At 40.7% G+C, this 144,179-nt stretch overlaps 8 protein-coding genes and 2 long non-coding RNA genes across 19 annotated transcripts; 8 read left to right on the top strand and 2 right to left on the bottom strand.

Moving 5' to 3' along the window:
* Positions 1-13,606: 13,606 nt before the first annotated feature.
* On the top strand, positions 13,607-21,942 carry LOC308080124 (uncharacterized protein). Its single transcript, XM_080421878.1, has 3 exons — positions 13,607-13,745; positions 18,539-18,640; positions 19,372-21,942. The coding sequence occupies exons 2-3, from the start codon at positions 18,571-18,573 to the stop codon at positions 20,682-20,684; spliced, it is 1,383 nt and encodes a 460-aa protein (XP_080278004.1). The 5' UTR covers positions 13,607-13,745; positions 18,539-18,570; the 3' UTR covers positions 20,685-21,942.
* Positions 21,943-27,876: 5,934 nt separating this feature from the next.
* On the top strand, positions 27,877-30,083 carry LOC308080666. Its single transcript, XR_013932720.1, has 3 exons — positions 27,877-27,990; positions 28,659-28,758; positions 29,308-30,083. It is a non-coding gene; the product is annotated as an uncharacterized lncRNA (long non-coding RNA).
* Positions 30,084-36,992: 6,909 nt separating this feature from the next.
* LOC308080580 (nuclear factor 7, ovary-like) lies at positions 36,993-38,387 on the top strand (the record flags this gene model as incomplete). The annotated part of the gene is made up of 1 exon (XM_080422473.1): positions 36,993-38,387. One exon carries the CDS (start codon positions 36,993-36,995, stop codon positions 38,385-38,387), a length of 1,395 nt encoding a protein of 464 aa, XP_080278599.1.
* Positions 38,388-42,755: 4,368 nt separating this feature from the next.
* On the bottom strand, positions 42,756-43,946 carry LOC308080579 (kelch domain-containing protein 3-like; the record flags this gene model as incomplete). Its single annotated transcript, XM_080422472.1, has 1 exon — positions 42,756-43,946. One exon carries the CDS (start codon positions 43,944-43,946, stop codon positions 42,756-42,758), a length of 1,191 nt encoding a protein of 396 aa, XP_080278598.1.
* Positions 43,947-49,943: 5,997 nt separating this feature from the next.
* On the top strand, positions 49,944-52,769 carry LOC308080578 (major histocompatibility complex class I-related gene protein-like; the record flags this gene model as incomplete). Its single annotated transcript, XM_080422471.1, has 6 exons — positions 49,944-50,051; positions 50,134-50,194; positions 50,867-51,187; positions 52,066-52,179; positions 52,377-52,394; positions 52,516-52,769. 6 exons carry the CDS (start codon positions 49,944-49,946, stop codon positions 52,560-52,562), a joined length of 669 nt encoding a protein of 222 aa, XP_080278597.1. The 3' UTR covers positions 52,563-52,769.
* A 14,495-nt stretch (positions 52,770-67,264) lies between these two features.
* LOC308080679 lies at positions 67,265-68,926 on the top strand. Of its 2 annotated transcripts, none has more exons than XR_013932722.1 (3): positions 67,265-67,567; positions 67,688-67,764; positions 67,974-68,926. It is a non-coding gene; the product is annotated as an uncharacterized lncRNA (long non-coding RNA). The 2 variants fall into 2 exon arrangements; XR_013932723.1 differs by having other exon boundaries at positions 67,275-67,567; positions 68,202-68,926.
* A 313-nt stretch (positions 68,927-69,239) lies between these two features.
* Positions 69,240-85,388, top strand: arl13b (ADP-ribosylation factor-like 13b). Of its 3 annotated transcripts, none has more exons than XM_080423118.1 (10): positions 69,240-70,212; positions 74,605-74,675; positions 75,426-75,675; positions 76,517-76,622; positions 76,925-77,127; positions 77,507-77,621; positions 77,805-77,928; positions 78,563-78,682; positions 79,474-79,542; positions 81,415-85,388. In XM_080423118.1, the coding sequence occupies exons 1-10, from the start codon at positions 70,154-70,156 to the stop codon at positions 81,426-81,428; spliced, it is 1,131 nt and encodes a 376-aa protein (XP_080279244.1). In that variant the 5' UTR covers positions 69,240-70,153; the 3' UTR covers positions 81,429-85,388. The 3 variants fall into 3 exon arrangements, with proteins under 3 accessions (XP_080279244.1, XP_080279243.1, XP_080279245.1); XM_080423117.1 differs by having other exon boundaries at positions 81,235-85,388; XM_080423119.1 differs by lacking the exon at positions 81,415-85,388 and adding an exon at positions 80,386-81,224.
* A 427-nt stretch (positions 85,389-85,815) lies between these two features.
* Positions 85,816-90,785, bottom strand: LOC308080462 (interleukin-10 receptor subunit beta-like). 3 transcript variants are annotated; one of them, XM_080422357.1, is made up of 7 exons: positions 90,638-90,785; positions 90,382-90,502; positions 89,304-89,464; positions 88,736-88,893; positions 88,298-88,442; positions 87,919-88,082; positions 85,816-87,580 (listed from the first exon to the last, which is right to left on the bottom strand). In XM_080422357.1, exons 1-7 carry the CDS (start codon positions 90,669-90,671, stop codon positions 87,302-87,304), a joined length of 1,062 nt encoding a protein of 353 aa, XP_080278483.1. In that variant the 5' UTR covers positions 90,672-90,785; the 3' UTR covers positions 85,816-87,301. The 3 variants fall into 3 exon arrangements, with proteins under 3 accessions (XP_080278483.1, XP_080278484.1, XP_080278485.1); XM_080422358.1 differs by having other exon boundaries at positions 87,919-88,067; XM_080422359.1 differs by having other exon boundaries at positions 88,736-88,872.
* A 2,589-nt stretch (positions 90,786-93,374) lies between these two features.
* LOC308080808 (sorting nexin-14-like) lies at positions 93,375-111,990 on the top strand. Of its 5 annotated transcripts, XM_080422817.1 has the most exons (30): positions 93,375-93,444; positions 93,673-93,817; positions 95,123-95,183; positions 96,197-96,360; positions 96,524-96,644; positions 97,171-97,244; positions 99,203-99,281; positions 99,379-99,422; positions 99,506-99,593; positions 99,687-99,771; positions 99,865-100,021; positions 100,523-100,598; positions 100,877-100,927; positions 101,054-101,134; positions 101,262-101,376; positions 101,797-101,952; positions 102,238-102,362; positions 103,067-103,128; positions 103,871-103,997; positions 104,965-105,160; positions 106,267-106,350; positions 106,548-106,678; positions 106,993-107,101; positions 107,485-107,525; positions 107,870-107,989; positions 108,182-108,305; positions 108,869-109,033; positions 110,256-110,351; positions 110,729-110,820; positions 110,937-111,990. In XM_080422817.1, the coding sequence occupies exons 4-30, from the start codon at positions 96,224-96,226 to the stop codon at positions 111,000-111,002; spliced, it is 2,802 nt and encodes a 933-aa protein (XP_080278943.1). In that variant the 5' UTR covers positions 93,375-93,444; positions 93,673-93,817; positions 95,123-95,183; positions 96,197-96,223; the 3' UTR covers positions 111,003-111,990. The 5 variants fall into 5 exon arrangements, with proteins under 5 accessions (XP_080278943.1, XP_080278946.1, XP_080278942.1 ...); XM_080422820.1 differs by lacking the exon at positions 95,123-95,183 and having other exon boundaries at positions 106,578-106,678; XM_080422816.1 differs by lacking the exon at positions 95,123-95,183.
* A 3,031-nt stretch (positions 111,991-115,021) lies between these two features.
* LOC308080355 (uncharacterized protein) lies at positions 115,022-129,421 on the top strand (the record flags this gene model as incomplete). Its single annotated transcript, XM_080422179.1, has 3 exons — positions 115,022-115,294; positions 118,950-119,051; positions 128,346-129,421. Exons 2-3 carry the CDS (start codon positions 118,982-118,984, stop codon positions 129,419-129,421), a joined length of 1,146 nt encoding a protein of 381 aa, XP_080278305.1. The 5' UTR covers positions 115,022-115,294; positions 118,950-118,981.
* Between the last annotated feature and the right edge of the window lie 14,758 nt (positions 129,422-144,179).

Raw genomic sequence — 144,179 nt, 5'->3', positions numbered from 1 at the left:
AAATACAGACTTGACGAATGTATACAGCACATACGCTCACTATACAAGCAGTCAGCCATAGATTTCATTGACAAAGTAGGCTACAGGATACCACAGGCATCACAGCGTCCACACCCACCACCTGTAGAAACGTGGAACAAAAAAAAAACTATGCCGCCAGCCCGCCACAGCTGAGACGCTCTTATCAACATCGGCCACCAGCAAATTCAAAGATTTTCTCACAAAATGAAAGCTCAGCAAGTGTGCCAGACAAAACAAAGGCACAAAACAGAGGCACAAATGAGGAAATATGCAATATTATATGCAATAGTATATGCAGGTTTGCAAATAACTAGAGTAATTGTTGGCTAAATGCAACCCTACAATCGATACTGCATCTGCAATCATTTGTCATGCAGGCTCTATGGCCAAAGCCGGACACTTCTGGGCACATTTGCTTTATGACAATGTTGTAATTAAAGCAGATGATACAATTATAAACATCCTCCAACCAGCAAATGCATTGCAAGTGGCAAAACCACATGGGTACATTTATTTCTATGTGAAATGTAATGATGCACCACTTAATGCTGGCATCACAATAGAGGACAATTTGGAAGATATTGGCCATGATGTGGATGTGTTTTTTTGCAATGAAAGACCAAATCACAATATGTGTGAAGCCATACCATTACCAATACTAACATTTCTAAAACAGACATCTGCTTTCCAAAAATGTCACACACGGCTAGCAGCAGCGCAGTCCCCAGCATTGTTTAAAAAAGCGCTTGAGAAACTCAATGTTGCCAACACTCAGGTGGTGTCATTAGTGTCTCTGCAATTTTCGTGTGCCACATATTAAACAGCTTTGTGGATGACACACTTGGGACTCCTTTCCTTGGAAATGACCTGCTTTGCCTTAAAAGTCTTGGTCGCTATATTTGTACACAATGTGGTGACCAGGCCGTACCATCTAGAAAGAACATGTCACAACTCATAGTGCAGCCACTTGAAGTGTCACAAAAAGGCATCTTGGACACAGTTGCAAAAATATGTTCTGCTCAACTTGACCAATGTGAAACATGTAAGCAGGACTTAAGCTTATCAACCTATAAAGTAATTCACAGCCCACAGACTTTACTTCTCCTGCTAAGATCTGGTGCAGAAATTCCCAAAACGTTCACTCTCTCCTGTCTGTACCACCAAAATTATTATGCTGTGTCCAGCATTTGTGCATTTTTTGACAAGTCACCATATGTGTCATTGTACACCTGGCTGTAAAGACCAGCAATGGCATATCATGACAAATGCATCCAATGACACAGCAGGCTATACCTTTGAGCTGATGCTAAAAATACTGACCACAGCTAGTTTCTTTGTCGTGTCATACGAGAAAACTAATAGTGTGAAACTAATCAACCTTCAGCAGGTCGAACAAAAACATAAATGCACAGACAGATGCAAACAACACAAGCAGACAAGGGATACAAGATCCATTCCAAAGCCAGCTGTGGAGAATAACGGGTGGCTGAGTGATAAGATGAACGATGAGTACCATGAGCTCTTGCTTTCGAGTGTTGAAAAAAATGCACATATTGTCCCAGCACTTTTGTAAGCCAACAGTTACAGAGTTTTTGATGTGATGACATCAGTGTCCTCCCAGATGATCACGCAATTGGTGGAATTGGCACTTTTCTGACCTTATCTGGCTTATCCGAGAGTGTGGCGTTGTAGGGGAGGTGTCCCCGCACGCGTGCTTATGTCAGAAGTGTCGGCAGTGTCCGCCGGCGCCTGTCCAGTGTCCACTGTTGTCTGAAAACGGCACTTTTCTGACCTCTGACCTCACTGGACGGTCCGCCACACTTTTTTTTACACCTCTCGGGCTTATCCGAGAGTGTGGCGTTGTAGGGGAGGTGTCCCCGCACTTGTTCGTATGTCAGAAGTGTCGGCAGTGTCCGCCGGCGCCGGTCCAGTGTCCACTGTTGTCTGAAAACGGCACTTTTCTGACCTCTGACCTCACTGGACGGTCCGCCACACTTTTTTTTACACCTCTCGGGCTTATCCGAGAGTGTGGCGTTGTAGGGGAGGTGTCCCCGCACTTGTGCGTATGTCAGAAGTGTCGGCAGTGTCCGCCGGCGCCGGTCCAGTGTCCACTGTTGTCTGAAAACGGCACTTTTCTGACCTCTGACCTCACTGGACGGTCCGCCACACTTTTTTTTACACCTCTCGGGCTTATCCGAGAGTGTGGCGTTGTAGGGGAGGTGTCCCCGCACGCGTGCGTATGTCAGAAGTGTCGGCAGTGTCCGCCGGCGCCTGTCCAGTGTCCACTGTTGTCTGAAAACGGCACTTTTCTGACCTCTGACCTCACTGGACGGTCCGCCACACTTTTTTTTACACCTCTCGGGCTTATCCGAGAGTGTGGCGTTGTAGGGGAGTATATATTATATTCAATGGTATTTGGGCTTTGTGCTCTAAAGAAATTGAGGGAAAAAAACACCATGAGAAACACCATGAGGCCAAGTGGCCTTGACCCTATAAAATGACGAAATTCCCCCCCCCCTCCCCACACACACACACACACACACACACACACACACACACACACACACACACACACACACACACACACACACACACTGTATTGTATTGTTAAATATGTTATAAACCCCTCACATGTTACACCTGTACAAGCTACTATTATTATTTATAGAAAGGGGATTACCATCTTTGGCATTTCAATTTAAATCTGAAACCTGTTTCTAATCACAGTGGTTAAACATGGGTGTATGGAAAATTTGCTAAGTGCCCATTGAATGTGGATCAAAGGCCAATTTCAATAACGACCTGTTAGGGCGTAGGCAAATTCTTATAAATACATCCATCAATGCAGTGGTGGAAAAAGTACTACATTTTTTTACTTATGTAAAAGTATCAATACTGCAATGTAGAAATACTCTGCAAAAGTAAAAGACCTGAATTCTAAATGTAATTGAGTAAAAGTACTGGTATCAAAATGTAATTAAATATACAAATATTTTGCTTGTAGATCGGCTATTTTCAAATGGCCAAAGTTTAAATAGGGCTGAAGTGGTCTTGTATAAATATAAAAATCTTTTGCTTGTAGATCGGCTATTTTCAAATTTCCAAAGTTTAAATAGGGCTGAAGTGGTCTTGTAATTATAATCAAAAATATACAAAGTAACAAGTAACTAGTATAATATCTGCCTCTGAAATGTAGTGGAGTAGTACTTAGTTACTTTCCACCACTGTATAAGTGTATTTTTCAAAATGCATAGTACAGTAATTGATTACATGTACTTAGTTACTTTCCACCACTGTATAAATGTCTTTTTCGAAATGCATGTATGTCTTTCATAAAACATTAAATGCGATGCTCTTACTTTGAAGGCAACCGGAAACCTTATAGTTGCTAGCTCAAAAACCGGATGTCTTATCGTTGCTACCGGAACGGAGCTAACAACAACACAGCCCTCCCCCCGTTTCCTCTCTTCTTAAAGGAGCAGTGCATAATGTCTTTTCACCATCGAAATACCCACTATCTGGCAGTTTCAAAATTATTAATTATTATTTGACATAACATGTTCAAAATAAGAAAAAGTAAATGACTTAGAATAATTAATAATATAAACAATGAACATCATTATTATTATTCCTCAGGGGTACTACATATATATATATATATATATATATATATATATATATATATATATATATATATATATATATATATATATATATATATATATATATATGAATTAAAATACATTTTCATTTGCACAAATCATTAAATAATTGAGTATTTTTCCAAAGAAATAGAAAAAATTACCATTAAGAGATAATTACATTTTCTATCAGAGAGAGGATTGCATTAACATATTAATTATATTTTCCATATAATATTCAAGACTGAATTAACTGACCCAGTTGACAAGTTATTAGCACAAGAAGTTACTCCTTCCTTGTTGTATGTTATTGTTGAAGTTGAGTAGAAGAGGAGTTTGTCTTCTTAATTAATCCAAAACTCCTCTGGGATTTTAATTGTTTCATTCCAGACTCTGTGGAGTCCAGACAGCAGGTGCAGATGAACTGTCCAGACCCAGCCAGACCCGTTTCAATGAAACAGGAGGAACCTGAAGACCAGCCAGACCTCAGTAGGCTACGTTTCATTCACTGTCTCTCTTTCTTCCCCTTTTCTAGCTTCAAGGTGTTTATTGTCACATACACAATACAGTTGCTAGTTGCACTATACTTTGGCAGCGGAAATATTTTTGCTTCAGTGTGGAATTAGATACAATAAAAATAGAATATGATATAACGGTAATGGTAGTTATAAAAAATAAAATGCTGAAACACATTCAAAGAAAAATGCAGTATAATGTTGTATTTATAAATTGGTCAGTTATGCATATCCATAGTCTGGATGATTGTTTCTGGTCATATGGTCTTTTCCACTGCACACAGTGCCATCTATGACTGAATGCAGCTTCTTCCAACAGTTACAGTAAATAGTCCTTTAATGCACCCAGCAAGGATGAATCTTTGGTGCCCACCTTTAGGCCCACTTTGGTGCCCACCTTTAGGCCCACTTTGGTGCTCCACCTTTACGCCACTCACACACAAGATGTCTCAAAGTCTAATGGACAGATTGCTATGAAACTTTTTCTGCATATGCAGGCTCCCTGGAAGAAGAACCCTAACCAAGTGTCACCATAACCTCTCTCATAATCATCTTAGTTCCCTGGAAGATGAACCCTAACATAGTGTCACCATAACCTCTCTCATAACCATCTCCTAGTTCCCTGGAAGATGAACCCTAATCGATTGTCACCATAACCTTAGTCATAACCATCTCCTAGTTCCCTGGAAGATGAACCCTAACTAGCTCCGCTGTTATGACAAAATTGTTACTTTTCACACACGGTTGGGGCTGCTAATCGGTGGTGGTGTAGAAGGATGGGATGCATGGCAGCAGAAACATTAAAAAGAGATACTTTCACCTTATTTACTTTAGACCATTGTTTGCATTGCAGGAGTCCATCTTTTAATACATTTATTTCCTTGTCTAATCTTAAATTAAGCGTGATTTCTTCCCTAATGTATAAATCCCACAATCTTTGAACCCAATATTCAAATTTTGGAAAGTTGACTTAGACTATTTTGCCTTTACATTCTGCAAATCTTTACTTTTTTAAACCACTGCTGGGTCTCCGGTAATTAAAGTAATTATTCAAGGTGTTCATTTCAGACCAGTGTGTGGAGTCCAGACTGCAGGTGAAGATGAACTCTCCAGACTCAGCCAGGGACATTTCTATTAAACAGGAGGATCCTGAAGACCACCCACACCTCAGTACGTATTTTAACTATATGATAATATGATAACTAGATGATAAAAATATCATGACAATATAATATCCGGCCTAAATTTTGGCCTAAATGTTTTACTGTACTGCATCATTAAATATGCAATACAAAAGAGAAACTGCACCACATTGTACATTTTTCTACAGAGTGGCCGTAGACCAAAGCATCTAGAACAGTGTGTGTGTCACACAGCTCACAGCTCAAGACGCCAAGTGAATGACATCATGAAACAGAAGCACCTCCAGCCATGAAAGCCACAAATGCCTGGTTAAAGTTTGGTAGCAGTTGAAAACTATGAAAACTGATTGTTGATGGTTTGCCTCTGTAGGAGGTGAGCGGTCTATAAATGGGTCTGTGAGTATGATCTGTGTGAGATAACACAGATATTAAACAGGCTTTTTATTAGCTTCTTGATTTGAAGTTTAACCACTTGAACCCTAGCATCCCTATGCTATGTTTCTGCTAATAGATGATCTACAAGCTCACAATGCATCACAAAAGACTTGGTTTAGAGGGGAAAAAAGAGAGGACCAAGTATAGAGTATAGAGTCGACTCTGCCACCCATTTCGGATGCTGTCAATGCATTGAATGGGACATTATCACGTTTAATCAGACTATTGATTGGTCTAAGTAGGTGAGATACTGACCTACTGACGTGGCTCAGTAGGTGTTTTGTATAAAGTATAGTTTTGGACCACGACAGAGGTGCACCGTCTCAAGCGAACTGGAGCCACGAGAGACACCACCGACAGGGCCCTGTGATTGACAGACGCAGGGAGACAATGGGTCCCATTTTTATAGTCTTTGGTATGACCCGGCCGGGGGATTGAACTTGGACCTCCCAAACTCAGCGCCGACACTCCAACCAATTATTATGTTATATTAAGCACTTGTCAAGTCTATGATTCATTAGCCTGTGCTAGATTCTAGAGGGCAGTGATTCGCCTTGTTGCAGTGTACAACGCAACAAGTTTAGATCACATACTTTCAATCACATATGTATGTGTGACTGTTGTAATACTGAGCTGGAAAACTCAGCTGTGATTGGCTCAGAGCCACCCAGCCCATCCAGTTTTACTGGGAATTAGGTTAAAATATGGTTGCAAAAAGCCATTGCATCTGGTCTTTAAGTGGTTAATAAAAAAAAGTATATCTTCTTCAACTATTTCCAGATTTCAGTGCATGGCACGTCACTAGAAAGCTTACAGGCTACACTTCAATAATCTCTAAGAAACTGAAACATGACCATGACTTGCAGCACATTATATTAGATTTAAAAAAATACTTGCTTGGCCTACTGGCAGCATGCACAAATTGAAATTTGGCGCTAATCGGTACAGTGGTTTGTGAAATTAGCCCCAAAAACAGACCCTGATGAAGACCTTTATAGGTCGATACGTGTTGATCATATTGTTGCCTTGCTCAAAATAAATCCTCAATAAGAGTGCCTTGGATTATTTTTCTTTGCAAGCCTATTTGGGCTGTATTCTTTCACGAATGCCTGACAGGTGAAAGCATGGCAATAAAGGTGATCAAAAGAGTAAATCAAAGATTTTTGGCCATAGTTTCCTCTTTTGTCTACAAAAGTGCTCTCGGAACTCTTTCCGGAGCCCTCATTCAGCCCCTCTTTGACTATGCTTTCACCTCCTGGTACTCCAACATCTCAATGTTATGTCATCTTTAGTAACTGTTTAGTCAAGTTTTGTATAAGCTTTGTACATGGAACATGGAAGATAGCAAAATAGATTTACATTTTATGAATCCAGTGTTGACTATGATGTTATTTTTCTACTCCTAGCCATCCTGCACATGGTTGTGTGTAAAGAGGAGGTTACTCCTGAACAGGAGCCAGAGCCTCCACATATTAAAAAGGAACAGGAGGAGCTACTTCAAAGACCAGAGGAGCCTGTTGGGTCAATGTTGACATTACTAGCAGTGAAAAGTGAAGTTGATGAAAACACCTCTTCACACTGCTCTGAAGTTGAAGTTGAGCTTGAATCTGACGGTGAAGTCACTGAAGACAGCGATGATTGGGGGGAGACAAGTCGGGGTGTCCACTCTGGGGAAAAACCTTTCCAGTGTAAACTGTGTAACAAGAGTTTCATTAGTTCATCTAAACTGAAGACACACCAGCGTGTCCACACCGGAGAAAAACCTTTCCAGTGTAAACACTGTAACATGAGTTTTAATCAGTCGGGTAGCCTGAAGAGACACCAGAGTATCCACACCGGAGAAAAACCTTTCCACTGTAAACATTGTAACAAGAGTTTTAATCAGTCATCTCACCTGAAGACACACCAGCGTGTCCACACTGGAGAAAAACCTTTCCATTGTAAACATTGTAACAAGAGTTTCAGTCAGTCAGGTGACCTGAAGACACACCAGCGTTTCCACACTGGAGAAAAACCTTTCCATTGTGAACACTGTGACAAGAGTTTCAATGACTCATGGAACCTGAAGACACACCAGCGTGTCCACACTGGAGAAAAACCTTTCCATTGTAAACATTGTAACAAGAGTTTCAATGACTCACGGAACCTGAAGACACACCAGCGTGTCCACACTGGAGAAAAACCTTTCCACTGTAAACATTGTAACAAGAGTTTTAATCAGTCATCTCACCTGAAGACACACCAGCGTGTCCACACTGGAGAAAAACCTTTCCATTGTAAACATTGTAACAAGAGTTTCAGTCAGTCAGGTGACCTGAAGACACACCAGCGTATCCATACTGGAGAAAAACCTTTCCATTGTAAAGATTGTAACAAGAGTTTCAGTCATTCAGGTGACCTAAAGAAACACCTGTGTGTTCACAATGGAGAAAAACCTTTCCACTGTAAGCATTGTGACAAGAGTTTCAGTCAGTCAGGTGACCTGAATACACACCAGCGTGTTCACACTGGAGAAAAACCTTTCCACTGTAAGCATTGTGACAAGAGTTTCAGTCATTCAGGTGACCGGAATGCACACCAGCATGTTCACACTGGAGAAAAACCTTTCCACTGTAAGCATTGTGACAAGAGTTTCAGTCAGTCAGGTGACCTGAATGCACACCAGCGTGTTCACACTGGAGAAAAACCTTTCCACTGTAAGCATTGTGACAAGAGTTTCAGTCAGTCAGGTGACCGGAATGCACACCAGCATGTTCACACTGGAGAAAAACCTTTCCACTGTAAGCATTGTGACAAGAGTTTCAGCCATTCAGGTCACCTGAATAGACACCTGCGTATCCACACTGGAGAAAAACCTTTCCACTGTAAGCATTGTAACAAGAGTTTCAGTTGTTCAGGTGACCTAAAGAAACACCAGCGTATCCACACTGGAGAGAAACTTTTCCATTGTGAACACTGTGACAAGAGTTTCAATGACTCAGGGAAACCAGCGTGTTCACACTGGGGAAAAAACCTTTCCACTGTAAACAGTCTGACAAGAGTTTTGTTGGGTCGCGTTAGTGTTTCTCCACACTGGAGAAACACCTTTCCACTGTAAACATTGTAACGAAGAGTTTCAGTCAAACTCTTGTCACATTAACAGTTTGAGAAGAGTTTCAGTCTGTTAAGTGCTTGAGGTTAAAGTGTGTGCAGAGGTGTCTTTTATACAGGTAACGAGTTCAAACAGGTGCAGTTAATACAGGTATTGAGTGGAGAATAGGAGGGCTTCTGAAAGAACAAGAAACAGGTCTGTGAGAGCCGGAATTCTTACTGGTTGGTAGGTGATCAAATACTTATTTCATGCAATAAAATGAAAATTAATTACTTAAAAATCATTCAATGTGATTTTCTGGATTTTTTCCCCTGGATTCTGTCTCTCACAGTTGAAGTGTACCTATGATACAAATTACAGACCACTACATACTTTGTAACCTGCAAAATCGGCAGTGTATCAAATACTTGTTCTCCCCACTTGGGTATAGCATCTGGACAACCGGATCCTATATGCCTATGGGCGTATCGGGTTTATTTATGGTTCTCTGAGTTATAGTGACATGGTCGTGGTCCTGCCTATACTGTATACGTGTATCAGGTTTGTTTATGGTTGAGTCAGAGTGACATGGCCGGAGTCTGCCCGCCCACCCTCCTTTAGCCACTTTTAACATAGGATTTAAAAAAACATTTTAAAATACTGAAATTAGCCGATCTACATTGATGCATTGTGAGCTTGTAGATTGTTATTGTCTCCGCCAGGCCGAAAGGCATGGCGGTTTTGCCCCCCGTCCGTCCGTGTGTCCGTGTCCGTCCGCGTGTCCTGTCCGTGTGTTAGCAGCTAATCTCCGCTACCGTTGGCCCGGTCGCTGCGAAACTGTGCACACACACTCCCTGGATGCCAATTCAGAATCTCTTTCCCGCATTTTTCACATGGGCCTGTCATAGTGCCACCAGCAGGCCGATTTGTGCAAAACCCATTTTTTTCCCATTACTCCTACAGCTTTTAATCAAACGTCATGCAAATCGGTACACAGTATCTCTATTGTCATGTGATCAACCCGGATCTGTCCGATTTCCCATATTCCATCGTCATTGGCTAAGGTTGGCTTCCAAATTTTGCAGGATTGGTCCGTTTTGAACAAACTGCCTCAAATCATGAACACAGCTTGTCATTTCCATAAAATTGCACACGCACATTCCCACTAGGCCGAGGAAGAAATGCCACTTGAAAATTTTCAAATCAGCCTCATGGTGGCACTATAACCGGCTGTTTTGCATTTTTAACTATTGCCTTCCAACATTTTTAACATTGCCTTCCAAAGTTTGCAGGATAGGTCAGTTTTTAACAAAATGCCTCAAATCATGAACTCAGTGTGCGATTTCCGTGAAATTTCGCGCGCACATTCCCACTAGGCCAAGGAACAAATGCCACCCTTTACACATTGGTCTATTATAGCGCCACCAGCAGGTCTAATTTCACAAAACAATTTTTTGGAACAAAATGCCTCAGATCATGAATGCAGTGTCCGATTGCCGTGAAAGGCCTAAAAACAAATGGCACCCGTTTCACATTGGCCTATTATAGCGCCACCAGAAGGCCACAATAACCTACCTGACCTGGCGGAGACCTGTGCTCCGAGGAGCACCTTTTCTAGTTTTCACAATTTTTTTATGTTTTTGAAATACATTAAAAAAATGCCAAATGATATTGTCATAAGGGACATGGTGTTGCGCAAGTTAGGACCCTCAGTTTTAAAGGGACAGTAATGCACCAGTGCTACCAGTGGAAAGGTTAGTATGGAGTCCTGTCTGATGTGAAATTAGTACTGATTGATTTTATTGGTTCAGTTTCTGCCATCTTGCATCTTGCATCTTGCTGTCCATGCTTCAAATGACTGTTTAAAATTGTTGAAACCTGGAACCCAATTTTAATCTACAATTAAATATAACGAATGAATTATTGATGTAATATACGTAGATAATAAATATGTTCTGTAGTGTTTTACATATGATCAACAGGCAATGGATTTGAAAAGTATATTGGGAGAGAAATGTATGCGCTGCACCACTGGCAACGGTACCCCCTAGTTTAGTTTAGTTCATTAGCACATTGTTATAACAAATATAGAAACGATACATATTAAATGACAAGTTGCTGTGCAAGGAAAGGAAGAAGCCGGCTGGCTTATTTGGAATCCTTTCCTTCATGGGAGAAATCATTAAACAACAGGATTAAAAGTTCAATAAGAACAATACAAAATAATACAATTTTCCAAGGGGAACAGTGGTGCAAATACTTTTTTTTAAAAGATTACTAAATCAATGGACTACAGTAAGGAAGACATGAGATATTGTTTTTAATGTTTCTTAAATATTGGGAATAAAAGTGAAGACTTGAGTGATGCATCAAGAGAGCTCCACAACTGAGGGCCTCTAAATGTGATGAAATATTGATGTTTCGAAGTGCGACAAAAAGGTAAAATAAAATCATCTCTTTGCCTTGTGGGGTAGGAGTGAAAATCAGAAGTAACATGAAAAAAAATATGAAAAGAATAAGGAAGGTCTTGTTTACATATATATTTTTTGAAACATAAATAAGCCGGTTTGAAAAACATGAACCTAATCTATAGGCAATAAAGAATATTTAATAAAGAGAGGTGCAGATGGCTTGTGTCTATTTGAGTTTGAAATCATTCTCAAAAACCTCTTTTGAATGATAAGTAGTTTAGTTAGATATGTAGGATATGTAGCAGCCCAAACAATATTACAGTAATTAAGATGGGGGAAAATTAAACTAAAATAAAGAGTTAAATGAGACGAAGGATGAACCAGTGGACAGATCTTTCTCAATATGCCAAGCATCTTCATAGACCTCATAGCTACAGTATCAATCTGTTGTTTCAATTTAAATGATCATCTATAATGACGCCCAAAGATTTTGTATGTGAAACCTGACAGATTTCCGTACCATTAATTAAAATTCTAGATTTATCTATTGGGATTTTTTTGTTTATATTACTAAAAATCGAGGCAGGGCAAGGAGGAATTTGGATGGGGCAAGTAGATTAGAGAAGTACTTGTAGGGGGGGGAAAAAACCCTCATGTCAGACTCGCGTTGATAATAATTCGACTTGTATTGCAAATTACAGTATTGTTGTGTTATTCACTTACACTGTAAATAACTATAAACTATATACAGTATGTGGTACAACAGTTTTTTCTAGAATTCTACAGTTTTTATATGATTGAATGTAATATGGCTGTGTTTCATTACACCCAATGGGAGACACGATTTCATTATTATTTTTTACATTTAATGGAATGGCTATGATCACTATTAAGTTGTATTACATTATTAGAGTGTTATGTGATAGCAAATTAAGACCTTTGCAAAGCACTATAAAACACACACACACACACACACACACACACACACACACACACACACACACACACACACACACACACACACACACACACACACACACACACACATACACACAAGATGTTTCATTATTATGATATAATGTATAATATGGTTATCAGGAAGGTGAAACATTAGCTATGATGTCTTAACATTACTATATGTAGGATGTTTGGAAGAATTTATTCTCTAGGCACAATTCAGAATCAACTTTAGTGTCACATTTTCACATCACATGATTACAGATGTTAAGGACGATTACAATTATACAACATCTGGAGTTACAGGAAGAGTTCAAATAGAGAAATAATATAGAAGAAAGGAACACAGAGCAAGTACAAACCAAACCAAACTAAACAGGAAGGCGCAAGTATATGCATCTTCAGAAGTATATACATGTATTAATATACCAATGGAGCCATGGGTCTGCAGACATGGCTGATACAATAGGATTGTGGGTCTGCTTTTATAACTTGTTGTGGCCCTACATCTTAGCACTAAATAATATGAAATCTCATGATTAGTTCAGACCATTTTAGGTCAGCCTGACCCATTCAGTAATCTTAAGAACCTTTTTCCTGTTTCCCAGAACATGCTGGTACAATAACCAACCTCTGAACTGTCTGGAACATGCATTCTGTCATTCTCTTCTCCATGCAATGATTCATATAAACAATATTTCTGTGGAAAAAAATTACTTGTGATGTTCTTACTGTGTCAGTCTGAATATTTGCATATTTTTTTTTTAAAACAAATATTTATCATGTAACATGGTATGTTGGTATATATATATGTTGTATCCTGCATTTCTATGAGATGTGATCAGACCTGTGCAGCATCAATGTGCACTGATGAAAGCTGATGGATGTAGGGCTGCAACTATCCATAATTTTCCTCACGATTATTCTATACATTATTTTCCCGATTAATCAAAAAATCAAGAATGTATTTTATATATTTTTTTTTTAATATATATATAATATAGATCAACGAATCAATCAATTACTTTAGCCTTATTTTATACTATGCTGCACAACAGTGTCCCACGAGACTAGTGAAAGTAGCTGATCTACAAGCAAGTTTTTTTTTCAAGTTTTTTCTTCAAATAATGACATCCCCAAAATAGGGCTTGATTATTAATTGATAAATGTATTAATTTATTGATTATCTGTATCTATTTAATAATAAATGAAATGTATTAGTTGGATTAACTGTTTTACTCCTAGATGGATGTTCTCTTGTCTACAGGTCTGGAAGGTCACATAGTACTGTAATGGACAGTACCCGAGACCAACAGTAGGAAGCAGCAATACACCAACTGGCGTCTAGACAAAGTGGTCGTCACTCAGAAGAAGAACATACCCACAATGCACTAGTGAAAACAACATGGTGGTGTGTTGACTGACTGTTGTTGAAATACCATAGATTTATATAAAGGTAAAACACAAAGAAAACTTAAACGTGTCGATTTTAAACAGTGTCGTCGTTAAGCAGCAGGAGGACGTTTAGCAGCTCAACCACTGAAACACAGCAGGTAAAGATCAACTCATTTATGTTGGGTTTCATTAGCCCCATTTAGAACCTCTCCCTCCGTAGCTCCGAGATGAGTGCCGTTTGGCCGGTCCCCGGACCACCAGTGATTGCTTTGCGGGGGTCCCCAGCCCCCCTTGTATATCGGCTATAGCTTGAAGTGCTAATATGGCCTATAGTTGCTTCTTTGCATCGGTTGGTGCAACTCTAGTGTGTGTGTGTGTGTGTGTGTGTGTGTGTGTGTGTGTGTGTGTGTGTGTGTGTGTGTGTGTGTGTGTGTGTGTGTGTGTGTGTGTGTGTGTGTGTGTGTGTGTGTGTGTGTGTGTGTGTGTGTGTGTGTCACGCACTTCCTCTCTCTGCGTGGCTCTATTCTCTCTCTCTCTGCGTGGCCTGCGTGTGTGTGTGTGGGGGGGGGCTCTCTTCTCTCTCTCTCTGTGTGTGTGTGTGTGTGTGTGTGACACGCACTTCCTCTCTCTGTGTGGCTCTATTCTCTCTCTCTGCGTGGCCTGTGTGTGTGTGGGGGGGGGCTCTCTTCTCTCTCTCTCTGCGTGGCCTACGTGTGTGGTGCGTGTGTATGTGTGTGTGTGTGGGGGGGGGGGGGGGGTTAGCATCTCGGTAGCCTGAGGCTTAAAGGCAACTCCGCACCAAACAGACTCGTCCAGACTATTGCAGACTACTCCAGACTGCAACAGACTGGTATTCGGTTGGCAAAAGTTACCATTTAAGTCTGTCAGCCGACTGGCCATTCATGTGCTAATTTGACTTTTAGCGTGCCAGCGTTGCCAGGTCTGCTTATTATAAGCGACTTTGGGCTTGTTTCCCTGCAAAGCCACTTAGGGATGTTCCCAGCGTTTTTTCTTCACTGACGTGCAGTGGTGTAAAGTAACTAGTACATTTACTCAAGTACTGTACTTAAGTATAATTTTGAGGTACTTTTACTTTACTGGAGTATTTCCAATTGTCTATACTTGTACTCCACAACAATTATTTGAAATGTTTAGTTACTAGTTACTTTGCAGATATAAATCATTATGAAACATACATTAACCTCTTTTGCCCTATTTTATACCTATAAGCTATTTGAAAATAGCAGATCTACAAGCTCACAACGTGTTGCGATGCACGCGTTCTGAGCTTGTAGATCTGCTATTTTCAAACATTTTTGTACTTTTACTTTTGGTACTTTAAGTACATTTTTATACCAATACTTTAGTACTTTTACTCAAGTAAATGTTGAATTCTGGACTTTTACTTGTAACAGACTCAGAGTACATCTATTGCATTCAAGCCTGGAATTTCGTCATTTTAGGGGCAAGGCCACTTGGCCTTTGGTGTTGTAATTTTTTGGAAAGGCCCTGCCCGGTCTTCCTGCCAGGGCAGGAAGGCCATCCAAAAAAATAATAATGATTTTTAAGTCCAAAAATGATTTTTAAGTCCACGGAAATAATGCATTTAACTTGAAGGTTAAGGATCATTGTATTTTAATATATTATAAGAATAGTATAACTATCTGTGAAATATAACCCGTTTATTTCACAAAATAATGTGTTGGCAAATGACCAATATTTAGTTATATAGGTCTCAATATGTCACATTCAGCCCTGGACTTCACTGACTGAAGTAGGGGTCACATTAATCACATTAGATTCACATAATGTATTTTACCCACAATTAATTTTCATTCAAATGAAATGTTAATGAACTTGCACTAATAATGACTTTAGTTGATTTTTCACTCTTTAAAATATAGTATTTCTTAATTATTAATAATTACAGCTTTTTTTTTTTTTACGATTTTTTATTGTTTTTAAATAATAATAAAAAAGGAACATACAAGATTTCCACCCGACAGCCATAATATATAGCCAATATATGGTTCTGTATCAGTATATGAGTCCGTTTTTGCAGATTTCATTCTAATTGGCTACTATGCCTGCATATGAATTTCATGAGCCTGGGTAGGTCACCCTGGCTTGGCGGAGATATGCCCTGTAGCGCACACTCCGCCAGTGATATAAAGTAACTAAGTACATTTACTCAAGTACTGTACTTAAGTACACTTTTGAGGATTTTTTACTTTACTGGAGTATTTCTAATTTTCAGTACTTTTACTTCTACTCCATACATCTCTGAGGAAAATATTCTACTTTTACACCACTACAATTATTTGAAAACTTTAGTTATTAGTTACTTTGCAGATATAAATTATTACATTATAAAACATACAGTAACCACTTTAGCTCTATTTTATACCTAGGCTATTTGAAAATAGCCGATCTACAAGCTCACAACACGTCGCGAAGCGACGCGTTGTGAGCTTGTAGATCTGCTCTTTTCAAACATTTGAGTACTTTTACTTTTGGTACTTTAAGTACATTTTGATACCAATACTTTTGTACTTTTACTCAAGTACTTCTACATTGCAGTATTGATACTTTTACTTAAGTAAAACATTTGAGTACTTTTTCCACCACTGCGCTCCACACAGCAGCAGCAGGTGAAAGCAATTCACTTAAACGAGGGTTGTGTTGCACACCAAAACTGCGCGAAAGTAGGTCAAATCAATCAATCTCTCTCTCTCTCTGGGAGCAACAACGAGAAACAGTGAATGTAGGTTTTCATAGACATGGTCGCTTGTTTCTCTCACATAATCTGGCAACACCGACAGCCCTTTGTTGTCACTGCCACTGCTCTGCCAGTCGGCTAAAAAGCTGAACATGTTCGGTCGGCTCTGGGTCGGCCGAAAAGGTCCCGACGGACCCCCCGACGGACCCCTAACCGACTGGCCGACGCTTCCCGAAGCCAAATCGGCCCAAAGTCGGGCCGATTTGGATTGGTCTGGAGCCAGCTTAAGATGCAGTAGTGTAAGGCGCGTTGATTTAGCTGCGAGGGGACAGGCCGTCTCCCCATTGGCTTAAACGGGGAAGTGTCCCCATTGGCTTAAAGGAGTGAAGGACCAATCTGGGAACCCATCGCCAACTGAAAATGAAAAACAGCGCCCTCTGCTGTTTGTTCTATGTCTGTTGGCTCTGGGCGGACGATAACGTAACACCAGAGCACAAGGAAACCGGTGTTTGTGATGCGCCTTCAGCGCATCACTTCCGGTTGGTGCGACTATGTTTTCATTCCCACTAACAATATTTCTACACGGAACACTAACACCACTTTTCCCAGAGAACATGGATCGTTTTGGTTATAAGCCCACTTGTTTCTATGATGAAAGAGTAAGTTAAAATGTGAATATATTTCCGTGGTTTTGTCTGCTCCGCGGACGCTATTGTTAAATTAGTTTCGGTTTGTTTCGAGGGGGAAAGATCGACGGACATGTGAATCCCGCCCACTACATGTGATTGGGTAAAGCGCGGCCTACTTCCTGATCTGAATGCGCACTCGTTATGACGAACCTCCCCGACAGATTCCAACGCAGTGCAGAAGCTGTTCTTGAGAGATTAGTGAAGGACAGGCAGGACAGCCAATGATGAATAGTTGTCGAATAGGTGTCGTGGATGACGATGTCTCTGTCTCTCTGTACACCCGGCGCTCTTCGAGCACCCAGTAATAAAAAGAGACAAAAAAAGGATTAAGGTGCAAAAAGTCAGTGCGTGTCAACTGCATAATCCACCTAAGGTAGACTGACCCTGGTATAATCCGCAAGTAGCTCCATGAGGGAGGGAGAGCAAAAAAAAATAGTCACTTGTACCTGGTGTAGTCCACAGGTATGTCCAAGGAGGAGCTAAGTCCAAGTCATTTGTCCCTGGTATAATCCACAGGTGTGTTCTGGAAGAGCCAAAAAAAAAAAGGCTGCGACCAGCTGGACAGTACCGCCTATTGTCAGGCTGCTGAACAAGGCTCATGTCTCATTCAGCAGTCTGACAGCAGCCGGATTAAAACTGCACCAAGGGGCACGGTGGCACAGTCGGTAGTGCTGTCGCCTCACAGCTAGAAGGTCCTGGGTTCGATTCCCGCAGGGGACGATGTGGGCGCTGGGGGCGTGTTCTCTCCTCCGCGTCATCAGTGCCCATACCCTAGGTGGGGTTGGCGAAAGGGCCTTTCTGTGTGGTTTGCATGTTCTCCCTGTGTCTCCTAGGGTAGGTACCCTCACAAAAACATGCAGTAATCCTGGTCACTATACTGCCTCCCCCTGGTCAGCCGGGGCGCCTGATGGAGGGGAAAATAACTGGTTGGAATAACGTGTTCCTTAACTTCCTTCCACGCGCTACGTCCAACCAGGGAAACTCTCCCCTGTCAGATGACAAGAAGGTCAGTTGGCTCTCATGCATTGAAGGAGGCATGAGCTCGGCCCTGGCCTCCCTAGGTTGGCAGAGGGAAGGTAGTGCCCAGGATTACATAGACAATTGGCACTGGGTGTAATAAATAGGGTTACAAAATCGTGGGATAAAATTTTTTAGAAAAAAAAAAAAAATGCACCAGAACCTGGTGGTGGAACTCTTGATACTGCGGTAGGGCCCCTTGCCCGGTCACGGTCGTTGTAGGGTTTTGAACAGTTTGTGTGTGACTTGGGTGGTGCTTGTCCTTGAAAACAAGGCTTGTCTATGAAAACAAGCCAAAGAAGCGAATATAGGCCACATTAAACCTATGCATCAGATATTTGAAAATAGACTATCTACAAGCTCACAACACGACACGTTGTGAGCTTGTAGATCTGAAACAACACAAATCTGGTAAGGGGGCCCCTGCCACAAAATGTTTTTTTTAGATGGGGGAGTAGTCTCCAGTTTAATAACTGGAGACTACTGTGTCCAGTCAGTAATGTCCTTTTCAATTCCTTCATTTCAGACCAGTGTGTGGAGTCCAGACTGCAGGTGAAGATGAACTCTCCAGACTCAGCCAGGGCTATCTCTATTAGACAGGAGGGACCTGAAGACCACCAACACCTCAGTAAGTTTCATGTGTCTTTCTTTCATATTTTCTGTTATGTTGTAGAGCTGTTACAACAGACTTGACACTTTGCGCCACCAGGAGGCCGACTTATGTAAAATACATTTTTTGATATTACTCCTTCAGATTTTTTCCAAACATCACGCAAATTACATACATTGCATATTACATACATTTTAAACTACGACCCATTAACTTTCACCAGACATGTCAAGCGTTTGTGTTTGGAGGTGCTTCTGGTTCATAACGTCATGCACTTAGTGGCATGAGCTATGATTGGTCTACTTTGGAGGTGACATACATACATACTGTACATACCGACAAATCCAGTTGTATATAGCTTGGCCTACATCTTGATTGATTGATTGATTTAATACTTTATCAGTCAAAAATTTAAGCTGCATGGAGGTGAAGTAAACATTTAGGCTAAAAGGAACACAAAAAACACGTTTTAATGATAGATATTTTTTCTATCATCGTAATTCATTTGTTGGGTAATATAACTAAATATATTGATTCAGGTTACTTTTTAAAATATGTATTTAGCTATAATCTTGCTAACACTTTCGAGCCTACTTTAGAGTTTCCAGAACCACCTGTAACAACCTGTACTTATTTAGTAACTGTTTTGTCAATCTTAGTAGGTAATAGCTATGTACATGGAAGATAGAACAATAGATATACATTTTAGGAATCCCGTGTTCACTATCATGTTATTTTTCTACTCCTAGACATCCAGCACATGGTGTGTAAAGAGGAGGATTCTCCTGAGCAGAAGAGGAGCCCCAGTCTGCTCCAGGAGGAACCAGAGCCTCCACACATTAAAGAGGAACAGGAGGAGATACTTCAAAGACCAGAGGAGCTTGATGGATCAATGTTGACATTACTAGCAGTGAAAAGTGAAGTTGATGATGAACACATCTCTTCACACTGCTCTGAAGTTGAAGTTGAACTTGAATGTGACACTGAAGACAGTGATGATTGGGGGGAGACCAGTGGAGGTGTCCACACTGGAGAAAACCCTTTCCTCTGTAAACTGTGTAACAAGAGTTTCAGCTTTTCATCTAGCCTGAAGCGACACCAGCGTGTCCACACTGGAGAAAAACCTTTCCACTGTAAGCATTGTGACAAGAGTTTCAATGACTCAAGGAACCTGAAGACACACCAGCGTGTCCACACTGGAGAAAAACCTTTCCACTGTAAGCATTGTGACAAGAGTTTCAATGACTCAAGGAACCTGAAGCGACACCAGCGTGTCTGCACTGGAGAAAAACCTTTCCACTCTAAGCATTGTGACAAGAGTTTCAATGACTCAAGGAACCTGAAGACACACCAGCGTGTCCACACTGGAGAAAAACCTTTCCACTGTAAGCATTGTAACAAGAGTTTCCGTTGTTCAGGTGACCTGAATAGACACCTGCGTATCCACACTGGAGAAAAACCTTTCCTTTGTGACCACTGTGGCAAGAGTTTCAATGACTCAGGGAACCTGAACCGACACCAGTGTGTCCACACTGGAGAAAAACCTTTCCACTGTAAGCATTGTGACAAGAGTTTCACTAACTCAAGGAACCTGAAGACACACCAGCGTGTCCACACTGGAGAAAAACCTTTCCACTGTAAGCATTGTAACAAGAGTTTCAGTCGTTCAGGTGACCTGAATAGACACCTGCGTATCCACACTGGAGAAAAACCTTTCCATTGTGACCACTGTGACAAGAGTTTCAATGACTCAGGGAACCTGAACCGACACCAGCGTGTCCACACTGGAGAAAAACCTTTCCACTGTAAGCATTGTGACAAGACTTTCACTAATTCAAGGAACCTGAAGACACACCAGCGTGTCCACACTGGAGAAAAACCTTTCCACTGTAAGCATTGTAACAAGAGTTTCAGTTGTTCAGGTGACCTGAAGCGACACCAGCGCGTTCACACTGGAGAAAAACCTTTCCATTGTGAACACTGTGACAAGAGTTTCAATGACTCAGGTCACCTGAAGAGGCACCAGCGTGCTCACACTGGGGAAAAAACCTTTCCACTGTAAACAGTCTGACAAGAGTTTTGTTGGGTCGCGTCAACTTAAGATACACCAGCGTATCCACACTGGAGAAACACCTTTCCACTGTAATCATTGTAACAAAGAGTTTCAGTCGGTCAGATTACCTGAAGAGACACCAGCAGCGTGTCCACACAGGAGAAAGCTGTTGTCACATTAACGGTTTAAGAAGAGTTTCAGTCAGTTAAGTGCTCTGAAAAGACAAAAGTGCATTCACACCAAAGGGGGGGGGGAGAAAAAAAAAACGTTCCAATATATTTACCTCACTGGGAGGATCAAATGAAATAGCTGTATGTTGTCAGGGATTTGGATAGAGAGGCACAAATATCATGTATATTTATACTGCTACTGTCAACAGAAGTTTCCATTAGGACTCGTCTTTTGGAGTTATTCCCCAGCTCTTTTGCTTTCTTCTTTTAAAACCTTACTACAATCAGTTTATGATAACAGTATTTTTTACAAAAAGTTTTTTTACCTCGAGGTACAGTATGTAAATTATTTTGGCATTATTTTTATTTATACAAAAAATTACCATGTAAACCATATCAATTGTATGAGGTAGAACTGTATGTGTTACGAACATTCGGGGCATACTCGCCTATCTCCATAAATGGAGACAAAGGCTGATGTTATAGAATAGCTAGGAAAGGAGATTCCTAAAACACACCTAGCTCTGACATCAGAACACTCCTTCTAGAAACCCCATATACGGGTATAACCGGAACCATCCAGGACTGACATCATAGTCCCCGGTTTGGGCATGATAGACATAGCCAGCTCCATATGTGGGAAGGCCTGACACCACCTGACATCACTACCGTGATGTCAGGAGCCACCCTCAGGGTTATAAAACAAGCCGTCTGTCAGGGTTAATCTCATATCATCATCGACATTAGACCCAGTCCTAACCCTTCCAGAGTGAACAGCATAGACCCAACCAGGAATAACGGATCAGGCAATGCAGGGTAATCAGCGACGCTTGAGGAACATATTGACCCTACACAGAGTACCAGGACAACTGGCTGGCCGTACAAACCAGCTAGGCCTCTCAGTGGCTCTTGAGCCCGGTTCTAAGCAATCAGCCGATTATAAGTGTTTCAGTATGACTATAATGTTTTTTTTTTCTATTACATGCCCAATGAATGGACCACTATTTCAATTATTTTACTTATTAAATATCAGTTAACTGAGGTAAAAAATACTTTGCATGTAGTTGTTTATGAATTATGACAGTAAGTGTTACAATTAATGGGATGGCTATGGTCATTATTATTACAATATTACATTATTATTGTTATAACAATAAAGCACTACGTGTGCACACATTCAATATGTTTCATGATTATGCTTTAGTATATATAAGTTTATATGTATTGTATTATTATCAGGAAGGTGAAACATAAGCTATGATCTCTTAACATTACTATATTTTGGATTTTTGGAAGAATTTAGTCTGGAGGCAGGAATCGGAATACACAACTTTAGTGTCACATCACATGATTACAGACAGTTATCAGCAGTTACAGGAAGACTAGAGAAATAAATTGAGAAAGAATATAGACAAAAAGTGATTCAGGTACAATCAATCCATCTTACAGAACTGTTTCCCAGAACATTCTGGTACAAAAAAACAAAACTCAGAAAGGTATGTAAACAGTTAGGTTGAAAACAATGTTTCATGTTTTTGATGTAAACCAGCATTTGTGGGGTTAACAATCTGCGGGAACTCAAGAGTGGACTCAGACATGCAAAAGTGTAACTTTTCAGCTACAGTCACCTTTTTGAACCCAAATAGGGCAATTGTGTGACACCTGACCCGAAATAAATAGGTTTTGGTCATTATCTCTGGAACAGAAGGTCCAATCTGCTCAGTTCAAAGCTTGTTGGATGCGTGACTTTGAGGACATTAAGCACGCAATGACACATTTTTTTTTTTGGGGAGGCGAGGTCTTAGTTCTGCCTCTACAGTGGGTACGCCACTGGTCGGCGCTCGGTGCTCGTAAAGACAGTGATGTCACTGAAATGCCCGTCTGCTGTCTACCCTCTGCTGTGTTAGCATTATGGGTAACTCGTTAAAGTGGCAAATTAAATGTGAAACACATCAACTATTAAGAAAACAAGAAGATATGTTGACAAAGACACTCCATACATTTGGAAACATATTTTTGTTTAAATCAATATCGTCTTCAGTTAATGCAGGATAATTTTAAAAGTAGGCTAACTTTCATATCCTCTCATAGGGAATGCATTGGCAGCTGCAGTTCATCGTTCTAACGGACCTCGAGTAGCGGCGCTGTCTCAAAAGTGGGCGTGAAATTTGTAGTCCCCGTGTGTCTCTATACTGTTGGGAAGACTCGCCCCGAAGGGGCGAGGCTTCCCCTATTGGGCGGGCGCGCGGGCGGGGACTTCTTTCCTCTACATTAGAAGAGTTAGGATGTCACCTTCTAATACAGCCCAAATACCCAATCTCAGCACTGGCCTCAGTGGCGCACCTTGATAATCACTGGACTACTGATCCACTCTCTTTGGGAGTCTGGGTTAGAATCCCGCTTGGGACAGTACTTTTTCAAACAACCGCGGACTACTTTTTTTCGCCGATAAAGTATAGTTTTGGACCATGACGGAGGCGCGCCGACTCAGCAGACCTTGAGGCCGAGGAGTCGCGCCCGAGCGCCTCCAGGCGCGAGTGCCCGCGACGACAGTATGGGAAAAGGCAGTTGTTAATTGATTGTTAGTTGATTAATGTTAATCACCCTGTAACTCAACCACTTCGGAGCTGCTTTTAGCCTTGGATGCATTTTATTTTTATTTTTTATATATTACCATAGAAGTGCAGGGATTGTTATAAATAAATGCTGGTTAGGCTTATCAGATAATAGCAGTGTTAAAAGCGAGCCTTCCTGTATCTATTACAGAATAGTATTAACTTGGCATTGAAGACACAAACTGTATTGAAGATTCAAGATTGTGCTATGACGCGACGAAAAAAATCTACAGGCCATACTGCGTATACAGCGTACCACGGTAGAAGACATCACTGCTTCTGAACCATTCTTTAGCTCCATGGTCACTGAACTAAATATGTGTCCCAAGACACAAAATATGCACGATTTTCATACTAAAATGCCTTTTTTTTTTGTGACACAAATTAGGAGTTAATCAACTTTGTTATCGACTTTTCTCTCTATCCCAGCAACACACTCTCGCGAGATTTGGGAAGATATCTGAAGGGTCCATCTCGGTCCATCTGCAGTCTGACGGACGAGATAATTTTATTATTAGGTCTATATTAGATTTTAACTCTATGCTCTGTCCCCATAAGATGTTCTAAAAACTGATAAACTGAGATTCTATATGTGAATGTAGAAGGCCTACGTGAAATCATTATGGACATTTCAAAATTTAAATATTTTTTTTGTTCCAATGCTTAATAATATAATCTTCCATTATTAACTGTCTTGATTGATGGGGAATGATTTGGGAATCATGACATTTTGATAAACATAACATTCATGCTAAACACATTATAGTCTATAGTGGTAAAATATATACCTTATAAATAAAAGGACCAGCTGTTACAATGTTGAGCAGAAACAGGAGCACATCTAGCATAATAAGACACGTGTGTGTTTGTTGGGGGAATTTCATAGGTTTCTTAAAGCATCTTTTCCAATAACAGTTTACTTTCAAACATGTAAAGCATTTATTTTCTTTAATGAAGAAAATACACAAATACACATCCATATGACGTTGTCAGCCAGGGAGAGGGGAGGGGGAGGGGGAGGGTGGTGGGATGGTAGGGGGAGAAGCAAACCACGCCTACTTAGGAGACCATTTGTAGGATTTGTGTACTACTTCGCCTCTAGTGGCTCCAATGGAGAATGTGTATCTTCCTATATTAACAATCTTTGGTGTAATTCCGTCTTTCACTGGATGCGCGTCGTCACTACCGCCCATTGGGAACTTCCGACAGAATCGGCCACAGACGGGGTTAAAACACTTCTTTATTGAAAAATATGGACTAATACATTTCACAAATACTCCGCACACCTAGTTAACATTTGGGGAAAGTGGCCTTGTTATATTTTGCATTTGTACATACAGGCTTTACTGGTTACATTCCATATACACATCGTGTATACTTTAAGTTCATTTTCAAATCACAAGACAAGTTTACGCCAGATGTAAAGGAATGGGTGAAATGAATTTCTTGCAAAAACAAAAAAAACACACAGACATTATCATTACCATAGGTTACCGTATTATAATTGTCTGTTTTCTTAAACCTATAACCTGAATAATAATAATGCAAGTTCATCCCATTTACCATTATAACCCAGTTAAAATAATCTGCAATGAAACAAAAATAAAAGGCCATTGAAATTTAAATGTAAATGCAATGACCCTTTACTCTATATGGAGTCTCACTAATGTTGCCATAACTAGACAGGAACTATTTTGTGTCATGCATGCACGCCCCAGTGCAGTATGCACAAACATAATAGGGCGGAGAGACATTAAAGGAATAGTTCACCCAAAAAAGTACTTATTTTCTATCAATTACACACCCCATGAAGCCTTGAATTCATGGAGATTTTTTAGTTTTTGTCGCATTCCTATTAAAGCCAAGAATTTGCTTATCGATGGATGCTAATGTCACCGGTAGGAGACTCAAAGTTGACACTTTGAGTCTCCTACCGGACTCTCCGCCGGTCATCAAATTATTGGCTTAGGAATGTGACAAAAAACAAAAAATCTCCATGAATTCAAGTCTCCAAGGGGTGACTGATAGAAAAAAGTATTTTTTGGGTTGAACTATCCCTTTAACAACTCAAAACATTAAGATCACTGAGTCTCAGACCTAACTTACAACGTCCGCTAACTCTGCTGCAGCTCTGTTTGAATTGCATTGTATGTTTTGTATGACCACATTACGCGTCGTTCCAGCTCCACAAACTGATCAGTACTGTGCTGATGTGTTTTTTTTTGTTCATGTTCTGCACATGAACTATTCCAAATTGAGCTTCATGAGTCATGTTGATGCTTATAGAGAAGGTAAATCGTGTTATGGCATACATGATTTTTAGGGGTATTAAGGGGTGCTGAATTCAAATCTGCTGTATGCTCAGCTCATAAATGGCTGCTAATGCCTCATAATGGACCATTTAAAGATGGCGGCTACCACTATGCTGAAATATATTTAAAAAACATATCCCTTTGACTAAACAAGATCAGTGTCAGGTCCACATGTGTGTAGCTCCTTGACAGGGCACACTGGAAATGAGCCTGTAGATTCTAAACTGAATTTTGTTGTCTCCAGTACTTGTACTTGACAATAGTTAAGTTAAGAAGTTGAAACTAATGTAAATGTGAATTCATGCCAGTGTAGTGAAGTGCAGTGAGCTGGAATTGAACCCGAAGCTCCCACTCGCCAGTCCGACGTGTTACCAGCATAGAGTTAAAAATAATAGAGAGGGCACCCGAATTCTCCTCCCATCCACTTGCATTGAGTTGCTCACCCAGCGCATGGGCCTGTTTGAACCCTTCTTCCGGGTTGGAAATTTGGTGGGCGAGGCCTATTTGGGGCTCCAAACGCGTCACTTCTGTGACGCGTTTTGCGTCACAGTGACGCGTTTTGCGTCACAGAAGTGCGCAGCCCCGTGCGCAAGCTCGTGCGCATGCTCGTGAGTCGAGCCCATTGGTCGAAACCGTTTCCTCGTTCATGTGTTGAAGCCCCAGGCCTGCACGCGCCTGCACTACCATGAATGGCCAGCATGTTCAATTGGCTTCAGTGAAACCACTGGGTTCTGGGGGCTTGGTTACCAGTCATGCCAATAGGGCTGAGCCCGATTGGCAGGTCTTTTGCACGCCCCTTCTTGCTACTATGACTGTGGGGGCTACACCAGCAACCGTTCCAAACATGATGCATGTAGTAAATAGTTCAGATTCAGAATATACAAGGCAACCAACCACTAGCATTCAATCAAACAGTTTATTCACATTTAGGTAGGCATGTAACAATTTATCGTAAATCGATTAAAATCGATTCAAACTGGTGACAATTTAAGTCTATTTTAAAAAAAATATCGCGATGCAAACAGCAGAGGGCGCAATCGAGACAAGACAAAAAATAATAATACAGGATTTTTGAGAGAATTGATTAAGAAAAAGAGTTTTCTGTCATTTGCTACTGTATTGAAAAGAGGATACGAGGAAACACAGTATTGTAAAAAAAAAAAAGAAGAAAATACTGGATTTGTGTAAGAGAAATAATAATTTAAAAAAAAGAAATTTCGGTCATTTGTTTGAAAAATAACTTTGTTTAAAAAATCGTATCGTGATTTGAATTGTATCATGAGTTGAGCGAATCGTTACATGCCTACATTTAGGTGTCCATAAAACTGCCAAAATGCTCTCTCTCTCTCTCTCTCTCTCTCTCTCTCTCAATGCCATGTAATCATTTCAGACACTGAGGCAGAAAGTGAGGGAAGGCAGAGAATGGAATGTGAGAGAGGAGAGGACAAGGAAGGTGAAGCCTGTGAGGAGAGTGACAGGAGCATGTCAGGAACCAATTTTTTTTTTAAATTCATGGTGTAGATCCTTTAAGATGGAGAGATATGAATAACTCAAACGTTCAGATCACTGAGTCTCAGAATTACAGTAGCTTAACCACTTAAACCCCATATGGTTGAGCGGAGTCCCTCAGAGCTCTATGCTAGTGTGTTTTCTGTTATTGTGGGGAAAGCTTTCGCTGAAAATGAATTGACAAGCTTATCGATCGGCTATTTTCTGCAAAAGCCTTCCCCACAATAAGGATGCAGGGGTTTAAGTGGTCAAACACAACATGTTATTCCAGCTCCACAAACTTGTTAGTATTTTTCCATTCATTCTTGTGCTGCACATGAAAAAGAAGGCTGTTTATTTACTTTTTTTCCTCCTTTCTTTTTTCTTTATTCCCCCCAATACACTTTTTTTGTATACATAATATTCATGACTGGAAAACCTTTTGATGCTGGGCAACTTGAAGTTAAACAGTTTATTATAATAAATTATTCTACAAGTGCTCTGTGAAACAGTAACATGCCCAGTTCACAAGTGATTAACCAAATGAACCTTCCTTGTTGTCTTTAAAGTTGAGTGTAAGAGGTGTTTCTCTTCTTAATTAATCCTAAACTCTGGGATTTTAATTGTTTCATTCCAGACACTGTGGAGTCTAGACTACAGGTGCAGATGAACTCTCCAGACCCAGCCAGAACCGTTTCAGTGAAACAGGAGGAACCTGAAGAAGACCTCTGTAAGTTTCACTGTCTCTCTCTTCCTTCCCTTTTTCTAGCTTCAATGTGTTTATTTTCACAGGCACATACAATACAGTTGATATCTGCACTATTAACAGTTTAAAGGTTCTGTAAGTGATATTTTTTTGTTTTAAGCTAAAATCATGGTAAAAAAATATAAAGCTTATATAGAGTGTCTGTTCAGTAACGGGGGTCTCTCCCTTTCTCCAGCTCTTTAATGAACAGAAAATACATTCTGAGGTGGGTTGCCAATTTCATCCAATCAGGAATGAGTAAACTGGGGAGATTGAAATATCCCTGTTACTGAACAAACACTCTTTAGCAATGTGTTAACGGACAAATATCACACATTTGCAGAAACATTAAAAACAAAAAAACAGATGGGTTGGGGGTGCTGATGGCCTAGTGGTTAAGGCGCGTAACATGTATAGGCGGTCTAAAGTTTAGACCATTATTTTCAGTTATTTTCATTTTGCCTTTTGTAATCTTAAATGAAGCTTGATTTCTTCCATAACAAATACATCTCATAATCGTTGCACACAAGGTTAATTTGTTGTAGAGTTGGGCTTAGGTCATTTCACCTTTTACCTTATGAAAATATTATTGTTATTTTTGACACCACTAGGTTTCCAGTTATTAAAGTCCTTATTCGATTTCTTCATTTCAGACCAGTCTGTGGAGTCCAGGCTGCAGGTGAAGATGAACTCTCCAGACTCCCAGGGACATTTCTATTAAACAGGAGGAACCTGAAGACCACTCACACCTCAGTAAATTTCATGTTCTCTCTGTTTCTTTTTCTTTCTTTTTCTGTTCTGTTGTAGAACTGCCACAATATCTTATTTTCACTATATGATAACCATGGCAAAAATGACAATAACATCCTGATATGTAGTCATTATTAAAATATCTCTCACAGTTCATTTTTGAAAATTTTCATTGTATCAGACTCATTACCATATCCAAAAGCACACCCTCCTCATTGAAATACAGTACTGAATAAAAACTGCACCATATACAGTAACTTTGCATTGTAATTTTTTTGTCAGTGTGGCTGTAGGCATAACCATCTACTGTATGTATGTCCCCTCAAAAGTAGACCAATCACAGCTCAAGCTGCTAAGTGCCTAACGTCATCAAACAGAAGCACTTCTGCTTTGACCATGAAACCCTGAAATTTGTTCGCCTGTAGTAACCTGTATAGTTAGTAAATGTTTGGTCAATCAAAGTAATAGCTCATTTTGTACATGGAACATGGAAACATGTATTTACGTTTTAGGAATCCAGTGTTGACTATCATGTTTTTTGTCTGCTCCTAGACATCCTGCACATGGTTGTGTGTAAAGAGGAGGATTTTCCGGAACGGGGGAGGGGCCCCAGTGTGCTCCAGGAGGAACCAGATCTTCCACGCATTAAAGTGGAACAGGAGGAGCTACTTCAAAGACCAGAGGGGCCTGGTGGATCAATGTTGACATTAATAGCAGTGAAAAGTTGATGATGACGACATTTCTTCATATTGTTCTGAAGTCGAAGTCGAGCACGATTCAGACACTGAAGTCACTGACGACAGTGATGATTGGGAGGAGACGAAATCTCAGGTCAGGAGGAGAGACAATGATCTCCACTGCCAAATGCAGAGGAATAGACAGATCACCTCAGCAGTCTGTCAGGAAATCGCCAGCTCTATAACCAGGCAGAAACAAGGAGACACAGATGAACCTTTCCAGTGCAAACAATGTAACAAGAGTTTCATTAAGTCACATAACCTTAAGAGACACCAGCGTGCCCACACTAGAGTAAAGCCTTACGAGTGTAAACAGTGTGACAAGAGTTTTAGTCAGTCGTGTCACTTGAAGTCACACCAGAGTATCCACTCTGAAGAAAGGCCTTTCCACTGCAAAAATTGTGACGCGAGTTTCAAGTGGTCAACCTCTCTGAAGATACACCAGCGTGTCCACACTAGAGAAAAACCTTTCCAATGTAACAATTGTGACAAGAGTTTCAGTGAGTCAGGTTCTCTGAAGATACACCAGCGTGTCCATACGGGAGAAAAACCTTTCCACTGTAAAGTGTGTAACAAGAGTTTCAGACAGTCAGTTAACCTGAAAAAGCACAAGCTTATCCATACTGGAGAAAAACCTTTCCAATGTAAACGTTGTGACAAGAGTTTCAGACAGTCAGTTAACCTGAAGAAACATGAGCGTGTCCATACTGGAGAAAAGCCTTTCCACTGTAAACTGTGTAACAAGTGTTTCAGTGAGGCAGGTTCTCTGAAGAGACACCAGCTTATCCACACTGGCGAAAAACCTTTCCACTGTAAACATTGTGACATGAGTTGCAGACAGTCAACTGACCTGAAGAGACACCAGCGTATCCACACTGGAGAGAAGGGAAAAAAACTGTGATTTTGACAAGAGGTTCAGTTAGTTAAGTGCTCTGAAAAGACACCAGCCTATTCACACCAAGGGGAAAAAACGTCCCACTATAAATTAGCTCACTGATGGGATCAAATCAAACACATGTATGTCCATAAATATGGATATATATACAGCTCCTGTCAACAGCGACCTCCATTAGGACTCGTTTGGAGACTTGCTCCAGTGCTTTTGTGTTCTTCTTTTAAAGTCTTAATGTCCTCAATTTGTTTTAAGTGTTAACAGTAATCATTTATGTTAATTCTTTTCTTTTTTTGCAAAAAAATGCTATTACAGTCTAGGGTCTGACAATAAGCACTGCCCACTTGTCCAGGGGGATGTTTATGTTTATTACTTGAATATTTGCACACACAATGACAAACAATAATAAATTACAAAAGTATTTGAAATGTGCAATCTTGAATCCCATAGCCAGCGCAGGGCTCTAGACTGACACCAAAATGAGTGCGAGTTAACATTTCACCTGATTGCATTTGTGAGAGTGCACGGTTATTAGGCTTGTCTTTCACTGCCTCATGTATAGTGCGAGTATATAGGAGTTTCATACGTTGAGGTTCACGTGCACATACACAAACAAACTCTGTAGTATGGAGTCGTGTGCACACAAAAATAAATCTACAAACCGACATGCAAGTCGATGTGTTGCGCTATTTGCTTGTAGAGATCTGCAAGGTCTCAGACTATGTCATGTGCAGGCACTGCGGACTCTGTCTTAGAGGGACAGTAGGCTACTACATCAGTGCTACCAGTGGATAAGTTACTGTGGATCTGAAATGTCTACTGATTGATTTGATGGGTTCCATTTCTTCCATATTGCATTTACCTGTCCATGCTTCAAATTACTTAGACTAATAGTTTTTTGTTTTTTTTTACTGTTCTGTAGTGTTTTACACACGATCAGCAAGCAATGGATTTGACAAGTATATTGTGTGAGAAATTTACGCAATGCATACCCGGAAACAGTACCCCCTAGGTAGGGCAAGTAAATGGGTCAAGTAAATTGGAGATCTACTTGACCCACTCTACCCTCTACCCCACAATGTGGGGTAGAGGGTAGAGTGGGTCAAGTAGATTTCCAATCTACTTGTTCTGGTTTGTCCAAGGGCTTGGCGCTGTCCTTATCTTTAGAGGACTTGATGTGCTTCTCAATTTGTTTATTGAGAATTATGACACTTAATGGAATGGCTATGATCACTATTGAGTTGTATTACATTAATAGAGTTTGATGTGATAGTAAAGGCCGTCATGAGTGTCGGCCTTGATTCTGGTAGCTGGATAGCTGGATTCATGCATTTCTGCTATGACATAACTTGTGATATTCTTAGTGTGTCAGTCTGAATATATACAGTCTGAATTTGTCATAGAAATGTTACATATAGTAATGACATGCCTAAAATAGGGATCGATTATTACATTATTATTTGGAAGTCAACCTTAGCCAATGAGGACGGAATCTTGGAAAATTAGACAGATCCAGGTTGATCACATGACTATAGAGATATTGTGTACCGATGTGCATGACGTTTGGATACAAAACTCCTGTAGGAGTAATATTAAAAAATGGGTTTTGCACAAATCGGCCTCCTGGTGGCGCTATAACAGGCCCATGTGAAAGATTTGGGGCAGAGGTTCTGAGTTGGCATCCAGGGAGTGTGTGTGCACAGTTTTGCAGCGACCGGGCCAACGGTGCCGGAGATTAGCTGCTCACAGACACACGGACAAACGGACAGGGGGTAAAACATACTCTCTCGCCATGCCTTTCGGCCTGGCGGAGACAAAAATCCACATGACAAACTGCCACACAAGATTCAAGAAGGGTTAATTTGTCAATCATACTGGTACAAAAGTGAAATGTTGTTCCAGACTGTGTAAACATAACAAAAATAAATAAATAAAAGGAATAAGATAGAAATAAAGGTAGAGACAAAATAAGAGACAGATAAACCTCTTAAAGACGGGCACAGTATCATGTTAGCAGAAGTGTCAAAAATGTGCTAGAGCAGAGGCATAATATATCTTATATGTATCTCATATAGCAACTAATGAGCAAAAGAAGCATAAGTGAAACATAAAAAACCCTTTACCATAATTCAGATTAGATTTTTATTATTATTACTGATTAAGAAAAACCTAAAACAAAATGCATGTTGCAGCTTGCACTCAGACATTTCATTTCTTTAGTAGTAATGGCAATTTTATTCATCTACAATGTTGTAGGCGGTGACTCTACATTTGGGAAAGACTATGACATCAGTCATCTATGTCATAAATGAGTAAATAAGACATGGATGGTATGGTCTCTATTAAATTCAATGACATTTGTCTAATTCTTTAAATATCAATACATTTGTTTTGTTTTTAATCAGCTGGACTGGGGTGAACATGAACATTCTATGAATTGAATACACGATGGAAATAAGCCCTCAGGGCTTTTTGAGTAATCGTACCCTGTACTATTTGCAAACTGTTAAAGTATTCAACCAATCAATCAACAACAGACTGAAAATGAGGATCAGAATAGTGCAAAGGGCCTTTAATTAGGGCCCCACCACATTATGCATGATGCTTGCAGTTTCAGTATGCTAAACTTGACCACACCTGAACCACTCTGTGCTTTGTAATGTTTCTGAATGGCTCAGCTGTGAATAATCAGGTAATGTAGCCTACTTTACTGTATCATTGGATCTCAAATTGTATTTTCAGTGTATTTTCTGTTTATTAAGGAGCTGGAGAGACTAGGGAGACCCCTGTACCTGCTATATACAAACACTAGCATTGATTACTATCGGAATAACGCTTCAACTTGTTAACAAAATAACGTAAAAAAATAAAAGATATCGCCCCACCTGTCATAGCAAAAAATAAAACTTTTAATTAACTTAGCCACATACCTTATTTTCTGCATAAACTACAAACCCAACCCTACTGTATATTGTGAGAGAGCATTGGAAATCTGGGAATCGAACTCACTGCTCACTCATTGCTTGCCAACTGACAGCGTCCTCCTTGTTGAAGTTGTTGAACTCCTTCTGGCCTCCAACACTGCTGTAGTTTCTCTCTTTCAGCGGTGACTGTGGTGCTCTGATGTTTTATTTAGTTTAAGTAGCGATAATATAAAAGAATACTCTGTTATAAGTAAAAAGCTTGTATTAAATATTTTACTTGAGTAAAAGTACAAACCTATTGGCATCAAATACTTAAAGTAGCCTATAAGTTAAAGTACTACTAAGTAATGTTTCTCAAGAGTTTGAGATTTGAGAGCTTGTAGATCGGCTAATTTTTTATATCCTAAGTATAAAATAGGGCTTATTTTGTAAATCTAAATCTGCAAAGTAACTAAGTTTTTGAATAATTGTAGAGCAATAAAAGTACAATATTTGCCTCTGAGGTGTAGAAGTAGGACATACAAGTATATAAAAACATGGAAATAGTCAAGTGAAGTGAAGTACTTAAACCTTTTACTCTAGTACAATTTGAATATATCATAATATTTTTCAAACAAATGTAACACCACTGGTGAAAGAGTTGTAATGGGTCACATACTCAAGTACAATTTTGTACTCAAGTTTAGTACTTGAATAATGTCTAGCATTGCATCACGTTGTGAGCTTGAAGATCAGCTATTCTAAGTTTATCATAAATAAATAAAAAAAAACTAGAAAAAGTGCTCACTGGAGCACAGGTCTCCGCCAGATCAGGTAGGTTATTGTGGCCTCCTGGTGGCGCTATAATAGGCCAACGTGAAAAGGGTTTCTTTTTAGGCCTTTCACGGCAATCGGACACTGCATTCATGATTTCAAGCATTTTGTTCCAAAAATGTGTTGCTAAATTAGACCAGCTGGTGGCGCTATAACGGGCCATGTGAAAAGGGTGGCATTTCTTCCTGGCCTAGTAGGAATGCGCGTGCAAAATTGCACGGAAATCGCATGCTGCGTTCATGATTTGAGGCATTTTGTTCAAAATAGACCTATCCTGCAAACTTTGGAAGCCAATGTTAGCCAATTAGGATGGAATATGAAATATTGGACACATCCGTCTTGATCACATGACTATAGAGATACTGTGTACCGGTTTGCATGATTTCTGGACAGAATCTGATGGAGTAATTATTTAAAAAAAAGTTTTACAAAAGTCAGCCTCCTGGTGGCGCTATAACAGGCCAATCTAAAAAAATCAGGGCTTTTTCGGCTTTGGCATCCAGGGAGTGTTTGTGCACAGTTTCGCAGCGACCGAGCCAACGGTGCTGGAGATTAGCTGCTCACAGACAGCCGGACACACGGACAGACGGACAGAGTGCAAACACAGTCCGATAGTCTCGGATAATAAACCATTGAAACTTGAAACCCATTTTAATGTGAGATCAACATGCAAATGCTTGGTTTCACCTCACTCACTCAGAGTGTGCTCCACCCTGTGTGTGTGTGTGTGTGTGTGTGTGTGTGTGTGTGTGTGTGTGTGTGTGTGTGTGTGTGTGTGTGTGTGTGTGTGTGTGTGTGTGTGTGTGTGTGTGTGTGTGTGTGTGTGTGTGTGTGTGTGTGTGTGTGTGTGTGTGTGTGTGGGGGGGGGGAGGGGGGGGGTTCCATTGTGTTAAAGTCATCGAGATGTTTCACACCAAAACCACCAGGTTGTAAAACAATGGGAGATCCCTGCTGGGATACTTACTGCTGGGGTTAATTCATAGTACTGGAACATAGCAGAAACGAGAGGAACGTGCAAGAGTGGCCTGTGACATTTGTTACCCCCCACCCCACTTTCAGTGAGATCTAATCAACATGTCTATCAGTGGGTTCTTAAAGTGGAGGTGGGGGTTGGGGATCTCCAGCATTTGGGGGGAAGTGGTCCAACCCACTTATATTACTCTGAGAGAGTTACATTGTGTGGCTGGGATGGAAATCCTTCCTACAAATGATGTGGTATTTTCAGAGTGATTTGAATCATCCTCTGATTTTAAAAATTATTTTGAGTTTCACATTTCTCAGCCAAAGCAGTGAATATATCCAGTTATAATGTTTGTTAAACGAACACGACTGGCGGTAAAATGAAATGTTTTAATGGGTCACATGCACATAAACGTAGCCAAGGAATGTTTATGTACAACTGTATATGTGTGACTTCTGCGGTTAAAGATATAAGATATGCTTCAGCTCTTGCACATTTTTTACACTGCTGCTAAAATGATACTGTGCCTGTCTTTAATAGCTTTATCATACAGCTGTTCTACCTGTCTCTGCTTTTGTTTCTAGCTTATTACTATTATTTATTTTTTATTGTTGTTGTCTTGTTGTATTGTTATGTTAACACACTCTCTGTGAGACGCATCCCCCCAACATTTTACTGTTGCACTTGTATGATTAATAATCCCTTCTTGATACTTGCTTAATTCTTGATTCACATGTCTGTTGTGACATCAAAAATACCTTTATTGCTGTACTACTTGAGTTCATATGTGGCAGTTTTACCATGTGGATTTTGTCACTGATCATCTCTGGGGAATATTGAAATATATTTACTGTAGATGCAGAAGATGTGAGATCCTTTACTAAATGTCTTCCCTGTAGGTTTGGTTGAGACACTCAGTTTGAATTAAATTCAAACTACACACCCACTGATGAAAGTCTTAGAAGATAAAACTTGAAATTTGTTCAACTGATAAAGTGTTGTTCTTCTGTATATTATTGACGGCAAAGTATAAATCAATGTGCTGATGTGTGTCAGTATACTTACTTTGTATGTTATAGAGTCATTATGGTGTGGACTAAAACAGGGCCAAGTGTGATTTTGACACCTGGCCCGACATGGGTTGTACCAGTGGTTAATGTTTAATTTCAAGGACTCCCAGTTTGGTGTGCATTAGGCCACAGACCCCCATAACTCTGAGAGTGAACAAATCAAACCAAATGGACCCTTACAGGTCCAATGATTTGTAGACTCTCTGAGTTACAGACCTGTAACAGTTCATTTGGTTCCTTACAATCTTTAACTTGTGACCCCCCCTGGAACTCCAGGATCCCCACGCTGAGAACCAATGATGTTCATTGTAGACAAAATAATGTTTCTGTTTGTTTGGAACATGTTGCAGCCATAACTCTCTATTGTTCCCAAATACTAAGTATAACAAGTAAAAGACTGTCCTGACTTTGATTCAATCAACCAATTCAATGTGAGTGGAGCATATGCTATGTGTGTTAGATTCAGGGTGAAGTGTGTGTGTGTGTGTGGGGGGGGGGGGGGGGGGGATTTGCATACGCATATGCAAGCTCCGCCCCCTTCCAGTCTCATTATTATAAAAGATTCACCTTCAGACGAAACTCAATAAACTCACACACACAACTTCCAGTGAGAGAGGGGACAGGCTGTCTTTCCACAGCCACTACAGGAATACTACTGACTGACCCAGACCACTTGAATCTGCTGCTCACTCTGTCTGATCGACTGGACTCTAACAAGAACAAGGAATTACAGTGAAAGTAAAACTCCAGGGAACATTAGAGGAGTTACTGTTACCAGGACTGGCTGGCTGATTTTCTGTCTTGAGCAGAGTCAGTGTTTGTTGAAACTCAGAGGACTAAATGGCTTCCAGGTCGTCTTTTTCAGAAGAGGATTTCTCCTGCGCTGTGTGTCGTGACATCTTTAAAGAACCTGTTCTCCTGTCGTGTAGTCACAGCTTCTGTAAAGGCTGTCTGCAGGTATGGTGGACACATAAGAAATTAACAGAATGTCCAGTTTGTAAGAAAATAAGTAAAAGGAAACGTCCACCCTGTAACCGGGCTTTGAAGAACTTGTGTGAGGCCTTCGTACAGGAGAGACAGCAGAGAGATTCAAAACGTCAGAGGAGTGAGGATCTCTGCAGTCTGCATACTGAGAAACTCAAGCTCTTCTGTCTGGAATGTCAACAGCCAGCATGTGTTGTATGTCGAGATTCTAAAAAACACAACAACCACAGTTTCAGACCCATCGATGAAGTTGCACTGGACCGCAAGGAAGAAGTCCAGAAATCACTGAAGCCTTTACAGGAGAAACTGAAGGTATTTAATCAAGATAGAACCTTATGTGACAAAGCAGCAGAACACATTAAGTTCCAGACCCAGAACACAGAGACACATATTAAAGAACAGTTTAAGAAGCTCCATCAGTTTCTACAAGAGGAGGAGGAGGACAGGCTCACTGCACTGAGAGAGGAAGAGCAGCAGAAGAGTGGGAGGATGAAGGAGAAGATTGAGCGTCTGAGCAGAGAGATATCCACCATTTCAAACACAATCAGAGCTATAGAGGAGTTGTTGAGTGCTGAACACATCTCATTCCTGGAGAACTACAAGACCACAACGGAAAGAGTCCAGTTCACACTGGAGGGCCCACAGCTGGTCTCCGGAGCACTGATAGACGTGGCCAAACACCTGGGCAACCTGGCCTTCAAAGTCTGGGACAAGATGAAGGACGTTGTCTCCTACACTCCTGTCATTCTGGACCCCAACACTGCCTTCCACACGCGCATCCTGTCTGATGACCTGACCAGTGTGACACGTGAACAACAGCAGCTTCCTGACAACCCAGAGAGGTTTGACTTCTATGACTATGTCCTGGGTTGTGAGGGCTTCAACTCAGGGATTCACAGCTGGGATGTTGAGGTTGCAGACAGTGAATACTGGGAAATGGGTGTGTTATCCGAGTCCTTTCAGAGGAAGGGAGGTAGAGGGGGTCAGTACTGGAGCTTATGTTCATTTGCAGGTGCATACACGGCACGCACCGCAGAGTCCATGACTGATCTCTCATGGATGCAGATCCCCAAGAGAATCAGAATCCAGCTGGACTGGAACAAAGGGCAGCTGCTATTCTCTGATCTTGATAATAACACACACATACACACCTTCACATACACTTTCACTGGCACACTCTTTCCATTCATTGAGACTATTCATACTATGAAGATATTACCAGGGAAGGTCAGTGTAACTCTGGGACAATGATGATGATGAGGATAGTGACTGTAGACTATAGAAAAATAATCTGAAGCCATTGTTGTTCTTGTTATAGTGAGGCATTGGATTTTCATGATTCATGATTACATGTAGCCTGGTGAAATCTCATTTCCATTTGATCTCAGGAAATGAGATCAAATGGAAATGGAATTTCCGGAGGGAGGGGTTTACCAGGCTAGATGACATGTATAATTCTGTTGAATTATAGTCTTATTGCTTGAAATATTTGTATTTAAATGAAATGATTTCATAAATTGTGAATTGCAATCATTTTCTACAATGTTTTTGTAATATCACAATGAAGTTGTTGCTTGTATTTAATTTATTCTTTACCATAGGGTCAAATTGGTCATGTGATGTTATTATGTGTAATTCAAATAAATGTCTGCCACGCATCTCTTGTTTGGTTTGAGTTCAGTTGCATCAAATAACAAATATCTGTTCCATATTTTATGACATTAGCAGACGTTAGCAGAGGTCAATATTTGAAATATTACAGAATTTTAAAGAAAAACATAAGCTGGGAGGTCAACTATACAGTAAAAAAGATGTCAGTCATGAGCTGCGTTCGCGCGTCTTGTCTATAATGTATGTGTGACATGACCCCATGTTTGGGCAAGGTTCAGCCGGGTTCCACTACCGTTGAATTCCATATTAATAGTATAATAAATGTTTTAATATACACACAATATGTGATGGTACTTCCTTGGCTGCACAAGAAATCTGGTGCTGATCAGTCCAGCGGTTTGTGAGATTATAGGCCCGGACAGACCAATAAACAGACAGGGGGCAAATACATAATCCCCCCCATGCCTTCAGCCTGGTGGAGATATATACACCAACTGATGAATTATGTCCAGAGTACTACATTTAAACTACTTCTACACTTGCACAAAATCTCTAGTGCGTGCGTGCATGCGTGCGTGCGTGTGTGCATGTCTCTCTCTCTCTCTCTCTTTCTCAATTTAACATTTTCTTTATCTCACTGTGGTGGCACACTGCAGCTAAAGGAGGACTCACTGACCTCCCTGTCAGCATGTGTGTGTGTGTGTGTGTGTGTGTGTGTGTGTGTGTGTGTGTGTGTGTGTGTGTGTGTGTGTGTGTGTGTGTGTGTGTGTGTGTGTGTGTTGCAACGTGTGTGTGTGTGTGTGTGTGTGTGTGTGTGTGTGTGTGTGTGTGTGTGTGTGTGTGTGTGTGTGTGTGTGTGTGTGTGTGTGTGTGTGTGTGTGTGTGTGTGTGTGTGTGTGTGTGTGCGTGCGTGTTATAAAATAATAATACATTTTATTTGCAATGCACTTTTTCATTCACAAGGAATCTCAGAGTGCCACATGGCAAAACACATCATCAATCATATAAGGTTAAAAAAAGCAGGGTTTAAAAACAGATTTCAATAATCAACAATTCAACACGAAAATGTCCTCCGAAAGTCTTCAGGTCTATTCTAAAAGAGTCCAGGGTCTGTGGTGCTCTCAGATCAATAGGAAGGCTATGCGCTGCCAAGCAGAAGGTCCGGTCCCCTATAGTACGTAGATTTGTACCAGGGACATCGAGGAGGAATCTGCTCGTAGATCTGAGGGTGCGGGTGGAACTTTGAAAGTGAGAGGCTTAATTCATTTCTGTAGGTAGGGAGTGGCATGTCCATTTATGCAGTTGTGGGTGATTACCTTAGTCGATCCTGGCTGAGACGGGGAGCCAGTGCAGTGAAAATAGAATAGGTGTTATATGATCGTGCTTACGCACTCTCATTAGGATCCTGGCAGCGCTGTTTTGGATGTAGGCCTATGCAGCTTCTGAATACTTTTGCCAGGAATCCCAATGAAGAGTGTGTTGCAGTAGTCCAGTCTAGAGGAGACAAAGGCATGGACAAGTTTCTCTGCAGCTGAAAGGGTTTGAAGGGGGCGGAGTTTGGAGATGTTTTACTCCCAAAAAATCAGCTTACCCGATGTTGCTGGGTTGATCAGCATGTTCTATGACGTATCTATGACATCGTAAGAATGGTGATTTTCACTGATGCTAATCGTTGACTAACAACGCAGATTTGCGCTGGCGTTGGTGATGTCCAGTCCATATGGACATTATGGACATATTATTTGGAGACAGTAACAATTCCTCTCAGCCAATCACAATGCAAGGTCAGAACTAACTGACACCACCAACACAAAAAGAGATATTGTTGGATGTCATTTAACCGAATCCTAAGAGAAATGAAATTCTCTGCAGAATAATATTGAGATACTTACAACTGTAGCGACTCAAATTGCACAAAAATGCAGATCTTTGTCAAGAACGTCAGACCACCCTGGAGTTTGAGTCAAATGACACGATTGAGAAGGTCATGGCCATAATACAGGACAAGGAAGACATTCCCCCTGACCAGCAGAGGCTGATCTTTGCTGGAACATGGCCACACCCTCTCTGAGTACATCCAAAAAGCTGCAAATATTGTATTTTTAACTGTAACTCTGCGTATGCTGTGTACAGCCTCACCTGCCCATGTGAATGTTTATGAATCTGGCATAGTAAGAGTTACTGGCTCCAGCCCCTGAATTGCTAGTCATGCCCATTTAGAAATGTCTATGTTAATAATGAAGTGACACAAAGGGGGGTGGCTGTGTGCTATTCTCGAGGCTTTTGAAATAAATAAACGAAAAATAGATTAAATAAATACGAATTACAAATAAATGAAACGACTTGCATCGTTGCCGACATGCATGACCCCAAGTAGGCTGGTCCAAGTTATTACAATATTCAATCATGATAGCAGGTTTAATTTGGCCTCCTGTGCACTAGCCAGTGTAATTGCATGGGTGAAAAAGTCCTTGGAGGCCAGTCTATGACGTCAGTAGCCTACTGTGACATTAGGCAATCTCCAGATTTGGGTAAAGGTTCAGTCCAAGCCACCTGTCCATTGAAGCTGAAAGATGTCCTAAAGTCGCAGTCATAGTGCGTTAGTTATGGGAGTAAAGGCGTGGAGCCCTGTTGCAGTGCGTTGGCGGCTTTGAAGCGTGTGACGTCCAATGCTTGTGAAGCTTGGAGTTTTCAGTGGTGAACTTTCAGCGGGCACCAATTTTGTACAAATTGGGCCACTCCCACAAACTTTGGAAGCCAATTGGAATGGAATAATTATGAAAAATCTAACAGCTACGTTTTGATCACACAACTACACAGATAATATGTATGGATCTGCCTGAGGTTTGGACAAAATCTGTAGTAGCCCCTAGGAGCAAACATTTATTTTTGCAAAAATATGCCTCATAGTGCCGCTATAACTTGCTGATTAAAAGAAATTGGGGTAGAGGTTCTTCCTTGGCCTACTGGGATTGTGCATGCAAAGTTTCACACCGATTGGCTTAGCGGATTATAGCTGTTCACAGGACTCACAAAAGAGAAAACATTAATTAACAATTTAGGCATTTAGCAGATACTCTTAACCAGGGTGACTTAGGCTACAATAAGCAACGTAAACACATACATCAAATATAGAGAGACAGTGCAGTGCCACAGTAAACTAGGATCATGACTGAGTAAACCAAGAACCTAGCATCAGTCAAAACAATATACAGGTACTGTCAAAGACAAATATCAGTACATTGAAACTATAGGACCATAGAACAAACCTAACATCTGTCTAAATAACCTTCTATAAAAAATTTAACATTGTGGTCAAGAAAAACAAGCCTAAGTAACAAAAACATTAGAACAAATGACCAAGGTAAGTGCATGGTCGTCATAACTAGGTCAAGTGCTACAGGCTAAGAAAACATATGCCTCGCCTTTGGCCGTTCCGGCCTGGCAGGGATAATAATAATTAATATGTCAATGGCATAAATAAACAAATATAGAAATCACAGTTACTGTAGATGCAGATTTGTAGTGTAGTATTTCTGTTTCTGTGTATGCTAAATATAATGTGTGCAAACTGCATAATACACACGTGACATTGTGATATACACCTGTAGTGTTTGAGAAATGTAGCCCCTTCAAAATTGATTTACAATTCTAACATCATTGTAATCCCTGTATACAGTGATTGAAACTAGGCTCCAATCTTTGATAAATGGAATAAATAAATGAATAATAATAAAATATATACAGTATATGATAAAAAAAACACAAAGGTCTCCACCTTTGCACTAATTTTCTACTCCCATTCCCAGTACTCCTTTACAAACATCTAAGCATCTGTTTCTACATTCATGGAGATCAACTGGGCATAGCAGTTTGTATTGTTAAACATCTCCATTATTGCCATGTCTGCTCTGGCACAGTTCAGTTGGTAGTAGAGTTCTCAGTTCCCCCATATGATGCTGCCTAGTTCCTGCTGGCTATCACTGAGCACATTCCTGTTCCTGTTTTTCATCTGACTGAAGGAAGACGTTTTAGGGGCGGCGTTCTCCTCGTCTCCTCGTCCCTTTCTTCTGCTCCACTGACTGGAACTTGCTCTCTGCTGTTGTCATAATTTTTATCTTTTTTCCTTTTTAGCGGGCTGTTTTCTTTCTGCTGCTGTCGGTTAGTCATTGCTGCCAGTTCCCACCTGATGTCATGTGGGAGTCCCGACTGCTCCAGGCCGTGCTGAATAACTGCTATCTTGCATAACGTCTTCAGACTAGGACTTAAGTCTAAGATATACAGGTCATTGGGTGTCCAGTATCCTCCAAAGAGGATGATACGATCTCCCACAAAGCAAATGCCCATCCTATGCATCCAATACGGGCCATTGCCCTTGGGCTCAACCTTCCTCCAGGAGAAGGTCTGTGGATTGAATTTCCACAGATCATTGAAGGTCCGGTCCAGACGTAGGTTGTCACCACCAAATATGTACAGCTCTCCATTGTAGGCAAGGGCTGAATGATACCTGCGTCCTTTTGGAAGACGTGGCCGTGCAGAAGGCGTGCTCATCCAGCAGTTTGTCTCCGTGTCAAACACTCTCATGTTGTTGTGGTGGGACCTGTACCCTTTGCCCCCAAATACAAACATCTTTGTCCCTATTATGGTAGCAGAGTGACCCAATGAAACCGGTGCTGGAATGCCTCTGGTGTTAATTAAAGACCAGACCATTGTGGTGGTGTCCAGCTTGTAGATGTCATTAGTGTATCCAGTCAGCAGGTTGACTCCTCCAAAGATATACATGACCTTCCCCAAGTCACAGGCTGAGTGGTTGTACCTTGCCTCTGGAACAGTCCCTGAAATCTTGGGCCTGTACCACCTGTGGGTGTCGACATCAAACGCATAAAGCACGTTGCAGAGTTCCTCTACCTCAATACTCACTATCCCCCCCCAGATATAGATGATATCGTCTATCAGCACAGCTGAGTGGCCCTTGCGGTTGGAGGGAATCTCAAGGGGAAACAACGCTCCTCTTCCATTTCTCACTGGGGCCAACTTCATCCAGCGCAAAGACAATGTGTTGAAAACATGCACGTCAATCTGATCCCTTTTGTTCACGTTGCCGCACCCTCCAAAGGAGTACACCTTGTGGCCCACAGCCAGCGCAGCATGGAATAATCTCTTTGGTCCTCCTTTCAGATGTACTGTCCAGCACAACATTTCACACAGTAGGAGAACTGTGAATTTAAATGGATCATTTGAGTCTTACTAAGTAAAAGAATGGAGTTATTTTGTGTGTGCCCCTACTTATATTGGGACAGTAGTACAAACGGCACACAAAGCTTGGCCAATCCGTAAAGCCGATGGGTTGGCCTTTCAGGGAAGCAGATGCCTGTCGATCTCCCTAATATGGCAAATTGATCTGCCCACAACCCCAGCCTGGGCAGGCTTTGTTCAGATTGGGTAGCTGTACAGTAGCTAGTTAGAGAGACAGTGCCTGGTGAAATAGAAGATCTCAGGTTCAATTCCCGGCCCTGGCTATGTGGCGAGGTGTCCATGAGCAAGACACTTAACTCCTAACTGCTGCCACCTGAGCAGCCATCAGCTGGGTGAAGCTGAAACTGAATCCCCCCATGGGATTAATGAGGTCTACATGAGATTATACAGTAGATGGTGACTTTGTAAAGACATTGTTATTCAGACTGAATTGTACCAACATTATTACAGCATGACCCTATAGGAGGCAGAGTCGTCTAAGAGTGGGTCTGCCTGTGTCTTTGTCTGTTTGTCTGTCTGGGTTACAATCTCATAAACTGCTGGACCGATCATCAAAATGTGTTGTGCATGCTGCCAGTTCAGCACCAAAACATAATACAACAATAACTTATCACATTCACACCTGGATGTTGCACTGTACACATGTAGGTAGGCCATATCTTACATGACATTCAAAAAATATATATTCTAAAAATGTTCACCTATTATTCCAAAATAGGGACACCAAGTTGAAAATGGTTAAGAGGCAAGAATATCATATTCCACAGAGCCTGAATCTGTGGGTGAGTGAATAAGCTCCAATTTGGATATGGACAGAAAGGGCTTATAATAACTCCTAGAAAATCATAACAAACTAGAAAATGTGCTCCTCTGAGCACAGGTCTCTGCCAGGCGAGTACTGTTCCTGATTAATCCTGTCTTACCTATTTATATTACATATTGTGATGTCACGTGAAGCTTGACCAATGTTAGCTTGGCTGAGACGGACACACACACACACACACACACACACACACACACACACACACACACACACACACACACACACACACACACACACACACACACACACACACACAGTGATGTCACGTGAAGCTTGACCAATGTTGGGTGTTCTCAGACGGACACACACACGGAGGGTAAAACATACTCTCCGCCATACCTTCGGCCTGGCGGAGACAAAAATTTAATATTAGGAGTAACACTTTATTGGAAGAAAAGAGGTACAGTGCACTGAGGGACGTTGTAATGCGTTTATGCTCTGGCGAAAAAGGGACAAGTGACGTGTCACGACTCATGTCGACACTTTATTCAGTTGAAAACACATCACCACGGCATGTCACGACACCTTTTGTTTTTGCCAAAGCATAAAGATTTGCCTATGATATCACAGTGAAAAGATGTTGTGAGCTTTATACCATTTTTAGTCAGTTGAAGAAATTGCACCATTAAAATAAACATTAAATCTTATTACAAAGGCCTCTGTGAACGTCATATTTCATATTAAGAGTAAATTATTTTAAACTAGGCCAATGACTGTTGTGAACGAGTGCCGTTGGGAGCACATGCCCCTCTGGTTAATGCATACTTGTTGTACCCATTGTCAGAGTACCCGTTGTACCTGTTGTCAGAGTATCATAGTACTTGGAGGAGGGTTTATGATGTCACATTGCTGACATAATGGATCTCCATATATGGACATAACATGGACTCAGGGAGGCAGACAGATACTTATACAGAGATTTTTGCATGGTTCTGGACAACTAAGTGCGACCAACATCCCACTCGGCACAGCACACCCTGTCGATTTATGTGGGGACAGACAGACAGACAGACAGACAGACAGACAGACAGACAGACAGACAGACAGAGATGCCGTGCGTTTATAGATAGACAGATAGAGGTATCATCTCTATCTTCACAGCAGACATTTCAAGAATCAAGAGGGAAAGAATCAAACCACTATTTGTCACTCACTCAGGTGCCCCACTGTTTGCTTATCTGAGTTTTAATAAAGTTGTTCTCTTTTCCTCTCCCCCTGGCCCCCACAACCACATGTAAAGAGACTTTGAGTATATAAATTCCAGGTATTATTGTGGGATCGCTTCAGCGATCACACTAATGTTATCTTCACTAGTTGTGGGATCGCTTCAGCGATCACACTAATGTTATCTTCACTAGTTATTATTATTATTCTGCCCGTTTTTGGATTGATCAAGCTTCACGTGACATCACAATATGTAATATAAATAGGTAAGACAGAATTAATCAGGAACAGTACTTTCTAGTGTGATACTATCAACATTCATCCTCAGCGATCCCACACTGTTTCTTCAGGAACAGTACTTTCAAGTTATTATTATTATTGTTAATCAGGAGGGGCGTGTAAGACCCCTGCCTCTATGCTTACAGGATCTAGCCTGGTAAACCCTCCCTCCGGAAATCTCATTTCCATTTGATTCCAGAATCAACTGGAAATTAGATTTCCGGAGGGAGGGTTTACCAGGCTATACAGGATCACCTCCTTGGTCTTTTTTTTCCCTTCTTTCTTTTTAAAGATAATTGTTTTGGCTTTATCTGCCTTTATTGATAGAATATAGTAGATAGACAGGACATGGGGAGAGAGAGACTGGGAATGACACGCAGCAAAGGTCGTGGATTGGGATTCGAACCCGCAACACGCTGTCAGGCCGCATTGCAGCCTGAGTGCCCAGACCGCAAGGCCAGCGGTCCGGCCCCTTCTTGGTCTTTCTGACATTCAAAAATAGGCTGTTTGCCTGGCACCACTGCGCTAGACCTGCCACCTCCTCCAGATGGGTGGGTGTGTAGTTATGTAGTTGTTTGTTTTCTGGGGTCCTTGAAATAAAAAAAATCACACCCAGTGTGAAGTGGGAGGTGTGGTCATATATTCCCATCCCCTCCACCCTCGAGGGGATGGGTGTCTCAGGCTCTGCACTCTCCCTGTTTGCATCCTACCTGACGGGTCGCTCCTACCAGGTGATGCTGAGAGGGTCTGTGTCAGAACCACACAGGCTCACAACTGGGGTTCCCCAAGGCTCGGTTCTGGGTCCTCTTCTTTTCTCTCTCTACACTACATCTCTGGGTGCTGTCATCCACTCCCATGGCTTTTCCTACCACTGCTATGCCGATGACACCCAGCTAATCCTCTCATTCCCCCCCTCTGATACCCAGGTGGAGACACGCATTGCTGCTTGTCTGGCTGACATCTCGGAGTGGATGTCGACAAACCACCTGAAGCTCAACCTGGACAAGACCGAGCTGATGTTCCTCCCGGGGAAGGGCTGTCCGCACCGAGACATGGCCATCACCATTGATAATGCTGTGGTGACCTCAACTCGGACTGCGAAGAATCTGGGTGTGACCCTGGACGATCAACTGACGTTCTCGGCAAACATCGCATCAGTGACGAGGTCCTGCAGATTCCTGCTCTACAACATCAGGAGGATTCGCCCCTTCCTCACGGAGAAGGCAGCCCAGGTGCTCATCCAGGCTCTCGTCATCTCCCGCCTGGACTACTGCAACTCCCTCCTTGCTGGTGCTCCGGCATCTGCCATCAAACCTCTGGAGCTTGTTCAGAAAGCTGCGGCTCGCCTGGTGTTCAACCGCCCCAAGTTCTCCCACACAACCATCCTTCTCCGCTCTCTACACTGGCTCCCCGTAGCGGCTCGCATCCAGTTCAAAACCCTGGTGCTAGCTACCTAGGAACAGCTCCTTCCTACCTCCGGGCTATGGTCGATGCCTACACCCCTGCCCGACCACTTCGGTCTGCCACCTCGGGGCGACTGATTGCCTCGTCACTCAAGGGTCCTTCTGGCCGATCCACACGGTCACGACTCTTTTCTGTTCTGGCCCCACAGTGGTGGAATGAACTTCCCACTGATGTTAGGACAGCAGAGTCACTGCCCATATTTCGCCGCAGGCTGAAAACTCACCTCTTCAGGAAACACTACCCTTCCTCTCTGCCTGACCTACTTGTTGTTAACTAGTTGTACGAACGCTTGTTTTCTATTGCTGTATTGTTTATTGGATTGTTTATTGGATCTTGTTTAGTCGATACACTTATTTGTTTTAGCTCATGCTCATTTGATTTAGCTATTTTGTCTCATCTGTTTAAGGAAATAGGTAGCTGATATATTGCACTTTTACCTTAGCGCTAGGTATACTCTTGGTTGCTTGTTTTTGCAGAAAATGCACTAAAGACTTCTGGTGATTAGTAGTTTTCGTTCCCTACCTATGTTGAATACACTTATTGTAAGTCGCTTTGGATAAAAGCGTCTGCTAAATGACTGTAATGTAATGTAATGTCATCACAGTCTAAATAAATAAATCTATACCACATTAAGTATTTAATGTGGTATAGATGCATATTATCAACCAGGCGGTGTTAACAAGACAGGGTATCATACTCCTAAACCCAACAACCAATCCTGGTATGGGTGAAATTCACAAATGTGCAAATAAATATATCAAGGGATCATCTGTTCTGTTGTCACATCCATTTAGTTTAGATTTAGGTATTTGGCACTTGATCACCTCCTGGATGGAAGCATAACATTTGTACTTTAAACATATCTTGTTCTATGTCTGTCCATCCCTGATAGACATAGAACAAGTTAATCTCTTAACCACTTGAATCTTGAGCCTATCTATAAGCTCACAACGCGTCGCAACGAGCTTGTAGATCTGCTATTTTTGGCAAATGTTTCCCCCAGAATAGGGATGCTGGATTTCAAGTGGTTAATCAGTGGTTTTGTCCCTCCTTGTCAATTGTGTTGATAATATGATGACAGATTGTTTTTATGTATTGTGATTATTTATGTAGAATATATTTTACTATACATTCTTCTTGTAATGCAAGCAATTTACAAACTTCATAATGAGGCACAAATAGAATGAATGACAGGGATGTAGATCTGACATGGTCAAGTGACATTTGGACGTTAGTCCAATATCAGCTCAATTATGGTGCAAAATTAATCCATTTCCAAACGTATACCTGTGTGCTTGTCCTTTGGAGGTTTGTATAGTTCTATCAGTACACACTACTCAGTGACCCTTTTATGAAACCCATCGCCGCTGTGCATTTCCATTTCAGTTAATTCTCTTATATCCACTAAAATGTATAAGTAGGCCTACTGCTAGTTTATTTAGAGTTTCTGTGAGGTTTATGATCACTGTTTTATGTGGTTCAGAGAAAGGCTTGATTGCAATAGTGGAAAGTCCCTTGCATCCAACAATAGCTTATTGATGTCTTTTGAACACAGCCTGGTTGATAACATGCATTGACAAGATGCTGAGAGTCAGCACCTTATTGTGAAATCACCAGCACCTCCTCTTGACAACTTTAATGGTTGGATGAGGCAGCATGGTTATTTGTAGCAATATTTCATGCTCTACTTCCAAATACACACACACACACACACACACACACACACACACACACACACACACACACACACACACACACACACACACACACACACACACACACACACACACACACACACACACAGTTTTGCTGCTGCTGGCACTACAACTATAATGTGAAAAGGTTGAGAACCACTGGACTAGACTAGTGTATGTTAATAATATGCTATACTCCCTGTAGACTAGTTTAAGTTAGTATACTGTTAGTATAATATAGAGTAGACTTAGTAGTGTGTGTGTGTGTGTGTGTGTGTGTGTGTGTGTGTGTGTGTGTGTGTGTGTGTGTGTGTGTGTGTGTGTGTGTGTGTGTGTGTGTGTGTGTGTGTGTGTGCGTGCGTGCGTGCGTGCGTGCGTGCGTGCGTGCGTGCGTGCGTGCGTGCGTGCGTGTGTGTGTGTGTTTGTAAACTAGCTGTCTGTCTGTCTGTCTGTCTGTCTGTCTGTCTGTCTGTCTGTCTGTCTGTCTGTCTGTCAGGTGTCCACATCGAACAGAAGATGTATGGTTGTGAGTGGGATGATGAGACTGGAGACACTGATGGTTTTATACAGTATGGTCATGATGGAGAAGACTTCCTCTCATATGACCTGAAGGCAGAGTCATGGGTCGCTCCAAAACCACAGGCCTTCATCACTAAACTGAAATGGGAACAGCTACGATGGCATACTTTAAGCACTACCTGACCAGTACTGCATTGAAGAGCTGAAGCAGGACGTGACCTATGGGAACAAGACTGTACAGAGAACAGGTACAACATGATGTGATGGAGTTGTACTTAGATAAATATGTTATGATGTAGTAACATCACTGAAATAAATATAAAAAAGAGGCTTTACAAAAAGAGACAATAACTAACTGAAATTGTATTGTGTGTTTACAAAATTAACTAAAACAAACTAAAATCACAGAGAACATTTCCTTAGTTTTAGTCTTTAACATTATGTCACACATAAGACTAATATTTTAGGTCAGGATACTTGAATCTGTGAATATGACTTATTTTCAGAATTTTTAGCTGTGCCAGTTTTAAGCCTTTTTTTTAAGCCCTGTAATAAAAACGAATACAAAATGCTAAACTAAACTAAAACTATAGGAAGTTGTACAAATATGTAACTATGTAGTATCATTACTATGAGAAGAAAAAAGGACAGGTACAACATGATGGTGATGGACTTGTACTTAGATCAAATTTATCTAAGTACAAGTACTATTTAATTTTATAAAACTAATAGTAACATTACTATGATAAGGTTCAAATGTGTTTTATTGTCATGAAATACAACAGTTCTTAAATCAAATCAAAGCCGACTACTCCAGAACACTAACAAAAGATTTCTCTCTCTCTCTCTCTCTCTCTCTCTCTCTCTCTCTCTCTCTCTCTCTCTCTCTCTCTCTCTCTCTCTCTCTCTCTCTCTCTCAGAGCTCCCCTCTGTATCTTTCCTCCAGAAGACTCCCTCTTCTCCAGTGAGGTGTCACGCTACAGGTTTCTACCCAGACAGAGTCATCATATTCTGGGCTAAAGATGGAGAGGAGCTCAGTGACAACGTGGACCATGGAGAGCTCCTCCCCAACCATGATGGAACCTTCCAGATCAGTTCTGACCTGAACGTGTCTTCAGTCAAACATGAAGACTGGAAGCATTACAACTGTGTGGTTCAGCTCTATGGGGTCAAAGAGGACATCCAGACCAGACTGGACCCAAACCTGATCAGGACCAACCAGAAGAAACCAGCTGATGAAGGTAGACATGAAACACGTACATGTTCTTCATGCATTTTGTTGTCTCCGCCAGGCCGAAGGCGTGGCCGAGACTATGTTTTGCACCCTGTCTGTCCGTCCGTGTGTTCGTGTGTCCGACACCGTTGACCCAATCGTAGCGAAACTGTGCACACACACTCCCTGGATGCCAGAGCTGAACCTCTGCTTTTTTCAGATCGGCTTGTTATTGCGCCACCAGAAGGCTAATGTGTGTCAAACAAATTTTTTTATATGACTCCTACAGATTTTGTCCAAAGTCACAAAAATTGGTACACAGTATCTCTATAGTCATGTGATCAAGACGGATCTGTCCGATTTTTCATATTCCATCCTGATTGGCAAACATGGCTTCCAAAGTTTGCAGGATTGGTCCGTTTTGAACAAAATGCATCAAATCATGAATGCAGCGTAGAGATTCTGTTATCCAGTTCAGTTGTGATTTCATGTCTTCGTGTGACTCTTTATACTTAAAGGGATATTTCACTTTCAAAAAAACTTTTGGTCATTTTTTCGTCTACTCAGGCCTTTGTGAGCCCCCAAGACAGTTTTTAAGTTGCTTGATTCAGTATTTAGATATTTGATATTCATTTTAACAGACACGCCCCCTTCCCATACAAACCCATTGTATCTTCAAACTTCATTTTAACCATGTTAGATTCATCAAAAACACCCGTCCTTGGTTCTGGTGACTCGCCCTGCCCTCCTAATGCGTGAGGGGGCCGTGTTTTTCCGATCTTTTTTTCATTTATTTTATTTTATTTTTTTATTGTATTTTATTTTTTCCATTTTCCCCCAAAAATATTAAAAATAACAGAAAAAAGTAATTGAAAAAACACATGTTGTTTTTATGTCCTGATGCAGGAGGATCTTCTAGTGGAACCTTCATTGCTGTTGTAGTTGTGGGTCTGATTGTTGTCAGTGTTGTTGTTGTTGGTGGTCTGCTGCTGAGGAAAAGATTCACCAAACCTCAGCCTGGTAAATTCATATCACACATCACCACATACTGCTGTTTGAACAACACAGCTTCTATAGGACATGTAAAGACCACATAATTAATCATTAATAATAATTTAATACACTGATGTTTTGCTTGTTCTATTTCCCGGTGTTGCTCTAGCTCACTAACTCACTCTAATGTCTAAATATGCTCTTTTATTTTCTTCCAATGACAGAATTTACTCCGACTAACAGTAAGTGAACACAGAATAACATCTTGTTCATATTAATGAACATGAGTCTCTTCTATTGTTCATGCATGTATGTATTTTATTTGCTGTTGTCTCAGTTTAATGTAAAAATGTGTCTTTGCAGCTGAGGAAGACTGTGGTGATGCTAGTGACACTGCTATGAAGACATGAAGATCTGTTCAGCCTCACACAACATGTAAGTATCAATGTGTTTTAAAATACTTCAATCACAACGAGTTATTTTATAATGCAGTGTGTTACTTACAGAGTAACTATTGATGTGTCAGAGTGCAGTGTTGTGGTATCTCTTTGTGAACCTCAGAATAACTTAGTATGAGCCAATAAATACAACTTTATATATCGTCTCTGTTGGGTGGAAACCTTGTATGTCCAAAACCTTTCTTTTAATTATTAATATTTGATATAAATAGTGAAAATAGACACATCTACAAGCTCACAACGCGACACATTGTGAACTTGTAGATCTACTATTTTCACTACTTTTGTATGACTCTTGTCTGATGAAGTAGGGCATTAATTTACTAAAAACCATACAAAGTTTAAATATTAAGATACAAGGTTTCTGTCTGACAGCAACGATATAATACACAAATTAAGATGCATAAATAGTTTGTGTCATTGATTTGACCTTTAGTGTAGTAGTTCTATGTAAAAGCATCTTTGTAGTACAGTATCTCACAACAACCCATGTGTAAGAACAGCATGGCTCCCATGAGGATCTCAGACTTCATGTCTATGATGTCAGACTTGTCAGTCAGCTATGATATGACTCCATGTATGGGTCAACGTTTCAGTCCAACCCCATCACCATTGACTACTTCCTGTTTGATGTGTCTCTCTTGTTGTGTGTGTGTGTGTGTGTGTGTGTGTGTGCGTGCGTGCGTGCGTGCGTGCGTGCGTGCGTGTGTGTGTGCGCGCGCGTGTGTGTGTGTGTGTGTGTGTTTGTTGAACTTGTATAGTTGTAAATGTTGTTTTGGGGTACTTTGTAAATATTTCTCTATAAGATTATTATTGACTGTTGTTCTGAAGCCAAGTCCATCATTTTTCATGATATACTGTGTTGATTTCTCTCAAATTATTTCTATAAGACTTCATGAGTTCCTTTTCAGCGAAGGTTTATAAAATGACTTTTAACAGACTGGTGTATAATGTAGAATAGATACCTGCCCAGTGAGCTTTACACTATAGTAACAATTTACTGATGACACTTGTAAATATCCAGGTGATTGACATAAATATTTTTATTTTTCAACCCGTATGCGTTTATTGTTATATTTTCACTTCAATGTCAAATTCCTTATTGTTCTACTGTTGTAACATCAGATACAGGTAGGCTATATACATCCTAAGCCAGGGGAGAGAATAATGGAGGGGAGATGAGATCCAACAATATGCTGTGTTTAACAAGCATTAACAAGTACATTAAACACACTCGTGCTAATAGTGGGACCTGTTTTTTAGAGGTTTGGGGGTCTGTCCTCCATCAAGAAGACCCTCCTAAACAGTGTTTGTTAAAGAGCAAGAGGAGAGGTGAGAGGAGGGGAGGACAGTACAGGATAAAGACTAGTGATAATACATGGTTGCATAAAACTAGATACACACATTGTAAGTGAATACGGTCAATAAAGTGCACAAAAAGGCCTCTTATGCTACTGTACCTTAAACCTTAAGGTTTGTAATCTGATCTGACCTCAAATTGAAAAGGTCTCTACCCTTCCACCTGTTGGGCGTGGGTGACCCTGCCAGGAGTACAATACTCCTGCCCACATAGCTCAAGGGGTCATGGAGACGCGCAAACCACCCCAGTGAGTAGCATACTCAGTGGTTCTCAATAATAATTTGAACTGAGGACCCCCACCCTTGCAAGCACTTGGAATTGTAGGAGTTGAGGCATTACATTTTGTTTGACTTGGTTCCACAGATACTGTATGTATGTAGATTATTATTAAATATTGTATTATTTGACAATTTGTCCAATGTTTGACCGGAGTTTAGAATAGTTAGTAGATTAATTTTGATGCAGTAATGGTCTATTTTATTTTCTTTCTGGTTTTGTGTTGGGTTTTTTCCTGTATTAAAAAGGTTCTTAAATTGACATTTCACTGTCATCTGGGGACCCCCCCAAAATCACGTGGGGTTCCCCCTGGGGGTCCCGACCTACAGGTTGAGAACCACTGCTATAGAACACTGATTCTCAATTTGGGGTCTGAGGACCCACAGGGGTCCTTGAAGTGGTTCCAGTGGGTCCCCAGCCAAATCTTTGATAGTTAGGAACCAAATGGACCCTTTAGTTGTAATTCAGAGAGTACAAATGGAACCACGTGGACCCTTACAGACCTACAGTATAACTCTTTTAGAGTGGATAAATGGAACCAAATGGGCCAGGTCAGTAACTCTCAGAGCATCCAAATGGTTCCAAATGGTTAATAATCACATTTCACTTCACTTGCACAGTGTGCTTGATGTTGCTCTCGTGAGTCGTGGTTGACTGTATTTATCACCTTTACTTTCTTCAAGCATTGTGAGTGAAAAACGATATGGACTCACACGATAAATGAGTCAGCACAGTTATCAAAGCTGTTGTTCTACTCTGTGTGTGTATCAGTATCTGAGAATAAGAATGCTTTGAGTACATATTTACAGTATGATGATGATGTATGATTTTTGCAAAACACATTTTTTGATATTACTCCTTCAGATTTTGTCATCACGCAAATCGGTACACATGATCTCTATAGTTATGTGATCAAGACGAAACTGTTCGATTTTTCATATTCCATCCTGATTGGCTAAGATTGACATCTAAAGTTTGCAGGAGTGGTTCGTTTTGAACAAAATGCCGCAAATCATGAATGCATCGTGCAGCGGTGAAACTTTGCAAGCACATATACACATTATCTCTATAGTCAAGTGATCAAGACGGATCCTTCATATTTTTTATATTCCATCCTGATTGGCGAATTCAGAACATTGCTGGCCCACAATAACCTACCTGACCTGGCCAATGCTCCAAGGAGCACTTTTTGTAGTTAATAAATTAAGTTCTATATAAAGTAGTCTACTTGGTACATAAATATTTAACTTTTGGGATGCCTATAGTTATCACAGAGATTACACTGAAGTTGAAAGCAGTGGAAATAGCAGACTATTACTGTTGCTATGATATTGGTATTGTACTGGCTATTGTCATCCAACTTAATATGCTTAATATTTTGGTGGATCTCTGATGATGATTTGTGCTATGTTTTTGCCAGACCCAAGGGGTCGGGCTTACATGAGGCTTTGTACCTGTTTCGTCCATACATGGGCATGGTCACTTTGTCCTCCGGCCCCAGCCAAAAAAGAATCTGTCCCCCAAAAAAGTCTGTCCATACATGGGCATAGAAGGGACACACGTCGTGCGAAGCCCGGCCATTCAGATTTCAACCACTAGGGGTCTGGCAGTACCAGGTCACCTGGTTCCCTTTTTTGCCAGACCCAAGGGGCCGTGCTTACATGAGGCTTTGTATCTGTTTTCTCCATACATGGGCATGGTCACTTTGTCCCCCGGCCCCAGCCAAAAAAGTCTTTCCCCCTTTCGTCCCCTTTCGTCACAAACTATTCATGACATCATGAACTATTCATGACATCATGAACTTCAGTTATAAAGTGGTTTGTAGGTGTGTTACATACTAGGACTTCATTCTGGGTCTGACAGAACCAGGTCTCCTGGTCTTGTTTCCCCTGTGTCAGGCTTTGTTCATTGTACTGCTCCTGCTGGGTTGGTTGTTTGTACCTGTCTACCTCACAGCTGGGGTAAGTAGTTATCTCCATATGTCTCTGGTTATCTCTGCCATCAGGCTGGGAGGCAGGGCTAAAATGTTCACCCATTTCACTCACATCCACATTTTTTACTGAAAGGATGTTTTTTTTTTTAGAAATGCAGGTGAGAATGAAACACGGTTCTCATTCTCTCTCTCTCTCTCTCTCTCTCTCTCTCTCTCTCTCTCTCTCTCTCTCTCTCTCTCTCTCTCTCTCTCTCTCTCTCTCTCAGTTAGGACATTACTGCACAATGATATCAAGGTCAAGGTCAAGGTCAAGGTTTTTATTAGTGTCCCAAAAGGGCAAATAGGTTTACAGCCGGAGTAGTGGTTTAAAACATACAGACAAACAGGACAACAACAGACATGAAACATCATCACAACACTTACATAGGCTACTACAAAGGTGCACTCAGTAGTGTGCTAATCTCCACCAGGTGGCATGCTTACCTCTTTCCTACTTTCTGTCTGTACACTGTCTATATACCTCTCTATATTTCTATCTCATCGTAGAGGGGTTCATCAGGATAGCTTCCAGCTTCTGCCTTATCCTCCCTTCTGCGACAACCTCCAGATGGTCCAATTAATCAGTAGTCATGTTCAATAACATTTAGAATACTAGAAAATGTGCTCCTCGGAGCAAGTCTCCGCCAGCAGACCTATTTTAATAGCATGGGTCGTCTTGGTAGAACGGGTCGTCTTGGTAGAATGCGCGTGGTTTTTGGTGTTCTGCAGGGGCGACTGAATATGTAGTGTCTGCGTCTAAAAAATGTTCTTCTTGAAGCAATGTGTCATATGGGAGTCCTCGTAATTGACTGGTTTGTTCAAATGCTTGTCTGTCTTCTTCATCTTCATTGTCTTGAACAGTTTCAGCAGTTGATTGGTGTGTTTGATCTATGTCAGTTTTCTCTAGTGCTACATAATGTATTTGATCAAGGTGGCCAATTGTTACAGTATTAAGACTTCGGCCTTGTTGTGGGATCAATTCAACTCTATAGTCCTCTTCTGTGTTACTGTTGTAGATGAGTATGCTTTCTTAGCTTTGGCCTTCTGCGCCTTTGCTTGACCAATGTTAGGTGTTCTCAGAGGGGCACGGACGGGTGATTTGTACTGGAAGGTACTGTTCCAATCAAGACTGATTGATCCTGTCTTACCTCACTTCAAAAACATAAATGGCTTTTTGAAGTGACACACCTATTTATAGGATTTTATTTCGTCATGCGTCCCTCTAGCCAATCAAAGGCATTGGTGTCAACATATTGACATGTGTCACGTGGAGCTTGACCAATGTTAGCTTGGCTAGGAGGGAGGTGAACACACGGCGGGACGAAGCGAAAACATACTCTCCGCCTCCGGCGGAGACAATAACCAAGGCATTGTGATGCATTGTTAGAGTGGTGGTGCCCATGGGATCTATCTTACAGTTGTGATAACATATGTTTTGGGCGGTGTAGCCGCCCCTATAAGTGGGGTTGGGACACCTCATTAGCTGTATTGTGATTGGCTCATTAGTACACCCCTAGCTGTACTGTGATTGGCTGACTCTATTGGCTGACTCTATTCAGCACTGTGATTGGCTAGCGAGACACATGATGACATTAATAACCTATAAATAGGATTATGCACTTCAAAAAAATCAAATTTTTTTAAAGTGAGCTCCCATCACTATGATGACCACTGTGATGACCACACCGCCCTCTTCACACTGGGTGTGATTTTTTATTATTATATATTATAACTCATTATTATAACCTCAGGTTTACCACCACCCCATGCATCCCACCCATGTATTCTTACAAACTTTCAAAACAATACTCCTTTGTTTGTATAAGCTGATTTTTAAAGCAAGACTGGCCTTTATTGGACAAAAGGAGAAATAACATGAGAAAATAAAGAATTTTGTATGTATCAAGTTCTTCTGGAAAAATAAATCTGAAAATTGTAGTAAAAAATAAAAGTCTGCGACCCAAACATTGGACCCCACAGAGAGTTTGTGAACACTGATGTCACTGAGGAGGACCCTGATGTCATATTGATGACATCAGGGATCTCCATATATGGGCATAAAAGGGACATAGACAGACAGACACAGAGATTTGAGGATTTATAGAAAATTCTGGACAACTGCAACAACATGATTCTAAACAGAATTTGTCAAATGTAAAGCACACATCTCAAAATGTACAAGCCATTCAGCCTGCCCTCTCCCAACTATCCCCAGCCATGACTGGGGATAGTTGGGATTAAAACATAAAGCTTCAGTAAGGTAGTAGTGGAATTGTGTGGCTCAATCACATGGCTTTATATACTGTATACGTTATATAATACACAGAAACACTTCAACCACATATCACATAATCTTAAAGTATAGTTTATGGTTAGAGTCAGTTGGGGCTGAACAATGAAACTATCTATAACATGGTCCGTTTAGTCTGGCTAACCCCCCCTCCAGTTTCGCTTTCTCATCTGCTTTCATATTCATTTCATTTCATATTTCTTCAATAGTGACAGAGGAACGGGTAGAGCAGGATGTGGGCGCACACATGTAACCAGACACTGAAGGGCAACTGTTTGCATAGGGAAACCATCGGTTTTTGATGGGAAGAATTTGAATGTACAAGCCTCAAGCCTGTTTAACAACCTATCAAATGAAAAGCACACATCTCAAAATGTACAAGCCATTCAGCCTGCCCTATACCCTCTCCCAACTATCCCCAGATAGTTGGGATTAAAACATAAGCTTGAGGTAGTAGTGCAATTGTGTGGCTCAATCACATGGCTTTATATACTGTATACGCTATATTAACAGAAACACTTCAACCACATATCACATAATCTTAATATATAATTATATTTAGAGTCAGTTGGGGCTGAACAATGAAACCATGCAGATGACACTTAAGTATAATCTAGGACTGGGTCTAGGTACTTTACAGAATAGGCTTTGGCTTCTTAAAACTCAAAAGAAGCACCCTTCGGCCTCCCATCTCTTCCCATCACTTTGGGTGTAGTCTATACCTGCTCTGAATCATTGGTGTGTGCCCTCTGTAAACATTGCCGATGGTTGGACAGAAATAGTATGCATGCATGTAGGTGTGTTTATCTATTTTTTTACAAGCTGATTAATAAAAACAAATTATGAAAAGGGCTGTAGGCAGCCCTTTTCATAATAATAGACTGTGAGGTCAAATACAGAACTGTTTTTTATATCTAAATGATCTTCCTTGTAGCATGAAACTATCCGGATATATCAGGAAACTAGTTGTGAACTTGTGACACTGCATTCCTTTAAATCCTGCAATGTCATCCATTACCTAATCACTCGTCATGGTCCGTATCTGTTTTGGCTTATTTTTCCATTGTTACAGTACATAAGCATACATATTATCAACTATCGAAGCTACCTTGCCAAACAAAAAACGATTTCAGTTGGTAGAAGTCACCCACCTTTGTAACTTGTGGATTTACCATTTACATAATTGTGTAGGCTATGTCATGAGGTTCATTTCTAAGACAGAATATGCAGCTCAATCCCTTACTTCATATCATTTAGTTTTTGCTTTTCATTTTGTGGTTACGGACAGTCAGCAGGGAATATATAAGGAAATATAGGTGGACAGAATAGGTTATCACGTGAACCAAACCGAGTGCTGCATGAGTGCAGCCATGGGGTCTGGTTTTGGCATTTTTGGCCCAGTGCCAGTGCAAGTTTGTTGTTGTGGTGATGTCATGATGACATGTCGTATATACTGTAACCATGCAGGGGTCATCACCATGGCACCTTGTGACAGACATTTTCATAACATTTTTGCCACAGACATGCAAAATAATCTTTTACCAAAAACACATTGGCCTAGCCCTAAATGTATACTAATGGACTCCTAATGTGTCGAGGGTCTATTCCAATGTGCTGCACATTTTAAAATGCGGCAGTGGCTCAGGGTAGAGTGGCCGGGTAGAGTGAACTGGAAACCGCAAGGTTCCCAGTTTGATCCCGGGATGGGGGGCTCCCCCAGAGTTAGTGTCGAAGTGTCCTTGAGCAAGACACTGAACCCCTAATTGCTCCCGATGAGCAGGTTGGTGGTGCCTTGCATGGTTTCCTCCACCATCGGTGTATGAATGTGTGTGTGAATGGGTGAATGTAATGCACAATCTATGTAAAGCGCTATATAAATGCACCATTTACCATTTACCTTGTGATGGACATTTTCATTTCATTTTTGCCACAGACATGCAAAATAATCTTTTACCAAAAACACATTGGCCTAGCCCTAAATGTATACTAATGGACTCCTAATGTGTCATAGGGTCTATTCCAATGTGCTGCACATTTTAAAACAATAGTATGTCTTAAGTACTGAGCCACTTAACCACCAAAATCCTAATTATTTTGGATAATAATTATTGAGTCTCATCAGTACAGACGTGCTTCCATCGCAAAAGGGCCACTTAGCTGCAAAGGTGAGTGGGTGCGTATTATATACATCATGGCTATTATAGAAATTGCTGGATTTTCAAAGGACAGTGTTACTGTGTTACTACAGGAGGAGATCAAGTTCTACCAGCTAAACCATTGGTTTGGTTTGGCAAGGTACGGTAGCTAGTTGTGGTTTCCATTAAGGTGATCAGGTATTCTCTGTTGATGAGAAAGTCCAAGGCACGCAAATGTAACCATGGAAACAAAGACACACACTACAAGCTACACTTGATTTGATTTGATTTATTAGACATAATAATTACATGTTAAATGCTTCTCACGGAAACGTCAAGGATGAAATGCCAATGAAACACTGGAACAAGGAAACTTGAGAGACAAAAAAGATATGTAGGCCTACATGATGAGTGATTAATGAAGTGCATGCCAAGGTTTTGATTGAATGCAGTATCACAATAGTTAAATGCGAATGCCTATTAGGTGTCATTGATCAGACAAACAATGATGTAATTAAGTCTAAAACATATGGTTCCCAAACTGGGAGTCGGGACCCCCAGACGGGTCCCCAAACTATTTGTGGGGTCCCCAGATGATTAGCTTAATGTGCAACGTTGTTTTCTCACTCAACAGTAAACAAGCCAACATAAAGTATAAATGTAGGCTATACAGGGTATCTGCACATTTCAAAAGTGCGAGACCTTTTCAATCCCTCTAAAATGAAAAAGAAAATCAAATAAACTGATAATAAAAACATTACTACGCCAAAAGTAATCAACAAACTACTATACTATAAAAAATTGTCAAACATTGGCCAGCTTTGACAAATATTACCTAAGAAAGAAGCAATAATTGTGAGTGTTGCGAGGCGTTTGCGAAGCTATTTTCACCATATTTATCTGTGTAACCGGGTCAAAGCAAATGTAATGCCTCAACTCCTACAATTCCAAGTGCTTGTCAGGGTGGGGTGGTCCCCAGTTCAAATATGATTATTTTGGGGGGGGTCGCAGCCTGAAAAGTTTGGGAACCCTTGGTCTAAAAGAGCAATTTTCCTCACTAATCATTAATATGTGTGACAGTTTCCCCTTTGATTGGTGTGTAAAATGAAAACGAATGGGAGAGCAATGTCAACACGTGCTCGGACCCGTGAGGTGCGTGCAACACCTGTCTGACGTCAGATGTTTGTGAGTTAGTTTGAGGAAGTGACAACACCCTCAGATGGATTCAGACACCCTGATGAGATTGCACGTGTCTTTTCTTTCAACTTCTCTATGAAGGTAAAATATCTTGACTTAATAATAATGGTAATGACAATAATTTAACTTTATTTGTATAGCACCTTTCATACAGAGTTGCAGTTCAAAGTGCTTTACAGGCAGGACAGAAATCAAATGCTTTACAATTAAGTCAGAAATTAACATAGCAGACACAAGGCAAAACACAGAATATGCATAAAATCATGGACATATAATAGAAATAAAGATAAAAGGTCAGGCATAGAGTTAGAATAATAAGAAGTCCTGGGAATAACATTCACTAACTTAAAAACATAGCCAGGAAACATAATTATTAATAACGTGCTGAGGAACCTTAATCATAATCTGGATGCGATTTCACCCAAGATCCTAGCAGTAAAGTTTGACAAAAGATTTCATGAGTTGTTTGTGGTCGGCCTGATTAAATTGCATAATATGTAATATCATGCAAAAGAGTGCCATTCTTCCACTGCAGTCTAGCATTGCGTTTAATTGAAACAGAAACTCTGTAGCTCTGTAGATTGTTGTTATGTATTTGTTATAATAATACTGCAAATTACCACGGGACATAGAGTTTGTGTTTTATTTTTATAATAATGATTGCAGTGGGTGATGTTTAAAACAGACATTCACATTATGACATATCGACATGGGTTTGTTCTCCTTTGTGATGTTTGATGACATGTCTGGACTACATCTGTCAAAGTATTGTCTACTACAGTGGTTATCTCAACCTGTGGGTGGGGACCCCCAGGGGGTCCCCAGATGACAGTGAAGTTACAATTTAAGGACTTTTAAGTCCTTTTTAATAAAAGAAAGAAATAAGAAGAACAAAAGAAAGAAAGAAAGAAAGAATTGTGAAAATAGCCGATTTACAACGTGTTGTGAGCCTGTAGATCTGCTATTTTCACAATATTTATCTGTGGAACCGAGTCAAACTAAATTGAATGCCTCAACTCCTACATTCCAAGTGCTTGTCAGGGTGGGGGGGGGGGGGGGGGGCAGTTCAAATATGATTATTTTGGGGGGTTACAGCCTTAAAACGTTGAGAACCACTGGTCTGCTATATCTAGCTGTGGCTATTTCTGTTTCTACAAACACTTATTTAAAAAAAAAACAGATATCATTGCTAGCTTATGCTGTACAATTTATAGGGATAGTGATTGTGTTTTTAAATATACATTTGATAATTTTAGATATGTACATTAATTCAATTTATTGTGAGATAATGTCAGTTGTCTTCTTGGCTATGGGTTAAAATGTAGCTATATAACACAGATTTCTTGTGATGTCCATGTAACCCACATGTAGCCTACAGGTGTACAATATGTATGAATGAATAAATATGAACAATAAAAAAAACAATATAAAACAGTTCATTAAAATGCACAAATAATTCATTGAAATGCACAAGTAGGCTAATTCATAATTACACAATTGATGATTAAGAATGAAGTTGAAGATATTTTGGAAAAGTTTTAGTGTCAACAGTAAAAACTATACCTGTAGAAAAGACGTTTTCCCTTTAAGGATCAGTGGGTGGGTAAGGCAAATAAAAGCCTGGAGATCGATGTTAGTGGGTGGGTGATGTTGCTTTCCCTTTCCCTTCTAGCGGCCAATCGGGTGTTACCATGTATAAATTATATAAAGGCCGCCTTTCTTATATATACCTATGGCTTACAGCGAGACGTTGCACCCCCCAGTCGCCGAGGAAATATTGACGTTGCTGTTCAAGTTCAAGTTCAAGTTGCTGTTCGAGACAGAGGAGAGCCGCCAAGGAGCTAATTTCGTCAGCTGGACAACGTGGGTACAACAAGTGAGATACTGTGAAAAAAGGACATTCTGTATCAAGCAGGACGCATGAAGATCAGTACCTTTTCCACCACTGGTCTAAAGGTCTAATCATTTTATATTGTCCCCAGAACCTAGATCTAGTCCAGTTACGTCGGTGATACGGGTGCTATATCCAGATAGATAGAGACAGCTGGAAAGTGGAAACAACGAATTGTTAAGCCTTCCATTGGTGAGTCGATCGTGCATGAAGTCTCAGAGGAGCTGTCTGACAGCTTGGATGAGTTTGACAGAACAGAATAGATGTACTTCATTAAAGGGATATTTCACTTTCAGACATGTTTGGGGTAATCTACTCTAACATTTAAAAAAAAGCACCCCAGAGACCGTTTTTAAGTTGCTTGTATCATTCTTTAGATATTTGAGATTCATTTTAACAGACACAGTCCCAAACCCATTGTAACTTCAAACTCCTTTAGATTAATTGAAAACACCCGTCCTTGGGTTCTGGTGACTTTTCATCTATTTTATTTAAGTTTTTCATTGTTATTTATTTTTCATTTTCTCCAAAAATTCTAAAAAGTAAATGAAAGTGAAAAAACAAAACAAAACTGAACTCTCCAGGACTTAAAACACTCCCTGTTACACAATCTACTTCAACCACAATCCATATTTCAACTCCATAGTGTTAGGAATAGGAACAGAGCTCATTTCAACTGTTCTGACAATACATTTTAAACTATTTTATCTTTCTCCATCTTTATTTAACATGGTTAATGTGCACCATCTGGTGGACTGGTTGTGAAACTACACCACCTGATCTGTGACAAGCCTTCCCAATGAGTGAGTGAATCTTTATATATATATATATTTTATAATCAGATGATCCTACTATCTTGTAAGATTGCACTTTTTGTTTCACCTTTTGACTAATATAACGCTTGAAGTTCCCCTCAGGGTTCAATAAAATGTGGAAGAAGAACTGAAGCTGTGTTGTCTCAATGGAGGTCCTGAAGGAAATGGAGCAGGGTAAATTGTCTGAAAAGTCATATGAGGGCTGTCCAGGTAAGTTTGTGTGTGTGTATGTGTGTGTGTGTGTGTGTGTGTGTGTGTGTGTGTGTGTGTGTGTGTGTGTGTGTGTGTGTGTGTGTGTGTGTGTGTGTGTGTGTGTGTGTGTGTGTGTGTGTGTGTGTGTGTGTGTGTGCGCGTGCATGCGTGCGTGCATGCGCGGGGGGGAGGGGTAAAGTCATACTATGTAAGTGTAACATGACATTCCTTTTAGTAGGCTACTCTGTTTGGTAACACCTCTGGTAGCTCCATTGTCGTTCCAATTTTTTTTTACTTAAGTAAAAGTATCAATGCTGCAATGTAGAAATACTCTGCTCTTTTGAAAATAGCAGATCTACAAGCTCACAATGCTTCGCATCGCGGCGCATTATGAGCTTGTCGATTGGCTATTTCAAGTGGCCGAAATGTATATAGGGCTGAAGTGGTTAATGTATGTTTTGTAATAATAATCAAAATCTACAATGTAACTAGTAACTAAAGTTTTCAAATAATTGTAGTGGAGTAAAAGTACAATATTCACTCTACTAACATGATCCCTCGGCCAGCGATGTACAGGTGTGCCACAATTTATTATTAGACTTTTGGTATTTTCCAGACTTCTCATGATTGAAAAGCCTAGGAAACACCTTGGAGCTTCACATAGCCTGATATATTCTATCAAGTTTACTGTTCACTAAGCCAAAACTGAAGTAGAACCTGAAAGAGAAGCCAAAGCTGAAGGAAAACCCGATATGGATAGCCTATCCTTGCCCTCAGTATTCTCTGTGCACCATGACGGATAACAGTTTTATTGGATCAAAAGAAACCAATGTGCATCCATCGCAGCTTAATAGAATGATTTAGAAAACGCACAATTACTTGCCTTAACAAATGTCTTTACATAATGAATTGTAAATAAAAAATACAACTATATTTCATTAGACCGACCACAGCAACTCATTCCTTGCGGAAGACACCAGCTCACAGCTATAAGTTCAAGCTGCATGCATAATTTATATTATGTTAATTTTAATGTTGATTAATATAAATGAAACTCTTTTGACCGTCTGAGTTGGCAATCCGTTGTGGCCAGAATCATTCACGTGAAAATGAGCGCTCCCTTCTCCCCATCTCAGCCAATCGCAAGCCAAATCCTCTTGGATGGCATATTTTCTGAAACATCCAGCCCACAAAAAATTTATGCGTTGTCAATTCTCACTTTCTTATAGGTAGAAGGCACATGAGAGACTCCAAATCTTTAGTAAAAACATTGTAATAGCGGGATTTGACGTTATTGGAACTTTGGAAGCCTATTATGAGTGTACATAGATATTTCTATTACTCTAATTATGGCATTTAATTTCTCTGAGAGTTTTTCTCCCGTTTCCCTTTTTCTCCTAATTTTAGTCGGCATGCCAACCTCGACCCTCCGCGCCAGGCTTCACAGCCTCAAACAAGGTCAATTGTGTTTGTTAGATGATTTGATACGAATTGATTGAATCAGTCTATTCTACACTCCGGGTTAAATTAACAGTGATTAATTTATTTTGCAGGTCCTTCTGTGATACCTGCTGTTCCCCAAGCCCATGTCAAAGCCCAGAGTGGAAGCATAGTGATGGCTCCTACTATCTCTGGTTGTCACATTGGTGGCGCAGTCAACATCAGCATCAGTCTCAGCTCCACAGTCCAGGGAACCGGTACCCCTGCCTGTGGAGCTGAGCCTGACGCTGATGTTGACTGGACCACCAATGTGACAACCAGAGATAGTAGGAGCCATCGCTATCCTGGAAGTGGAAGCATATTGATGGCTCCTACTATCTCTGGGTGTCAAATTGTTGGTCCAGTCTGCATCAGTGTCAATCATGCTGCAATCCCACCGGCTGATCTGCATTGTGAAGCTGATGGTGAGTTTAGTTATGAAAGAATATGGACATTTAGCTAATTATGTATTTATTTTAAACAAAATTTGTATTTTACATTGATTGATTCATTTAACTGCCGATATGTTATGAGTAGAAAGTCCGTATTCACAGCTGTATCATCTTGGAGAACACTAGAGATCATTCATGTTATTGGAACTTGGAAAGCCTTCAATTCTTTTAAAATGTGCATTAATTTGTATAAGTCATGTAAAACTGTAATTATGGTATTTCTTTTCTCTCTCTGAGAGTTTTTATTTTCCGCCCTTTTCTCCCAATTTAAGTCATTATGCGAATAACGACCGTCCTTGTATGGCTTCCCACCCCCAAACATGACCAACTGTGTTTATTGGGGCGTCCAGCCAAACTGGATGTACCTCTGAGGATTTGAATCCCAACTGAGAGTTTTAAACATCGAATGAGTCCATTTCTACACTCAGGGTTAAATTAACACTGATGTTTTTATTTTGCAGGTCCTTCTGTGCTACCTGCTGTTCCTCCAGCCCATGTCAAAGCCCAGAGTGGAAGCATAGTGGTGGCTCCTACTATCGCTGGTTGTCACATTGGTGGGGCAGTCAACATCAGCATCAGTGTCAGCTCCACAGTCCAGGTGACCGGTACCTCTGACTGTGGAGCTGACACTGATGCTGATGTTGACTGGACCACCAATGTGACACCCAGAGATAGTAGGAGCCATCTCTATCCTGGAAGTGGAAGCATAGTGATGGCTCCTACTATCTCTGGGTGTCACATTGTTGGTCCAGTCAGCATCAGCGTCAGTGTCAGCTCCACAGGTAGAGGTACAGAGGTTACCAGGTTACCAGGCTGATGTGATCGTTCTCCTGGCAAGGAATGAATGTCATTATCCTGAGATGATGTTGGTCCATCAGTATCAGTTCTACAGGCAGAGGTACATTGGTTAGCTCTACTGGCAATATATCAATGTTATTCTCCTGAGATAATGACAAGTGTCCCATTTGCATGAATGTCATGTCCACTGTCACATCATTATCCTCGTCTCCTTATGCAGGATCTGAACTTCCAGCAGAAGCCTCAGCCAACAATCCTGCTGTGGCCCTACCTGCCATCTGCATTGTGAGGCTGATGGTGAGTTATGAAAACAATCTGGACTTTATGTCATTTTACCAATGACATAAATAATAATGCTGTTGTACATTGAATCATTTAACTGCCAACATGCTAGAGATCAGTAGAAAGTCTTTATTCACAGCTTCAGCGTGATGGAGAGCTGTAAGAATGTAATTACACAGCTTATATGATGGAGAACAGTAATATAAAATATTCTTAATTCACAGCTTTAATATGATGAAGAGGACAAATCATGGCAACATGACACATGATTTCTACCATTCCCTTAGCCTGGAATCCAGACTGATTGGCTCCGTTCAGCCGACTCTTGTTTATTATTGTATGTCTTTATGTCTTTGTTGCGTGATGTCATGACTCATTCACTCACTCACTCACTCACTCACTCACATTCAAGTGTGGCTGTGCCTAACCCCCACTGTCTCCTCTCTCACCAGGCTGGCACACCTGCAGCAGATCTGCACCCCAAATTACCAGCCCAATATAAATGCTAGCCAGCTCAGTTCCATACAGCCTAAACCTTCATAGATGGCCTCTTCATTCAGTTGTTTTGTTTGTTATTTTAGTTTAGCGTGGAGATGGCCGGTAGTCACTCTTTTCGATTACAGTTTTAGATAGTTGAGTTTTTTCAGTTAGGGAGGGGGGAGCAGCTTCGACGTCCCTACAGGGGGTGGCCTGTCCCCCCACCATTATGTTGATTTTGGCCGGCATCTCCAGGCCCTTTTGGTTCTTGATTGAATACTTTATTTAGGAAAGACATGGAAACAGTACACAACAGTAATAAAAGCACAATGCCTTATTTAAAATGAGATCCCCACGCACTCAAATCATGATGACATTTAAGAAAACAGACAAATATACACTACTATGCAGAACGTCATATAATCAGCTTACAGGTTAGGGTTTTACACTCCTTTACTCCCTTAGGTAGGGCATTCCACATTTTTGTTGTATAGCATGAGAAAGAGTTCAATCCCTTGTTTGTGCCAAATCTGGGTTGAACATGATCAGTGGAGCTGCCTCTGGTGTTATAATTATGGACTTCATAATTATATATCTTTGAGTTCTCCTTCATTATGTATTCATATTGAGTTCATTTGTTTTTCCTCTGATTAAGTTTACTCTGTGGGGAAAATATTGTTTAATAAAAACCTTAGAACTTTCCATTTTGTGGTGTCCTATAATATGTTGGTCTCCATTCTTGAGCCACTTGTTATTCTGTTGTATCCTTTGGAGACCGTAACAGTCTTCTTAATGAATAGATTGTTTTGATTGAAAACTTTTATTAACAGTTTGCAGATTGTACAGAGGTATGGTTTACAATGATTGTTAAAAGGATAACACAAAAAGCCCTGGGGGCTGGCTGGGGTTTGTTTCCATTGTGGTCCTGTGTATTCAATTTCAATTCATTAAGAAATACAAAGGACCACAATGGAAACAAGTCCCTAGGGATTACCTCTGTACAAATTGCAAACTGTCAAAGTATTCAATCAATCAAAACCTTATTTTTTAAAACTATGATCAAAATGCATGGGACGTAATGACGTCACATTGAACGTCGTGACGCCTGGCTGCAGCCTAGCAGCAGCAGACGACGGCGTAAACAAAGTGAATCTGGCCGCTAACAGGCTACTTTATCCTCCAGCGTCAAACGTAGAGATAAACATGAATTTCTCCGTTATTTATCAACGGGAATATTCCATTTGTCTGGGAAGCAGGACGCGCTGTACACGTTTGCCTAACGTCTGAAGCCCAGTGCGTTGGCTGTCTGTGAGGAGAACGCCGACGTTTAACCGAGCAGGTTAATGCTAGCTGGGGGCTAACTAAGTAGCTAGCAGTGGGCACATTTAAAGGGACTGGCTAATGCTAAGGCTAGCTGGGGGCTAACTAAGTAGCAGTGGTAACGGTGCTATAAAAAAGTCGTGTAGACTCAACAAGTTACTGCCAGTGTTCATGATATCTGGAGAGTTTGTATCATTCGACATCAAAGCGTCTGTATTGATTATTAGACCCGCGTTCGTGTTGACCACCTGTTGTTGACCACCAGTTTGTAGTTTATGGTTCTTCTGAAGGCCTTTATCCCCCCAGCTAGATAAACCACTTCGTCTGAGATGTTCCTTCACTGTTAGATGAACAGAACCAGCTCATGTTCCTTCACTATTGGATGAACAGAACCAGCTCATCTGAGATGTTCCTTCACAGCCAGATGGACAGAACCAGCTCATCTGAGATGTTTCACTTCCTTCACTGTTAGATGAACAGAACCAGCCCATTCCCGGCTAGATGTATCAGTTCATCTGACATGTTCCTTTCCAGCTAGGATCAGAACCAGCTCATGAGAGATAGATGAACCAACTCATTCCCGGCTAGATGACCCAGTTCATCTGATATGTTCAGTCTGATGGCTAACTGCTGCAGTTGGTTGAAACGTTGGCGTGAGCCTGCAAGGTAACCTGTCCCTCTTATACACACTATAGGGTTTTAAAATCTTAATGTTTTGAACAATGTCTTCATCAGTATTAATTTACAAATTGATCTTTTACTAATTGATACATTAACACTGAGCATTTACTGTGATAAACATACTATATTTGTTTTATGTCTCTGATTTGTAAACAAAGGTTCCATTTGTACACTCTCGGAGTTACAGACCCATTTGGACCCCCGGTGGGCCTCAGACCAGACTTTGAGAAACAGTTGTATTTGCTTATAATGTATATCTGGGTTGTGGCACAAGAGGGTCAGGCGTCAAACTGTCTTGTAGTGTTGGCATAGCGACAGCAGGAGCCACAAGCTTTCATCAGCATCTGTTCTGCTCAGAGTGGTGCATGTCGAAAATAGGTAATTGTCTGATGAATAAAGGACCCTGACTCTAGATTCACTGGAGCAGTAGTAGGCTAAAGTAAGGTTTTGGCATTGTTACTTCATTTTACAAAATAAGTTGGCAGACTTTTCCAAAGTCAGTCAAATATAACGGCACTGCACAGTTTCAGATTAAAGGATTTCCTTCTGTTACACCAGTGGTTCTCAACCTTTTCAGGCCGTGACCCCCTCAAAATAATCATATTTGAACCCCCCACCCTGATAAGCACTTGGACTTGTAGGAGTTGAGGCATTACATTTTGTTTGACTCGGTTCCACAGATAAATATTGTGAAAATAGCAGATCTACAAGCTCGGCTATTTTCACAATTTTTCTCTTTCTTAAATTATTTGACAATTTGGCCAATGTTTGACCAGTTTTTATAGTAGTTTGTTGAATACCTGTGATGCAATAAGGGTATTTTTATTATTATTTTTTTTTTTTAGGGACTAAAAAGCTCTTAAAAGCCTTAAATAGTCATTTCACTGTCACCTGGGGACCCCCCAAAATCACGTGTGGACCCCCCTGGGGGTCCAGACCATACAGGTTGAGAACCACTGTTATTCAATAGTATGTATTGAACCCTGTTCAGTTGGTTTCAAACCAACTGAAATATATTTGTCTTTATATCGATGATGGAAGTGGAACATGGTGAAAGTATTGATAGCGGTATTCGGTTGCATCCGCCACTGTGCAAGCAGCCAGAGTGACCCGCAAGAGACAGGCACATACATGCACAACACAGCTGGGCTGACAGCAGAGCAGCACTCTTCACCCTTTTATTTTTATTAGGTAAAATAAGTTCAATACATGTTATACAGTTGTTATACCCACTTTTGGTCCCGTCCCACAGATTAAGAACAGAGAACATTAGAGCTTTGATGTCAGTTGTAAACAAACAATTGATATTAACCTCTGAAGTTTAAGTTGGTTCCTTCCTTTTCTTTATGTAAAGCGACTTTGGGTACTTAGAAAAGGCTAAGCGCTAAATACATCTGAGCTATTATTATTAAGACTGAACCAGAGGTGAGGCACATTCATAAATGGCAATCAGTCCTCTTGTCAGCTTTCATTGGCTGTTCATGGAATGCAATAACGTACATCACTTCACTTTAAGAGTTTCAAATTAAAACTCTGTGGTCAATTTCCCATTCTCAAATTTAATTAGAATTCACCTTGAAAGTGTGTTTTTCTAAAGCTGTTATAGACAGTGCACTGTTTATATGGCTTCCTCCCCTTTTGTATTTCCCAGTTCTCTGCATGCGACTCCTGCTTTCCTTTGAATTTGTGTGCTACCAGTTTATTGCAATAACTATATCAATCACAACATTACAGTATTTGAATAGCTTTTGAACGGGTAGTGGTACCACATTTTTCTACAAGTTCAGAATCCAGGAGGGTGAGGTCATGTAATCCCATTTGGCTTACAGCCCTCCCAGATACACCCTAACTACACCACGGCAACAGAGGTGCTTTACACAAAACATTAAGTCAAGCATTAAGCCACACACAGCATTAAGACAAAAGAAACACATTATAATAGGAGATTTATTTTGAATAAAAATAATAATAATAATAATAATAATAATAATAATAATAATTATAATAATAATAATAATAATAATAGAACAGAAAAACAAGAGAATTAAAGTGCAGTGCCGAAGGAATGAAACAAAGCAACGAACCGAAAAGTCTAGTCTAGTCTCTGATTTAAAATAACAGTTGTAGCTGACCTACAGTTTTTGGGGAGTTGTGTGGTGCATAAAAACAAAACGCTGCTTCTCCATGTTTAGTTCTGACTGTTCCAGATGACCGAGAGGTCTGGATGGTTCATGATGTACTGTACCACAGATCAGAAATGTTTTTTGGCCCTAAACAAATTCATTGCTTTATAGACATACATTATTATTTTGAAATCAATTCTCTGACAGACAGGAAGCCACTCAAGCCAGTGTAATGATCTGAGAACTGGAGTGATTCTTGTTATTGAGGACTCAAGCAACAGTGTTGTAAATCAACAGTCTGATTCTTTTTTTGGGACACCTGTAGAGGTATCATTAGTGAAGATTAATGCATAGACAAGTCTTTTAATCCTTAATATATGCTGAGGGTGAATGTTGGCTAACTTTGTAATTGTCTCATTGCTTTCAAAATTCAGGTCTGAGTATGTGACTCCAAACCCTTCTTAAACGGAGCTATGTCTAACCTATTGTTTTTGCACAACCATTTAACCTAAACTTTAACCTAAACTACTGATACTACAGGTTCAGGATCCACGGCCAATCGTATTTATTTTATTGTACTTGTCTTCTCTGCATTAGTTTGCTCTGCACCTTTTTCCGCTATGCTGTTGAACGGTGGAACTGTAGTCTAACTGCCGTGATTGTCCTCTTGTCTTGGTCTTGAACCGCCACGATGTGTTTGATCCAATACTGTGCTTGATCCAATACTGTGCCAGTTTGTTCTAAGTTAAATTAAACACATTCAAACAAAACAGGAACTCATTGTGAAAGCTAATGTTGAGCTGTACAATAACATACAATATTCTGCAACCCTAGTTGTTACTAGAGCGGAAACATGCGTGACTCTTTGTTAAGAAGTCAGTTTGCTGTTGGAGGTGGCAGGGTGGTTGGATTCAGTGTTCTTGACCCTCCCTGCTTCTACTCCATGTGGAAACCGAAGGACCTGATCCCCAGGCTTTAATTTGAAATCCCCACCTAATCCCACGACCTGATCTGTTAAGAGTGTTTATGTAGCCATTGTGTGTGCATGTGTGTATCTGCGGGCTGCCTGTCCTTTTGTAGCAGTAATGGTAGATTCTGGGTTAGGGGACAGGCAAGGGGAGGCCAGCCTTGTCTCAGTATCTCTCGATTCATGAAGGCCTCGTGGCTCCAGGAGACGGTTCGTCGGATCGGGCGATTCATGTCCCTGCGACGCAGGCGTTGTAGTTAAGTATTACAACCAGGAGACGATGAGGAATTGTGCTAGTTTGTTGTGTTTTGTCTTGCTTTAGCAGAACTTAGTCTTAGTTTCTTTATGCCTTTTTATTGTGTGCATATGCTGTAACAGTACATTTCTAACAATAATTGTGTACCTTTAGCAGTTGTTGAGTATTAACCATGCATGTATGTTTGCAACGCATGTGTTTGCGTCCTATAATGTATTCTTCACATTTTATGTGTAAACAGAAAAATTGTCTGCATGCATACTGGATCATGCTCCCAGTATTATATTATTGCCACCAAACACTTGGACACTAGACACTAGTCATTTAAGTGTGTAGAGATCTGCCTCAAGTCTTTTCATACTTTCATAGTTTTACTATGAACTTGCAGACATCAGTATTGTAGCAGAGCAGACAACTATAGCCGTGACACATGTAGAATACAGGTGACTTTTACACTGACATATAAAGTTAAATGAACTAAAATGAGTATTTCGACAGGAGACTAGGCAGAATTTGTAAACAAAAGCCCTGTGCATAGTATCAGATTTTATTTAGCTACATGCATGGCAACTGGCTTGTGTCCAGGCATACACACACACACACACACACATACATACATACATACATACATACATACATACTACAGTACCATACCATACCATACATCAGCTGCCTGTTGCTTACTCACCCAGGCTCCAGTTGTGCACAAATATCTTTGCTGTGATCATTTGCTCTTGGTCATTCAGATTGGTGTATCTTAGTTTCCCATATTGGTGAGTCACTGGACGTCAGGTAGCTTCTTCAATTTTTCTTTCCCAGTTTTTATTGTACTTTATATGTGAAGGTGACAGTGCTTTAGTGAGATACATACTGTGTAGAGGACAGTGGAGAAAGCAGAAATTAGGACCTGGTTCATCGCTCTGGTGGATTTTGATACTGGGACCAGGAGAGATCATGTATCCGATGACAGAGGTCTTAAGCATCAGACCTGTAGTCAGTGTGTGACTGTGTGCTGTCTCTTAACCTTACAGGAAAGTGACGCTGGTAATGGTGGGGCTGGACCACGCAGGGAAGACCGCAACTGTCAGAGGAATTCAAGGAGGTGAGGCCCAGGTTGACATCCTGTGTGTATGAATGTGGTATGAAGTGGTTGTAATCTCCACATACACAACATACAGTACATAAAAACACGTGCACACAGAAGATAAATGTGTGGCATGCCTTTTAATGGGTCAAATTGGAATAACGGAATCATAAAGTTTGGAATCTCCTTGTTTGTCTCACAGGTTAAAGCAACATTTTGTAATTTCTTTATTTGAAAAGGGACAATGTACTGTACATTAATCAGCATTCAAATAAATGTAAATGCACCCGAGTTAGCCAAAGAAGGACTAGTTTTCATTGGTAGTCCCTTTGCCTGATGCAGCCTTTTTTTGTTTGCTAGGCAACCTAGCAAACAAAAGCAACAAAATTAGATGAATCGTATTACAAATGCAGAGTTTTCGATGATAAAGCCAGAAAGATAGACATTGATGAAAATGTAATTGGGAAAATCTGATTCACAGCCCCCAGTAAGAGTTAGTGAAGCAAATGAACCAACGCTAGTGCTTAGTGTTATACCTCTATATTCTCACATGAACTGGAAAATGTGGAATTTTCTTTTACCACAGTTACTTATGCAGATCATCCTAAGACCATATGCATTTTAACATACTTTTGTTACACAAGTATACGTGCCAGACAAACAAAACAAGATTTTATTTAATACTATTGTGTACTGTATTTTCTTAATGCATGCTCTCTTGCTCTCTCTCTTGCTCTCTCTCTCTCCGTCTCTCTTGCTCTCTCCCAGAGAGCCCACAGGACGTAGCCCCCACAGTGGGATTCTCAAAGGTGGACCTGAAGCAGGGCAAGTTCGAGGTGACCATCTTTGACCTGGGCGGCGGCAAGAGGATCCGGGGCATCTGGAAGAACTACTACTCTGAGTCGTACGGCGTGGTGTTCGTCGTGGACTCCAGCGATGTGCAGCGCATCCAGGAGACCCGAGAGACCATGGCCGAGGTCCTCCAGCACCCACGCATCGCTGGCAAACCTGTCCTTGTGTGAGTGCCAGTGCTTATCTGTGATCTAGTGCTCTAATTCAGGGCAGGGTTCCCAAACTTTCCCCCTGACAAGGACCCACAAATCTGTATCAGCATCTGGCTGTGGCCCCCTAAACAAATGTGAAACTCACAATACGTGGCAAGCTTGTAGATCTGCGACAATACTAGGCCAATTGCTCAATATGGGAGACACCAGGTTGAAAGTTCTTAAAATGCCACAAAAATATCATGAATTGAATTTGAATTTAAATAAAGTTTGAATTGAAATTACATTTCAAACTGTGGGCCCGCTTTGAAGCACCACTTTGAAAACTATTGCTCTTATTCCTTACACTGTTGTTGTTTCACAAATGGTTGTCTCTACATTCCGACCTTGCACTTGACATCTGGTAAATGCCAGAACTGTAAATTGCCAATTATGCTCCCTTTATGTGCAGAAATAAATTTGTCAATTTTAGATAACGTAACATCACTGCTCACGTCCTCCGACCTCCGTGCATCCTCTATGTTGGCATGGATGTTAAGCAATATGTCCACTAGAGGGCAGTTCAGAGACAAAAGATTTCTGCCAACAAACATGGTGAATGTCACTCCCAGCTGTTAGTCCCTGTGCCCTGGTGGAGTGACACCATAAAAGGTTCTCACCAAATTGTTTAATCAAAACGTTCTGCCATGTAGAAATGTCTTTGTGCACAAAGACGCATGAAATGAATGCAGAGACTGGATGGAATTCTGTCCATATCCATATTTAATGTTGGGCATAAATGAGCATTTCCCAAAACATTTTCTCTAATCTGTCATTTCTCTCTCTCTCTCTCTCTCTCTCTCTCTCTGCTTTCAGATTGGCCAATAAACAGGACCGTGATGGGGCCCTGGCTGAGGCAGACATCATTGAGAATCTGTCGTTGGAGAAGCTTGTCAATGAGAACAAGTGTTTGTGTCAGATTGTGAGTCTTTCTGAACCTGCCACTGAATACATTTAATTGGCTTAATGCTCCCACACACTAGCAGCTAGATATAATTCTACAACATAATACAACATATATTTAGTGTATACTATTTACCATTGATGGATGCTTTGACTTCAGTTTCATGGGGGTATATACTGTATGACCATTCATTTTCACACTTGCTTCCTAATTCATTCAAGGCCTCCCCACAGTCATGGTATACTGTATACTAGCATATGGATGGCAAAAGACAAAAAACCCTGGACATCAGGTTTCTATTTCTCATTCCTCATTTCCAGGAGCCATGCTCTGCAGTCCTGGGCTACGGCAAGAAGGTGGACAAGTCCATCAAGAACGGCCTCAACTGGCTCCTCAACAACATCGCCAAAGACTACGATGCCATCACAGAGCGCGTGAAGAAAGACACGGCCGAGCAGCGGGCCCTGGAAGAGCAGGACAAGAAAGAGAGAGCAGAGCGTGTGAGGCAGATACGAGAGGAAAGGTGAGGACGGAAGTATGGAGGACAATCACTGAAGCAGATGGGTGGACATGTTAGGGAGTTGGGGGGTTGGAAACATGACGCAAGGGGATTTTCATGATTTTCTGATTTATTTTTATACGACTAATCAATCAACAGAAAATTAATCAAAATAGATTTCAGCAGTTGAATTTTTGTCTGAGAATTGTTAAGTGCGAAATTGAACAGTTTTTTTCCATCTCAGTTCAGAATCTGGTTACCCCTAAACTAGACTGATTAAAGGAACATTAAACTGGGAAGGAGCTATATCCTGCTCATATAGTGCTCATATGAGCGCCACAGTGAACTAGTATTTCAGTGCTCCTCAGTGTGACTTTTGTTGTCCATCTCGTTGTGTTCACAGAGACCGGTTGGAGCGAGAAGAGGCAGAACGCGAGGGAAGACAGATCCAGGTAGAAGAGGCTGATGACGAGAACATTTCCAGCCCCTTCCAGCCAATAGGAGATGTGGTCACAGAGGTACGGGACGTATCAACAAGGGAAACTTGAGTCTTTTAACCCACCGCCCGTAGCGGATGGATTTTTTTTTAAAGTTCACTATACAGTAGCTTCATTAAAATTGTGTCTGCTACCCTGAGCAATTTTAACAAGGGATTAGGGAGTGAGCTGATGGGCATTCATTGTTTTAATGTCCCCGTTCAGAAGGAGGACAAAGAGAGGCAAAGAGAGGAGTGCGGGGCGGAGAGCCTGAAGGCCGACGAGGAGGAAGATGAGGAGGAAGATGACGTGCCAGACAGCGCCAGACAAACGCCAGATAACAGCTCAGGTCAGTGTCTGCACAACAAGTACAGAAAGACCCCCCCCCTGCATGTTTTTTTACAGGATCCTGCTTCAGAACTCCAGACAACTTCTCTAGGTTATATTTCAACACAGTGTTCAATTACGCGGGGGATCTGCTTCCACAACTCTACGACTCCCTAGATGCTGTAATTAGGTCATCATAAAAGTTCTATACTATGATACTATGACTACTTATTCCAAGTGAAATTAAAACAAATCAAACTTAGTAAGCAGTAGTTTCGCCTCTGTGTCACAATGTTACTGCATGCGTAAGTGACACAGGTGTGTTGATTCTTTCCACATGGTTAATTCTTTCCACATGGTTAATTCTTTCATTAAATAGTGGCTATATTTTGTGTTAGGAAGCAATTTGGATACTTTGGAGTCCATTCATTTCTGTAACAAAATGTTTCTACGCTGACGCTAGGGGGGGGTGTAACTGCCCCTCCTCCTTGCAACACCCAGATGAACTATGCATATTACTTTTGCTCACGGTGCTTTATTGAGATTATAAATATAAAAAAACCTGAAAAGCAAAACAACAATGACGAAGAAATATATAAACTTTGACAGAAATGCACTTGTGTTTCACGTTCCTTCAACTTTCTGTTGCATAACAGCGTCTGGTAATCAGACCAAGAAGAAGACGAGGAAGCTTCACCTCAAGAGGAAGCACCGCGTCGACCCGCTGAGGACGGACGACGTCCCCACAGAGACCCCCACCCCTCCACCCCCACCAGGTCAGAGGCCAGACTGCATAGTCTTCGTCACAAAAGAAGAGCAAGAGAGACGGAGCGAGGCAGAGAGTCACAGTTAAACACTTGAACCCTTTATACTTGAGTTACACTGTACTTTGTGTACAGTGCAATCTACCCCAACTCTCTTCACCAAAAATAGCAGATCTAAAAGCTCACAACGTGTCGTGTTGTGAGCTTGTAGATCAGCTATTTTTGGTGAAGGTTCCCCCTAGGAATGCTGGGGTTCAAGTGGTTAAAACAGTGAGCAATGTGAATTCAAAATGATATTATGTTTTTGAACTGAAAGGTAACATTCCATATTCTCTTTAAATGTTAATTATACAAAGACACCATAGGTTTAACGAGATCCAACAGAGAGGGAGAGTGAGTGAAGAGTTATTGGTGACTGAACACATAATTAAAAGTCAAAAATATTCTTTACTGTCAGAGGCATTATAACTGTAAATCTGAATGACCACTCACTTTTCCTCATGGCTTCAATGTGGACTTCATGTGGCCATCCTGTGAAGTCTGTTGTCAATGACCTATCTATGACGTATGAAAGTGAGCCAAGGTTTCAGCCTGATCCAAGCCCCACTTACTGCCATTATAAAATTTAGATTACATTTTTCAAAAAGTATAAACTTTGGTGCTGACCGGTCCAGCGGTTAGCTCCGGACACACAGACCGACCCTCTCTTAGATGGCTAGCCTCCTGCATTTTTTTTTTTTGTAATAAGCCACTTTTATCAATAATAACGCCATTCGTATTTTGATCTTTATCTTTCATTTTAGTCGGATGGGCCACACCTAAGGTTTCTAGGCTTCCTAAACTGGAACCTCTCGGGGACTTGAGACATTCTGGTAAATCTGTTCCCAGTCTTTCAGCTGTGTCGGATCCCCCCCGCCCGCCTCCCCCTGCATGATCACTCATTCTAACAAGAACAATGTGTGTTTAACTAACCTGGTCGGGGCATTGACGCATTGTTATGGATCCCACCACAGTTACAGGGAGAAATGGAAGTCACAATGTGGTTTGAGATGTTAAGTTTAGTTATGCTTAAATTTAGGTTAATGATGAATTTTATCTAAACTTACCAATTTATATATTCATACTGAAACGCAATCGTGTTTTGGAGGGCCAATCACTTTGCTTCCTCCCATAGCAGTGGTGGGATCTATGATTATGCAGCAATGACCATATTATTTATGACACGTGGGGATTACATAATGGAAAAATGGCTGCCGTGTTTATATGGTGAATGGATCAACTAACTATCAACTTTACTAACACTCTGTATGAAGTGTGTCATTGTTTACTCTAGCTGCACATAATCTGTGATTTTCTGCAGTATTTTCAATTCTGGTTCCTCATCTGTCCTCATTTTGGTTCCATTTATGGCTCTGTTGTTTCAGATGTTATCTTTGAATGGAATCATAAAAGCATTGTAACCACATGTTGCACTTTCAAAAGGAAAGAAAGTAACCTGAATTGTGCTACTTATCATTCTCAATTTAACATTCTCTTTATCTCATTGTGGCGGCACACTGCAGCTAAAGGAGGACACACTGACCTCCCTGTCAGCATGTGTGTGTGTGCGCGTGCATGCTTACATGTTCTGACTGTCCGTTAACTTCACAGACTAACACCACTGTCTTCTCCATAATGTGTTTGAACTTGTGTGTGTGTATCTGTTACTGTGACAGGCATCTAACTCAGCCCTCAGCAGCATGTCTACATCATCATCTTCATCATTCAGCCTACATGTCTTTAGTCCAGGGTCCTGCATGGCAGATGTCGTTCTGTTGTCCCCTGCATGGTTCGATCAGAATATACGCTCTTGGTTAACATTATATTATGTAAAATATAATGTTAAATGTGTGAGCTTCGTATTAACCTGGACACTATCGTAAAAGCACAATAATATTCCGCAAGCACTTAAAGGGAAACAATCACATTGTTGATGTCCATTGCAGTTAATTGATGGTCATAGTCTATTGTCTGTTTCGGTCGTTTCCTGTAATGGCAATCGTAGCATGCCCATAAGGTCTAATTGAAAAAAAGTCACTTCTCAATTAGTCGGTTCATGGAAAAAGTAAGGATAATCGCTAAGAAAATAATCGATTGTTGCAGCCCTACTTTCAGACACACAGAGAAGGCTGCTCAGTGTTATGACTGCTAATGGAACATAAGTCTTACAACACTTAAGTCGGTAATACTGAAAACAATTATTGTTTCCCTGTAATACAGTGGAAATCTCCCACAATAATTAACACTAATCACAAATGGGTATATAAAATGTACTGTACCCCCATTATGTTGTAAGTGCTGGTTAAGTGTTATTACTATACAGTATACATGGAACACCTTTCCATAAATTAATTGATCAAACTGGATTATCCATTAAGTCCATTGGAAAGTGTTACTAAATCTTGTAATTTGGTTCGAAGTAAAACAATATTAATACCTTTCTTAAATGCAATGTTACAAATGCCATGCTTATGCGTGACGATGCCTGTGTTTATCTCATTCTTTTCCCCTCCTGCCTTCCACAGAATTTTTTGGCAAGCCCCTCCCACCTGTCTCAATTAGGCAACAGCCTAACGGTGACAGTGATGATGTCATATCCTAACCTGCGCCTTTCCCCTTATTTGGTTGCCTTTGACCGCCACCCATTCCAGCCACATGCCCTGCTCCTCCAATCACGGCTCTCCTCTTTTGCTTTCTGTTTTAAGCACGAGGTGTATAGACACGGCCAATCAAATCCCACACAGACTGCCAGCTGGGAGAGCGGATGGAAACGACGCTGCAGCCATTGAGCTCTAAGACCCAGTGGACTTGTTCAGAGACAGAGGGCATCGTGGGAAATGGAGTCTTAACTCTGAAGCCATACTTTTGTTTCACAGACTAGCAGATTTGGTGTGAAACACAGACTTTGCCTGAGATGGATGTTATTTTTTTTGTGGCGGGACAGCCATGATCTGTGTTTGAGAAATGCATCCTTGATGCTGTCTGACATTAATTTGTAACCTTTTTTTTTAAGCCTTTATTTTTAAAGAGACAAGAAACATGGAGAGAGCTTAGGAGAGTTAGCCTGGTATCCAGCCTGCTTCGCTACGTTCGGCTGACTTTTCTTTCTCTCTTCGCTTCTCAGTCTGGAAAGCCTCCCATTGGAAGGTTTTGCAGAACTACACTGGAACTACATATGTTACGTTGGGCAACGTCGTATGTTACGTTGGGCAACGTCGTTGCTGATTGGATGTTGTTCAAACGAATGACGAATCACAACGATCACACTGTTTTTTTGGTCCCGCCCCGCACCACAGACCAATCAGAAGCCACGTTAGGTTTCGAAGCTTTTGGCATGTCCCGCCTCCCTTGGAGATAGGAGGCTTTCCAGACTGAGAAGCGAAGAGAGAAAAAAAAGTCAGCCGAACGTAGCGAAGCAGGCTGGATACCAGGCTATAGGAGAGTGACATGCAGCCAGGAATCAAACTGTGGACTTGCTGTCAGGCATTTAAGCCCATTTGAACTCACACGGCTGTCTGTCGCCCCATGTTAAATTGTGCTCTTGATATCAGTATTATATGGTTTGGACTCTTGTATGGGTTCACTGAGCTGCTTTTCATAGAGACAAAGTAAATATGTTTATCATTGTAGACACTTTTATCTGACTGACTAAACTGTTTCGTCTTGAACTCTGAAGTTGGACACTCACTGTCACTGCTGACATTAGAAACTTGAGGACAAGATAACAAAATAGTGACGGTTGAATTGTATTTTTCAGAATTGCATTTGTTCTTTTATAATAATGTCGTCTAAACACTTCAAACCGATGCTTATGGCTGAATTCAAAGTGAACTAACATTGAATAAGAGCTCTGAACCACGTGAAGCCTAGTGTCCCTATTCTGGGCATGTCATAATAGGCAAACATTCAGTGAAAATACCAGATCTACAAAATCACAGCGTGTCACAACGCGGCAGAATAGGGACACTGGGGTTCATGTGGTTAAGTGATTAACAGGCATTTAACAGGAAGGAACATTGCCTTTGTTACCACCCTTCACCAGCTACATTTGTTTTCCTTTTAGTAGCCAAAATGTTTTTCAAAATCCAAAACCAGTGGGTGCTTCGATCACAGCCGAGCATATTTTCCTAAGTGCTGATAATATAGCAGAACACGTGCAGCTCACTTTTGCAAATTGGACATCACTGTTCACGAACTTGAGATGCTCATCTCTTCGTGTCTACTAAAGTGAGTTTAATGGTTAAAATAATGTTTTTCAAGATGTCATGAAATCGCCTGATTGTGGTCGGCTTTCCTGCTCGAGTTAAACACTCAACCACAGAGACTCTGGATCAGTGGTCCTGTTTAGCAGGGAGAGAGAGCATGAACCACCATGTGCATTGCACACTCGCGGTCAGGTGAATAGAAGTGGTTGGTGATTCCACCTGTATCAGATGAGGCACATGGTGGTCTGTACTGTACCGTCCACAGTGTGGGGGGGTTTGGCAGTGACTGGGATGGATCACAGTAGACATTTGGAATTGACGATGATGAGCATAGATAGCTGGTGTTCATTTCACACACTGTGACTGCTTTGTTATTGTTAAGAGCTGACCACCAATACCTCTGGATAAAAGGAAGAGAAATGTGTCTGAATTGGTTCAATGACGCTAATATGTAAATTATAGATCAGATGTCCCTCTTGGTAACAGAATTGGGAAGCTATCTTCGACACATGTACACACTGTCATGAGGAAAGTGTCAGTGCAATACTACACGTTTACTACATGAAAGTTTACCCTTTTAAATTATATTTATTGACAGGATTCTTGCATAGATCTTGAAATTACGTCAAATGAATTCGGTAATTTAAAGTTCACTAAAGTTAGAAGGAAATTGTGTGTTTGGTGACACACTTCCCACCACCGTAGAGATGAGGGTTCAATTCCGGGTTTGCCCGGCTGCGCCAACAAACTCTAATGATGACAGTGTGCACAGATGGGAAGCAGTCGGGGTATATTGTGTCCATGTCGCCGCACTATCAACTCTTATTGTTTTGTCCGGGTACCTGTTCTGAAGGTATCTGAGGACATAAGTGTTGTGCAAACCGAATGTGGCAACCCGTGGGCCAAGCCATTGCCATCAGATTTGACTTTTAGTTTTTTCCTATTAACCCGGCAGCAGGTAAAACACTTATGAAAGAAGATTGGCAGCTGTGGCAGCAGTTGCTTTTGGGGTGCACATCACTTTGGGGTGGAACTGTGTGTGAGACCCTGTGCCAGAAAATCTAGTTTATTTGTATAGCCCTTAATCACAGTTGCAGTCAAAGGGTTTTAGAGGTCCAAAAAAAAAAAACGTTTGTGTGTTTGACAGCAAATACTGAACTACAGAGTGCCATGGCCTGGGTTACAGTACTAATGGCCAGCAACTATCTGTATATTTCTTACTACTAAACACTAATCTACAAACCCAGTCAATAAAGTGAGGTATGGACAAAGTAAATGAATTTAAAAGGGAGAATGAAATTTATTATTTTATGTTTGTTTTGTTTTTCTTAAATGCCTGGCGCTATGTGGCAGCATACATAGTGCCATAAAGGTCAGGGCTCAGATTCATAATATAATAGATATGAATTGTTTTGAATGATGTGGGTTTTATATGCGTCAGTCTGTTTAAATACAAATATAAACATAAACATATGTTTGTGTTCAATAATTTACGGGTTTATAGAATTGGGACCCAAATAGATTTTTAAAGGGATATTTCACTTCAACAGCATAGTTATACTCTAGGATTTCTGTTGAGTATAGTTTGGCCTCACCATGTGGTGGCTGGTGGTTGCATCAAGTGCATTTTAATGATAATCCAAACTCCACAGTTCCATTCCATTTAGCTAATGAACTAGTAGCTGTTGCATACCTTTGAGCTGATATTCTCTACATCGCTGGGTTATTTTTGGAATAAAACTCAATGTGTTTTAGTTAGCTCCTCAAGATAAAATTCAAGCCATATTGGTTTGTTTATGTGTGCTGTTGCTGTTAGCCACTTTCTCTTCCACATTTGACGTGCCTTAATTGCTTTGTGTGCATGGATTATGATCCTGTTAAAGCACAACATTTGCATATCAGGTGGGAATGTATAGGGGACAGTCATGTTTAAAAATAGTATTTAGATGATCACAACATATTTCTGTGGAATGGTTATAGTGGAAGAATATGCTGGTGAAAAGGTGTTTTAATTGAAAATCCTAGAGTATGACTTTTATACAATTATCCTACGAGTAAAGTTTCCTCCAAAGTGTTATCACCATGGTCATTCTGGCCTTTTGTTCCTTAATTGATAATTCCAAAATTGTTACTTATTGAACATTTCGATTATCCTGTGACAAATGACTGCCCATTTAAAAATATATATTTTCAGTCAAATAGGCATTATAATGTTTAAATGTTTATTTATTAAGTGCAAAGTTGAAATATCCCTTTAAATTCAGTTCAATCTATTTTATGTATGTAGAAAATATTTCCTCTCTTGGTATTTAGCTACTCTAGTTGTTTAAAAAAACTTTTTTGTACCCTTGCTTGAAAGAAATTCATATAACAGCACAATAAAGATGTTTTAAAATATGCTTACATAATCCAGTTCAAGCTGCGTTTTTCTCAGAGACCGGATCATGGCTGCATGCTTATGTCCGAAAAATAAAAACTAAGTAAAAAAAGAAGAAAATAGAAATAAGTGTCTGGATTCAATTCAGCAGCTTGGCATGTGGCACAAATAACACCAAACAAAACATGCACAAGCACATACATTTATTTCAGCAAGGAGATTCTTCAAGATATATACTGTACAATAGGCTACCTGTTATTGCAATGTTACATTATGTGCATGTGCTGGTGTGAGTGACTCTGCTCCAGAACAAATCTGTGCAAACACAACACAGACTGGACTCACCTCACAACCCCTCATAGTAAAGAGACTAAAAATACACAGTTATTCAATCAACATTATAATAGGACAGAGCCTAAAAATACAATTATTATACAGTTATTAAGTTATAATTATAATAGTCATAGGAGCCCCCCCCCCATAGAACAGAGCCTAAAAATATACAATTATTAAACAGTCATTAAGTTAGAATTGTAATAGTCATAGGAACACCCCCCCCCACCCCCCCCCCCCCATAGGACATAGCCTAAAGATACAATTATTATACAGTTATTAAATGAGCATGACAATGTATTTACATCAATGAACATGACAACCACATTAAGGAAGTCTTAAATACAGAGCAGGCTGGGGAGGATGTGCCAGTGGTGATTGCAGCACAAATGTAGATCATCTAAGGATCTGTTTGATCATATTAGATTGTATAGCTGTATGTGATTGGACAGTACCTGAATGTACATGTCACATGTGACCAAAACAACTTCTATGCTACCTGCAGTCTGAACTAATGCGATGCTTCATAACAATGGAGGTCGTGATCAGCGGTCTACAACTGGGGACGGGGACGGGGGGACGTTGTTGTTGCCTTGCTGCTGTGGACACTTATGATCTGGGTGTTTTATGTTTTTTTTATGTTCTATGTCTATGTTCTTTTGTTTTATGTATGTTTAAAGTGTATTTTAGAGTTCTTAGATCTGCTGTAGCACAAATTGCCCAGCTTGGGACATTATAAACTTGACCTTGACCCTGACCTTGATAACTTAACAATTTTTGGGGGTCTGTGTGAGTGTACTGAGAGAGCACTGAACAGTAAATAGAACCTTTTGCAACAGATTACCCACAACAGCCGACAGGCAGTGGAATGGCGTAACAGTGTTTATATTCTAATACAGTGGTTCTCAACCTTTTCAGGCCACGACCCCCCAAAATAATCATATTTAAACTGGGGACCCCCCACCCTGACAAGCACTTGGAATTGTAGGAGTTGAGGCATTACATTTAGTTTTGTCTCACGTTACCAGACTGTTGCCTCCCACAATTTTAAAATGTTTCCGGCATACAGTCTGGGACTCGGAAGCTCTGATCATGATTAGAATATAAACCGGATGTGAAGCCTCCTCTCCATTTCCGTTTCGTCTTTACAGTCGCGCAAATTTATCCTAATATAAATACAAATCATCTAAGTATATATAGCTTGCTGCTTAGCAGAAATGGAAATTAAAAAGTAAAGTGTAAAGATATTTTAAAATATATTTTCGTGAAAGGAAGTGCCAGCTTCCTCAATCGGATTTTGGGAGTTGTAGTTCCAGACTCTATATAGCATTCAGAGATTGTGGAATAGTTGTCTGGCTACGCAAGACTACATTTAGTTTGAATCGGTTCCACAGATAAACATTGAGAAATAGCCGATCTACAAGCTCAAAACGCCTTTGTATAATTTTTTTTTCCAATTTGGTCAATGTTTGACCAGTTTTTATAGTATAGTTTGTTGATTACTTTTGATGCAGTAATGGTTTTATTTATTTTCATTCCTTTTTTTGGTATTAAGGTCTTAAAAGTCCTTAGATTGACACTATCATCTGGGACCCCCCAAAATCATATGGGGACCCCCCCCTGGGGTCCCGACCCACAGGTTGAGAACCATTGTTCTAATCTAATACTTAGTTCAGCCTAAATATTTCTATAGGGCTTGAGACATGCGTCCACAACATTGCCATACTGTGGTTCCTCATCACAGTTCTCCCCGGTGGCATTGGCAATAGGCTGCCACACTGAACTTAGGCTGTTGAGGTCCTGATAAGAACTTTGGCGAGTGATGTTATCATAAGGACTTTGGCAAGTGATGGCATGATAGGGTAGCTCTTCGTAGAGGCTGCTGATCGTATCATACTGCTCCGGCAGCGTTGAGGCATCTTCAAGGGTTGGGAAGACAGAGGACACACCAGGAACCTCAAACACGGGATTTGAAAAACAAAATTGAATAGAATTAGTTTGAATTTGCAGTGATTGAAATCTCATGCTATCACTGGTAATGGTATTTACATGGTTGCAAGGTTTCAGGGTGTCGCAAAACAAATGAATTGTGCTCCATTTGGGAAGAAATGTGACACCTCGTCATAAATAATTGAAGTTCATCATATCACAGTAAAAAACTAATATATAGTTTTCAAGGACAAGAAAATAACACTGATTTTAAACCTCAGTATTTTAGGGATAGAGTTACTTTAACTGTACATCAACACATCTAAATAGAATATAATGTGTAGAATTTTGTCTCACTGTAATACCTGTTTGAAATGTGGTGGCAGGCTGACCTTGGGGTTCAGAAAACGCCGTCCTCTGTGGATCAACCAGGCAGTCAGTAGCATCACAGGAAGAAGCACAGCCACCGCCACCAAGCTGGAGACCAGGGTCCCCGGCCACTGCTTCTCTCCACCTGCAGCAAGAACCACTGAGAATAGTTCCCACAGAATCCTAATTAAGATACCAAACATTTCTCAGTGGTGTTAAAGTTATGCGTCATCTAGCTTCAGGCTCGAGGTGTTGTCTGTAGCACAGGAGTCAGGGGGGCATATTTCACACTCACACACACACACACACACACACACACACACACACACCCCTAGACCCCACCAGACTGTCACCAGACTCACCACCACAACTCACCTGGGGTCATTTCACACGTGAGGTCTGTGTATTCTGCTTTGGTTTGATATGCTGGTATTTGGACCCGCACCTGGAAGCAGTAGTTGGCCGCAGACTCCAGGGGCCAGAACCTGTGTCGCTGTTCGCTGATTGACTTCTCAGACACCTGGTGAAACGTATAGTGAACTATGCATCAGTACATAGACAGACTGAGGTGGTATGACACCAGAATCTCTTCTCTGATTGGTGCTTTGCTTGTGACATCGAGTGCACCGCCATTTTTCTTGCATTAATAGTTGACATATTTCATTGCCAGCCTGATTAACTAACACCAATATTCAAGCCATTTCATCCAAAGTACATCTTGTCACTATATGGATGTTGTCTCATTATACTGTAGGCTGGCGTAGTCTAGGCTAGTGTTGTGTTATAGAGCTTAATCAGTATAATAGATCATACATCCTTCTCATGGCCTGCTTTCCAGTAAATCACAAGGTAGGTGACTTTACTGTAGCACACTCTCAGTGATGTTGAGACCCTCAGCAGGGGGTCTTTGATGGTCATTTCTATGGCTCCACCCTTTGCATGCAAACCCACTGTGGGAGGACCAATGACAGCTGGACAGACATGACACAGAAAGGGAAGGAAATTTGCAGTATACATCGTCTGGGAATTACATCAATAAAGCTAATGATGCTATTGTTGTATGATTATATAAAAGTAAGAAACCATATTGATGTATCACTTTTCAAAACGGTTTCATAACTATGTAAATAGATGACTGAGTTAACAATTACAGAAAAGGTTATTAAGTGTAGTCAGAGCACTGCGAAACTATAGTATGTAGTCTACTATTCAGCATCCTTTCTATTCAATCTAATGAAGTAACAGTAGAACATTATATTTGTCATAGTCGCTTGACCAAAATGAGCTCCAATATCCTTAAAATTGAAACAAAATAACAAAAGTCAGTCAAGTGAAATAAAAGTTATCCAGTCAGTCCCATCATAAAGTTCAATAGACTCACTATGCGTTTGGGGGATAAATTCAATGGTGGACCATTTGGATCTCCGTCCTGGCAGCTCCGCTCTCACTCTCAACTTATAACCTCCAAGACAGCTAATGTGGTGACCAAAATCACACTGTAGTTCCTTTGTGCCAGGACATATAGGCTCAAAGGAATCATCACTGTCAAAAAAAAATTAATGGGCATTTATTATATTTATCTAAACATTGAGATGAAGTTTTTGAAATGCCATGTAGCTGATATTCAAACATTAGACTACAGACAGATAATGAAGTGTAACACTATAACAACAATGTCATGACACTGACATGACATTTAACCAGTGTTGTGATTTTAGGATAGAAAGATTCTGTCACTTAAAAAACAACAACAACAGTGAATATCAACATGTGCCAGTACAGTATGTGTGTTTGAGCACATGCATGTGATGACGCTTCCCAGATGAAATGGGGAACATAGATTCAATTGTCTTTTGTATGTCTGGGTTCCTCATATGATGACCTTTCATTTGTTCTAACTGTAAACTATACATCGTTCCCTTTTGCATCACATGCACACACAGCTTTCTTTCATTCATTCCTTTTTCTCATTCTCTTTCTTTTATCTGCTTTTCTTTCTCTTTATATCTCTTCAGATCATGGCCATGGTAGTATCACACAAAAATACTAGGCCTACAGTATCAAATAGCCGGACTGCACATTTACCTTAAACAGACAATTACAGCTTTGGTAAACTGTCAAGTCAGATTTACCATGTCCATTGTCTCAGCATCCAGAGATAACATTTATTTTTGACCAATGGTTCTCTATGTGGTGTCCTTGGAACCCCAGGAGTCCTTGAGGGGGTTCCAGGGGGTCACCAGCTAAATGATTGATAGTTAGGAACCAAATGGACCCTTATGGGTCTGTAGCTGTTAAATTGAGACTTATTTTGCAGTGTAGGTGGGGGTCCTATAGAGATCAAATTTGTATCAAATGGGGGTCCATGGCCTAATGCATGCATATCAAACTAGGGGTATTTGACATTACAAAGGTTGAGAATAACTTGTTTAGACTATCAATAACACACTGTACAGTACCTGAACTCTGCGTTGTACACCAGATCTTTGGGTGCGTTGGGAGGTGATTCCCACTTCAATACAGCACCCATATTATACGACTCAACCCTCACGTTCCGAGGTTCTGACAGCGAAGAGACCTCTGTAAAAAAAACAAAAAGAGATCCAATGACCATAGCCTTAGACAAAGACACCAGAATCATACGTCCAAAATAAATATTCAGCATAATAAGTAAAAAACAAGATGTCAAAAATGTTCAAAATATGAAATACATGCCATGAATTTGAAGTATGAAAAGGAAAAATGCCATCTTCCATGGAGTGCTATATTCCACTGTGTGTAACTAACAGGACTCTGTTTTCAGTGGGAGGGCAGCTGAGCAAAAAGAGAACCACCAACGTTAACGGTGACATTCAGCAGTTCCTCATTGCCCATACTGCCCACAACAATCATAAACGTGGTAAGAAGTAACTGGCATCGAGCAGATGTTTTCACATGAATGACACGCCCCAAAGGGGAGTTCAAATCAAAGTTATAAGGTGGTAACATTAACATTACATTATTTGTCAGAGCTGTCGGAAAATGCTTGAATACGTTTGAATCTGGTGATCCCAGCATCAAATCGTTTTTACTCCACACATTTTTAGGTTCAGTGAATTGAATAGAGATGGGAGGGGGTTGCACGTGCCTCAAAGGAAGGACTCACTGTGACTCGTGAGCATGTAGGCCTTCTTGCTTTTCTGACTGTACGGTATGTCAACACAAATGACGTAGCAATGAATGCCAACAGGTGGCATTTCTAACACTATGGTGGCATTCCGTTTACACACAATGAAAGGACCAAAATAAGCACTCAAAGCTTTATTGACAGATATTTTGACAGATATGTACGAATAATATGTTTATGCATATGCATTTTGTCAATACAGCGTTGTGGGCTTAGATGAATTAAAAGGCCATCTCACTTTAAAGCAAATAAAATGTCAATAAATTAACAAAACAAAGCTAAAACAAGATTGGACTTGCCCCTGCCCTGTGTGCCATGTTATGTATGCCCTGTCCTGTCCAGTGTGCTCCTGTTTTTGCCCTGATGTGACTCAGCCCTAGCCTCGTAAACCACCCCCGGGGAGGTGGTTTACGAGGCTAACTCAGCCTTTGCCCAGTTTGTTCTTCCCCTTGTTCCGCAAGGAATTTCTTTTAAAAGGAATAGACGCCAACATAATTTTCTCTATCCTACAATTCCAGGTGGCAGATTTGTCGCACTGGGTGGCAGACTCAAACCGGAAGTTCAGTGAAATAACATTGGAGCCTATGAGAGCCGGCTGGACAGCTTATGAACAAACACTATTTCTGAACAATTAAGACCTTTATAAAATACTCGACCCAGGAAAATAAAAGAAGACATATCACATATTGTTTTCTGCTGTGTTGTTTGGTGTGTACACTGTATAATTGTGTAGAGGTATCTAAAGAGCACAAAGTATGTTTCTGAACGGCCAAAGTATCATGAGACTGTCCCCCATTTCCTGTCTGGCAACCAAATCTCGCAATACATCCGAGACAGAAACGATACCTGCCATTATGTACTGTGCACATCAAAAAGCAAGTGATTAGAAAACAACCTGTGATATGTCTTCTTTTATATTCCTGAACCGATTATATGACAAGGTTCAGAAATAAATAATGTTTGTTCATGAGCTGGTCCAGCCGACTCCATCCACTGCAATGTATTTATTGAACTTCCGGTTGCGATGTTTACCACCCATGAGTGTCATGGCGCATCCCTGGCGTCCAGCACGTCTCTTCCTTTCAAAAGATTCCTTGTTGTTCTGCACTTCCCCTCCACTCTCTGTGTGCCCTTGTTTGAGAGATAGGTTCCACCTGGGCAACCCAGCTGAAGAGTGTTGAGTTAATTGGACTTTATGGTATTTATTAGACTGTGTGTAAGTGCAATTGCTTGTTTATAAGTCTTCTGTTAGTTAAATGAAGAGCTTGTGTTTATTTCTGTATTTGCCTCCTGAGCCTTCTGTATTTTTGCCCTTCTGTGAAGGTGTACTTCTGTATGTTTTAGTAAAGGTTTGTTTTGCACCAACTATTAGGTTTATTTCTGAATTTGGGCCTATATTGCCCTGAGCCTTCTGTGACAGACTGGATCATTCTGATCATGGATCAAATTGATGATTCTGAAATAATTAAGCTGGCTATGTGACTACTAACAAAACATGTAGTGTATTTCTGTAGGCCTACAAATTACATTTACCTGTGATGTCACAATAGTTTGCACTCACTCCATACATTTCTGTGAATAATTCTGTTAATATGTTAGACATTTAGGAGCAGAGAGAAGCTTATTCTTGAGCTTGATTTTGACCTTTGGAACAAGCCCTCTCAGACAAATCAATCCAGTGTCAGCCCTTAGCTGCATGCATGTAGCAGTGAGACTTGTGTGTTCAAGTATGTTTAGAGTAGGGCAACATCTTGTTGCTTTTAAAGTCATACTGTGTAACGTTCATTTGTCTTTTTGGCGACTACTAAAATGTAGCTCCACTGTCATTACAGAATTTCTCTATTGAAGTACCGCTCAAAAATTAATGCTGCAGGGTCCTACTAGGGCCTGCTCTGAGGATATTTTGGAACAAGTTGTCAGAAATGGTATTTATTAACTGTAAAATACATAATTAAATACATTTCCAAAAACTCCTATGGAATGGTTATTGTGAAAAAATATACCAGTGAAAGATTATATCCAAAATAATGTAGGGTCCCGGCCTGGGAGGTGAAAAGGGGGGGATTACATTTCCCAGCTTCCTGGAAGTGTGGTGTTCTGTTCTTATTTGTGTTATTGTTGAACGTGGGAGTGTTGTGGGGAATGTGGGTAAGTTAAATCCAAAATCCAATAACTCTGGGCCTCTTTCTGGCCTAGATACAGAGAGAAACAATGTAACCTGACAGGTTGGAACACTTTGACGTCACACCTTTTTCATAGTTGTAATTGACAACACCATCAGGAGAACTCAGACACCCTGGATTGTTGAAGGTGGATAAGCAGTCTTTTCTTTGCATGTCTCCTCTACACGGTAAAGGTAAAATGTCTCAGACTTTATCTGGCTATGAATTCACCAGGATCCTAGAAGGAAGTGTTACAAATGTTTGAGTAGTATATGTGGTATTACATTATATAATATGACTGTAGAGCTACTTAACTGCTGTATTCTTTTAAAAATGCATATTTCATATTTACAGACCAGATGAACCATTCTTCTGCTTCAGTCTTACATCATGCCCTGCCTACTTGTTCGGTGCTTGGTTAGGTACCTTTGGCGTCCGATCCTGGCACGGAGGATGCCCTTTCGCATACCGTGTTGACGACAAAATGATCAAAGCTGATTCCCACCCTATTGGTGGGAAAGTCGGCAGGCCCTGAGGCCTGACGTGCCTGAGCAAAGCAACAGCTGAGTGAGTGCCTGTGTCGCCTGGTGTGCCTTCCTTGTTGTCAGTGTTTTAAACTCGTTTTCATTGTTTTTTGTTATTTTTAAAGATATTTCTGGGGCTTTTCTGCCTTTGTTCAGATAGTTCAGTAGAGTGTGACAGGAAACAGGGAAAGAGAGGCCAGGAGTGACACACAGCAAAGGACGTCAGACTCGGGAATCAAACCTTTGACATGCTGTCAGGCTGCAGTAGAGCCTATGATATGCGCCTTAACCGCTAGGCCATCGGCGCCTTTTACTAGTAACACTGCCTTGTTTTTAATGAGTCAACATGGTAGTCTTCGTCCTTTCTATCATATTTGACCAGTTGGTCAGTGAGAATGTGTGGAACATAAACTCCGCTGTTGTGGAGCTGTGCAAGCCCTGTAGATTGTCTGCAGGTGACGCACAAGCAAGGTAAGAGTTGCACCGGTCAAGCATGAAGACGATTTAGACTTGGATGAGGAGACGTCTTGGTGAGGAAGGGTTTGATCCTTCAGATGTTGTACAGTGCCAAACTATAGGATAGGGGATACTTATGTGTGCATTCAATTCAATTCAAAGGAGCTTTAATGGCATGAGAAAACATACCTTTATATTGCCAAAAGCACAATAGTGCCATTATTGGTTTCATTATGGATCAGAGTTTGGATGTTTTTTTTTTCTCCAAATGATATATTATCCTGCATATGTCCTACAAAGTCCAGTGATAAAAAAGGCTAAAGCGTTTCATCTGGCCAGCCAAATGGGTTATTGGTATACAAGTGATATTACACTAATTGTACATGTGTTCATGGGGTAATTGTATCCCCCAAAATCACAAAGGCTGATTTGACCTTTGAGACGAATAAGTCAATGTGTCTAAAAAATGTAGTTACCGCACTTTGGCTTTGTAGGGCAGTAGTTGTGTGTGGTCCGGAAAACACTACTGTATGTATAGTGCTATTTGATTGGAGAGAGAGAGAGAGAGAGAGAGAGAGAGAGAGAGAGAGAGAGAGAGAGAGAGAGAGAGAGAGAGAGAGAGAGAGAGAGAGAGAGAGAGAGAGAGAGAGAGAGAGAGAGAGAGAGAGAGAGAGAGAGAGAGAGAGAGAGAACCTCTGTGTCCTCTCAACCCTTGCTGCTTGGCACAGTGTGTAGCCTATATGTGCACTGCAGAATGTAGCTATAGTATATTAATGTCCTGTCTACCATGTGAAAATAGCTATGTGTCTATACAGTACAGTATGTGCTATGTGCTTTGTGTCACAGCTGCTGTATGGCTGTACACCTTTATTAATGGATGTGGATTTTATAGGGGCGTGTGAAAAGGCTCGAACGGCCAAGGCTCCACAAAGTTGACGAGTCCACCCATGCAGGTTTTTGCTTTTTATTTCTCTCAGAATGTGCACAATTATTCACAGTGCAGACCGGCAAAAATAATACAAAATAAATACGACTGGCCAAAACCAAAGCTCCAAATAACAGAACTTAGAATATACACTTGACAGCTAAATAAATGAAACCAAACAGGAACTTAAGAAACTATAACAAGGAAACCCTTCAACAAAGGCCCTGGTAGCTCTCCCCTGGATGTTGTCATGGCTAGCTTCAAGCCCAAACTGAACTTGTACCCTCACCTGTAGCATGCCTTTTAAGCAGGTGAGGCAAACCATCACATGATTACTAATTGGTAACTAAATACTCAAACCAGGCTAACTAAGGCCCATGAGATATTTTACACAATTATGTCATAATGAAGTAAGTCACATATGTTCATTACAGGTTTCCCAGGCGCCAATTCATTCACCAATTATTAACTAAAGACAAAATATAATACCAACATAAACACACACCCCTTCTCCTCTACAGTGCTTGGCCCATTCCAATCAACAGGATTGCCAGCACTGCAGAGGAGAGACAGGTGACCCCCCAAACAATTCAACTTGCCCACACAGTGTCAATCAATAAACATTTAAAAACCCTTTCAGTCACTGAGTGTTAGAATGTCTTCAGATATATCCATATAAGGACACGTGCAATACAACACTACTAAATACTGTTCCCAGCCGGCTTGCTGGTAAATGCATTGGGAAGCAGTTGTGCAGTGTGTGCATGTAAAGTTCCTTATTAATGTCTATAGGGCACGGGATAAAGGATAATTCCTTTTAACAGGTCGTTCATGAAAGTCCTTGCGGTCTTGTTTCCAATGAGAACCTGTGAGCAATTGGGGTTAAGAGTCTTGCTCAGGGACAAATTTCATATCATCGGCACATATGCTGGGATAGCCTGGAATCGAACCTGGGGCAACCAGGGCCAGCTGGTTCCCTAGGCGGGCTCACTAACCACTTGCCCCGTGACAGGGTGTTTCACTTCTGTTTTCATTTTACAGTAATAGACGAATACACACAAAGCAACAATGGAATCCATCCAAGTTTATCTGCAGAAAATGAGACATAGGTTGAAGCTGGACCTAATCAGAGAGATGAGCCGCCAATACCCGCTGTTCTGCTTTCTCTTACTAGTTCTGCTGCTGTCCACTGTTCTGTTAAACAGGTAGGCTACGTGCACACAACGTGTCCTGTTCCACATATAATACTTACTTAATTACTTGTATTGCTTACTTGTAATATCTTAAAGGCATGTCCTATTAGCCTATCATGTTCATTGCTATAGTTTCTTTTTAGACAACAGAATACTGCAATTTCTGTGTTCACAGATATATACACATTATTATGGGATTTTGGTCCTTTCTGGCTGGCATGGTGACTTTCTACTGTTCCTTGGGACCTGAGTCGCTGCTACCCAACTTTTTTGTGTCCATCAAGCCAAAGATTAAGGTAGGTCAAATATCACTGATAGAGGGGCCTGTGAATGATTACATCAGAAATGTCATTACAATGAATGGTGTGATAGCGATTGAAAGGATTGCTGTGATCTTAGGATCCCGTAAGTACAGGCAACTGGCAGGCGTTGGCTGTTGTTTTTTCAAGTTCAAGGTGCTTTATTATCACATGCACATACAATATAAATTAGCTGGGGTGGCATTGCAGGCAGTGACATGTTTGTACTCTGCTAAGATCTGCTGTATCTTGTGTCCAAACATGACAACGAGTATGAGTAACGAGTACGAATAGACAAGGCCAGGCACGTTTGTAATTGCCTTGTTACAAAGTCGAGAAAAAAAGAAAGAAAATAAACACATTCAAGAATCCAATTAAATGAAGACTCAATGTACAATCTCCCTCTCTCTTTCTCGCTCTCTTTCTCGTGCGTGTGTGTGACTGTGTGTCCTCCTACTACTAACCATTATTATCTAAATGACTATCTTCTGAGCTGGCTTCATTTACCTTTCTCTCTTAACAGTCATACCAGCAGGAGCTGTTTCCACTGGGTCACAGCTGTGCTGTATGTGGAAAAATCAAATGCAAAAGGCACAGGTGAGTCATCTGCCTGTTAACACAGTAACACACACTTCTGTCCTCTACTAGCTTTCCCCCAGAAAGTCAAACAAGGCACTCCCTCAGCTAGCTCCATGGAAGGAGCACTGTGGGAGTGGCCTTCTCTGCCCCCCCCCCCCCCTGCCCCCACCCCACTTGTTTTTGTAAATAAATCTACTATTGCTTTTAGTATTGTTGCTGCTGATATGTAATGTATGTATTTTATGTCTTGATGATGAATTGACTGAGTACAACAGACCACAATGGAAACAAGCCCCTCAGGGCTTTTTGTGTTTTCCTTTTAGCATAGCTTTTTTTGTAGGCCTACTGCCATACTATTTTCAATCTTGCTAATAAAATATTCAGTCAATCAATCAATCAACCTGCTGCTGGGAGGAAGAACAGGGTGTCACTTCTCCGTTGGACTCAATAGCCCGGCCAGGAGACAACCCACAGAGCCTAGTCCCTCCACGTGCCAGAGCCTCCCCGAGTCCCGGCAGAGTACTTCCGGAGAAGCGGACTGAGTGGCCCTGTCTTTCCCTATAGGACTGACCGTGGGTAGCTACTGGGACATAAGTCGGGGCTTGATCAACCCTGGCTGGGTCACCTGGGCGAGGGTGTATGTTGTATGTTGCGAGACCCGAAACACCCGATGACCCCAGGCTACAACACTGATGATACGTCCCAGTTGCATCCATGTGATGTTTTTCTTTATTAGTTATTCTATTTATAGTGGCTCATAGGAATAGACTATGTGACAACCAGGAATAGTTTGGTGACCACAGGAGAGACTGTTGACAGCCGGAATGTAGACGGCCTCCCGGGAGCAGTATGGGTTAGCGCCCCAGGCTGTGTCTTCCGTGAGGAAGAAGTCCAACAAACCCACGGTGAGGCCTTTAGGAGGGCCATTCAAGCAATCCGCAAGTGGAGCCTGCTGTACCACTACGGCCCAAGGAACCATCACGCCAGAAGGAAATGTTTGGATCGGGGCGGTGCACCGGATCTGGCACAGCGCTCAGGTCCTGGACCTGGTGAGACGAAGGAGGAGCCCGGCCAGGAGACAACCCACAGAGCCTAGTCCCTCCACGTGCCAGAGCCGAGTCCCGGCAGAGTACTTCCGGAGAAGAGTGGCCCTGTCTTTCCCTATAGGACTGACCGTGGGTAGCTACTGGGACGTAAGTCAGGGCTTGATCAACCCTGGCTGGGTCACCTGGGCGAGGGTGTATGCTGTATGTTGTTGCGACTTGCGAGACCCGAAACACCCGATGACCCCAGGCTACAACACTGATGATACGACCCAGTTGCATCCATGTGATGTTTTTCTTTATTACACGGCCATTGAGTCCACATGTACTATTCAGTGGCCCTATTACTTTGAATGGTGTGCTCGTTCTTGAGCACGCCTGTGTTTTCTCAATTAATTTTTTCATTTATTTGTTTTTTTAAAAAATGGGAAAATTGCTTATAGAAACACTATAAAATAAATGAAAAAAGTAATTGAAAAAACACGGCCACCTCACCTATTAGAAGGCCAATATCAGTCACCAGAACCAAGGACAGGTGTTTTCGATTAATCTATCATAATTAAAATGTTTTTGGAAGTTACAATGGGTTTGTATAGGAAGAGGGCGTGTCTGATAAAATTTTATATCTAAATACTGAATCAAACAACTTATTTGGGGACTGGGGTGCTCACAAAAGCCAGAGTATAAGTTAAAATGACCCCAAACAAACCCAAAATCTGTGGACGGATGAGGGTGGGTAGAAAGTGCCTGAATCTGAATCAGTATGAGCCACAAGGCAGCCCTTGAAGTTACACTTCCCTCTAGTGTTCAGAATATACACTGCAGTTATCCTGGAACAACTACAGCACTCCTTGCTGTTGGTGACAATATGAACGTTTTAGTATATTCTAAAGACTGAATAATTACATTCATTTTGCTATTATGTTTTGACAGGCCATCTTTATTGCTGGAAAATTATCAGCCATGGTTTGATCTGAAAGTTCCCTCAAAGGTGGATGCCTCTCTTTCAGAGGTAATCTTATCATTATTATTTTTTATTAGTGTTAAACGTATATGTATTTTTCAATATGCTAATTCAATTTGCTATTTCTGCTTTTTGTGTTGTAAAGATTCTGGAGTTGGTTCTGGAAAACTTTGTGTATCGTTGGTATAGGCAAGTACTGATCCTGTATTATTATGATGATACACTACATGTTTTTGGCAGAAATTACTCATTTAGGCAGTGGTTATTTGCAGGAAAAAGACGGATGACGAGGCATTCATTGATGAATTGAGAGTGACTTTGCGTTTCGTTGCAGCTGTGTTGGTCCGTCGTGCCCAAAAGGTAACAAACAGAATAGATCTACAGGTCAGGCTTAGGTTGCTGACTGACCATTAACATGAAGGCTGTTTATAGAGATAATCATTTTTCTTTCAGATTGACGTGGCCTCTCTCATCACAGAAAAGCTGCTTGGACTTTCCACAAAACACATTGAAATAATCAGCAAAGCAAGGCAAAAAGGTAACACACGTGTATCTTCAACTGTCTGCTGAATGCAGAAAAGAAAATCAGAGAGCAAAAATTGTATATTCACAACCGTCTTTCTCTCTGCAGTGAAAAGTGTAGTGTATCTTCAGCGAGCTGCTCTGGAGGAATATGGTCCTGATCTCCATGTAGCTCTCCACAGTCGCAGAGATGAGCTTCTCTACCTCAGGAAGCTGACAGAGTTGATATTCCAGTACATTCTGCCACCCAAGGCTTCAGACTGCAGGTATTGGGTGTCCCCCACATGTTTCCGTCAAAATTATTCACATAAACTGGGCTCGATTTGTAAAAACAAAACAGGGCGCATTTTCTTAACCACTTAAAGCCCTATATCCTTTATCATACACAAATAGCTATAAATTAGCCAATCTACAAGCTCACAATGCATTGATGCCATGTGTTGCAAGCATTTTTATTTTAAAAAGCACGATTTCAAAAATGTTTCCTATTTTTCTTTTAAATTCTGCCCAAAATAGGGACACTGGGGTTCATTTTAACTTGTTATATATATTTTTTTAATCAAATTGCAATACAAATGAATAACCAGGGGGGGGGATATCAAAAGCTGAGGCATGGATCCCATCCCATCCCCCCAGCAAATCAAACCGTGCACATTACATCACAAGTTCACAACATCAATGGATGTGTTTCTGGACTCTGGAAGAGGTGATAAGTTATTCCTGTTTAGCATTTCCCATTTTCAGTTTGATCCATCTGCTATTCATAGATCTCTCACTTTGCTGATAAGAGACATCTTGGCTAGTGCTGTCTTCCTTCCCGCCATGGATTACTTGGCTGATCCTGTGAGTGTACACAATTATTAAAGACTTATTTTTTCATGTAGTTTGGGTGTGCTGTAATCTCAATGGTATCATCTGATGTTCTCGGTTAATATCACTTCTCTCAGACCAATTTCTTAAAACCATCCCTCTGGTAGTTTGTACCATGTTATTAGAAAGAAACAAAATACAATCACTAGTGATTATGCACCGTGAATTTGTTTCAGCTATAAGACTGTTCCTCCAGAATATGATTTAACATGCTTTTCATGAAGTTGTTTGTTGGGCTCATACAATTTCAGGACACAGCAAATCGTTTGATTCTCCTATTCTTCAACAACAACAACTCCCAAGTAAGTTTGTATGTTGAACATTATGTTGATCAATGTATTTAGTAGATATGTTATTATTTTGTCTATTGCAAGTTTTTAAATGGGAGTGATTCAAACTACAATGTTTCCCCTCATTTGTGTTTTCAGCCTGAGGAAGCCACAGAGCCAACTTCAGCTTTGGTACCTTTCCTGCAAAAGTTCTCTGAAGCTCGCTACGAAAACCACTCTGTGAGTACCTTCTACTGGGTTGAACTAAACGATTACCCCTCCCCGTCGCACACCTGAATGGATTTAGGAAATATTTGGATGAGCAGACCCAGATGTCTTTCTCTTCAACTCTTCACCCCGCTCTCAGGTGCTGAAGTTGGACTTGAAGGAGATCAGAGAGCAGCAAGATCTGCTGTTCCGCTTCATGAACTTCCTGAAACAGGAGGGGGCCGTCCATGTGCTCCAGTTCTACCTCACTGTTGGTAAAAGAAATCCTCGATTTCCATACAACACACTACAATTTATACGGTTACTTTCATACCAGAAGAGCGTAGCAGAAAGTTCACATCTAATTGAGATCTCAGTGCATTTAACCACATGAACCATAGCTCCTGGGGCGAAAGTTCACAGAGATTTGGTGTAGAGAGACAAAATTAGTGGACCAAGTATGACATGTCCAGTATGCAGATTTTTTTTACCTAATTCCTCTCGTTCTATTCTGTGATGGACAAGTGAACACCTGACATAACACTTTGAGAGTTCTGTGTGTCAAGTGCTCGCTCTCTTCTCTCAAAATCTCTCGAAATAAAAGCCAGTATACGCAAAATTACATGATCTGGCGTGTTTTACGTGGGAAGGCGGCGATGTTCTAGCAGACTGTTTTGACCCCCTGTACTTCTTAGAGGAATTCAACGTTAAGATACTGTGCCCTGAGATGACGGACTCTGATAAACGGACGCTTCATGAGGAGCTGAAGAAGATCTACGAGACCTATTGTTTGGATGAGAGCATCGACAAGATCCGCTTTGACCCCTTCATAGTGGAAGAAATACGCAACAGTACGTATAAAGGATAGCCCTGCAGTAGACTGCTGTGTTGGTGATATATTGATGAAGTGTGAAGTGATGAAATGTATGTTGTAGTGTTTTAAATGTTTTTACAACATGAATAAGCAGATCAATATAGATGTGTCGTGGTTATGTACTGTATAAACACTTACTACACTTACGTACACTTACACTTACTTTTGTGTAGAGCTGTTATCACTGTTAAATTCCTAGAACATACGAATGTATCTAGTAATCAAGATGTTTCCGATTCTGCTTTTGTGTTTTTCTCCCCAGTTGCTCAGGGCCCGTATGAAGAAGTGGTGAAACTCCAAACCATGCAGTGTTTATTTGAGGCCTATGAGCATGTCCTGTCCCTCCTGGAAGACGTGTTCATCACCATGTTCTGCGACAGTGATGAGGTCAGCATGACAGCATCTATGCTTATTGATAACTCATTTGCCTAAGCCATAGCACACGTGTTCAAAGAAAAACAAAGTGTGTGTGTGTGTGTGTGTGTGTGTGTGTGTGTGTGTGTGTGTGTGTGTGTGTGTGTGTGTGTGTGTGTGTGTGTGTGTGTGTGTGTGTGTGTGTGTGTGTGTGTGTGTGTGTGTGTGTGTGTGTGTGTGTCTAGGGGTGATGATGGAAAAGAAGGCTTTTCATTAACTTTACAAGCACCGTCTGAGACGTGGTTATGCATCAGCGTGCGTGCGTGCGTGCGTGCGTGCGTGCGTGCGTGCGTGCGTGCGTGCGTGCGTGCGTGCGTGCGTGCGTGCGTGCGTGCGTCTCTGGAGTTTTATGCAGGTGTACGTGCACAAATATCTGCATATTGTGTGTGTGTGTGTGTGTGTGTGTGTGTGTGTGTGTGTGTGTGTGTGTGTGTGTGTGTGGCTAGTGGTTAGAACATGGATGTATAAATTAGGGGAAGCTCTTGCACCAGGTGGGCTGAAATGTAGAAGTGTATTTTTTCTTCTTGGGTTGCAAATTAAATCGGGAGATTAACTGGAGAAATCACCAGTCAGGAACAAGGGTTAGAAATAGGGAGGCTCCTGTGAGAAGCGGGAGTGTTGGCGGGCACCGTATGTTGTTGGTATGGATGATGTTCTGTTTCCATGTCCTTCTGCAGTACTTCCACCAACTTCTGAGACCGGCTGCTGTATCTCCTGCCAAGAACTCCAGGGTGAGCAGGTGGGTGCCACAGTATTTGTTTGTGTGTGTGTGTGTGTGTGTGTGTGTGTGTGTGTGTGTGTGTGTGTGTGTGTGTGTGTGTGTGTGTGTGTGTGTGTGTGTGTGTGTGTGTGTGTGTGTGTGTGTGTGTGTGTGTGTGCGTGCGCGTGCGTGCGTGCGTGCGTGCGTGTGTGTGTGTGTGTGTGTGTGTTTTTGATGTACTTTATTTAGTAAGACATGAGAACACTACATGACAGTACATAACAGTACATGGAAGTACAAATTAGTGTGTGTGTGTGTGTGTGTGTGTGTGTGTGTGTGTGTGTGTGTGTGTGTGTGTGTGTGTGTGTTTTAAATATTTTATATAAGCACTTATGCCCGATGTTTTACTTTCAAAAATGTTCAATAAGTGTTGGGGGTTTCAGGTAGGACGGGCCGACGGGGCCAAATGCCAGAAGGGCGTTTTCTTTTTCTAGTTTGCTCAATCTGACAGGCAGTCACGCAGAACACCATGTGACATTGTGCATTTGTCCTTGTTGGTTGGTTTCTGCATACATGTTAACAGTTCATTTGTAATGACTGCCAAATGTTGAGTTTAAAATCTTCAACCATCCATACATTTCCAATATCTACTCATCAAACCACAAGCTTAGGGATTGCTGTGTATATTTATTATATACTCCCATCCTTCTCTGTGTCACTCTCTCTCTGCTCCATTCCCTTTGGATTTGTCTGTCTGAGCTCTTCTTTGTGTGACCTGCAGGTCGAAGAGGGGTGAGTCCTCCAGGGTTAGACGCATCGGCAGCAAGATCAAAGGAGTGTTCAAGAGCACCACCATGGAAGGGGCCATGCTGCCATCCTCCGGGCTGGTGGAGGAGGAGGACGATATGGTAAGACTGGCCTAGAAACTACCCATTTTCACACAGAGGTAGCTGAGTATCACCAATTCTCACGCTTTATTGTCCGTAATTTATTACTGACAACAATTACATTTATTATTCATAATATAGGCCTCTAGAGTGAGCACTAACATAAGAACCTTGCATAGTACTTTTCTTCACACATCTACTGTGTGAATAAAAGTACACAGATATAATGTTTTCTATGAATTAGGCACGTACATGACACCATTACAGGACTGTGCAGTAGAGGTCTTCACAGGTCTTTTCTTTTGGCTTTTTCTGCCTTTTTTATTGATAGTAGTTATTATTTATAGACTAAATGGGGAGAGAGAGACGGGAGTGACACGCAGCAAAGGTCGCTGGGATCGGGATTTGAACTCGCGACATGCTGTCAGGTTGAATTACAGGCCGTCTACACAGGTCTACCCAAATTGAAAATACCCAACAATACCTGGGACCAGTACACACTTTGTTCATTTGTTCCACTGGCATGTTGACTATCATTATGTTCCGACTTCCAATAGTAGCAGTAGTGTGGTAGTCTAAAACAACACCTCATAATACTGACATTGCAGCTTGCTATAAATTAGAGATCTACCGCCAACATCACAAGTCACAACTTATGGAATGCCAAACGGCTCGTATAGATCTGTTCTCCATTCAACACAAGGATTACGGTGGAGCTCCTGCATTGAGCTATATACTGTAGTGTATGTATAGTATGAGCTGCTGTAACTCGGTACTCTCTTAATGTCTGAGTGGGAACTTGTAAGTTCTGCACACAAAAACCTTTTTTTGTTATGTTACTCGTTCGGTATACAATACACCTGTACCTGCCCTGTACCGAAATAGTTCGATATGAATATGTATGTATACCGTTACAGTCCTGGTAACTATGACTCTTTCTCTCTCTCTCTCTTTCTCTCTCTCTCTCACCCCTCTCACTCCCACCAAGGCAGAAGAGGCCATGATGGTCTTGGAGGATGATGACTTCACCGACCCCGTGGAAGAGGCCTGCGTACTCAGTACCTCTCGTGACCTGTCTGCCTGGACCATCACCATCCCCTGCATCTGTGACGATGATGATGACGTGAAGGGCGAGCAGATTCCGGTGTTCTGTATCATTGTGGAGCGCAATGACCGGAAAGCAGGTTAGGGGTTGAGTTTACTGGTTCCGACCTAAGGCTCATTTATATACTTTATTATACTTACACTGACACTTTGTTTTAGTTGAAAATATGTCATTTTGGTAGAGAGGGTTGTGTTGCCAAGTATAAAAGGCCATTCACACCAAGCACTACTATACAATAAAAATAAGCTAAAGTTTAAAAAATATTTCTAATTCAAGTAGATGGCAGAGTACACACCACTATGATAACAAAGACAATTTGGTGTGAACAGCCCTTAAATTACTGAAACATGCCATTCTGCCTCGTAGTGTCTGAACGACGAGGCAATGCAGAGAGCTTTATTTTACTACCTTTAATATTGAACATTCTCACAGTATTACAATCAAAGATTCTAACATCCCTGCTAGTGAATGGCTTTCTCTCTCGTCATTGGTTGGAGGCTTTTGTCAAATAACAAGCGGTTCAAAATGTCCATCACTGGCCAATAAGTTACACTAATAGAAGCCCCACATAGGGGACAGGGTTAAGAAACACCAATGGGAGACCAGCACAACCCCCAGGGGCCCACAAGCTAATGACAAAAAAAATATTTTAAAAAACAATCGCCATTACCAGGGATGGAGCTAGACTTTCAGCACAGAGGGGCCCTTCTGATAAAAAAAAATGTTTTAATTCAGGACTGTAAAATAGCTGATATTCTATATCATAAACACAAACTGACACTTTAATGAGCTGCAAGACAAACATATTGGGAAGTACACAACAAAGAAAAAGGTTGCCAGTTGAAATACAATGGATTAAGGACAGCACATGTCACTCTATGCTTCAATCAGTGAATGATTCAGCACCACCGCTGACGGACAGCAATAGGCCATGTGCGCTGTGACCAGTCACCAAGCACCATTTACCATGCCTTTTTTACACAGGGATGAAATACCCAAGAGAACAAAGCAGCAGTCTTTATGTGTCTAGCTAAAGGGATGGAATGCATATAGAATTCAATGATGGAATGACAAGCTAAAATGTGTTGTTGCCATTCAGCATTTTCTTCTAAAGATGCTTTTTGATTTAAATAGATGATATACATAGCACTTCTTCTGATATGTCTGCTCTGTGCCTGTGTGCAGTGGGGCATGAGACGGAGAACTGGTCTGTGTACAGAAGATACGCAGAGTTCTATGTCCTTGAATCCAAGCTCACAGAGTTCCATGGTAGGTAGTTTTGCACAAATATTTATTCAGTATGTTGTATGTTGTATGGTCATTATACACTTCCAATTAGTTTCAGTAGTCTATAAATAAACCCACTTTCTTTCCCAGAACTCCCATTCCCATTATGACCATAGCAGCCCAGTAACTTTGAGTGAACTTCTATAGTATGTACTATATTGAGTGTACTATATACACAGTCTTCTGTGTATTTGTTACACCCTTCATAGGGCCTTTCCCAGATGCGCAGTTGCCGTCCAAGAGAATCATTGGACCTAAAAATTACGAGTACCTAACATTGAAACGGGAGGAGTTCCAGGAGTACTTGCAGGTAGAGATCTGCTTGAGTCTAAACTTCATTCAGTTGTCACTTCATAGGATCTGACAGGCATGTTGCACATAGGTCAATGTGTTTGTAAATGAACAAGACATTTTTGGGGGGAATGTGCATCTACTGTGCAGGGAAGTGAAAGTAATTTAAAACTGGTATACATCTGTATTTAAATTGTACTCATCATTTCTTTATAATTATTTATTCCATATCTGGGATGCAGTTTAAGTTTCCTGTGCCTTTGAAACTATACAGTAAGTATAGATACCCTAGTCAGCAAACAATATAAATAACCGTGTCTGTTCTTATTGCAGAAACTTCTGCAGCATTCCGAGCTGAGCAACAGCCAGCTTCTGGCTGACTTCCTTTCCCCTCATATGGAATCTAAGTTCCGGACCAAGATGTTACCTGATGTCAACCTTGGTAAGTTATCGGGCTCGTGTTGCCTAATGGGACCTTGGGCTTGTGACAGTAGAATAAAAAAAAATCTTGCTTGTTTTCTGATAACCTTGACTTAATCACTGAAGCCCTTTATATTCGTCGAACAATGAATAGCAAGCTCACAACGCACTGCAATGCTATATTCACAATTTTGACCATTTACATTTGTGCCTGTTTTTGTTAAAAGTTCAAAGTGATTTGGTGCACAAAAAACAAGCTAAACAATTTGTCACTCTTTGTAATTGTTGGACAATACTAACCTAGAGCTACCATGAAAAAAAGGACTGCTGAAATCATTGGATGTCAACAGAAGGCCTAAACTGACAGACTAGAACAATGACCTCTCGATAAACTTTGTTTCACAGGGAAAATCTTTAAGTCTGTGCCTAGCAAACTGATAATAGAGGTGAGTAAAGCATTCTTAATGAGTGTGAGTGTGTGTGCTTGCGTGCATGCGTGTCCAACCACTGATGTGCTAGTTACATTGTATTAACATACTCTATCACACAGATTGGTTAAAATAACATTTTATTCATTAACATAAGTCCCGGATTGCAGCTTTAATCACATCAAACCCATGCCTAAACTCCACCATGCTAACAGTGCCTAACTTGATCCAGCTACAAGCTATAACCAGATGATTGCCCCTGGCGACTGAATATCCACTACCTTGAGCATAACATTTTGTATAGAAAATAAAACTCAAATAACATAGACTGATACTCTGCGCTGTGCCTTCCCCCCTCCTAGAAAGGACAGCATCTGGAGCCTTTTATTAAGTCCTTCCGCAATTCTTGCAAATCCCCCAAACCCAAACCGAACAGTCCTGAACTTACCATCCTGAGCCCCACCTCAGAAATGGACAAAAAGGTTAGTAATCATGGTAGAGGAGATCCTTATATACCTGTATATTAAATAAGTACCTGAAATATTCTGTACTGTCAAATTCTTCACCCGATGTCCAATCTATGCTTCATCGTAGGATGGTGTCGCGGACCGACAATAGCTATTGTCGGCCTGTCAATTGGGCCTTACACATTTTTATTGTTTTCCTTCTGTCAGTTGCTCAATGAGCTCTTCAAAAACAATGCCAACTGGTCAGAGATGGCTGAGAAGAGACACAATCAGAACTGCTTCATGGAAATGATCACGGTTGAGGGGGTGTATGACTACTTAATGTATATCGGTAAGTGGGGTCTTTATTTGAATCAGTCTAGCCACAGAGCCTCTTTCCACATATATCAATTGACAATAGAACATAATGTAAAATATCACAATGTAGAACTATACATTTGGACCATCAGCTTTCTCCAAAAAGGGCTGTAACACATTACCACCAGAAATCAAATTAATTCCAGATATAAAATGTTTTGCAGCAATGTATATGTGTTGGTTAAAAGCAAACTAATGCTATACCAAATTGTAGCCAAATGTGTTGTTAATTGTTTGTTATTTGTTTGCTATTATTTCTTCAAGTAAAAGAACACAATGCTCTGTAGGCCTACTGGAGTTATGTTAAATTGCATCATTCTCTAATAATCATTATGAAACTGACTTCAGTTTCATAATAATAAAACAAACTTCAGTTTCATAATGTCCCAGATATGCAAATATGGTCCTTTGATCACAGTCAAATATAGCAAATATAGTCCTTTGATCACAGTCTGACCACCACCTATGTTCACATCTCTGTTTCTCTCTCATTGCATCTTTCTGATCTGCCTGTTCACTTTCTCCTGCCTCTCGCAGGCCGTGTTGTGTTCCACATCCCCGATTGGCTGCATCACCTGCTGATGGGCGGGAGGATCCTGTTCAAGAATACGTTAGAGGCGTACACAGACTACTGCCTCCAGGCCAAACTGGGCCGAGTGGCCCAGGAGCACCGCCTTGTGTCGCTCATCACCCTCCTTCGAGGTACCAGAAGATTTACACATGAGTCTGCTTAGATATCTGCAAGCCAGACAGGCCCCAGCATGCAATTAACTTTTTTAATGAATAGGTTTAATAACATAACTCGTCAACCATCGCGCAGCGGTATTCACCAGTGAATTGAACCTCTCTCCTTTGACTGATAATGAAAGGAGAGGAGATGACACTATGTTACATTAGTTTACGTTATTTATGTTAGTCTATGAAAATCTCAGCCTGACAAGTTGGGAGTGAGATGTGTTTGTTGGATGAAGCGGTGAATGAGGCTCATATAAGGATCATTAAAATATCCTATCCCTATAGATAAATGGATACTTTTGTGGGGGGACATAACATTTCATAGATCATTCTTCACAGTTCACACCAAAGAAAGCAAGATAGACCATACAACTTTAATTACTTACTTGCTGCTGAATCAAGCAAACCTGTAAGGGTCCATTTGGACCCTTGGTGGTCCCCGAACCTGATGTTGAGAACCAGTGAAGGGCGTACGTAGATGAGCTAGTTATATTGTATTAAAATACTCTGCCATACAGATTGGTTAAAACAATGTTTTATTCATCAACCACGTGAACCCAAGCATTCCTATTCTGGGGCTAACATCCAGTGAAAATTGCAGCTCTACAGGTCTATTTTCTTTTTGGGCGGTGAAACCGCCCCTATATGTGAGGTTTGGATATTTGCACACCAAACCTGCGCTGTGATTGGCCAGAAATGTACCCCCCTAACCCTGCACCGTGATTGGCCAATCACAGTCTATTCAGGGCTGTGATTGGCTAGGGAAACATGACACATGTGCATAGCCCTATATAAGAAACCATAACTTTAAAAAAAACATAAATCTATTTTTTTAAAGTTATGGTTTCTTCCATCACTTCTTCCATCACTGTGATGACCACTGTGACCACACCGCCCACTTCACACTGGGTGTGATTTTATTCTTTTTTTCTCAAGTTTACGAAGTATAGAGGGTTGAAGCGTTTAAAATCAGTTCCAGATTGCAGCTTTAATGAGGTGACCCGTTATAGCTTAGTCTGAGCATTCCCAGTTGTATGACAGCAACAACACAAGGAATGGTTCTTACATCATGTGATTTGATACATATTATGTATTCTTTGCTCGTCCTGAGGAAGTGTGGCTGCTGAATCTTTGTAGCCAAATGCCGGAACTACTTTGATCTCTTCTCATGTATTTTTTGCTCAACCAGATGCTGTGTTCAGGGAAAGCAGTCAACCAAGGTCAACTGCGGACATACAAAAGAGGGCGGAAAAGACATTTGAGGAGATGCTGAGTTATAGTCCAGGTATTCATTCAGTTGTTGTTGTTTTTTATATTTTTATAATATTTCTAGGATGTCATGAATGTCTGTAGTAGACATGGGACATTTTTTAAACAAACCTTGTAAATCAGCCAAGTTAGGGTGCGTTTGGAAATACACTCTTAGAGTCCCCTGATATCAATTAATTTACGGTTAGAGTAGATTTTCGTTAACATTACCAGTTCTTTCAATTGAACATTAAAGGTGCTGTGTAAGTGATATTGTTTTGTTGGTTTGTTAAAATCATTATTAAATAGCTATATTCCCATAACAATCATTGCTTTAGAGTGTGTGTCAAACTATTTAAACATTTAAGGGTTTTAAATCTGTCAGGCACCTATACGTAATTTGTTTTTCCTCAGATCTCCTAGGAAAGTGTATTGGAGAAGAGGCCAAGTATGAAGGAGTGCGCTTGCTCTTCGATGGACTACAACAGCCAGTTCTTAACAAACAGGTACCCTGACACGCACGCACGCACGCACGCACGCACGCACGCACGCACGCACGCAATACAATTTAATGATGTCTTAGGTGGCTTTTTCATCCTTAACTCTGTATATTTTTCGTCAGCTGACTTATGTGCTGTTGGACATCGTCATTCAAGAACTTTTTCCAGAATTAAACAAGGTAAACTGATACTAGACCTGGGCAGCTGAACTTTAAATGGATGTATACTCTCTTACTGGCCTCTCGACGAGCTTCTACCACAATGACCACTTGCCATGTTGTCCGCCAGGCATGGGAAGAGATTGGATGAACAGAGAACGGCCTTCACCAACTACTAGGCCTTGCGGGGAATGGGGAGAACCCCCTTAATGGCTACAAAGCTACCAAAGTGTGTGTCTGAACCTTCAAAAGAGAGAGAGAGGTCACACTCTTTCACTATCACCCAACTGTAGCCATCACACTGGAAGTTGTGCATTCGCTGCTGCTCACCCCCTCCACCTTATGAACTCCTCACTTGTAGCACATGGGTTATATAACTTTGTCCTTCATAATAACTTGGAGCTTTGCTCACAAACCAATCAAGGTGTCCATTTTAATAACCTCTTTTCTTTGTTCTAATTGTATCCTTCTACATTTCTACACCTACACGGCACCAGTGGTGTAAAGTAATTAAGTACATTTACTTAAGTACTGTACTTAAGTACAATTTTTAGGTATTTGTACTTTACTTGAGTATTTCCCATTTCCAGTACTTCTACTTCTACTCCACTACATCTCAGAGGCAAATATTGTACTTTTACTCTACTAGGTTTATTTGAAAACTTTAGTTACTAGTTACTTTGTAGATTTTGATTATTATTACAAAACATACATTAACCACTTCAGCCCTATGTATTTCGACCATTTGAAAATAGCCGATCTACAAGCGCATTGTGAGCTTGTAGATCTGCTATTTAAAAAAGATATATATACATTAGAAAACTTTAAATGGGACATTCTGCATAATGAGTACTTTTACTTTTGGTACTTTAAGTACATTTTGAAGCCAATACTTTTCTACTTTTACTCAAGTACATTTTGAATTCCGGACTTTTAATTGTAACAGAGTATTTCCATATTGCAGTATTGATACTTTTACTGAAGTAAAAAATGTGAGTACCCTTTCCTACCACTGCAAGGCACTGAACAATCTGGCTCGCCCCTACCTCTTCGACCTCCTCAAACGTCATGTCCCCTCCCACTCCCTCAGGTCTGGTGACGCCAACCTCCTTTAGGTCCCCAGGACCAAGTACCGTACCTGGGGCGATAGAGCTTTTTCTGCCCCAACCCTGTGGAATGCACTCCCCAACACTCTCAGAGAAGCCCCCACCCTCCAAATCTTCCAAACCGATCTCAAAACCCAGCTCTTCAATACGGCTTTCCCCAGCTAATTCCACACTTTCTCATCACTCCACTGTTTTTATTGATTTTATTCCTTAGTCTTAGCCCTTTCTTTGTGTTTTTTTCTCCTAATAAAGTTGTTTTTCTTTGTTGTTCCCCCCCCCCCCATATAAAACGTATTTTGGTACTTAGAAAAGCGCTATATATGAGATATTATTATTATTATTATTATTAATTCATCTCTCTCCTTTTAGACTGATTGGATCTGGCCCTTATAAACCATCTTTGAATGAATCTATAAAGAGGTTATATACTGTATCTGGTTCCAATGTTTGAACATGTTAAAGGATTTTTTAAGGAATTTGAATAATACATATTCATTGATAATTATTTCATCTTCACAATAATTCTAATTCATATTTATGTACTTTTCACGTACTTTAGCTTTTGTCTTGTAGATTAGGATTTGTTTAATAAAGTCATCTGTTTTATATAAAGAAGTAGTCTGTGATGTTTCAATCCAATGAACAGAACAACAACCGTTTGGCACATATGTACAGACTGATTGATTGATTGATTGAATACATGTATTAACAGTTTACAAATTGTACAGAGGTACGGTTTACAATGATTTGTTAAAAGGATATCACAAAGGTGGGGCTTTGTACAGACAGACAGAGAGATAGACAGAGATAGAGATCTCCATATATGGGCATACAATGATTGACACTAGCCTAGGGCAAATTATACACTGTTAACCTTGGATCAAGACTGTATGTATTTGATCAATTCTGACATTTGCATATCTTAGATACGAAAGTAAAAGTCAGACTCGATAAAATACATCGATGATAGTCTTGATCCGAGGACTGCATGGACCCCCTGGAGAACCTCCCCAAGGACGGACCCCACTTTGAGAACCAGTTGTCTGTAACGTAACGCAGTGGTTCTCAACCTTTTCAGGCCGCGCCCCCCCCCCCCGCGAGTATATAAATATATATATATATATATAAATATATATATATATATATATATATATATATATATATATATATATATATATATATAAAATAATCATATTTGAACTGGGGACCCCCCACCCTGACAAGCACCTGGAATGTAGGAGTTGACTCTTTCCACAGATAAAAATTTTGAAAAAAGTTGATCTACGAGCAGTAAGCACACAACGTTGCAAGGTGTTGTGAGCTTGAAGATCAGCTATTTTCATTTTTTTTGCCTCTTTCTTATATTATTTGACAATTTGGCCAATGTTTGACCAGTTTTTGTAGTATAGTTTGTTGATTACTTATTAGGTATTAAAAGTCCTTAAATTGTCACTTCACTGTCATCTGGGGACCCCCACAATCATGTGGGGGATCTGGGGGTCCCGACCCACAGGTTGAGAACTACTGCTCCCGTTTTCGTCTTTTGCTGTGAAAAAAGCGCAACAGCTACGGTAGACATAATGTGGTTATATCAGCCATAAACTGTAGAAATGAAATACAAAAATAAAAACATTGAGTTAGTTGTGTATGTTATGTTTCAAAACATTGAACTTTATAAACCTAAACGGCTATAATGTGTAGCAGTCGGGCCGTTTAGCTCAGTTGGTTAGAGCGTGGTGCTAATAACGCCAAGGTCGCGGGTTCGATCCCCGTAATGGCCACTCTTATTTTCTTAGCAGCGCCATCGTTTATTTCCGTTTAGTTTTTTGTTTATTTTACATTACCACACAGCATCAAATGAAACTTTATTAATCAAATGAACGGTACTAACAACACTAACAATATTAGCAGGACAGCCGTTGCTGGCAATTACTGGCTCTGGTCCATAGCGTTAGAAGGAGTTCTCCTTAACGCTATGTTACTTTCTAGCCGTTACCCGCACACCCGGTAGCGTAGGCTGCGCAGCCTTTCGTCTGTAGTAAAAATAAAAAATACACTTTCGCTACTCACCAAAACAATGACGAGTTTAAGATGTTGAAAGCCTACTTTCCTTAGTGGGAACACTCTGAGCTCCTCACCTCACGTCTAAAATACACCTTTTGACCAAAATGTAAAATAATTCACCGGATGGAAAAAATCTTGTCAATAGAAACATTTCCATTGACCGTATCTGTAGGGGCGCAGTGGAGTAACTAAAACATTATTTTGAACGTACTTTTGAACGCACGTCAGACGGATGACATAATCGACGGACAAACCCCCCATCCCCCCTCCCCTTTTTGGTCTCCCCCTCCGTTCCTTAAGCTTAAGGGTCTTACGTCGAGTATGGTATGAATAGGCCTTCAGTAAGCACCGGTCTAAGTACCCGTATTTTCCGTATTGTTCAATAAAAAGCATTTTAATCCGATCAGCGGCCATTTTCTATTTTATTTTTAATTTGTTGTATTGTATCAGAGTGCAGTACACCCCCCAACCGATAGGGTCGCGTTTTTGAAAGCATCTGTGAAAATTCCAAGAAAATGGCCGGCGATTGGATTAAAAAGCTTTTTATTGAACAATACGGAATATACAGGTACTTAGACCGGTGCACTTTAACTGGTTAGATCCGTGGCATGGGGGTCAGCACTTTATATTTGAACTTTGAACGTTTATGTAGATGTAGCAGTTGTAAATGTAAAAAAAAATCACAAACCAGGAGCAAGTGGTTCCGTGACGCCTGGGACAGACGAGCGTCATGTCATGTGAACCATGGCTACGGCTACGGGAATAGTGTGTGTTTCAACCCGGACGAGAGAGAGGCATGGCCGAGGACCGTGTCCGTCCCTCTCTCTCGTCCGGGTTGAAACACATGATCCATTAGAGCCAAATAAACAGACCAGAGAGTGAACGAACGTGATACAGAGAAAGTCTGTGTTATAATATAAGTTTGCAGTGAACAAACCTTTGTGTAACTTCTGTCTGAGTGTGTCTTTGTGCGACAGTCTGTGTAAAGAGTGACAGGCTGGCACGTTGTGAAACAAACGAGAGGAATTTACACACGACGTTCAAAGACTTTGCTTTGTTGTTGTAGTAGGCTAATGCTAATGCTAAGCTAGCTTCAAGTACACTCCACAGGTGTTCAAGTGTGTTTTCTACCAGGATACATTATTGAGGAAGGTATGTTTGTTGTTGTTGATGTTTAAAATATATATTATTACAACTTATATATGTTTTTGCCTGCTTTTGGGGTGTGTGTGTGTGTGTGTGTGTGTGTGTGTGTGTGTGTGTGTGTGTGTGTGTGTGTGTATTTTTGTTTATACTAAAAGAATATTGTGTAACTAGTGTTGACCTGAAAGAAGAGGGGCATTTCAGTATTATGGTTATGAACCTGAACAGTGTTTTCCTGAAAAAAGAGAACTTGAACATTAGTTAACATTTATATATATATATATATATATATATATATATATATATATATATATATATATATATATATATATATATATATATATATATATATACACACACACATACACACACCACACACCTTTAAGATATGATTAAATTGTCTATCAGAGAGAGGATTGCATTAAAGGAGCTACACCATGAATTTAAAAAAAATATTTGATATTTAATATCATATGGTGTATGTCCCTCAAACCTTTTTCAAAAGGTTTGAGCCTAAATCATCACTCAGATATACTCATCCCAAGTCAATTGTCTCTGGCTTATACAGCACTTTCAGCTGCAATACCAAAACGTCCTCTTGGGCAGGGGGGGGCTACTGAGCAATTCTGTTAATACAAAATTCTGTTAATAAAAAAATATATAAAAAAAAAAAAAAGAAATGGAAAAATTCTGCATAAAAAGAAGCATCTAAGAAAAATACAAAATCGAAAAGAAAACACTTTGAACATTTTTGAACAATTCCACCAAGTGTTTGAGGTGCCTGTTTCACCCACTTCCGGGGGGCGGAGCCAAAATCCGAGCCCGAAGTATTTGTTCGTAGACCCCCACTTAGGGGGGGTAGAAAAAGTTTCGGAGCGATTCGGGCACTTTTCATTTAACATTGGGTTTGCCATCAAAAATGTTTATGACCTCATAAACATTGCCATTCTGAGATCGCCTGTTCAGACACGCCCATTCTGGAAATCCATGAAATGAGAAGGAATGACTGAATTAAAAAGAAAAATTTTTTTGGGGTACAAGAGACACTGGGGACCCCAAAAAATACAAAAAACCAAGAAAAAAGTGATTTTCATGGTGTAGACTCTTTAAGATATTAATTACATTTTCCACACAATTTTCAAGACATTAACAAATACTTTGATCCTGGGCAACTTGAAGTGTAAAGGGTTATGAATTATAATTGAAGTGTTCTATGAAAAAGTAACTTACCCAGTTGACAAGTTATGAACACAAGAAGTTACTCCTTCCGAAGTTCCTAGCCCTAGAATGTCTGTGATCTTACATACATTTCAAGTATTCCAAATACACAGTCATAGATCTCTCTCGGTCCCCCACTGTGTAGTGCCTATCTGCGCGGCCATAAAAGTGCTCTAAACTCCGTCTGTACTCACCCAATAATTAATTCCTAAGACGTGGAGTCATATTTTGTCCTCTAGACTTCTGTACGACGCGAGGGGCCAGGAATGATTGCAGCACTGAATATACGTAACTTCCTTTAGGACGCACAAATGTTTGGGACACACAATTGGCAGGTGATGATTCATTACCCCGCACCAATCACAAGCACCTGTCAATTGTGCGTCCCAAACATTTGTGCGTCCTAAAGGAAGTTACGTATATTCAGTGCTGCAATCATTCCTGGCCCCTCGCGTCGTACAGAAGTCGTCCGTGTGCAGCTCGTGAATAAGTGGAGATATTTGACTAAAGACACGTTTTCTGGCAGAACTTTCACATGGATATGAAACTAGAGGACAAAATATGACTCCACGTCTTAGGAATTAATTATTGGGTGAGTACAGACGGAGTTTAGAGCACTTTTATGGCCGCGCAGATAGGCACTACACAGTGGGGGACCGAGAGAGATCTATGACTGTGTATTTGGAATACTTGAAATGTATGTAAGATCACAGACATTCTAGGGCTAACTCCTTCCTTGCTGTCTATTATTGTTGAAGTTGAGTATAAGAGGAGTTTCTCTTCTTAATACCAGACCCGTTTCAATGAAACAGGAGGAACCTGATGACCAGCCAGACCTCAGTACGTTTCATTCACTATCTGTCTCTTTCTTCCCCTTTTCTAGCTTCAAGGTGTTTATTGTCACATACATCAATACAGTTGCTAGTTGCACTATACTTTGGAAGTGGAATTATCTTTGCTTCAACAGTGTGGAATTAGATACAATAAAAATGGAATAGGATATAACGGCAAAGGTAGTTATAACAAATAAAATATTGAAACACATTCAAAGAAAAATTGCCAGAACAGTAGAATGTTATTGGTCAGTTATGCACATCCATAGTCTGGATGATTGTTTCTGGTCATGTGGCCCTTTTCCACTGCACACAGTGCCAACTATCACTGAATGCAGCTTCTTCCAACAGTTACAGTAAATAGTCCTTTAATGCACCCAGCAAGGATGAATCTTACTGATTTTTGTGCCCAAATGCTCCACCTTTAGGCTACTCACACACAAGATGTCTCAAAGTCTAATGGACAGATTGCTATGAAACTTGCTTTGCTCATGCATGTTCCCTGGAAGATGAACCCTAACCGAGTGTCACCATGACCTCTCTCATAACCATCTCCTAGTTCCCTGGCAGATGAACCCTAACCAAGTGTCACCATGACCTCTCTCATAACCATCTCCTAGTTCCCTGGAAGATGAACCCTAACCGAGTGTCACCATAACCTCTCTCATAACCATCTCCTAGCTCCACTGTTATGACAAAATAGTTACTTTTCACACAAGGTTGGGGCTGCTAATTGGTGGTGGTGTAGAAGGATGGGATGCATGGCAGCAGAAACATTCAATAGAGATACTTTCACCTTATTTACTTTAGACCAGGGGTGATGCAACTTTGATGATGGACAGGGCCACTATATTTCCACACAAACTCCAGAGGGCCACATTGCATATGCTGTTGGGTAGACACCTTATCTCCATATTTTGACTTTTTTCGTAAATTAATGCCATACCTCGCCATTCTGTCACACACAAGTAGCAAAAATAAGTAGCAATATCTACAAGCTCAAAATGCGACGCGTTTTGAGCTTGTAGATCTGCTATTTTTGTTACTTTAGAATTGTAATCCAGATTTATTTTTGCAGTTTTTGAATTAGGACCCTGAAAAGTAACATTTTTATTTGTATTTAATTTCAAATGCATTTAGTTATACTTATGAACTTAAATACAAATACATTGGACATAAAAAAGACAATAGAATTTTAATACTAGTCATTAATCTACCAATATAGACTGAAGTAATTAATGCGGGTCATGTTTGCATGTTTGGAATTGTAACAGCTGAAATTAATGTATCAGTATTCCGATATTAACCTGCGGGCCGCATTAAGTGAAGGTGGGGGCCGCATGTGGCCCCTGGGCCACCAGTTGCCCACGTATGCTTTAGACCATTGTTTGCATTGCAGGAGTCCATCTTTTGATACATTTATTTCCTTGTGTAATCTTAAATTAAGCGTGATTTCTTCCCTAATATATAAATCTCACAATCTTTGAACCCAATATTCATATGTTGGAAAGTTGACTTTGGCTGATTTGGTTTTACATTCTGCAATTCATTATTCTTGACACCACCGTTGGGTCTCCAGTAATTCAAGTCATTATTCAATTTGTTCATTTCAGACCAGTGTGTGGAGTCCAGACTGCAGGTGAAGATGAACTCTCCAGACTCAGCCAGGGACATTTCTATTAAACAGGAGGATCCTGAAGACCACCCACACCTCAGTACGTATTTTAACTATACGATAATCTTAGCAAAAAATATCATGACAATGATAATATCTGGCTATTATAGGCTATTATAATATATAAGTCCCCGGGACTTTTTGTGTTATCCTTTTGTCCTAAATGTTTTACTCTACCTCTGTGCTATTTACATTTTTTGACTAATAAAGTATTCAATCAATCACTCACTCACTCACTCAATCAATAAGCATAGGCATCATTAAATATGCGATACAAAAGAAAAACTGCACCACATTGTACACGAGTGGCCGTAGACCAAAGCATCTAGAACAGTGTGTCACACAGCTCGCAGCTCTTATCTGTGCAAATCCTGTTTTTAATCTCTGAAAAATACCTGTGTGAGAGGGGAAAAAAACTACATTAAACAGATGTTTAAAAAAACAACAACACACAGCTCACAGCTCAAGCCGCCAAGTGAATGACATCATGAAACAGAAGCACCTCCAGCCATGAAAGCCAGAAATGCCTGGTTAAAGTTTGGTTTGATTGATTGATTGATTGATTGAATATTTTACTAGGCAAAAAATGTAAACAGCAAAATTACATTTATAATACTTTGTCTAAAAGGTCCGTCCAAAAAAGTCCTTGTGGTCTTGTTTCCATTGTTGTCCTTGGTATTCAATTCATAGACATATATAGTAGCAAGTAACCAAACAGTTCAAATACCAACATAAAAATACAGAAAAAAATAACACTGGTAGTAGTTGAAAACTATGAAAACTGATTTTTATGGTGTGCCTCTGTAGGAGGTGAGCGGTCTAGAAATAGGTCTGTGAGTCTGATATGTGTGAGATAACACGGATATGAACCCATTTTGGGTGGGAACCCCTATTTGTAACTTTAACTTTCAGGACGGATTTTCAGAAAACTTTGGTCAGGATTTAGAAGGTGTTTTTAGAATCGGCCTCAGGTCTAAATGGGTTAAAGAGGCTTTTTATTAGCTTCTTGATTTGAAGTTTAACCACTTGAACCCTAGCATCCCTATGCTAGTGTGATGTCTTTGGGCCCATGGTTAGCAAGCTGATTTGGGCTTTCCTTCCTTTCACGTTCAGCCTTGATTTTCTGAGCAAAATGTGTCAGTGCTTCCTGGATCTAAAAATGCATAAGTTTGAATTATTTTGTCTCCCTTAATGGACTTCACCTGTACCGGCCAGATGGACAGAATCCCCTCACTGTTACCGGCCCCTGTTTGACCACATGTATGCAAAGACAAAGACACACGTGCATTATAGCCTCTACACACTGCCCGACATTTGACCCGATTTCTCTCTCGGGGATATTTTTTGGTGATCGCCGAGAAAACCACCGATCTCAGTCCAGATCGGGCATCCCTCGGCGAGGTGTTGATCGCGTAGTGTGTAAGGTACTCCGAGAAGAAACACCCCGATAAAGTACGGTCGGCGAGGGGTTCCCGATAATTTTTAGATTTCAAACTTGTTGGATAATTATGGCTATCGGCCCCGATCTAGTGCTATATATATATAATAAGAAGTAGAGAGGAATAGGGCTTGCAGACAGAGAGAGCTGTGTGTGTGTGTGTGTGTGTGTGTGTGTGTGTGTGACACACGTATGCATCTCTGAACAGTATTGCCAGGTTTTGCGCGAGAAATAAGCAACCAGGTCTATGAAAACAAGCCCAACAATTGCGACTATAGGCTCAGCTGCATGAGCACTTTAAACCTATATACAAATAAAATAGCCGATCTACAAGCTCACAACGCGTCGCAGCTATTTTCAAAGAAAAAACAACAACAACAACATTAAGAAATAAAGCCAAATAAGCAACTACACTTTGACTTTGGAAATAAGCTAAAAAGAAACGCAACCACCAATATTTTTTACAAGCAACTCGCTTATAATAAGCGGACACGGCAACACATCTGAGTTGCACCCTGGTTGACTTTTGAAACGTTTGTTTCAGAGAGGGAGAGAGAGAGAAATACAGAGAAATTGAGAATTATTAAATGTCAATCATTAGCGTCCTGTCTCGGTCTCGCGCATATATCACGGGAGCCTTTCACGTTTTCGTGAGACGTTTGGTATAAAAACAAATGTATGTATTGGGTCGGGATCACATCACATCGTGGTGAAATATCTTGAAGTCAGTGAACCCCTGTCGCCGAGCAATCAATCGTGCGAGAATCACAACGATATTTTTAGCCCGATTTCAAGAGAGAAACTCGTGCAATGTGAAATGCTTAACGATCTGTTCACTCGCCGACCATTTCAAATGTCGGGCAGTGTGTAGAGGCTATTACTCAATACTCACAGATGCGTTCCTTGGCTGGTTAGAGTCTGAGTTGTTTGCTTGGTCCTCCTGGTTAATGTGAAGAACACTGGGGTGGTTTTGGTTGCACAGCTTGCAAGTCAAGCGCTTCTCGCAAGTCCTGCTCATATATGCCCAATGCGAAGGCAGCCAAAACAGATTCCTTTTGTCCTAATAAAAGTAATCTTCTCCCTGTGTCTTTTCCTCCAACTGAGGACATTGGTCCAGTGTGTGAAGTTGTGAGCAGCATACACAAATGTTGGTGTTGTGAGTGAGTGGATGTATTACTTTTCTGTGTAGTTTGGTCTTCCAGTGTAGGGGTTTCGATGGTAACAGTGGTTGCAAAACTGTCTCCTTTGAATCTGGGTGTGGTTTGTGATTTCATTCTGTTCATAGGTTTACTTCCTGTAGTCAGTGGTGTTTCTTGGATGTCTCCAAAGACTGGATCCGAGATTATTTTGACTTGTCGCTCAATGAATGTGACGATGTCAATAAACTGTGGCCTGCGATGGTGTCTTTCCATGATCTCCAAAGCAGAGCCTCTCCACCGTTCTCTTAGCTTGTATGGAAGCTTCAAAATCAATGTCTTCATGTTTGCAGAATGCAGACATATTCAGTTCTCCCATGTACTGTACGTTCTCGCATTGCAACACTCTCGAAGGAAAAGTGCATAGGCTTGAAGAGATATGACATCCTCGGACTTCAGTTGCGGCCAACTGAGCACCTTCTCCATATATGCTACTGTAATTTTGTATTCATCTCCGAAGTGTTCTTCAAGTAGGTATTTGGCCATTTCATAGCCTCTGTCTGGAGCCATGTGTTGGCAACTGCGCACCAATGCTTGTGGCTGACCACTGGTGTGCGTTCTTCTCCACACAATGTACAAAGGCTCTCACAAAGGTTCTGTACTGCAGAGGATCCCCATCAAAACATGGGATCTCTCTTGGTGGCAGTAAGTGAGAGGTCTGTATCTGTACTAGTATTGCCGTTATTTCATTCTGCCTCTGCAGTAGGTTGCGTACAGCTGATGTTTCATGACTGCGTTGAGGAGAAATGTCATTTTGTCTTGTTTGCTGCACAGGAGGGTCCAGGTGAGTTGTATTATGACTGTTGTCCTTTGCTGCATTCCAGGATATGTGTTGTCGTCGTTGTAAAGATGGTGGTGGTTGTTCTTGCCAAGATGGTGGTTGTGTTTGAATGAGTGGTGGCTGTAACAGCATATATTGTTGTCTTTGCCACCACGGGAATTGTTGAATGGGTGCTGGTGGTTGTACTTGCCAGGGTGGTGGAATGGGTGTTTGTTGCTGTTGCATATAGGGTGGTTGCCATAGTGATGGTTGTTGCACATATGACTGTTGAGTAGATGGTTGCTGCGGTTGTGGTGGTTTCATAGACGGTTGCTGTGGTAGTGGTGGTGGTTGCTGTGAGGATGATTTATATTCTTTGGCATGAGGATTAAGATTGACTGAGGGTTCCTTTAACCTTGTTCCTTTCCTAAAGTATGACTCTATTCCATCGGACTGTGGGAGTGAAAGAGCTTGGTGACTAGGGGATTGTAATACTGATATTTTTGCATTTGTAGCAGCCAGTTCTGCGTCAAGCTCCATCGTTTCCTTCTTCTTTTTCAGCATTTGTTCCTGCTCCTCCAGTTCTCTTTTCTTTCTCAGCACTTGTTCCTGCTCCTCCAGAGTGTGCTTCTCCTTTAATGCTGCAGGGCGAATCACAAGTGCAGCTCTCTCTGCCTCTGCCTGTATGCGAGCTGATAAGGTAGAAGATCTGCTGGATCTGCTGGTCCCAGACCTTGTGTGACTTTTGTGAGCAGATGGTTTACTTTCCACATTAGAAATGCTGTCATTTGGATTAATTAGATTTTCCACATCATCCACCTCCTCCTCCTCCTCAGCAACACTTTCCACAGTTTTGGTATTTTTTGTCCATGCATTCACTTCATCAATACATTCATTGACATTGATCATTTTGGCCTTGAACCATATGTCGTGCTTTTCCTTTTCCTCAGGAGGCATTATTGGCAACAGAGCCTCCTGAGCCTCTGCTGCTGCCTTGCATATGCAGAGATATTTCATAAATGTGCATCGCACCTCCTGTTTGCATCCACTTTGCATTAACTCCAAAATCATTTTTTGCAAGTTAACTGCCTTGTTTAATTTCGATGTTCTCTCCTTTTGTAATGTGTCAAGCTTATCTATTAGGAGGGGCACGGTGGCGCAGTCGGTAGCGCTGTCGCCTCACAGCTAGAAGGTCCTGGGTTCGATTCCCGCTGGGGGCGTGTCTTCTCCTCCGCGTCATCAGCGCCCATACCCTAGGTGGGGTTGGCGAAAGGGCCTACTCTTCGTGGAGTTTGCATGTTCTCCCCGTGTCTCCTAGGGTAGTTAATACCCTCACAAAAACATGTAGTAATCCTGGTCGCTATACCGCCTCCCCCATGACAGCCGGGGCGCCTGATGGAGGGGAAGGGAACTGGTTGGAATAACGTGTTCCTTCCACGCGCTACGTCCTACCGGGGAAACTCCCCTGTCAGGTGACAAGAAGGTCAGTTGGCTCTCATGCATTGAAGGAACCATGAGCTCGGCCCTGGCCTCCCTGGCTGTGGGGGACTGGTGTAGCGCTGGTGTAGGGCTGGTGTAGCGCCCAGGATCACTTAAGAAATTGACACCGGGTGAAAAAAATGGGTTACAAAAATCGCGGGATAAAAAAAAAAAAAACCTTATCTATTAGGGCTTTTGGTGTTAATATGCTTTTGCGCTTTGTAGTCCGTGAGCCCCAAATATGGGGTCATCACTACCATCTGGGGGGAATAATTCTCATAGTGATTTTTGGGTAGGTATACACCCCTAGAGCTAGGAAAAATGTGATAGCCTTGCATCGGTGGTAGCTATCTGTGTGTTATCACTCCTTTTATAACCACAAGCCAAAACACAGTTTTCAAAATCCGAATGAAGCATTCTACTTCAAACTGATGGTTTTCTCTTATTATTGACCCTCTCTCTCTGAAAAATGGTTGGGATAAAGCTCAGACTATATATTGTTCAGAAAGGTTGTTAAAATTAATATTTTTCTATTACAGGCAGTGACAACATAGTGACTATATGTGACATAAGATGTACTTCGGTTTTAATGAAAGATGGAACACAAAGGGTTCCTTTGTAAATTACCTAAAGATTTAAAACCATGTTTAAATACATAGATTCTAAGGAAATGTATTATGAAATTCAATAAACAGAATATAGTGCAAGTGTGTAAGAAAATATCCAAAATGGCCACTAAACACACGCCTGGCAATTTTTAACTTGTAATCCTTAGAATACCTCTGTGTAATACCTCTTTTTTTTAGGGTTTTCATATGTGTAGAATCCATTCCTGTTTTTTTTTTATATCAGGTCAATCATGTCAAAGGTCAGGTCAAGGTTAAATTTGACCTCTGGGAGAACAACAAATGGAAACAACTTGATGAACTTTCATTAAATTTGTTTTGTGAAAAGTGTCATTAACATGTCACAAGAACTGGTATTCATAATAACCTGAATGTAAAATGATATAATCTAACGGCAAATATGTATCTTTTGCAACTACATCTGTATTCTCCAACCCACATCCTGTTCTTCGTCATCCTTACAATTATCCTCCTTATTGACATCACTCCTCATCTGTAGCATGAACATATCATCAGTAACCATCTTCACCAGAGCAGTTACAGTACATCAGTGATGTACTTCTCACTCTCTGTGCCCTACATTGATATTGCACCATGTCACATAGCTCTGACGGTGCTGGGTCACCCTTAGCAATGACAGGAACAGGAATATCCTGGATCTCCCATCCAAATTGTGTGACATCAAACGACTTGTCAGGTGGAGCTTGGTGGTCTGCCACTTTCCACAACATCACTTGTAAATGAGCCCACATGTGGTGCAACAGGTTGGTCGGTGTTGGAGGAAGGGCCATTGACTTGTGGCAACCACCTCACCCAGCACATCAGGGTAGCCTGGGAAGTTCCCTGCCAGCAAAGTGTTGTGTGCTCTGATCTTGCCTTTGCCATACATATAAGACTGTCCCATCACAATGCTCCATCTGTACTTTGCACTGTAGGTCCACCTGATACACCCCAATACACCAACAGGACAAGAACATCAGTTTAATCACTGAGCATGTGTATCACACCCTTTCCAGAGATGGCTGCATCAGGGATATAGGAAATCATGGTGATGTCTGCTTCATCATGACTAAATGCAGTATCTATCGTCAGCACTGAAGGTGTACAACATGCTCAACGGCTTCGGCTTAATGTTCTTACTCTTCATGATGACATCTCATGTGGGTGATCTTTCTGTGTGTGAGGATACATCCCCAATATTTTATGACCAAGACACACCAGTGCTTCAACTCTCCCTCTACTGTTTCTGCACATTTTGGGAAAGGCTTCAGTCCACTCCACTCACATGCATCATGACAGCATCTTTCCTGATCGTTATGGCAGTCTGCTCCCCAGACTGGTGAGCAGAGACAGTGATCCAGAATCCATCATGGTGCTGACAGACAAGGTCTAGCTTAGCCTCTATGGCATGAAGCACATGCATCTTCGGCAGGCACTGGGTTAGATATCAAGCACACTGCACATGGTCAGCACGGAAGAAGTGCTTCAGTCATGTGCTTCATGAGAGAAAAGGTGAAGTTAATGTTAATGTGTCTCCCTGCACATTCAAACTGGTGGATGTGAAGTGTAGGAAGAAGTTGTCTACCCACTGTCAGCCAGTAGGATGGAAATGCGCAGTGTCCAGGTAGCGTACTGCTGTATCTGTTCAAATGTCTTTGGCCAAGTTGAGAGAAACCACTTCAAGAGTGCTGCTGACTCAGGACTGACCACTGAACTTGCCTGTCATGTTCTGCAACCACATGCTTTTCCACTTCCAGTGCTGAACCTTGCATCAGTTTTGCAATGCAGCTGAAGAATGACTGTATAACATGCATCCCACCGGGATGCACAATTACATTATAGAGCTTTTCTGGCTGATTCCATACCTGCAAGGTGTCAACAAACGGCTCCATGTCAATTGTGAGGTGAATAGGGCCTACTGTACATGTCAACCTGTGACCATATCTGCTGCCTGCTTGGACACCTGGTTGGACGATAAGGTGCGAGAGAGACCTTGACCTGACCTTTAGCACATCGGCCAAAGACTGACCAGCAAGTGAAAATATAACAGTAGAAATAGATTCTACACCTATGAACGCCCCCCCCCCCCCCCGCCCCAGGTCCCCATATGAATCACCATAAGTTCACAGATTCCCTCACACAACTGCAATATTTTGTTGTTTTTAACATAATTTAGTACAATGGAACATCACCATGGGATGGACACTATCTTTGATTTGGCAATAAATAATTAACTGATGGTAATTTCACTGATTCAGCCATATTTCTTGAACCCTAAAACCTAGTGTTAGACACCAAAACCACCTTTCTAGGTTGAACAGTATCATAAAGCCATTTAAGCTCATGGCAGTCATATTGGACGCCATGTTGAAAATGATGGCTTTACGAGAAATATAATTTCTTCGATTTTTTTGTATGTTCTTAAGCATGCCTAGACGTACCAGAACCAATTGAAAAACCTTTTGTATATTTTTTTGGGGGGGTTAATAGAATGTTTTCATAAATTGACCCATGTCATTTTCGCCTAGTGTTATAAAATAAAATGCATGATAGCACCCATAAAGCTACCATTGGTGCAAGGCTATGACATATTTTCTAACTCTAGACATGCATACCTTGACAAAAATCACTATGAGCATTATTCCCCTCAGATGGTAGTGACCAACCCCCCTGGCTCACGGACTATTGTGACAACCTGCTTCACACAACCTGCTTCAACATTGTGCGTGATTTGAACCGTGTCCACCTCGGACTGCTATTCAGCCGCTGCGGGCTGTGACTGCTTTTCAGCAGTCGGCTCGGACTGTTCAACCTGAGGATTCAAGTTCAACCCTTGAACCCTGATTCTGATATGCGTCACCGCCACGGCGGACTCGTTTTGACTCTGAACACCTTTATCAGAATCCATATCAGCAATACCAGACCAACAGAAGGAATATAAAACAGTACCTTTGGTTAAATCACAGTCAACAAAACCCACAGTTAATCATCACAGTTAAAACCAAAACCTTAATAGATAACACACCCATGAACGGGTTGCAAACATGAACCACCAATGCATTGGATTTGTCCCTTTTTCATATATTTCTCAAATGACCCTGTGTGAACTGAAACATGACCATGACTTGCAGCACATATTAGATTTAAAAAATACTTGCTTGGCCTACTGGCAGCATGCACAAATTGAAATTTGGTGCTAATCGGTACAGTGGTTTGTGAAATTAGCCCCAAAAACAGACCCTGATGAAGACCTTTATAGGTCATACATACAGTCTGGTACTCGGAAGCTCTGATCATGATTAAAATATAAACCGGATGTGAAGCCTCCTCCCCACTTCCGTTTTGTCTTTACAGTTGCACAAATGTATCCTTATATAAATCAAAATCATCTAAGTATATATAGCTTGCTGCTTGGCAGAAATGGAAATAAAACAATTAAATGCAAAGATATTTTAGAATATATTTTCATGAACGGAAGTGCCAGTTTCCTCTCTCGGATTTCGGGAGGTGTAGTTCCAGACTCTATATAGCATTCGGAGATTGTGGAATAGTTGTCTGGCTACGCGAGACTATCCTTTTAGACAAAGTGTTTGACTGTACTCTGTTTTTACATTTCTGTCCAATAAAATATTCAATCAATCAATCAGTCAGTCTGCAGTCCAACCCATTTGGGAGTTAAGCAGTTCTTAATTGAAAACCTTTTTTGTTCCTATTTAGTAACTGTTTAGTCAGTTTTAGTAGGCAATGGCTTTGTACATGGAACATGGAAGATAGAGAAATAGATTTACATTTTATGAATCCAGTGTTGACTATCGTGTTATTTTTCTGCTCCTAGACATCCTGCACATGGTTGTGTGTAAAGAGGAGGATTCTCCTGAACAGCAGAGGAGCGCCAGTCTGCTCCAGGAGGAACCAGAGCCTCCACACATTAAAAAGGAACAGGAGGAGCTACTTCAAAGACCAGAGGAGCCTGTTGGGTCAATGTTGACATTACTAGCAGTGAAAAGTGAAGTTGATGATGAACACATCTCTTCACACCGCTCTGAAGTTGAAGTTGAGCTTGAATCTGACACTGAAGTCACTGAAGACAGTGATGATTGGGGGGAGACAAGTGGAGGTGTCCACTCTGGAGAAAAACCTTTCCAGTGTAAACTGTGTAACAAGAGTTTCATTGAGTCAGGTTCCCTGAAGAAACACCAGCGTATCCACACTGGGGAAAAACCTTTCCACTGTAAACATTGTGACAAGAGTTTCAGTCAGTCATGTGACCTGAAGAGACACCATCGTATCCACACTGGAGAAAAACCTTTCCAGTGTAAACATTGTACCAAGTGTTTCAGTGGGTCAACTTCCCTGAAGATACACCAGCGTATCCACACTGGAGAAAAACCTTTCCACTGTAAACATTGTGATAAGAGTTTCAGTCAGTCATGTGACCTGAAGAAACACCAGCGTATTCACACTGGAGAAAAACCTTTCCACTGTAAACATTGTGACAAGAGTTTCAGTCAGTCATGGGACCTGAATAGACACCAGCGTATCCACACTGGAGAAAAACCTTTCCAGTGTAAACATTGTACCAAGTGTTTCAGTGGGTCAACTTCCCTGAAGAAACACCAGCGTATCCACACTGGGGAAAAACCTTTCCACTGTAAACATTGTGACAAGAGTTTCAGTCAGTCATGTGACCTGAAGAGACACCAGCGTATCCACACTGGAGAAAAACCTTTCCAATGTAAACATTGTACCAAGTGTTTCAGTCGGTCAACTTCCCTGAAGAAACACCAGCCTATCCACACTGGGGAAAAACCTTTCCACTGTAAACATTGTGACAAGAGTTTCAGTCAGTCAGTCAGGTTCCCTGAAGACACACCATCGTGTCCACACTGGAGAGAAACCTTTCCACTGTAAACATTGTAACAAGAGTTTCAGTCAGTCATCTGACCTGAAGAGACAACATCCTATTCACACTGGATAAAACTCTTGCCACAATGTTAACAGTGAGAGAAGAGCTTCAGTCAGTTAAGTGCTCTGAAAATACATCAGTGCATTCACACCAAGGGAAATAATGTCCACTATAAATTACTTCACTGGGAGGATCAAATTAAACAGCTGTATGTTGTCAGGGAGTTGGATAGACAAGCAAAACAAATCATGGATATTTATACTGCTCCTGTCAACAGAAGTTTACATTAGGACTCGTCTTTTGGAGACATGTCCCAGCTCTTTTGTTTTCTTCTTTTAAAACCTCAATGAATAGTTTAAGTGTTAAATGTAAAAAGATTGTTTTTACCTTGAGGTATTTTACATTTATTTTTGGTGTTATTCATTTATACTATAATAGAAAGAGAATGTGACGTCACACCATTGAAAGTAACAAATGAAAACCGCCCAATTTGGCTCCACCTGTCCATTGAACTCAGTTTTTATATTATGATTCAATGTAATTTTGCTGTATTTTATTACATGCACAATGAATGAACTGTATGTTTTAGTACTTATGACAGTAATTAGTACACTTAATTTAATGGCTATGATCATTAATAAGTTGTATTACATTATTAGATTGCGATGTGATAGAAAATGTACGTTTTTTTAAACAAATATAACGAATACGGTATGATGTCACAACGATACGTATCAATTTCAATTCAATATCGCGATATATCACAGGATTCACTTTTCAAAAAGTGTGATTTCTTACCCTCCTTCAAAACCACCTATAAAGAGCACCTGCAATTTGTAACTGGTCCTAGTAAAGTCTAAGCTTAAAGGGGAATTTTGGACCACTGTTTTCTTACCTTTTCTATGATGTTATGATATCTTAGGATGAATGGTACAGTAGAAAAAAAAATCATAACTCCATCCCGAGATTGAAATGACGAGATTGAAATCTCGAGATTGAAATCTCGTCTAGCGAGACTTCCGTTTTTTTTTGTTGCTATTAAAATACACGATCTAACGCAAGGCCTATTGGCGCACGTTTTAAGCCGTGGCGGACCCGGGATGGAGTTATGAAATTGTACCACTCATCCTAAGATATCATAACCATCATAGAAAAGGTAAGAAAACCGTGGTCCAAAATTCCCCTTTAACACCAGAAATCCACCCCCCCCCCATGCTTACAGTACATATGTTTTATTTATTTTTTTCCATTTATTTTTTATTGAATTTTTCAGAACATGAAAACAAACATACACAAAAAAGAAAAGACTAGCACATTACTAACAAACAAACCGAACATACAAAACATACAAATACAAACATATAAGGGGAGGAAACTGTCTCTCTACTTGGTCACTTATTGACTACTATGCATATGTATAACCCATACACTTGGTCACATCTTCAAAACCGGTAAACAAAAAGTCCATTAATGGGACAGATTCAACATACACCTCATTCAATATGGTCAATCAAAGACAATAAAGGAAATGTAATTAAAATAACTGAATTCAAATATAATCTGGTCTTAACTCATTCAGTGCCAAAAATATTTCTGGCTATATCACCCCTGTGCCAAGGCCAAAAATACATTGTAAAAAAAAAGTGCTTTGGAGCCGAGATACAGCCTTTTCAGTTAAAAAGTTAAACAAGAAGTGAATGGAGCAGCAAATCTTCAAATCATCATATCTTGGGTTCTGAACCTTTTTTTTCAAAAAAAAAAAAAAAAAAAAAAAAAAGATTTTTTTTTGAGTTTTTTTTTTTTTTTTTTTCCATGACGTCTCAGACGTCATTGGCACTCTGGGCTTATGAAAAACGTGACGTCTGCGACGTCATTGGCACTCAATGAGTTAAGGTAGAGACATGAGTAAGCCATTTAAACCAGTTGTCCATGAAGACTTCAGTTTGACCTCTAAAGCTCTAAATGTAATTCTCTCCATAATAAATACACTATAGATTAAAGGTAGGGTAAATGATTTTCTTTGGTTAAAATAAGTGTTAAACAGCTCTATATTCTGATAGTACTCATTGCTATAGAGTGTTTGTTCAGTAAAGGGAGTCTCCTTGTCTCTCCAGCTCTTTATAAAACAGAAAATACATTTTCGTTTCAGTTTCATTTCCAATGTTATCCAATCAGTATAGAGAACTGATGGAAGTAAACGGCACCCAGTCCCCCCCCCCCTCCCTGTGACTTGTGGTGTCCCACAAGGAAGTATACTAGGACCCTTACTGTTCCTGATATATGTGAATGACATGTCATCGGCCTGCGACTGCAAGCTGTTCCTGTTCGCAGATGACTCGGCCCTGCTAGTCTCGGACAGGGACAGGCTGCAGGTTGAGAAAACTCTCAGCTCCGAACTCAACAAGATCTGCATCTGGCTCTCTGACAACAAACTTTCATTACACCTGGGTAAAACTGAATCCATCCTCTTTGGGTCCAGTCCTAACCTTAGCAAGGCAGAGAGTTTCACGATCAAAGTGGGTGATGATGTCATCAAAAGAAAGGATGAAATTACCTGCCTGGGCTCCATCTTGGAGGCAAACCTCTGGTAACAAAAACGCAGAAAAAGTGATCAAAAATGTCAACCAAACAACACGCTATTTGTGGAGGATTGATCGCCTAGTCAGTAAGAATACTCTGAAGATTCTTGCAGGGGCCCTCATTCAAGGTCATTATGATTATGCATGCACTTCATGGTATCACAACACCTCCAAGGCCTTAAAAACAAGGCTCCAAACATCCCAAAACAAACTTGTAAGGCTACTTCTTGGCCTCAATCACAGAACCCATCTAGCCCCTGCTCATTTTGCTAGGATTGGATGGCTTAGGGTTGAGGACAGAGTACAGCAACTTGCTATGGGCCTGGTCTTCAAGATACACCACAACATTGGGATCCCCCTGTATTTGTCAAAATACTTCCAAAATGTTAATGCAGTCCATGATCATAACACCAGAGGCAGCTCCACAAATCATGTTCAACCCAGATTTGGCTCAACTAAGGGTATGAACTCGTTCTCATGCTATTCATCAAAAATGTGGAATGCCCTACCAAAAGGAGTAAAGGAGTGTAAAACCCTACTCACTTTCAAAACTGCCCTAAAGATACACCTTCAGGAGGCTGCAATTCGAAAATGGCCCCTGTCTAAGTCTTAACCTACCCTCTTCGTCATTTCTCTCGTCATACCAGTAACCTAAAAGCTGATTGTATGACATTCTGTATAGTAGTGTGTATATCTGCCTGCCTCTTATATTTCATCATGATTTGTGTGAGTGGGGTTCTCATCTTAAACAAGCTTAGTGCTTAATGAGGGTTTCCAGTTTAGTAGACCTTGTATTGTGAATTTCTACTTCCATGTACTGTTATGTACTGTCATGTACTATTCTCATGTCTTTCTAAATAAACTACATCAATCAATCAAACTCAATCAGGATATACATTAAACAAGTGAAATGGAAGTGATGACACTAAGAAATGAGTAGGCAAAATTGGAACTGGAACACTATAAAAATTAAGCTTAAAAATTGGTACTTTCTCGTGTTTTCATAATTACCAGTTAACAAGCTGGGAAGAATTATCAAAATGTTAGTTTCATAAATTGTTGTGCTTGGTAACACATTGTAAACAAAAATGTTCGTCTGAAATTATCGTTGGCCTTGAGAAAATGTCAGTCCATCAGCTTTGATCTTACCTCCTCTGATGGAGTGAAATTACCTCAATGCCTTCAGATCGAACAAATACCTCATCTTCTCTTCATCTTCATGTTCTCTTCAACACTTCACTTCTTCCTCTCTTCTACCATGTATCTTCCCTTATTCTCCATTTCAGCTTCTAGCTGTAAAATGACACAGAAAATGAAAAGATTATAAGAATACCCATTAAAAACAGCAAGAGCAAAAAACAATCATATATGGTACTAAAAACAACACAGTAAAAGTGGAAATTCTTTCATACCTTACCAAGATCATACTTACATAAAAATAAAGCAAGTGTAGTACTGTAATGAAAGGCATTATAAAAATGTTCGTCTGAATTTATCATTGGCCTTGGAAGCACATCAGTCCATCAGCTTTTATCTTACCTCCTCTGATGGAGTGAAATGATCTCAATGCCTTCAAATCGAACCAATAAGGAGACACAAAAAATAATGTTCGTCTGAAATTATCGTTGGCCTTGGGAAATTGTCAGTCCATCAGCTTTGATCTTACCTCCTCTGATGGAGTGAAATTACCTCAATGCCTTCAGATCGAACAAATACCTCATCTTCTCTCCATCTTCATGTTCTCTTCAACACTTCACTTCCTCCTCTCTTCTACCATGTATCTTCCCTTCCTCTCCATTTCAGCTTCTATCTGTAAAATGACACAGAAAATGAAATGATTTAAAGGATAAACATTACAAACAAAAAGCACACAACACAATCAAATATACTTCTAAAAACAATACTGTTAAGTGGACATTGTTTCATACCTTACCTAGTTCATACTTACATAGAAAATCAAGCATGTGTAGTACTGTAATGAAAGGAAACATTTTCATAATTACCAGTTAACAAGCTGGGAAGCATTATCAAAATGTTAGTTTCATAAATTGTTGTGCTTGGTAACACATTGGAAACAAAAATATTCGTCTGAAATTATCGCTGGCCTTGAGAAAATGTCAGTCCATCAGCTTTGATCTTACCTCCTCTGATGGAGTGAAATTACCTCAATGCCTTCAGATCGAACAAATACCTCATCTTCTCTTCATCTTCATGTTCTCTTCAACACTTCACTTCCTCCTCTCTTCTACCATGTATCTTCCCTTCTTCTCCATTTCAGCTTCTAGCTGTAAAATGACACAGAAAATGAAAAGATTATAAGAATACCCATTAAAAACAGCAAGAGCAAAACACAATCATATATGGTACTAAAAACAACACAGTAAAAGTGGAAATTCTTTCATACCTTACCAATATCATACTTACATAAAAATAAAGCAAGTGTAGTACTGTAATGAAAGGCATTATAAAAATGTTCGTCTGAATTTATCATTGGCCTTGGAAGCACATCAGTCCATCAGCTTTTATCTTACCTCCTCTGATGGAGTGAAATGATCTCAATGCCTTCAGATCGAACCAATAAGGAGAAACAGAAAAAAATGTTCGTCTGAAATTATCGTTGGCCTTGGGAAAATGTCAGTCCATCAGCTTTGATCTTACCTCCTCTGATGGAGTGAAATTACCTCAATGCCTTCAGATCGAACAAATACCTCATCTTATCTCCATCTTCATGTTCTCTTCAACACTTCACTTCCTCCTCTCTTCTACCATGTATCTTCCCTTCTTCTCCATTTCAGCTCCATTTCAGCTTCTAGCTGTAAATAGACACAGAAAATGAAATGATTTAAAGAATAAGCATTACAAACAGCAAGCACACAACACAATCAAATATGCTTCTAAAAACAATACTGTTAAGTGGACATTGTTTCATACCTACCTAGTTCATACTTACATAGAAAATCAAGCATGTGTAGTACTGGAATGAAAGGAAACATTTTCATAATTACCAGTTAACAAGCTGGGAAGCATTATCAAAATGTTAGTTTCATAAATTGTTGTGCTTGGTAACACATTGGAAACAAAAATATTCGTCTGAAATTATCGTTGGCCTTGAGAAAATGTCAGTCCATCAGCTTTGATCTTACCTCCTCTGATGGAGTGAAATTACCTCAATGCCTTCAGATCGAACAAATAACTCATCTTCTCTTCATCTTCATGTTCTCTTCAACACTTCACTTCCTCCTCTCTTCTACCATGTATCTTCCCTTCTTCTCCATTTCAGCTTCTAGCTGTAAAATGACACAGAAAATGAAAAGATTATAATAATACCCATTAAAAACAGCAAGAGCAAAAAACAATCATATATGGTACTAAAAACAACACAGTAAAAGTGGAAATTCTTTCATACCTTACCAAGATCATACTTACATAAAAATAAAGCAAGTGTAGTACTGTAATGAAAGGCATTATAAAAAATGTCGTCTGAATTTAGCATTGGCCTTGGAAGCACATCAGTCCATCAGCTTTTATCTTACCTCCTCTGATGGAGTGAAATGATCTCAATGCCTTCAGATCGAACCAATAAGGAGAAACAAAAAATAATGTTCGTCTGAAATTATCGTTGGCCTTGGGAAAATGTCAGTCCATCAGCTTTGATCTTACCTCCTCTGATGGAGTGAAATTACCTCAATGCCTTCAGATCGAACAAATACCTCATCTTCTCTCCATCTTCATGTTCTCTTCAACACTTCACTTCCTCCTCTCTTCTACCATGTATCTTCCCTTCCTCTCCATTTCAGCTTCTAGCTGTAAAATGACACAGAAAATGAAATGATTTAAAGAATAAGCATTACAAACAAAAAACACACAACACAATCAAATATACTTCTAAAAACAATACTGTTAAGTGGACATTGTTTCATACTGTACCTAGTTCATACTTACATAGAAAATCAAGCATGTGTAGTACTGTAATGAAAGGAAACATTTTCATAATTACCAGTTAACAAGCTGGGAAGCATTATCAAATGTTAGTTTCATAAATTGTTGTGCTTGGTAACACATTGGAAACAAAAATATTAGTCTGAAATTATCGTTGGCCTTGAAAAAATGTCAGTCCATCAGCTTTGATCCTTTGATGGAGTGAAATTACCTCAATGCCTTCAGATCGAACAAATACCTCATCTTCTCTTCATCTTCATGTTCTCTTCAACACTTCACTTCCTCCTCTCTTCTACCATGTATCTTCCCTTCTTCTCCATTTCAGCTCCTAGCTGTAAAATGACACAGAAAATGAAAAAGATTATAAGAATACCAATTAAAAACAGCAAGATCAAAACACAATCATATATGGTACTAAAAACAACACAGTAAAAGTGGAAATTATTTCATACCTTACCAAGATCATACTTCCATAAAAATAAAGCAAGTGTAGTACTGTAATGAAAGGCATAAGAATGTTCGTCTGAATTTATCATTGGCCTTGGAAGCACATCAGTCCATCAGCTTTTATCTTACCTCCTCTGATGGAGTGAAATGATCTCAATGCCTTCAGATCGAACCAATAAGGAGACACAAAAAATAATGTTCGTCTGAAATTATCGTTGGCCTTGAGAAAATGTCAGTCCATCAGCTTTGATCTTACCTCCTCTGATGGAGTGAAATTACCTCAATGCCTTCAGATAGAACAAATACTTCATCTTCTCTTCATGTTCTCTTCAACACTTCCCTTCATCCTCTCTTCTACCATGTATCTTCCCTTCTTCTCCATTTCAGCTTCTAGCTGTAAAATGACACAGAAAATGAAAAGATTATAAGAATACCCATTAAAAACAGCAAGAGCTAAACACAATCATATATGGTACTAAAAACAACACAGTAAAAGTGGAAATTCTTTCATACCTTACCAAGATCATACTTACATAAATATAAAACAAGTGTAGTACTTTAATGAAAGGCATTATAAAAATGTTCGTCTGAATTTATCATTGGCCTTGGAAGCACATCAGTCCATCAGCTTTTATCTTACCTCCTCTGATGGAGTGAAATGATCTCAATGCCTTCAAATCGAACCAATACCTCATATTTTCTCCATCTTCATGTTCTCTTCACCACTTCACTTTCTCCTCTCTTCTACCATGTATCTTCCCTTCTTCTCCATTTCAGCTTCTACCTGTAAAATGACACAGAAAATGAAAAGATGATAAGAATACCCATTAAAAACAGCAAGAGCAAAACACAATCATATATGCTACTAAAAACAACACAGTTAAAGTGGAAATACTTTCATACCTTACCAAGATCATACTTACATACAAATCAAGCATGTGTAGTACTGTAATGAAAGGCATTATAAAAATGTTCGTCTGAATTTATCATTGGCCTTGGAAGCACATCAGTCAATCAGCTTTTATCTTACCTCCTCTGATGGAGTGAAATGATCTCAATGCCTTCAGATCGAACCAATAAGGAGGCAAAAAAAATAATGTTCGTCTGAAATTATCGTTGGCCTTGGGAAAATGTCAGTCCATCAGCTTTGATCTTACCTCCTCTGATGGAGTGAAATTACCTCAATGCCTTCAGATCGAACAAATACCTCATCTTCTCTCCATCTTCATGTTCTCTTCAACACTTCACTTCCTCCTCTCTTCTACCATGTGTCTTCCCTTCTTCTCCATTTCAGCTTCTACCTGTAAAATGAAACAGAAAATGAAAAGATTATAAGAATACCCATTAAAAACAGCAAGAGCAAAACACAATCATATATGCTACTAGAAACAACAGTTAAAGTGGAAATACTTTCATACCTTACCAAGATCATACTCACATACAAATCAACCATGTGTAGTACTGTAATGAAAGGAAACATTTTCATAATTACCAGTTAACAAGCTGGGAAGCATTATCAAAATGTTAGTTTGATAAATTGTTGTCCTTGGTAACACATTGGAAACAAAAATATTCATCTGAAATTATCGTTGGCCTTGAGAAAATGTCAGTCCATCAGTTTTGATCTTACCTCCTCTGATGGAGTGAAATTACCTCAATGCCTTCAGATTGAACAAATACCTCATCTTCTCTCCATCTTCATGTTCTCTTCACCACTTCACTTCCTCCTCTCTTCTACCATGAATCTTCTCTTCTTCTCCATTTCAGCTTCTAGCTGTAAAATGACACAGAAAATGAAAAGATTATAAGAATACCCATTAAAAACAGCAAGAGCAAAACACAATCATATATGCTACTAAAAACTACACAGTTAACGTGGAAATTCTTTCATACCTTACCAAGATCATACTTACATAAAAATAAAGCATGTGTAGTACTGTAATGAAAGGCATTATAAAAATGTTCGTCTGAATTTATCATTGGCCTTGGAAACACATCAGTCCATCAGCTCTTATCTTACCTCCTTTGATGGAGTGAAGTGATCTCAATGCCTTCAGATCGAACCAATAAGGAGACAAAAAAAATAATGTTCGTCTGAAATTATCGTTGGCCTTGGGAAAATGTCAGTCCATCAGCTTACCTCCTCTGATGGAGTGAAATTACCTCAATGCCTTCAGATCGAACAAATACCTCATGTTCTCTTCATGTTCTCTTCAACACTTCACTTCCCGCCTCTCTTCTACCATGTATCTTCCCTTCTAATCCATTTCAGCTTCCAACTGTAAAATGACATTCAAAATGTTTGATGTTTTACACAATTATGTAGGAAACAGCTCCTGGATGCACTGGTAAAATGATTTAATTATTTAAAAAAAAATACATTTACAATACAGATACATACAGTAAAGCAAAAAAAAAACATACAAAATAAATGAACATTTACAATATTATGTAGGAAACAGCTCCTGGATGCACTGGGAAGGATAATCAGTGATGATACAGGACCTGTAAGGAAAGGGGAAATGTTTTCATACTTACCCACTACCAAGTTTATACTTACGTAAAAAACAAGCACCTATACAACCTCCTCTTCATGGTAAACGGTACATTTATAAAGCGCTTTTATCCAAAGCGCTTTACAAAGATTGGGTGAATGTTCACACACACATTCACACAACGATGGCGGAGGAAACCATGCAAGGCACCAACATGCTCATGAGGAGCAATTAGGGGTTCAGTGTCTTGCTCAAGGACACTTCGACACTAACTCTGGGGGAGCCCGGGATCGAACTGGCCGCTCTACCGGCCACTCTACCCCAGAGCCACTGCCGCCCCTTCATCTTTGTATTCTCTTCAGTTTGTCCCTCTTCATCTTCGCAGCCTTACTAGGAGGCTGATTTCAGACGCCATACCGCAACCTGACTCAGAAATCGATTGGAGAAGCCACACCGCTACCTGACTGAAAAGCCGATTTGAGACGCCATATCGCCACTTGACTCAGAGGCCGATTTGAGACGTCATACATCTTCTTCTTCTCTTCATCTTAAACTACTTCTCTTCATCTTCATCTCCTTGTTTCCCTTTTGTCCCTCTTCACCTTCGCAGCCTTATTAGGAGGCTGATTTGAGACGCCGTACCACAACAGTGGTTTCGGGTACACTCATTTTGTCCCCTCTTGTAGGTCCCCCACTGTCGGATGCAGTTTAATGACATGCCCAGGACAGCTTTACAAAATAAAAGGACAAATATCGTCCAAAACAATTGCCTAATAAAAACATTCAACGATTGTTGAATCATCATCCAATCGCCGACTGACGATATATTCGTCCAATCGCCCAACCTTAGGCCAAACGCCCTATGGGTGATGTTTTTTCTAGTATGAAACAATACATTCACCCTGTAACAACTCACTACCTTCAACAGCAGCCAATATTTGAAATTGAGGGCTGTTATGTCAGAGCCCACAACCTCTAGCTTGAACTTTAAAGGAAATAGAAAACTAATTTAAGTGACCAAGAACCACAACTCACTACCTTCAACAGTGGAAACAACACGGCACACACTGTAGATTCACATCAGTCTTCAATTCCATAGCCAGAAACAGCCACTGAACCACCCAGTCATTGGGTCTCAATATGCCAGTAATAGAGCAACAGCTTGAATCACATAAGTACACAGCATACAACACAAGCAGCAGCAGCAGCAAAGAAAAAAAGGTTCCTACCTTGAGTCGTCTTCTACTTGACTTCATCAGTTGTGTAAGTGATGGTCAAGGTCAAACTTTGAAACCCATGCATAGAGATGCCCACCTCTCTCTAGTCCGTCCACGGGCAAGCCGCGTCTCCAGTCATCTCCATCCTCCATACAGCCCTCGCCAGTACTTTCCTGCCCTGCTGGGAGCAGGGGAAAAAAACATTATTTTATACGATTGTCAAAGATCTTTTACAATACAAAAGCTTTTTAAAAAAAATAAACCTAAGTAATTGTGAAAATAGCAGATCTACAAGCTCCTCTTCATGGTAAACGGTACATTTATATAGCGCTTTTATCCAAAGCGCTTTACAAAGATTGGGTGAATGTTCACACACACATTCACACAACGATGGCGGAGGAAACCATGCAAGGCACCAACATGCTCATCGGGAGCAATTAGGGGTTCAGCGTCTTGCTCAAGGACACTTCGACACTAACTCTGGGGGAGCCCGGGATCGAACTGGCCGCTCTACCGGCCACTCTACCCCAGAGCCACTGCCGCCCCTTCATCTTTGTATTCTCTTCAGTTTGTCCCTCTTCATCTTCGCAGCCTTACTAGGAGGCTGATTTGAGACGCCATACCGCAACCTGACTCAGAAATCGATTTGAGAAGCCACATCGCCACCTGACTCAAAAGCCGATTTGACACGCCATATCGCCACCTGCCTCGGAGGCCGATTTGAGACGTCATACATCTTCTTCTTCTCTTCATCTTCAATTCCTTGTTTCCTCTGCTCTTCTTCATTTTCATCTCGTTTCCTCATTTACAACAGTTATAATACAGATAATACCAGTAAAACACCAATATGATACAGATTAAACACAGATAAAAGAAATAATGAAAATTAACAATAAGGATTAAACCAGTAAAACAACAATATGATAAAATTAAGACATTAAAAAAATTTACATTTACAATACAGATGCATACAGTAAAGCAAACAACTACGATACAGATTAAAAACCATACAAAATAAATGAACATTTACAATATGATGTAGGAAACAGCTCCTGGATGCACTGGGAAGGATCATCAGTGATGATACAGGACCTGTAAGGAAAGGGGAAATGTTTTCATACTTACCCACTACCAAGTTTATACTTACGTAAAAAACAAGCACGCATACAACCTCCTCTTCATGGTAAACAGTACATTTATATAGCGCTTTTATCCAAAGCGCTTTACAAAGATTGGGTGAATGTTCACACACACATTCACACAACGATGGCGGAGGAAACCATGCAAGGCACCAACATGCTCATCGGGAGCAATTAGGGGTTCAGCGTCTTGCTCAAGGACACTTCGAAACTAACTCTGGGGGAGCCCGGGATCGAACTGGCCGCTCTACCGGCCACTCTACCCCAGAGCCACTGCCGCCCCTTCATCTTTGTATTCTCTTCAGTTTGTCCCTCTTCATCTTCGCAGCCTTACTAGGAGGCTGATTTCAGACGCCATACCGCAACCTGACTCAGAAATCGATTGGAGAAGCCACACCGCTACCTGACTCAAAAGCCGATTTGACACGCCATATCGCCACTTGACTCAGAGGCCGATTTGAGACGTCATACATCTTCTTCTTCTCTTCATCTTCAACTACTTCTCTTCATCTTCATCTCCTTGTTTCCTTTTTGTCCCTCTACATCTTTGCAGCCTTACTAGGAGGCTGATTTGAGACGCGATACCATAACAGTGGTTTCGGGTACACTCATTTTGTCCCCTCTTGTAGGTCCCCCACTGTCGGATGCAGTTTAATGTCATGCCCAGGACAGCTTTACAATACGGATTAAATCAGTAAAAAAAACACAATTAAGATATAAAAAATAAGACAAGGAAAATAAATGAACATTTACAACACAGACATATTCAGTAAAGCAAACAAACTATGATACGGATTAAAAACCATACAAAATAAATGAACATTTACAATATTATGTAGGAAACAGCTCCTGGATGCACTGGGAAGGATCATCAGTGATGATACAGGACCTGTAAGGAAAGGGGAAATGTTTTCATACTTACCCACTACCAAGTTTATACTTACGTAAAAAACAAGCACCTATACAACCTCCTCTTCATGGTAAACGGTACATTTATAAAGCGCTTTTATCCAAAGCGCTTTACAAAGATTGGGTGAATGTTCACACACACATTCACACAACGATGGCGGAGGAAACCATGCAAGGCACCAACATGCTCATTAGGAGCAATTAGGGGTTCAGCGTCTTGCTCAAGGACACTTCGACACTAACTCTGGGGGAGCCCGGGATCGAACTGGCCGCTCTACCGGCCACTCTACCCCAGAGCCACTGCCGCCCCTTCATCTTTGTATTCTCTTCAGTTTGTCCCTCTTCATCTTCGCAGCCTTACTAGGAGGCTGATTTCAGACGCCATACCGCAACCTGACTCAGAAATCGATTGGAGAAGCCACACCGCTACCTGACTCAAAAGCCGATTTGAGACGCCATATCGCCACTTGACTCAGAGGCCGATTTGAGACGTCATACATCTTCTTCTTCTCTTCATCTTAAACTACTTCTCTTCATCTTCATCTCCTTGTTTCCCTTTTGTCCCTCTTCATCTTCGCAGCCTTATTAGGAGGCTGATTTGAGACGCCGTACCACAACAGTGGTTTCGGGTACACTCATTTTGTCCCCTCTTGTAGGTCCCCCACTGTCGGATGCAGTTTAATGACATGCCCAGGACAGCTTTACAAAATAAAAGGACAAATATCGTCCAAAACAATTGCCTAATAAAAACATTCAACGATTGTTGAATCATCATCCAATCGCCGACTGACGATATATTCGTCCAATCGCCCAACCTTAGGCCAAACGCCCTATGGGTGATGTTTTTTCTAGTATGAAACAATACATTCACCCTGTAACAACTCACTACCTTCAACAGCAGCCAATATTTGAAATTGAGGGCTGTTATGTCAGAGCCCACAACCTCTAGCTTGAACTTTAAAGGAAATAGAAAACTAATTTAAGTGACCAAGAACCACAACTCACTACCTTCAACAGTGGAAACAACACGGCACACACTGTAGATTCACATCAGTCTTCAATTCCATAGCCAGAAACAGCCACTGAACCACCCAGTCATTGGGTCTCAATATGCCAGTAATAGAGCAACAGCTTGAATCACATAAGTACACAGCATACAACACAAGCAGCAGCAAAGAAAAAAAGGTTCCTACCTTGAGTCGTCTTCTACTTGACTTCATCAGTTGTGTAAGTGATGGTCAAGGTCAAACTTTGAAACCCATGCATAGAGATTCCCACCTCTCTCTAGTCCGTCCACGGGCAAGCCGCGTCTCCAGTCATCTCCATCCTCCATACAGCCCTCGCCAGTACTTTCCTGCCCTGCTGGGAGCAGGGGAAAAAAACATTATTTTATACGATTGTCAAAGATCTTTTACAATACAAAAGCTTTTTCAAAAAAACAAACCTAAGTAATTGTGAAAATAGCAGATCTACAAGCTCCTCTTCATGGTAAACGGTACATTTATATAGCGCTTTTATCCAAAGCGCTTTACAAAGATTGGGTGAATGTTCACACACACATTCACACAACGATGGCGGAGGAAACCATGCAAGGCACCAACATGCTCATCGGGAGCAATTAGGGGTTCAGCGTCTTGCTCAAGGACACTTCGACACTAACTCTGGGGGAGCCCGGGATCGAACTGGCCGCTCTACCGGCCACTCTACCCCAGAGCCACTGCCGCCCCTTCATCTTTGTATTCTCTTCAGTTTGTCCCTCTTCATCTTCGCAGCCTTACTAGGAGGCTGATTTGAGACGCCATACCGCAACCTGACTCAGAAATCGATTTGAGAAGCCACATCGCCACCTGACTCAAAAGCCGATTTGACACGCCATATCGCCACCTGCCTCGGAGGCCGATTTGAGACGTCATACATCTTCTTCTTCTCTTCATCTTCAATTCCTTGTTTCCTCTGCTCTTCTTCATTTTCATCTCGTTTCCTCATTTACAACAGTTATAATACAGATAATACCAGTAAAACACCAATATGATACAGA

Source organism: Gymnoscopelus braueri (genome assembly GCF_963280865.1).
Source record: "Gymnoscopelus braueri genome assembly, chromosome: 24".
Taxonomy (NCBI): Eukaryota; Metazoa; Chordata; class Actinopteri; order Myctophiformes; family Myctophidae; genus Gymnoscopelus; species Gymnoscopelus braueri.
The sequence above is the reverse complement of the archived record's forward strand: the minus strand, read 5'-3'. Positions and strand labels throughout refer to the sequence as shown.

What these genes read in the sequence shown, in the direction of transcription:
- LOC308080124 (XM_080421878.1), top strand. Translation starts at nt 18,571, where the DNA reads ATGAACTCTCCAGACTCAGCCAGGGCTATCTCTATTAGACAGGAGGGA. An exon ending in TGAAGACCACCAACACCTCA is followed by an intron (nt 18,641 to 19,371) that starts GTAAGTTTCATG and finishes TTCTACTCCTAG; the next exon opens with ACATCCAGCACATGGTGTGT.
- arl13b (XM_080423117.1), top strand. Translation starts at nt 70,154, where the DNA reads ATGTTCAGTCTGATGGCTAACTGCTGCAGTTGGTTGAAACGTTGGCGT. An exon ending in TGTCAGAGGAATTCAAGGAG is followed by an intron (nt 74,676 to 75,425) that starts GTGAGGCCCAGG and finishes GCTCTCTCCCAG; the next exon opens with AGAGCCCACAGGACGTAGCC. An exon ending in ACAAGTGTTTGTGTCAGATT is followed by an intron (nt 76,623 to 76,924) that starts GTGAGTCTTTCT and finishes CCTCATTTCCAG; the next exon opens with GAGCCATGCTCTGCAGTCCT.
- LOC308080462 (XM_080422357.1), bottom strand. Translation starts at nt 90,671, where the DNA reads ATGGCATTTTTCCTTTTCATACTTCAAATTCATG. An exon ending in GTGTACAACGCAGAGTTCAG is followed by an intron (nt 89,465 to 90,381) that starts GTACTGTACAGT and finishes TTTTTTTGACAG; the next exon opens with TGATGATTCCTTTGAGCCTA. An exon ending in TGCCACCACATTTCAAACAG is followed by an intron (nt 87,581 to 87,918) that starts GTATTACAGTGA and finishes CCCGTGTTTGAG; the next exon opens with GTTCCTGGTGTGTCCTCTGT.
- LOC308080808 (XM_080422816.1), top strand. Translation starts at nt 96,224, where the DNA reads ATGGAATCCATCCAAGTTTATCTGCAGAAAATGAGACATAGGTTGAAG. An exon ending in CCCAAGGCTTCAGACTGCAG is followed by an intron (nt 100,022 to 100,522) that starts GTATTGGGTGTC and finishes TGCTATTCATAG; the next exon opens with ATCTCTCACTTTGCTGATAA. An exon ending in CCTCAGAAATGGACAAAAAG is followed by an intron (nt 107,990 to 108,181) that starts GTTAGTAATCAT and finishes TCCTTCTGTCAG; the next exon opens with TTGCTCAATGAGCTCTTCAA.